This window comes from Saimiri boliviensis, chromosome 8 (genome assembly GCF_048565385.1).
Source record: "Saimiri boliviensis isolate mSaiBol1 chromosome 8, mSaiBol1.pri, whole genome shotgun sequence".
Taxonomy (NCBI): Eukaryota; Metazoa; Chordata; class Mammalia; order Primates; family Cebidae; genus Saimiri; species Saimiri boliviensis.
In genome coordinates, this window is record NC_133456.1 from 124,399,690 (window position 1) to 124,543,868 (window position 144,179).

Below are 144,179 nucleotides of genomic sequence, written 5' to 3' on the forward strand. Positions count from 1 at the left end.
ACAGCCTAAGCTACTTTTTCTATACATATATATTTATTTATAAACATATTCATACATGTACATACTTTATCACTTGTCTTACATGTATGGAATTATACACATGTGTGAGTGTTACTTTTGTCACTCAATAATACTGCCTGGAAATCTGTCAGCACTGACTAATTTCACCCATTCTGCCCTTGATAAGCAAACAAAAACAAACAAAACAAAACAAAACAAAACACTTGTTCCACAATGCCGAAGAACAATCTACAGAACAATTGGGGAAAATATAACTAAAGGGCTCCTTCATGTAATTTTTCCAAAATAAAGGAAATCTGTCCCAAAGGATAATTGGTGCCACTATTGCTTGGGCAGAAAAGGTCTAGCAACTTTTAAATAAAACTCTTTCATATTCAGAACAAAACAAAACAGAACAAAAATAAAAATAGAACCCTACTTTCACCGGCACCTTGTAGCAGCCTGATGTGTTAACTGGTTTTGGAAAAGAACTCAAGTGATAGTCTTGATATAGAATGTTGGGAGTGCTGGGATCCACCCAAAATTTTTTCAATGCTCTTAAGTGGGCAGTGCCTGCTATCTGATGCCAAAAACTCACCAGAAGAAAAATGATGCCCCGCCATTAGTAGACCCAAATCAAAGGATGAAAATTACAAGTCATAAATGTTGGGTTGTGCATGTAGGTCAGTGGTCAAGTTCACACATATTACCAGCATGGAAAGGGGCGAACTGATGGTAGAAGTTGATGGGAAGTATGGCAAGGCAGTTTTAGTAAATTTCAAGTTTAACTTGAGCAAATAGTGTTAAGCAATTATTAAATAAGTAGTGCAATTTTGTACTCTATTAATAGAAGTGTACTGCTCAGATCCCGGTGAGTAGTGGATGCTTTGTATTTTCGTGGTCAGCCCTTATTTGGATTTCAGAGGTAGGTGCTGCATTTTGAGAGGTATGCTGAAAAACCTCCTCCAGGGAGGATAATTATAGGGGATTGGGTTGTAATTTTACTTGTAAGGTTCTAGTTTTTTTTTTTTTTTTATATATATATAAAAGAGAAAAGAAGTCTGAGTAAATTTTTAAAAATGCTAACATTTATTCATTGTAAGGGTACAATGAGTAGGTACATGAGAGTTAAAATAATTTGTACTTTATAATGGTAGCTGGAAATACTCTCCCAATTTAATCACCACTGTCAATTTCTCACTAATCTTGTTATGAACCTCTTGTTCTGGGCATGTTTATTACCTCTTTTAGTGACTAGGTTCTTTTTGGCTATGTTGCATATGCCGTTCTCTATATTATGAATCCGTTAATATTTATTTTTGCTTTTTATTTTATTTATTTATATTTTATTTTATTTTGAGACAGAGTCTCATTCTGTCACTCAGGCTGGAGTGCAGTGGCACAATCTCGGTTCACTGCAACCTTCACTTCCTGGGTTCAAGAGATTCTCTGGCCTTAGCCTCCCTAGTGGCTGGGATTACAGGTACCTGCCACCACACCTGGCTAATTTTTTGTATTTTTAGTAGAGACAGGGTTTCACCATGTTGGCCAGGCTGGTCTCAAAGTCCTGACCTCAAGTGACCCACTTGCCTCGGCCTCCCAAAGTGCTGGGATTACAGGCATGAGCCACCATGCTTGGCCTATTTTTGTTTTTTAAAATGTAAAAAATCCAGTGAGTATGGACTGATCATTTTCCAAATCCAAGATGCATTAGCTGGGGTAAAGGGTAAGTCATGGGAAAAGATCCAATGATAATGCAGCCTAAAGAGCAAAGAAGTTTATTTCCCTTCCACATAATAGTCCAAGGTGTCTAGTTCAGGTGAGTGGGACAGCTTTGTTCTGGGCAGTCACAGAGTGACCCAGGCTCCTCCAGTGTGTGGCTCCACCATCTCAATGGCTTTGCTGTTGTCTGCATGGAGGCTGAATCACAGTCCTGTCTTGGTTCTAGGCAGCCGGAAAGAGAAAAAAGCGCAAGGAGAAAACACAACCACTTCTAAGACAGAAATTCAGAAGTGTTCATCACCACTTATGCTCACATCCCATTGGGAAGAACTTAGTCACCAGCAAGTAGAAGTCTAGCAGAAAGGGAGGTTTGAAAATGTAGTCTAACCACATGCCCAGGAAGAAGAGGAGAATACATTTTTAGTGAACCACTGCCAGTCTAGTCTCCACCTTACTACATGATACGTTACGTGCATGAAAAATTTCCCTGCTCTTCTTCCTCTATCCAGGACACTCATTCTCTTTAAAATATACTTCATATCTTCTAGGATACATTTTCTAAATAGAAAGACAATCCTCCTCTGCCTTTTAAAATTATAATATAAATTCCACTTTATTAACAGCTTTAAATCAGTCAAATGATATTGATAAATACTGTGTGCTAGTTATTACATGGAGAGCAAGAATTAGGTGATAAGGAAAATAGATACAGTTCCTGCCCCTGATAGAACTCAGAGAGCAGTAGGGGAAACAGATATTATATGTCTACTTAAGTTATTAAATGTACAGTGAATAGTTTTAAATGTAATCTAAATTAAATGTATAAGTTAATTAAAAGTAGAAGCAGAAGTCATGAGAAGTGCTATGAAAGCATAGAACACAGTACTTTGAAAAAATATAAAGAAGGTTCTGTTTTAGGCTGGATGTTTGAGGAAGGCATAGTGAACGTGAATCAACTTATGTTTAAAATTTAGAATTACATCTCACTTGAATCTCTTTTTCTCAACTGAGTCCGAAAGAGTGCAATCAGAATGAGAAGAGTTCTAGAGAGGTGCCATGGGAGGACTTCTCGAAAGATCCCTAGTCTTGAGAAGAGGTGTAAGTACTGGTGGAGTGGAAGATGGGATCAGGGAGGCGGGGTAGCACACATTATAGCAGTTTCCAGATACTGAGCGGCTGTCATACAGAAGAGAGACTGTGTTTGCTTTACTCCCAAGGATAAAACTAGGAACAATCAGAGGGAGCTGAAGAGATGGAGATTTTGTATCAATTAAAAAAACACACCAAACAATAACCTTCCATCAAACAGAGTATCTAAAAGACTATCTCATTAGATAGTGAGTATCTGTCACCAGAGATGGAATGACACTCTGTCAGGCACAATGGGGAAGAAATTCCCAAATAGGATTGGAAGTTTACTAACATAATTGCTTAAATCCTTTACAAGGTTTTTGGGATTTTCCTTCTTTCATGCACAGTATGTCAATTAGTAAGGTAAAAATATTGTAATTTTAGATGTGCAGTCAGAAAACATTGAAAATAAAAATCTTGAAAAATTATCATTAATATATTTAAAAATTGATCTCTTTTGCTAACAATTTGGAAATAACTGTCCAATAGTTTGGAGATACTAAGCGACTGGGGAATGGTCTGTAAGAAGCACATTTAGTCTTTTTTAGGTACTAGATCCTAATCTACTCTGTGCTTTGAAACTGAGACCTGGACAGAATGTGAAGTATGTACAATGTGTTCTCAGGCTGACATTTTTGTTAATGGTGTTTATCTTTATGGTTCCTTTTAGCAACATGGATGATAAATGTGATTGGCAGAAATGTATAATCACAGCCAGAGGATACTATTAAATAAAAAAAACATACAGATGCTTCTCATCTTAAGAGGTTATGCCCTAGTAAACCCATTGTGAGTTGAAAATATCTAAGTCAAAATTGCATTGAATATACTAACCAACCCATCAAACATCACAGCTTAGCCTAGCCAAGCAGAAACATGCTCAGAACATTTAGATTAACTTCTAGTTGGGAAAAATCATTTAACACAAAGCTTATTTTATAATAAAACATTGAATACCTCATATAATTAACTAATACTATACTGAAAGTAAAAAACAAAATGGTTATATGGGTACCATCATAAAGTTGAAAAACCATGTTGAACCATTGTAAGTCAGGTACTGTCTGTATACGTAGATAGATATGTGAAAACAGTTAATGAGGCAAAATCTGTTTGTAGTGGCAGTGGGTGGGTGCTTCTATGTAAAGTATATTTTCATAGGCAGTTTTTGCTAAGTATAATAAATTACTTTTCAGAACATAGGTACTCTACTCTCTTCCCTCCACTGACTTTCCCACCTTACTGATGTTAGGCTTGGTCAAAAGTCTTCCATTAGTCGATGGAATATAGTGGAAGTGACAGCATGCCTGATCAAAGTCGAGGTTTAAGGGATTTTACGGTTCTGTTTTCCTGTTTGTGCTCCTACCACCTGCCATTCCCAAGGCCATCATTGAACATTTAGCCTGAGTTCTAGAATGGGAAGCACACTTGAACCCAACCTTCAGCCTAGAGCCACACTCAGCCAACTTAGCCAAATGCATTGGAACCAGAGGTTGGAAGTGAAAAATAAATATTTATTATTGTAAGCCCACTGAGATGTGGCATTCTTCCACCAAAACATGACTAATAAAACATTTCCCAAAATTTAGTAGTTATCTTTCCTATATTTGTTCAAAAAGAGAACTCGCTCAAGTTGTTAATTCATCCTTAAATCATTTTCACTTATGACCTATAAAATATTAGTCTCTCTGCTGAACACCTTCTGTTTGCCCCTCCGATGCACTCTCCATTCTTTTCCACCTTGTTCTGTGCCTTAGGAGGCTTAAAGTAGGATTGTCAATGGGGAGCACTGTGAGGAACTCAGAAGAGAGGAGAGTCTGGCTGGATATTTTACTTTTGGGCTCTTTCCCTGTTGGGTCACTGCAAGCTGGATGCATCCTGGGGCCAAAGGACTCAGTGTCAGTCAGGCAGCCCTCTCTTTTAGTAACAGCTCACTCCCTCTGTTCACTCACATCTTGTGGTAAATAAGCCCTGAGGTCACTAGCTCCAAGGCACTATCATTTCTTTATGGTTTCTTTATACCCTACTCACACCTTAATAAATAGCCCCTTTTAAACTTTTTTTCAGTTATTCAATTTGAGCATGTCATCTGTATCCTATTGTGACCTTGACTGATACACATTCCCTGGTTTAAATTATACAAAAAGTATTTTTAAGTGGCGGAGTTTCAATTTAATCTGGTATTCTGACCAAAGCACTTGATATAAAAAGAAAACTTACGCATGTATGAAAAATGTACATAGTTCCCAAACTTATTTCCCCTCCCCCCAGTGGCTCATTTTGTAGGCTCATATTTAGGTTTGTGAGATCTTTTTCAGAACACTGTTTTCTTTTTTTTAGAGACAGGGTCTTGCTCTGTTACACAGTTTGGCATGCAGTGGTATGATCATGGTTCACTGCAGCCTGGAACTCCTGGGCTCAAGTGATCCTCTTGCCTCAGTCTCCCAAGTAGCTGGGACTATAGGTGTGGGGCACCCTGCCTGGCTACTTTTTATTAATTGTTTTTTTTTTGCAGAGACAGGGCCTCTATGTTGCCCAGGCCAGTCTTGAACTCCTGGCCACAAGCAACGCTGCCCCATCGGCCTCTCAAAGTATTGGGATTACAGATGTTGGCCACTGCACCAGGTCAGGACACTGTTTTCTGTTAGGAACCTTGATATTACTTCCAGCTCCAAAATCTTATGCTAATTAAGTTAAGAAACTCTCGAAATTTTTTCCCAAAAATTTTGTCCATAAATACTAGATTTGCTTTGTTTTTAATTTTCTTGTCAGGATTCAGTATAGTTAGAAAGAAAAGTGAAAATAAGGTAGAAAGGGTAAGAATATTTTTCCTTAATTTGCCAAACTTTCATTATAATAAACCTCTTATTTTCCAATATTAGACAATCAATTATTGCTCTCTGCTGCTTATCAACTGTGAACACTTAGGCAACATATTTGTCCTTTTTAGTACCTAAAATTTTTCATTTTCCCAAAATCAGGATTAGCATATCTACTTTCAGGTTTATTATGATAATTTAATAGGATAATCTACGTAAAAGGACCTCACACAGTGATGAGGCTGTGTTGGAACTAAATGCCTACTTACTTTATTTTTTCTTACTTTATTATGTACTTAAAAATATTCTATTTAACATTTTTTATATTTTTATTTTTCAGGTTTATTCAATGCTTCTGCAAATGTTTTTCAGAAAGTGGTTACTGGTGAACTTAACTTTTTCATTACCTTAAACATTTTTAAAAATCATGGTAAAATATGAAAACACAAAATTTACTATCTTAACTATATGTGTACAGTTCAATATTAGTATACTTACAGTGTTGTGCAATTCCTAGAACTTTCTCATCTTGCAAAACTGAAGCTCTATACCCATTAAATAAGTCCTCATTCCTCCCTACCCCCAGCCTCTGACAACGACCATTTTACTTTCTGTTTCTATGAAATTGATTACTCTAAATCTTTATATAAGCAGAAGCATATAGTGTTGGTCTTTTTGTGAGTGGCTTATTTCACTTAGCGTAATGTCCTCAAGATTCATCCATGTTGCGGCATGTGTCAGAATTGCCTTTGGTGAACTTAGTTTTAGAAATAAACTTTCTATGATGTGCTTGCTAAAATTTCCAGATTTCCTTTAATAATATATTTCTCCACATATTGATAGATAATCATGCCCCCAATACCATATACTATTATTGTGAAACTGTAAAAAGTGAGTGTCTAGAAGCAGCCTCTAGTCATTAATACTCTGCTTGTTATGAATATCCCACTTTGTTTTGTGTATGTACATGGGGGAATATTTATTACTCTGAATCAGCCAGTGTTCTTCTCCATAGGCTATTCTCCGTTAACACTCTTGTTCAGAATTGTAGTAAGAAGTTTAATGAACAGAAAGGAATGCTGTAAAAAGCATATTTCAAACATTGTTTAGGCTATTGATTCTGAGAATTCATGAGCAACTTTAATTTAAAATGCTCATTTTTCTCACTCAATGCCTCCTGTTACTAGATTCCTTTCTGGGCTCCACTTCAAGCCTTGCTTTCTGTATTCTTTCTCTCTGTTTGGAACGTAGAGCCTCCCAGAGTTCCTGGAACTCTTCCGAATGTAGTGATTTGGGTCTCCTCCAAGACCTTCACTGAATTCAGATGCACTGCTAACTTTCCCAGAGCTGGCCCCGTGAAATCAAGCAGAAGGCAGTCTTGGTGGTTAGTAGAAAATACTCTTTTAGATTCAACATAGTATAACTACTTTTCACTCTTTCGTGGCTGTTGAACCTACTTCTTTTCTCCCTTTGCTTCATGGGGAAATGACCTTGCATTTAGGGTGGAGCATGGAGCGAGGTGAGTTGGAGAGGATTCTAGGAAGAGGGAAGATAACAAGGTGGGAGGAGTGTGATCCAGCTGCGGAGAAATCCCTAAATGTTGTCCAATGGGGTCAGCATTTCTTGTAGAAATATACTCAGTGTCTATTACCACAGTTTCCTTGAATCATGTTCAACAGTTAAAAAAAAATTGATTTATTTAAAAAATTAAATTATTACTATCTTAGTCTGTTTTGTGCTGCTATAACCACAGAACAGGTTATTTATAATGAACAGAAATTTATGTGATCACAATTCTGATAGCTGGGAAGTTCAAGTGCATGGCACCAGCATCCTGTGAGGGCCTTCATGCTGCCTTATCCCATAGCGATAGGAGGAAGGGGAGGAGAGTACAAGGAAGGAGCAAGAGAGGGGTAAATCCAGTCTCATGATAATGAAACCACTCCTGCGATAATGACATTAATGTATTCATGAGGGCAGATCCCTCATTATGTAAACACTCTGAAAGGCCCCATTAAATTTTCAACACATGAACACTGGGGGCCATATTTAAATCATAGCAATGACTTTTAAGGCTGGCTCTCTACTATTATTTCAACTTTTTATTTTCTTTTAATTCATTTGCCTTTTAGGCTTGCCACAAGATATATTTTCCTCATCTGGAATAATTTCCCCAAGTTCTCCTTGTACTATCACATAGCCTTCACGTTCTTTAACAGTCAGCTATTAATGAATGATTAGATGCAGATGAAAAGTCAGCTGTAACTCACTTAACTTCAGGGGTCTTTCCCTGATTAAAAGGCTCTACTACTGTACAAAGTGATTTCCTATTTACAATGCAAGGAGGTGAGTTTTAATTCATACAAGAGATAGATTCACGAAATACTGAGTAATTATGAATATTTATGTAGAAGTCTTTGCATGGGCCTATGATTTCATTTCTCTTAAGTATATACCTAGAAGTAAAATGGCTGGATTACATGATATGCATGTATAACTTTTTAGGAAACTGCCCCAAGCCGATTATATCATTTTACTTCTCCACTGGAGGGATATTAATGTTTGTTATTCTGCATCTACATCAACACTTGGTATAGTTGCTCTTTTTAGTTTTTGATATCACAAGCATAGTGGTATCTCATTGTGATTTTAATTTGCATTTTCTCAATGACTGATGACATTGAGCAAGTGCTCCACTTGCCATCAGCATATCTTCTTTGCTAAGGTGTATGTTAAAATCTTTTGCTCATTTTTTATGGATTGCCTATTTTTTATTATTAAATTTTGAGAGTTTTTATATATTCTGTAAGCAGATTTCTTATTAGACATGTGATTTGCACATATTTTCTCTGAGTCTAAATTCTGATGATGTCCAACTTGTCTTTTTTTATTTTATGAATTATGGCAATGCTGTGATGTCTATGAAATTCTTTGCCTAACCCAGGGTTACAGATAGAATTTTTCCCATGTTTGGCCTAGAAATTTATAGTTCTTGTTCCTACATTTAGTTCTTTGATCTACTTAGAGTTATTTTTATATGATAGAGGTATAAATCAAAGCTCATTTTCTTGCCTATGAATATTTAATTTTTATAGCACAGTTTGTTTAAAACACTGCCCTTTCTCCACTGAGTTGCTTTTGCAACTTTGTTGAAAATCAATTGATCCTTTATATATGGGTTTACTTTTAGACTATTCTGTTCTCTTGATCTATTTGCCTATTTTAAAAATCAATACCACACTGTCATAATTACTATAGCTTTATAGTAAGTCTTGAAGTCAGGTATTGAAAGTTCTCTCTCTTTCAAATTGGTCTCCTACTTCAAAATTTTTGCTGGCTATTCCAAGTTTTTGTATTTTCATATAATTTTGGCATTGGCTTGTTGATTTTTACAAAAGATCCCACTGGAATTTTTGATTGACATTACATTGAACTAATAAGTAAATTTTCAGATGACCTATTAGTCAATTTTAGCCTAAGATTTTAGTTATGGAGATCTTACTTATGGAGATCTTAGCCATATTTAACATCTCATCTATGAGCATAGTATATCTCTCCATTTATTTAGATCATCTTTAGTTTGTCTCAGCAATGGTTTGTAGTTTTTAATATACAGATCTTGCATATGTCTTGTCAGATTTATCACCAAATATTTCATATCTGTGATGTTATTGTAAATGGTATTTTAAAAATTAAGTGCAGATTTTTCATCAATGTCTTTTAATAGGTTAAGAAAGTCCCATTCTACTCCTAGCTTTCCGAGAGTTTTTTTAAGAATTGGAAATGGATGATGGATTTTGTCAAATTCCTTTTGTACATTAATTGATATTGTGATACGGCTTTTCTTTTCTCTCTTTAAAAAAATATGGTAAACCACATTTATTTATTTATTTATTTTCCTTTTTTTTACAAATATGGAACACTTCACCAAATGTTAAATCAACTTTGCATTCCTGGGATAAACCCCACTCGTGCTGTATTGTTGAATTTTATTTGCTAAATTTTTGTTTAGTTTTTTTTGCACATATATTCATGACAGATATTTTTCTGTGAATTTCTTTTTCTTTCTTTCTTTCTTTTTTTTAATATGGAGTTTTCCTCTTGTTGCCCAAGCTGGAGTGCAATGGCGTGATCTCAGCTCACTGCAACCTCCGCCTTCCGAGTTCAAGCAATTCTGCTGCCTCAGCCTCCTGAGTAGCTGAGATTACAGGCATGTGCCACTATGCCTGGCTACTTTTGTATTTTTAGTAGAGATGGGGTTTTCCCATGTTGATCAGGCTGGTCTCAAACTCTTGGCCTCAGGTGATCTGCCCACCTCAGCCTCCCAAAGTGCTGGAATTACATGTGTGAGCCAATATGCCTGGCTGAATTTCTTTTATTATAATGTCTTTATCTGGTTTTAGTAAAAGAGCAATGCTGGCTGAAAAAAATGAGTTAGGATATATTTTCTCCAAAATTGTCTAGGTGAGTTTTGTTTTTTTTTCCTTGAGGAATTTATTTTTCAGAGTTCTGGAGCCTGAAACGTTCAAGATTAAGGCAAATTTAGTGTCTGGTGAGGGCCTGCTTTGGCTTCTAGTTGTTTCCTTAGGGGTGAAGCAGCTCTCACTCTCTGGGTCCTCTTTTAAAGGTCACTAATTCCACTCATTGGGGCACTGTCCTCACGATCTAATCATCTCTTAAAGGTCCTGCCTCCTAATAGCTTCACATTGGTGATCAGGTTTCAGCATATCAGTTATTGGGGGGATAAAAACATCCTGGCCATAACATTATCTAATCTGTCTGTTTCTGCTTTTTTTTTTTTTTTTTTTTTTTAGAGGAGTTTCGCTCTCGTTACCCAGGCTGGAGTGCAATGGCGCGATCTCGGCTCACCGCAACCTCCGCCTCCTGGGCTCAGGCAATTCTCCTGCCTCAGCCTCCTGAGTAGCTGGGATTACAGGCACGCGCCACCATGCCCAGCTAATTTTTTGTATTTTTAGTAGAGACGGGGTTTCGCCATGTTGACCAGGATGGTCTCGATCTCTTGACCTCGTGATCCGCCCGCCTCGGCCTCCCAAAGTGCTGGGATTACAGGCGTGAGCCACCGCTATTTCTGTTTTTTAACAGATGTGTTTAGACAATTTATATTTAGTGCGATTATCCACCATCTTGTTATTTTTTGTTTGTTTGTTTGCTCTTCTATTCCTCTTTTTGTACTATCTTTTATTTATTTATTTACTTATTTGCGATGAGGCCGTGCTCTGTCACCCAGGCTTGAGTGCAGTGGCATGATCTCAGTTCACTGCAGCCTCCACCTATAGGGTTTGAATGATTCTCCTGCCTCAGCCTGCTGAGTGGCTGGAATTAAAGGCACTGGGCACTATGCCAGGCTAATTTTGTATTTTTAGTAGAGATGAGGTTTTGCCACATTGACCAGGCTGGTCTCAAACTCCTAACCTAGGTGATTCACCTGCCTTGGCCTCCCAAAGTGCTGGGATTACAGGCGTGAGCCACCATGCCTGGCCAAGACTGAGTTTTTTAATGACCCATTTTATATTCCCTGTTGACTTATTTGCTATAACTCTGCTGTAATATTTTAGTCATTGCTTTAGCATTTATAGAGTATCTATTTAACTTAACACAGTCTACTCTCCCATTACATAATACCACTGCATGAATAGTAAAAATCCTTAAAACAGTATCAGTCCATTACTCCCCTCTTGGTCTTTGTGTTATTGTCATGCATTTTACTCTACATATGTTTCAAGCCCCCCATACATTATTATTTGTGCTTTAAACAGTTGATTATGTTTGAAATGATTTATAGAGTATAAAAATGTCTTCAAAAGTTCCTATGTAGTTACCATTCCGGTGCTCTTCATTCCTTTGTGTAGACTTAGATTTCCAGCTGGTATTATTTTCCTTTTGCTTTAGGGATTTCTTTTAACATTTGTTGCAGAGCTGGTGTGATGAGGTAAATTCTTTCAGTTCTCAGAACAAAATAGTTGTTTCTTTTTGAAAAGTAATTTCACTGAGAAGATGTTGTACCTTCTTACTGAGTGAAAATCCTAGGTTGACAGTTTTTCTTTTCAGTACTTTAAAGACGTTGGTTTTCTGTTTCCTGGCTGGCCTTGTTTTTGACAAAAAGTCTTCCATTATTCTTATTTTTGTTACTGTCAGTAATATATTATTTCTGGTTGCTTTCAGAGTTTTCTCTTTTTGTCCTGGTAGTAGCCAATTCAGTTATGACCTATATTGGTATAGTTTTCCTTCTATTTCTTGTGCTTCTTGCATCTTTGGATTTGATAGTTTTTACCAAATGTGGACGGTTTTTTGGCCATTATTTCTTCAGATTCTTCCTCTTCTCTCAAACTGTATTGGGGATGCCAATACCATAAATGTTAGGCCTTTTGAAATTGTTCCACAGTTCAGTGATGCTCTGCTAGTTTTTTTTCTCTTTTTATTTTTTTGAGATGGCATCTTGCTCTGTTGCGCAAGCTGGAGAGCAGAGGCATGATCTTACTTCACTGCAGTCTCCCCTTTCCACATGCAAGCAATTTTCCTGCCTCAGCCTCCCAAGTAACTGGGATTACAGGTATGTGCCACAATGCCTGGCTTAGTTTTGGTATTTTTAGTACAGATGGTTTTACCACGTTGGCCAGGCTGGTCTTGAACTCCTGACTTCAAGTGACCCACCTGCCTCAGCCTCCTAAAGTGCTGGGATTACAGGCGTGAGCTACTGTACCCAGCCTTTTTTTTTTTCTATTTTATGTTGGATGGTTTTTATTGCTAAGTCTTCAAGTTCACTAATCTGTTATCTTACAAAGTGTAATCTATCATAAATGTATCAGTGTGTTTTTCATCACATATTATAGATTTTATCTTTAAAATTTTAATGTAGCTCTTCTTATGTCTTCCATGTCTTTATGTAACAAATTCAGCCTTTTCTCTAGCTTCTTGGACATATGGGAAACAGCTATGATAACTATTTAATGTCTATATACTAATTCTATCATCTATATTTGCTCTGAGTTAACTTCAATTGATTTATTTCCTCATATTTTTCATTTTCTTTGCCTGTCTGGGTAATTTTTGATTGGAGTCCACACAATTGTGAATTTTTTCATGTTGGGTGTTGGATATTTTATATTCCTATAAATATATATTTTATGAGACGGAATTTTGCTCTTGTTGGGATCACAGACGTGTGCCACAACACCTGGCTAATTTTCTATTTTTAGTAGAGACGGGGTTTCACCATGTTGCCTAGGCTAGTCTGGAACTCCCAGCTTCAGGTGATCTGCCCACGTTGGCCTCCCAAAGTGCTGGGATTACAGGCATGAACCACCGCACCCAGCCTCCTATAAATATTCCACTCTGGCAAAATTCCTAATCCTGTGTGAGCTATGGGATTGTTTGCTGAAATCATTTTGTATGGTTCTGTATTTGACCTCAAGTCATTTCCTGACACCCATATATACTTACGCTACATATTCAGTTGGTTGCTCAAGGGAGACTTTCTGTAGGTCTCTAGTATTATTTCCTCCAAAGCAGTCTCATCTCTGGTACTCTGCCTGGCAAATTCTAGCCACTTTGGCATTCTTGGATACCTAGTTCATCTTCTTATCTCTGGGAGACTAATGGGGTCCCCCTCCTTGCCTGTCCTCCTCCTTGCATGCAATCTGAAAACATTCTCCAGGAAGTATGCTAGGCAATTCATAGGGCTTATCTTATTTATTTCCTGTCTCTGGGATCATTGTCTTTTGTTGTCTGATGTTCAATGCCTTGAGAACTGGTGTTTGATTTGTTTTCTCTAGTATCTTAACTTTTTTCAGAAAAGATGATAAATCTGGTCCTGTTATACCATCTTGGTCATAATCAGAAGTCTCCAAAAGTCTAAAAGATTTATCATCGAGACTGTTTTTTTAAATCTTATTTTTATTTTTAGTTTTTTTAGAGTCAGTTCATCACTTTTACCCAGGCTGGAGGACAATAGCAGAATAATAGCTTACTGCAGCCCCCAATTCCTTGGCTCAAGGAATCCTCCAATCTCAGCCTTCTGAGTAGCTGGGACTACAGGTGTACACCACCACATCCAGCTAATTTTTTTATTATTTTTGTAAAGATAGGGCCTTGCTATGTTGTCCAGGCTGGTCTTGAACTCCTGGCCTCAAGTGATCCTTCTGCCTCAGCTTTCCAAAGTGCCGGGATTACGGGCATGAGCAACTGCACCTGGCCCTTTGAGACTATTTTACAGATCTATCACTCATTAACAAATCTTCATTTTTTGGGTAATTCTTGTAGTCAGTTATATTATTAATTGATTAATTAATTCATTCAATATTTATGTATTCCTACCATGTTCCAGACATGGAGCCAAGAACTGGGAATTCAAGCATGATCCCTGACCTTGAGGTACTCACATACTATAAGAAGATATAGACACATTAATAAATAATCACAATGCAGTATGTTTAGTAGCAGAACATATAAATGTACAAAGCAAAATAACAGATCACAATGTGGGGAGGTAATCAGTTTTACTTGATGAGAGGAGAAAGGAGGAGATGACACATGTTGGGTTTTAAACCATTTGTATTTAGGACCATAGAAATGGAAGTTGGCCAGACAGACTGGCATGTATATGAAAGAGCTATGAAACAACATGGTTTAAGACCTGCATATGTTTAGAATGGTTAAAATATAAGCTTTGAGGCAGAGACCTTAGAAGTTAAGGGCAAATTTATTTACAGATAGATACTGAAGGTCTCTTTTTGCCATGCAACACTTTTAAGTTTGACCACCTTGGCAACAGAGAGACGATGATTGCTTAAATCAGGGAAAGTAATGTGATCTGATTTGCATTTCAGAAAAACCACCCTGGAGGAAATATGTAGGATGAATGGAGAGAGAGAGTGTATGTGTGTATGTGTGTACTGGGGAGGCAAAATGCAGACTAGTAAAACAAATTTGATGGCTTTTTAACGTAAAGGATGTCATATATAGTGCTAGTCTGAACTAAACCAATCACAGTTGGTTTGAAGAAAAAGAATGAAATACAGTATGAAAAGGAGTTGGTAGAGATTAGAGGTAGAAGCTGAGGAAATGGAAGGATTCAAGTATACTTCCTGGGGTTTGACCTGATTGACTAGACAGATTAAGCAGAAAGAAGAGCAGATGAGAACTGCTAAATTAGAGGTGGGGGAACCTAGATGAAGATCCCCATGAAGCAATTGTCCATTTGGTCTGTAATGTGTGATACATGGCTAAGATAGCGAAAAAATTTGAAGAGTATATATATCTGATGCGTGTATTAGATACATATTTATTTTTTGGAGAGGCAGTCTCTATGTTGCCCAGGCTGTTCTCAAACTCCTGGCCTCAAGTTAGCCTCCCAACCTCAGTCTCCCAAAGCACTAGGATTATAGGTCCCCATACCCAACTAAATTTGAGACTATGAGAGTTTAGTTAAAGCTGTGGGAAATACAAAAATGAGATAATACCAAGGAGAAAAATTGAGTGAGAAGAGGGTAGAAGAGAGAATGCTATAAACTTCATTAGTATTTAAAGTGTGGGATGAGGAAATGGGGGCAAATAAAGGAGGAGTAGAATAAATATGAGAAAAAATATCTTAGAGGGAGGGAGAGAAGAAAACATGTCTTAGCAAGGAAGAAGAGGGCTTTAGAGGGAAAGAGTGATCAATAGAAAGTTTAAGTATGGTTAGGAATAAAAATCATTCATTGGATTTTGTGAGTTGGACGTAATTGGCTACCATGGTAAGAGTTTGAGTGGTGTTATAGAGGTAGAGATTAGATTATAGTGAGTTTAAAGAAAGTGGAATGTGAGGAAGTAAAGATGGTAAATGCAGATTACTCCTCGAATTTTTTTTTTTTCTGAGACGGAGTTTCACTCTTGTTACCCAGGCTGGAGTGCAATGGTGTGATCTTGGCTCACGGCAACCTCTACCTCCTGGGTTCAGGCAATTCTCCTGCCTCAGCCTCCTGAGTAGCTGGGATTACAGGCACGCGCCACCATGCCCAGCTAATGTTTTGTATTCTTAGTAGAGACGGGGTTTCGCCATGTTGACCAGGATGGTCTCAATCTCTTGACCGTGTGATCCACCCGCCTCGGCCTCCCAAAGTGCTGGGATTATAGGCGTGAACCACTGCGCCTGGCCTTATTCCTTGAATTCTAAAATAAGAGACACAAACTATTAATGAATAGAAAACTGAAATTGGCAAGGAAGGAGATGTTCGGGTAAGAAATTCCTAAAGAGATAGAGTAATTTAATGGGTAAATTATGACTGTCTGGACTGTAGAGTCAGAAACAACAGTGTGGCATTATTGCTATGCTTCTGACTGATAATATAATATAACCTTAGGCAAGTTATAAAACCTCACCACAGCTCAGTTTTCTAATTGGTAAGATGGAGATAATAATATGTATTGTACAATCAGATGGATTCGGGTTAGTGGAGCCATGAAGCTCATACATTTTGGGGGCCTTTTAAAGAAAAGGAATGCAAAAGTATGAATATAAAAGTAGATACAGTGAGCTGGAAATGGCTTGTACAATTGCATGCCCTGGAGTTTAAAATCATTAGCCTCAGAGTAAATCTGTTACTTCTCATAAAATTTTATCTCAGAGAATTAAATCCTATAATGAAGCAGAACATATCCTAATGGCTTGGCATATAGAAAAGATGCAGTAAATGTTGTTGTAATTATTATTTGAACCTGTTTGTAGATAGTTGTGTAGCATCCGTTGATAGGCAAAGAATAAAGAAACAGGAGAGAGGAATCATTGATGGGGAGAGACACATGTGCAAATGGATGGTGGAACAAGGAGACAGGGTAAGAGCATATGTCTTCAGAGAGTAGAAAGGCTTATATTAGTTTGAAGAAAAGGAGGTTATGGGTATGTGCAAATAAAGTTTTTAGGTGTATGGGAGCCCTGAGTTCAAGAAATTCATGATTAATTGCTCTGGTTTAATCTGTAGGTTACAGCAGGGGTCCCTAACCCCCAGACCACAACCGGTACTTTACAGACCTGTACTCCTTTATTTGTTCCCATTTCCTCATCCCACACTTTAAATATTAATGAAGTTTATAGCATTCTTTCTTCTACGCTTTTCTCATTCAGTTTATTTCCTTGGGGTTATCTCATTTTTTTTGTATTTCTCACAGCTTTAACTAAACTCTCATAGTCTCAAATTTAGCTAGGCATGGGGGCCTATAATCTTAGTGCTCTGAGAGACAGGTTGGGAGGCTAGCTAGCCTCAGGCTGGTCTGTGGCCTGTCAGGAACTGGGCTGTTCAGTAGGAGGTGAGTGGTGAGTGAGTGAAGCTTCATCTGTACTTACAGCTGCTCCGCGAGGCTTGCATTACCTACTGCCTGAGCTCCGCCTCCTGTCAGATCAGTGGTAGCATTAGATTTTCACAGAAGCGTGAACCCTACTGTGAACTGTGCATGTTAGGGATCTAGGTTTTCCTGCTCCTTATGAGAATCTAATGCCTGATGATCTGTCATTGTCTCTCATTACCCCCAGAAGGGACTGGCTAGTTGCAGGAAAACAAGTTCAGGGTTCCCACTGATTCTACATAATGGTGAGTTGTGTAACTATTTCATTTTATATTACAATGCAATAATAGAAGTAAAGTACACAATAAATGTAAGGTGCTTGAATCATCCCAAAACTCCACCCGACCCTGGGACCATGGAGAAATTGTCTTCCACGAAACTGGTCCCTGGTGCCAAAAAGGTTGGTGACTGCTGGGTTAGAGGCAAAATAATCTGTTCAGTGTACTGAAACCTGGGTTGACACATTGTTTTAAAGAGCAACCTGCATTAGTTTCTTATTGCTGCTATAACAAATCACTACAAGTTTAGTGGCATAAAAACAACAGGAATTTACTATCTTATCATTCAGGAGGACAGAAGTTTGAAATGGCTGTGCAGGGCTGCTCGTCTTCTGGAAGCTCTCTCTAGACTCTGTCCCTGTCCCTTTTCAGCTGCCAGAGGCTGCCTGCCTTCATGGCCGTATCACTCTGACATCTCTTTCCATGATCACATTGCCTTCTCTAACTCTGACCCTCCAGCTTCTCTCTTATAAAGACCCATGTGATTATACTGGGCCCACTTGGATAATTCAGGACAATCTCCCTATCTCACAGTACATAGACAATAACGAAGTCCTGCATAAGGCTTCTCAAAGAAGGAAATCATTCCAGATAGCTCTAGAAAATAGTTAAATTTAAAACGATTAACAGAGAGAATCACCTCTATGATTTAAATAAATTAATACGTAGCAAGGTGGGTACAGATACTGGTGGGTGCATAGAAGGTTGGAATTTATTCTTGATTCTTTCCTCCCCCTCTCATTACACATTCACCTAGTCACGAAATCCCACTGAATTCTACCTGCTAAATATCTTTCAAGTCTTTCCCTTCTTTTTGCCCCTATTGCCTGCATTACTGGAATTGCATTCTGGTAGATTTTTCTGCCTCCATTTTTGTACCATTGGAGTTCTTTCTCTGAAATCATCCAACACAATCTTTCAAAAATCTGAGCCTGTTACTGTTAAGGATTGCAGTTGACCTTAGGATAAGTCCTTCCTTTCTTACCAGGACCCTTCCCAAAGAAGACCCAAGCTCCCTCTCCAAACTATTCTGTTGCCATGCAGCCCCTCATACATCATACTCCAACCATACTGATTTTGAACACGATATTCCTTCTGCCTGGGATATTCTCATTTTGGTTCTTTTCCGTTCCTTCCCCAGCACCTGCTCCCCTGTTTCCTTAGTGGCCACCTCTAAGGCAACATTTTGGTTGTAACCTAACCATCTTTTCCGGGAGGCCAAATCCCTTTTCTTAGGTTAGGATTTCTTGTTATTTGACTACACTTTAGATTAGATTGCATTAGATTTTCTTGCTGCTTCCTCTTTCTTGCACCCCATCTTTTCTGAGTTTTAATATTCATCATATTTTATTTAGTCACTTACTTAATTTTCTCTATTTCCAAATAGACTATAAATTTGAAGAGGGTAGTTGGCTATGTTTTCTCTGACCACTATGTCTAAGCGCCTAATAAAATGCCTATTGCTTAGTGACTCTAAATCAATATTTGTTGGATAAACTGTAAAAATGGACATTTTGTAAAATTATAAGAAAGGTTGGCAACATTATCTACTGTTTAACGATTCATAGGGTCATGTATTTTTGTAAATTTTATTTAGTGTATGTAATGGTATTTTTAAGGATTTTTTTCTCTGTATTTTTGTCATATAGGTAATATAGAAATGAATTATTTTTATAATATATTCAAATATATGGAAATACATAGGGTCATACCCAAAGTTTATTTTTACCTCCCACATTATAAATACACACATATGTTAATGTGTATAATTTGAGTCCTTTCTATCTGCATTAATATATATGAAATGGAGATTTTAAAAACAAGTAAAATAATACTTTATGCATTAAGTATGAAACTTACAATGAGTATGTCTTAGTGATTTTCACATAGTGATACACAAAGTTCTATCTTAATCTTAATAGTTGCATATCATTACCTAGTACTTTTGCTATGACAGAATTTATTAAACTAGTCTCTGTATTTACAAACATTGGGATTATTAAAAAATTTTCACTATTACAAACAATGTTATAATGAACATCTTTCTTCAAATATCTTTGTGCCCATATTTTGAAATTTCTATAGGTTAAATTGATACAAAATTGTCACATAAAAGAATATGTAAAATTTTGACTTTAAAAGATACTATTGCCTGGGTGCTGTGGCTCACACCTGTAACCCCAGCACTTTAGGAGGCTGAGGCGGGCGGATAATTTGAGGTCAGGAGTTTGACCCTGGCATGGCCAACATGGTGAAAAGCAAAACTCCGTCCCTACTAAAAGCACAAAAATTAGCTGGACGGGGTGGCATGCGACTGTAATTCCAGCTACTAAGGAGGCTGAGGCATGAGAATTGCTTGAACTCAGATGGCATAGGTTGTAGTGAGTCAAGATCGAGCCACTGCACTCCAGCCTGGTCTACAGAGTGAGATTCTGTCTCAAAAAAAAAAAAAAAAAAAAAAAAAAAAAAGATACTCTTAAATTGCTTTCCAAAAGGGCTTTGCTAATTGGTTCTCTCATGAAGTATGCATAAGTCTTCCTTTCCCCAAATCCTTGCTAATACTGGATATTATCAATAATTTAAATTTTTGCTAGTGGTTCCTTAAGAGGTTGTTGCAAAATAAATAAAATAAAAATTTGTCAGTTTGTTAGGTATAAAGTGATATATGACTCTTATTTTAGTTTGCATTTTTACAATTTTTAGAGAACTTGAACATCTTATGTTTATTCCCTATTTGAATTTCTTCTGTGAATTGTTGATTGCTCATTTTTTTTTTTTACTGACTTGTCTTTTTAGAAGCTCTTTATATATTCTTTGCCAGTTACATATGTTGCAAATATGTCTTCTACTTGTCTTTTAATGTTTTAAAGGATACCATGCAACAAATGGAATTTTAAAAATGTCATGTAATTGGATCATTTCACCTTTTTCTTGATGGTTTTTGAGCTCATAATATTTTTTAGAAGGCATCTTTCTCCCAAGTAATGTTATAAAATATTATATTAATTTTTCTTCTAATACTTTATAGTTAATTAGCATTTTATGTTTTAATCCATTTAGAACTTTTTATGTGCTATGTGGTAGAAATACAATTTAATTTATTCCCCAAATGATAGTTGCACATTCCCTAGCCATTTATTGAATTGTATATTCTTTCATCAGTGATTCCAAATGCTATATTTTAATAACTAAAAAGTCTTATATATACATGGGTCTGTTTTGGGCTTTGTATTCCATTTTCTGATATATTTGTTAATGCCTTTTCCAGATTTCATGCTTTTTAAAAACAGTTTTTACTTTTCATTGATAAAATAAAAATTGTATATACTTATGAGCTGCAATGTGATGTTTTGATACTATATACACTGTGAATAATCAAATAAGGCTACTTAACATATCCATCACCTCAAATATTTATCATTTCTTTGTGGTGAAAATATTTAAAATCCTCTCTATTATCTACCTTGAAGTATACACAAATTATTGTCTTTAATCACCATGCTGTACAATGGAACCCCAGAACTAATTTCTCCTCTCTAACTGAGGCTTATATTCCTGTTGCCTAACGTCTTCCCTTTTCCCACTCACCTTCTCTCCTAGCCTCTGGTAATCACCATTCTACCATCTACTTCTATGAGTTTGATTTATTTAGAGTCCACATTTAGATGAGATCATATAGTATTTCTTTCTCTGTGCCTCACTTATCTCATTTAACATATGTTCTCAGGTTTATCTACCTTTTTGAAAATGACAGAATTTCCTGTTTTTTTTTTCTTTTTTTTTTTAAAGCTGAATAGCATCCTGCTGTATATAGGTTTTATATAATTACATTAAAAATCCATGTATTTATTGATGATCACTTAAGTTGTTTCCATGTCTTGGCTATTGTGAATAATGCTGCAATGAACATGGGAGTGTAGATATCTCTTTGACATGCAAATTTCAATTCCTTTGGGTAAATATCCAGAAGTGAGAGTGATGGATATATGGTAATTATATTTTTAGCTTTTTGAAGAACCTCCTTACTGTTTTAGAAAATAACTATACAAATTTAAAGGTGTTAATTTATCAAGAGAATATCACCATCTTAAAAAATATATGTTCTCACCAATAGTGTACAAAAGTTCCCTTCTCTACATCATTGTCAATACTTGTTATGTTTTAACATTTGATAATGGCTAATCTAGCAGGTGTGAGGTGATATCTCATTTGATTTCAATTTGTATTTTTCTGATTATTAGAAATGTTGAACATTTTTCGTATATCTGTTCGCCATTTGTATGTCTTCTTTTGAGAAATGCCTATTTAAGTCCTTTGCCCATTTTTAAATAGGATTTTTTTTGTTTATTGAGTAGTTTGAGTCCCTTATATATATTGGGTATTAGCCCCTTAACAATGTGCAATTTTCAAATGTTCTCTCCTGATCTGTGGGCTGTTTCTTCACTCTATTGCTTCCTTTGCTGTGAAATTTTCATTTAGATGCAATCCCATTTGTTTATTTTTTGCTTGTATTGCCTGTACTTTTGGGGTCATACTCAAGAAATCACTGCCTAGACCAATGTCATAAAGCGGTCTCCCTAGCAGTTTTATAGTTTCAGGTCTCACATTTAGGTCTTTTATCTATTTTGAGTTGGTTACTGTGTAAGGGGTAAGATAAGTGTCCATCTTTATTCTTCTTCTGTATGTGCCAATTTAGGTTTCACCATTTATTAAAGAAACTGTCCTCTCGCCATTGTGTGTACTTGGTATCTTTGTCAAAAATAGATTGACCATAGATGTGTGTGTTTATTTCTGGGCTCAATCCTACACCATTGATCAATGTTTCTGTTTTTATCCCAGTATCATACTGTTTTGTTACTAGAACTTTGTAATATATTTTGAAATTTGGTAGTGTGATGCCTTCAACTTTGATCTTTTTGATCTAGATTGTTTTGGCCATTTAGGATCTTTTGTGCTTACAAATGTTAGGATTAACTTTTTCATTTCTGTGAAGAGTGATGTTAGAATTTTGATAGGAATTGCATTGACTCTGTAGATTGGTTTGGGTAATATGACTTTTATCAATGGTAATTCTTCCAATCCATGAACACAGGATACATTTACATTTATTTGTGTCATCTTCTGTTTTATTCATCAACATTTTATAATTTTCAGTATACATATCATTCACTTCCCTGTTTCAATTTACTCCTGTTATCTTATTTTCTAATGCTATTGTAAAATGAGATTGTTTTCTTAATTTCTTTTTTGGATAGCTCATTGTTAATGTATAGAAGTACTACTCATTTTTGTAAGTTGATTTTGTATCTTGAAGCTTTACTGAATTTGTTTATGCTAACAGCTTTTTGGTGGAATGTTTAAATTTTTTTGCGTCTAAGATCAAATCATCAGCAAACAGATAATTTCACTTTTTCCTTTCCTATTTGGATATCTTTTCTTTCTTTCTCTTGCCTAACTTCTCTGGCTAGGACTTTCAGTACTATGCTGAACATAAGGATGAGAGCAGGCATCCTTACTTTGTTCCTGCTCTTAGAGAAAAGGCTTTCAATTTTTCACTGTTGAGTGTGTTAGCTATGGAATTGTCATATATGGACTTTATTATGTTGAGAAACATTCTATATGAAATTGATTAAGAGTTTTATTATGAAAAGACGTTGAATTTTTTCAAGTATTTTTTTTTGAGACAGGGTCTCACTCTGTTGCCCAGGTTGAAGTACAATGGCACAATCTCTGCTCACTGCAACCTCCACCTCCAGGGCTCAATTGATCCTCTTGTCTCAGCCTCCTGAGTAGCTGGGACTACCGGCATGCGTCACCACACCTGGATAATTTTTATATTTTTTTTTGTAGAGATGGAGTTTCACCGTGTTGCCCAGGCTGGTCTTGAAGTCTTGGGTTCAAGCAATCCTCTTGCCTCAGCCTCCCAAAGTGCTGCAATTACAGGTGTGAGCCACTGTCCCTGGCTTGATCACGTAGTTTTTGCCCTTTATTCTGCTAATATAGTGAATCACATTGATTGATTTGTGTTTGTTCAACCAATCTTGCATCCCAGGGATCAATCACACTGAGTTATTATGAATGATACTGTTAATGTTCTGCTGAATATGGTTTGCTGTTATTTTGTTGAGGATTTTTTATCTATGTTCATCAGTGATATTGGCCTGTAGTTTTCTTTTCTTGTATATATCCATGTAACTAACTACCATCCCTACTAAGATATGGATATATCTCAGAGATATCATAGGTTTAGTTCCAGACCACTGCAATGAAGTGAATATTACAATAATTTTTTGGGTTTCCCATTGCATATAAAAGTTATGTTTAAACTATATTTTAGTCTATTGTCTGCAATCACATTATGTCTAAAAAACCATTGTACATATCTTAACAGAAAATACTTTGGCCAGGTGCAGTGGCTCATGCCTGTAATCCCAGAACTTTGGGAGGCTGAGGTGGGGAGATTACTTGAGGTCAGGAGTTCAAGACCAGCCTGGCCAACATGGTGAAACCCAGTCTCTACTAAAAATACAAAAATTAGCTGGGTATGGTGGTACACATGTGTAATCCCAGATACTCAGGAGGCTGACACTGGAGAATCGCTTGAACTCAGGAGGCAGAGGTTGCAGTAAGCAGAGATTGCCCCACACTGCACTTCAGCCTGAGTGACAGAGCAAGACACCATCTCAAAAAAAAAAAAAAAAAAAAAAAAAAAAAAAAAAGAAAGAAAGAAAGAAAGAAAATATTTATTGCTACAAATGCAAATGATCATTTGGACCTTCAGTGAGTTGTAATCTTTTTGCCCATAGAGGTTCTTTCCTCAATATTAATGGCAACTAACTGATCAGGGTGGTGGTTGCTGAAAGTCACGGTGGCTGTGGAAATGTCTTACCGTAAGACCATAACAATGAAGTTTGCCACATCAACTGACTCTTCCTTTTATGAAATATTTTTCTGCAGCATATGATGCTGTTTGATAGTGTTTTACTCACTATAACTTCTTCCGAATTTGGAGTCAATCCTCTCAAACTCTGCTGCTTGCTGTTTTATCAGCTAAATTTATGTGATATTCTAAATCCTTGCTTTTGATTTTAACAGTGTTTACAGGATCTTCACCAGGAGTATATTTCATCTTAAGAAACCACTTTCTTTGCTTATCCAGAAGAAGTAACTCCTCATTTGTTCAAATTTGATCATTGCAACAATTGATTTTCATCTATAAGCTCTGCTTCTAATTCTGGTTCTTTTGCTATTTCTACCACATCTACAGTTACTCCTCCACTGAAGTTTTGAACCCCTGCAAGTCATCTATGAGGGTTGGAATCAACATATTCCAAACACCTGTTAATGTTGGTATTTTGGCTTCTCCTATGAATCACAAATATTCTTAGTGGCATCTAGGATGATGAATCCTTTCCAGAAAGTTTTCAAGATAGTTCTCCCTGATCCATGAGAAGAATCGCCATCTATGGCAGCAATAGTCATACAAAATGTGTTTCTTAAATAATAGGACTTGAAAGTCAAAATTACTCTTTGATCCATGGGCTGCAGAATAAATGTTGTATTAGTGGGCATAAAAGTATTATTCTTCTTGTATATCTCACTAGAGCTCTTGGGTGACCAGGTACCTTGTCGATAGCAGTAATATTTTGAAAGAAATATTTCTTTTCTGAGCAGTAGTTCTCAACAGTAGGCTTAAAATATTCAACAAAGAATATTATAAACAGATATGCTGTCATCTAGGCTTTGTTGATCTATTTAGTCAGAATACATTTAGAATAATTCTTTTTTTTTTTTTTTTTTTTTTTTTTTGAGACAGAGTTTTACTCTTGTTGCCCAGGTTGGAGTGCAATGACATGATCTTGGCTCACTGCAACTTCCGCCTCCTGGGTTCAAGTGATTTTCCTGCCTCAGCCTCCTGAGTAGCTAGGATTACAGGCATGTGCCACCATGCCCGGCTAATTTTTTATATTTTTAGTAGAGATGGGGTTTCTCCATGTTAGTCAGGCTGGTCTTAAACTCCCAACCTCAGGTAATCTACCTGCATTCGCCTCTCTGAAAGTGCTGGGATTACAGATGTGAGCCACCGCACCCAGCAGAATAATTCTTAAGTGTTCTAAAATTTTCAGAATGGTAGATGAGCATTGGCTTCAATTTAAAGTACCAGCTGCATGAGCCCCTAACAGAAGAGTCAGTTTATGTTTTGAGTCTTTGAAGCCAGGCACTGACTTCTACTCTGTAGCTATGAAAGTCCCAGATGGCATTTTCTTTCAATAGAAGACTGTTTAGTTTATATTGGAAGGCTATTGTTGGCTGGGCATGGTTGCTCACATCTGCATTCGTCGACACTTTGGGTGGCTAAGGCTGGAGGATTGCTTGAGCCCAGGAGTTTGAGATCAGCTTGGGTAACACAGTGAGACCCTGCCCCTATTAAAAAATATTAGCCAGTCATGGTGGCATGTACCTGTAGTCCTAACTACTCCTAAGGGTGAGGCAGTGGGATCACATGAGTTTGGGAGTTCAAGGCTGCATTGTAATATGATCATGCCACTGTACTCCAACCTGAGTGACAGTGTAAGACCCTGTCTCAAAAAAAAAAAAAAAAAAAAAAAAAAAAAAAAAAAAAAAAGCACAAAGAAAAGAAAAGCCACTGTTTTTTTTTTTTTTTTGAGACGGAGTTTCGCTCTTGTTACCCAGGCTGGAGTCCAATGGCGCGATCTCGGCTCACCGCAACCTCCGCCTCCTGGGTTCAGGCAATTCTCCTGTCTCAGCCTCCTGAGTAGCTGGGATTACAGGCACGCGCCACCATGCCCAGCTAATTTTTTTGTATTTTTAGTAGAGACGGGGTTTCACCATGTTGACCAGGATGGTCTCGATCTCTTGACCTCGTGATCCACCCGCCTCAGCCTCCCAAAGTGCTGGGATTACAGGCTTGAGCCACCGCGCCCGGCTAAAGCCACTGTTTAATGTAATTGCCTTCATCAGTTTTTACCTAGATCTTACCTAGATCTGCCAGATAATTTGCTGTAGCTTCTATATCAATACTTCCTTCACCTTGAATTTTTGTGTTATAGTGATGGCTTCTTTCCTTAAACCTCATGAACGAACCTCTGCTATCTTCCAACTTTTCTTCTGCAGCTTCCTCACCGCTCTCAATCTTCATAGAATTGAAGAGAGTTAGGGCCCTCTGGATTAGGCTTTTGCTTAAGGGAATGTTGTGGCTGGTTTGATCTTCTACCCAGACTTTCTCCATACCGGCAATAAAGCTGTTTTGTTTTCTTATTGATTATGTGTTCACTAGAGTAGCACTTAATTTCCTTCAATAATTTTTCCTTTGCTTTAACAACTTGGCCACTTGCTTCAAGAGGCACTGCTTTCAGCCTGTCTCAGCTTTAAATGTGCCTTCCTCACTCAGCTTTTCTAGCTTTTGATTTAAAGTGAGAGGCACATGACTTTTTCTTCCATTTGCACAATTACAGACCATTGTGGAGTTATTAACTGGTCTAATTTCAATATTGTTGTGTCTTAGAGAATAGGGAGACCTGAGGGAAAGGGGAGAAATGGAGTAATGACCAGTTGGTGAAGCAGTCAGAACACAGAACATTGATCAATTAACTTCAACTGTCTTACATGGGTGTGGTTTGCAGTGCCCCAAAACAATTACAATAGTAACATCAAAGATCAGTGATCACAGATCACCATAATGGATGTAACAACAATGAACAAGTCTGAAATACTGTAAAAGTTACCAAAATGTGACACAGAGACATAAAGCATGCACCTTCTGTGGGAAAAAAATGCTGCTGATTAACTTGCCCAGTGCAAGCTTGCCACAAACCCTCCATTTGTAAAAAAGTGCAGTATCTTTAAGGTGCAGTAAAGCAAAGTGCAATAAATGAGCTATGCCTGTGTAGAACAAACACCCTAGAAAATGGCCTGGCAGCTTTTTACAAAAAGTCAAATATACACCTACCATATGCCTCAGCAAATGAGTCCAAAGCATTCACCCACTGAAAAATTTTAAGCAGAGTATGACTATGTGGAGATTTTTTTGTATTTTTAAATAAAAAATTAACATGCAGTAAAATTGACTTTTTGCTGTACAGTTATATGAATTTTAACACATGCATGAAATATAGCTAACATAAATCTGGATACAGAACAGTTCCATAACCCCCAAACTTCCTCATTCTATCCTTTTATAGTCACACCCTCCCCTACCTCTAATCCCTGGAAAATACTGATTAGTTCTTCATTACCACAATTTTGTCTTTTTGAGAATGTCATGTCAATGGAATCACATAGTATGTAACCTTTTGAGACTGGGTCCTTTCATTCAGTATAATATCTTTGAGTTTCATCCAAATTGTTCTGTGTATCAAAAGTTTGTTCCTTTTTATTTTTGGACAGTATTCCATTGTAACAATATGCCACAGTTTACTTATTCATCTGTTGATGCACATTTTAAAAAATTTGAAAGCAATCCAGTTTATCAATATTTGAATGGTTAGTAATTTGTGTCTTGTCAAAAAAAAATTGCCTATGTCGAGGTCATTAATATATTCACCTATGTTTTCTTTAAGCTTTTTGCTTTGATAGGCTTATGGGTTTTGTTTTTAAGGCTAGGTCTGTGTTGATTTGGGTCTTCCAGGATGCATATGCCAGATGGAATTATAAGTGAAGGAGATTTGTAATTGTGAAAGTTAAAGGAAAGAGCAGGAGTGGCAGATAAAACTTTCGGACTGTGATGCTGGTCTGCTACCTGTGAAAAGAGTGGGGAAAAGAAAGAGATTATATAGAAAGAGAATCAGACTGTGGAGTGGCTCTGGGAATGTATTAGAAAGCCCAATGATCTCAAGAATAGATATTGTCCACAGAGGAGTCTCACACTAGCCAAAAACAGCAAATCTTTGCATCAATGCATGCTCAGACATCAGCTGGAGGATGCCTGGGAGGCAAGTGGTCTCAGCTCCAAAGCTATTAAAAAGAGAAATGACATCCATAGCTGGTAGCTTTCAATGGTCTATACTCTTTGTTGCAGATTCCTTCTTGAAGGGAGTTTTGTTTGTTTGTTTTTTTGAGACAGATTCTCACTCTGTCACCCAGGCTGGAGTGCAGTGGCGTGATATCAACTCACTGCATCCTCTGCCTCCCAGGTTCAAGTGACTCTCCTGCCTCAGTCTCCTGAGTAGCTGGGATTACAGGCATGCGCCACCGCACCCAGGTAATTTTTGTATTTTTAGTAGAGGCAGGGTTTCACCACATTGGTCAGGCTGGTCTGGACTCCTGATCTCGTGATCCGTCCACCTTGGCCTCCCAAAGTTCTGGGGATTACAGGCATGAGCCACTGCGCCTGGCTGTGCCCGGCCTCTTGAAGGGAGTGGTAAGTGGCATCTTTTCATGTCTTCTACAGTCCTCTCTTTGCTCTACATGTATTTGTCCTTACATATTTGGGGTGCACCTCCTCTGTAGCTCTTGTTGCCTTCAGGCCAGGTTTGCTGTGCTTGCTCATTCGTAGTCACAACTGGGCAAGGAACTACCAAGAGGAACTCAAGTCAATCATCTGATTTTCACACATATTCCTCCCCACCACCATTGTCTAACATTACCTCTACCTCATCGTGCTTGTCACTGTATCCTAGACTACCAAGACTGTGACTCCTTTTTCAGCCTTATGGTTCCTGGAAACAAGTCCAGAGTATCCATGTGGCAGCTGTAGCTTGTAGTTCAGTAGGAAGCTTGTTATGCCTCTTTCGGGGACCAAAATGTCTAAGGTTTTGAAGTCCAGGATTGCAGGAAGAGACGTACGAAGCACCTTAGTGGTTACTGGAAGTGATGCTAGCTGGAATATTTCCTGCCTTCATCCTTTGTCTCCAGATCCGTGTATTTCACTGGCTGTTCAAGAATGGAAGGGACTCAACATAATAAACCTGCCATCAAGCAGCTATGTGGCCTTTTGAAGGAATAGTGTCATACAAGAATACTAGTTTCTGCTGCTGCCATGGTGGACACTGAGAGGCAACAGTAGCTAGATTGGCCTTGGTAAGAGGGAGTCCATTCTTTAGGTCTCATGTGTAGCATCTATCTCTGCTACTGCAACCACTTCTTTCACATAGCTCTGTGGTCTAGGGTGGCTGAAGATAAAGATTGGCTAACATTAGCTGGCTGAATTATTTTGTCCATCAAGTTGTTCTGTGCTTCCTCTGCGGTGGATGCCATCTCATGGGAAATTACATATGATGTGAAAAATTTCATATGTCTAGCCACAGGTGCCACATGCCTCTACCTATGATCTCCTTGTCTCTGACCTTTCAGTCCATTTCCTTCCAAATCCTTGATTAGCAGGACAAGCCACTTGCCACCAACCAAGAGTCCATAGGTAGTCCATATATGAGTGTCATTTTGAGCTACTTCACACAAAGCGGGTGAGTTGAGACACTGCTCACAGCTTCTCAGGAAAAGTTTTCTTCAACAGTTGTTCAAGACTGTCCCTCGTTGTGGTTATAATGCAGCCACCATCCATTTTTGTCTTGTATTGTTACACCTAGACAACCTATCTGGAAGCTAACCTCTTAATTTTCCCTTTTCTTCAACTGGTAGTACAGGACTCCCATAAAGTCAGACGTGAGCTGAGGTGAGGGGCCCTGGTACAGCTGTGGTGAGTGACATGGAGGTACAGACTACCTCCTCATGTAATCCCAGATGTACTTTTTATATCTTATGATAAAGTGATGCTTCGTTTACTCACATTTATTACTTGATAGACCTGATAGAACCCAATTAATAATGGGCACTTTTTGACAAATACATTCTAGAGGGTGGAAAATAAACTCTTCCAAGATTCTGAGACTCACCACTTCAGTAAATATTTCAAAGAGCTGATGATCAAAGGCATGCAGAGACATCGTCCTTAAAACATGTCTTTTTTGGTTATTGTTGCATCTCCTCCTGCTAGTGTTTCTCAACCTTTTTGTTATTAATGCCCTGGCAAAAAAAACTTTTTAGACATTTTACCCATAATTACCGCTTCATCATGGAATATTGATAGCACAGATGTACTATATATTTGTTCATGTAGTGTGGCCTTTGGAAGACTAGAAGACCACATAAATCATTATATACCATTTTTTGCCCCCTTGGGGTGGTATTACTCCTAATAAGAATCCATGTCCTACTACAGAGAAGGAAGTGCAATGTCATGGGTCTCTTTGGGTTGTGGAAGCAATACATTCCATATCTCCAAATGTTAATCCAGCAGATAAAACATGACATGGAATGCTGCCACGTTTGAATGGGGCTTAGGACAGAAAATGTAGCAGGTCCAGGTTGTGATATAAGTAAGCTGTACTGCTGCTTTGAGCAAAACAAGCTGCCATTCTCTATGACTTTATGTCAATGAAGGATAAAGATGCAGCGTGGAGATTATGGCAAACCCAACTAGGAAAATAAACAATTTAAGGAGGTGCTCACTCTCAGGTTGTGCTAGTACAGGCTCAACACCTGACAGTGAGTGCTTAGATTTTTCACGGAAGATGCTTGCTTGCCCAAAGTCCTGTCCTTGTCCCTGTGGGTCAAACTTTCTGGACCACTCCTGACCTTGTTGGTTGTTAAGGTAATGCAAGTTACTACTATATTTTGTTCTAGAACCTTTGTAGATTTAGGTTTTACATTTATGTTTATGTGTCAATATATTTATGGAGGTGTTGGAAGATAACTCACCATAAAGCTTATGTTTTTGCATATCTTCTGAGCAATTGTATTTGTAGCTTTTTTCTAAACTATCTTTTCAAGAATGCCCGTATAGCAAACAACTTTGGAAAATAGAGTCTTTCCGTCTGGCGAAGAAGGCAGGTTTGTTGGCTATTCATAATAAAGACAATGTTTTCCACTGGAAAAAGGTTGAAAAGGTTTTCTAGCAATGGTTTTTAGAAAATACTGGGGTTTCCTAAATAGGGTTCCTCTTGGGTAATGCAACTCACTGAGTGTGCTCTGAGGGAATCAGGGCTTGAAGAACCAGCACAAATGTTACTCTGACTCCTGCTATTGCTCTGATTAATAAATTGTTCTTTATCTCTGGCCCAGGAATCTCATATCTCCTGTCAGTGTCTATGAATTTGTGGCATGCTAACTTGTTTTCTAGCAAGGTAAAATTACAGACTCTTAATGATTCTTACCAGTTTTGGTAACAAACATGGAATCCTGACAAGACATGGCTTTCTGTAATAAGAAAGACAAAAGCCTTCCCACAGTTATGAGGAAAGTCTGTAGGATTTAGTAGCAACCATATTATTCAAACTGTCTAGTCAATCAAGCAATAAGTGATCCTCCCCTCTTTTATTCTGCTTCCAAGGAGGAACTAGGGAGATGGCTGCAGGCTGAGTACTGGAAAGTAGGTTCATGGAGGTGGGGGCAGAAGGGTGAATCCAATGGTCAGTGTCACTCCCATTCCATTGTAACAAGGAGCACTAAGATCCATCCTGGGTTAGAGGACGGTTCTGATGCTTTTCAGACAATAGTTACAGAGATGTGCATCTATGCTACATGCAAAAGGAGAGAGAAATTATAGAGGTCTTAAGAACTTTGGCTTGTTAGTTTGGGAGATGAAAGAGAGACAAACACGATGTTTCTTAAAGAGGAATGGCAACAGCAATGGCAGCCTCTTAAAGTTCAACTCCTCCTGAATTCTGTCAGGCCAGTATCAGATCTTTGGAAGGTGACAGTATGAGTTTTCTTGAAGTAGGCTCTGGTTGCTGCAAGGGTATCTGGCCTCTCAGTAAGAGATTCCTGAGACAGAGAACCTGCCATGGGAAACCAGAGATGAAGCAATATCTAGTATTCAGGCTCTTACTATCCTGCTTTGGGTTGATACTCTCCACCTAGTCCCCTGACACTGACCCATAAAAGCCAGAAGTGAGGGACATAATGAGTCTTTATACATTTTATAAAAATTCCCTTGTCACTCTTGCTCGACTGACTCTTTGAGGTGAAAAGTTTAGGTGAGATTAGAAGCATGATTGGAAAGACGTTATCGTTACTAGAATGGAACACATTAATTTTGTGACAGTGTTAGAGACAGAGAGAGACCAAGACCTAAGAACTTGGAAAGGCACTGGGGATAAAGGCACATTAGTATTAATATTCTTTTGTTTTTTTAGAACTGATCCTGGAGCTTTCCCTCACAAAGGAAAATGGCCTGGTGCAGCTTTTGCAAACTGTTTCAAGTCCTTGTATTTAACGGATTCCTGGGTCTGTTATCCTCTGCCTGATGACTTTGATCACAATTTGATTACTATTATCTTATTTCTTCTGAGAATTCTATCAGAAATAGCAGTGAATGGCCTCAGCTTCTTCACTTCTCATGCAAAACTTGGATGTATTGCCTGTAGACAGTCCCATAGCTGTCACTTAGATCTATTTTGTGGCAGTAGATGAATGCCACCCAGCTGTTGTTATAGCCAAACAGGACAGATTGGACTGACTTCCATCATGTGATACCTCCAAAAACAAGGACTCTCAGTTATTCAAACTGAACTAGGAATCCTAAGGTATATCAGTGATTGGGGGGCCATATTGGAGGCATGGTCAACCTGTGTCTCATGAGTAATATGAGTGCTATTTGGGTGGAGGCAGGTGGCCAGGGGGTGCCCAGCAATTGCAAACAAGACTTTATTTCCAGGGCACTCAACACTCCCTATCTTCCTGCAATGTATACCTCCAATTTTGTTTTTCTTTTAAAAAGTCATTCTGGCTGTTGCAGATCCTTCCTATTTCCAAATGAATTTTAGCATCTGTTTGCAAATTTCTTCATAAAAGCCTGCTGGTATTTTCAATGGAATTGCACTGGATGTATAGATAAATTTGGGGAGAACTGATATCCTAACATTATTAAATATTCTCATTAATGAACACAGTGTACCTCCGTTTTTTAGGTCTTTTTATTTTTTATCGCTAATTTTTTATAGTTATCAGTGTAGAGCTTTTGCATATTTTTTGTCAGTATATCAATAAGTATTTCATATCTTTGATGCCATTGTGATATTTATTTTACTTTCTCATTGCTTATTGATAGCAGGCAGAAACAGATCTGATTTTCATGTATCGATCTTGCAACCATGCTAAATTAAATTCACTTACTAGTTCATTTTCAAAAATTTTATCAGAGTGTTTACATCGACCATTTGCCCTTAATAAAAAATCTTGTTTCTTTCTTAATAAAAAATCTTATGTTCCTTGCCTTTTTCCATTGGTTAGGACTTCCAGTGCAGTGTTGAAAAGATGTTATGAGAGCAGGCAGCCTTGCCTTGTTCTTCATTGTAGAGGGAAAGCAGTTGATCTTTCACCCTTAAGTTTCACCATGATGTTAGCTATGGGTTTTTCACTGATGTGCTTTAACAGGCTAAGGAAGTTTCCTTCTATTTTAAGTTTGCAGAGTTAAAAATCTGGAATGGATGTTGGAATTCATCACACACAATTGAGATGACTGTGAGGGTGTGTTTCTCTGTGTGTGTGTGTGTGTGTGTGTGTGTGTGTGAGAGAGAGAGAGAGAGAGAGAGAGAGAGAAAGTATGATAAATTATTAATTTTCATATGTTAATGCAACTTTGCATTTCTGGGATAAATCTACTTGTTCCTGATGTATTATCCTTCTACACATTGTTTGGTTCAATTTGCTAAAATTTTTAACAGTTATTGCATATCTGTTCATGGGAGGTATCGACTGATAGTTTTTTCTTATAGTGTCTTTGATATTTGTACCAGAATAATGTTACCTCATAGAGTGAGTTAGGAAGTGTTCCTGGATCTTCTGTCAATTCCCTGGATGCAGTTGTATAAAATTGGAGTTCTTTCTTTAATGTTTTATATTACTCACTAATGATGCCATCTGGGCCTGGAGTTTTCTTGGGAAAATATTTTTATCTACAAACTTAATTTCTTTAATAGATATAGTACTATTCAGGAGATCAATTTTTTTTCTTGAAGGATCTTTGGTGGTTTATTTCTTTCAAGAGATTTATTCATTTTGTCCAATCTAATCTGATTATAATGTGTCTTGTTTCCTTCTTGTTCCTTGTGCTTGGGGTTTATTGAGCGTCTTCGCTCTGTGGATTGTACTTTCCATCAAATTTTAAAAAATATTGAAAACTCCACATATATGTACAGCTGGCCCTCTCTATCCATGGGTTCCACATTCATGAATTCAACCAATTGTGGATCAAAAGCATTTGAAAGAAAATGGATGGCTGTGTCTATACTGAACCTGTAGAGACATTTCCCCCCTAGTCATATATTGTCTAAATACAGTACAACAACTATTTACATAGACGTTATATTGTATTAGGCATTATAAGTGATCTAGAAATGATTTAGTCTGATTTAAAGATGATATGAGGATATGCATAGGTTATATGCAAATACTAACTCATTTTATGTAAGGGACTTCAGCATTCATGGATTTTGGTCCAGGAACTAATTCCCCATGAATACCAAGGGACGACTATATGTTATGTCAAACTCAAAGTTGTTCCATGGCTAACAAAAATCCTGATAATATTTTTCCAAAATTTTTTCTCCTTTATTCTGAATGGTTTCTCTCACTATGACATCAGGTTCATGACTCTTTTCCTTTGTAATTGATAATTTATTAACCACTTCTCATTCAGTGTGTTTTTCATCTCCTTGTAATTTTCTTTTCTGAAAAGTTGATTTGGTTATTTCATATCTCCTATGTCTCTACTTAACATGTTCAATCTTTCCTCTAGATTTTTGAACACGTTTAATGCAGTCATCATTACTTTTATTGTCCTTGTCTATTAATGCTATCATTTGTCATGTTTAGGACAATTTTGACTGATTTTTATCCCATTATTTTCAGTTTATGTGTACATCTTATAATTTTCATTTGGATACTAGACATTGTAACTGTTTACCTTTGTATGCCTATAAATATTCTTGAGCTGTGTTTTGGGTCTCAGTTAAGTTACTGGAAACAGTCCTTTCAGATCTTACTTTTGAGCCTTGTTTGACAGGTTCAGAGGAGTGTTCAGTGTAAGACTGTTTTTGAATCCTTCCTGTGGCAAAACCTTTTTGAGCACTTTACACACAGCCCCTTGAATTATAAAACTTTTGACTCTAGCTGGTGGTCACATGAGATATTCTGAACTCTTTGTGGGCACTGAGTATTGTATCCTATCACGCTTTCAGGTGGTTCTTTTCCCCAGCCATAGATAGTTTTCATACATGTATACAATGAATATTACCCAGCTGAAGACTAAAGGAGTCCCTTAAAGGTTTATGAAAGTCTCTCTGTTCTTTAATTTCTTCTCTAGGATTCTCTCCTTTGAACTCTGGCTTCCTTGGTCTTACTGGACACCTTCCCTCAACTCAAAGAGACTGCTAGAATCTGCTTGGGTTTTCCCTTCTTTGTATCATGACTTGGAACCACCTGTCTTCAGGCGGTAAGCTTAGGAAATCATAGGAATCATCTTGTCTGTTTCCTGTTATGCAGGGGTCATTGTCATTCAGTATCTGATAACCAAGGTATCAAAATTCATTGTTTCATATATTTTGTCTAATTCTTTACTTGTTACGGACAGGAGGATAAACCCAGTTGCTGCTACCCCACCTTGGCTGGAAGCAGAACCCTTCATATTATCCCTTGAAGGATAATATGTATGGTATGTGTCCATGGCACAAAGTCCATGATTTACTTCAAATGAACTTTCAGGTAATTGTGGATAATTAATTTTTTTCTCTCAATGATATCAGCTTTTGTTTTCATTGTTGGGAAGATTTTTCTTTCCCCATTGAAGTGCATTGGTACTATTTCAAATCAATTGACTTTATATATGTGGATATATTTCTTAAGCTTCTTGATTACTATAACTTTATAACTCTTGAAAACCTGTAGTATATGTCATTTAAATATTTGCTCATTTTTTAAAGATTGTTCTGGCTCTAGACCTTTTCATTTCCATATAAACTGCAAAATCATTTTGCCAATTTCTAGAAAACAAATTTGCTTGGATTTTGATCATAAATGCATTTAATCCATAAATATTGATAGACATAGATTTAAAAAGTTGACATTTTAGCAATATCAAGTCTTCTAATCAAGTAACATGGTATATAATCTCCATTTGTGTGGATCTTCTTTAATTTCTCTCAGTAATGTTATATAGTTTTTATTGTAGATGTCTAGAAATTGTATGTTGTCTGGAAATACAGCTTTGTTTCTTTCACTGAAATCATTATGCCTTTATTTATTTTTCTTACCTTACTGCACTTGCTAAGACCTTCAGTACGGTACTGAATAGACACACTGAGAACAAATATCCTTGCCTCCTTCTGATCTTAAGGAAAAATCAGTTTTCACTCTTAAAAATAATGTTAGCTGGAGATATTTCACAGACATCCTTCATCAGATGAAAAAATTCCTTTCTATTCATAAGTATTGCTTATGTTTTCAAAGAATCGATTCATGTCACAGACCTGAACCACTGCAAAATTTGACATTACATGCTTATTCACTTTTTAGACTTCTTTGTTTTACATTTTGCACTGATAACTTTTCTGTGGTTCTTAGCTGTGCTATTAAGGCCACAGATAATGATGTTGAACTTTTGGCTAGACTCATGCTGAGAGTTTTGCTAAAGTATGCCAACTTGACCATTAAGATTTTACGAACAAAATTAGAAATGACTAGCTATAATCAATTTTCAGGGTTCTAGAAAATAGAAATTGAAATTGGCTTTGTCAAATCTAAGGTCTCCTTTAAATTAATCTCTCCTGACCTTTTAGTTCTATCTTTCCTATCCCTTTCATTTACAATGGTTTTGGGAGATTTTGAATTTAGTAATTCAATTCCCGAGTAGCTGTGATTATAGGCACCCACCATTATGCCTAATTTTTGCATTTTAAGTAGAGACAGGGTTTCACCATGTTGGCCAGCCTGGTCTCCAACTCCTGACCTCAAGTGATCTGCCCACCTCGGCCTCCCAAAGTGCTGCGATTACAGGTGTGAGCCACCGTGCCCGGCCTGCCTTCATCAATTTTTGAACACACCCAGAAAGAGCAGAAGACAGAACATTTCTGGCACTCCAGAAAATTTGTTTTCCCTTTCCAGGCAACCCCAGTGGTAACTCCCAGTGGTGTGCTGGAACTATCCTACGCCAGCTCTTGGGAGCTGATAAACTTTCAGGAATCTCTGTGAAGCATTCAGATTTTACCAGAAAAATGGAAATGATTAGATATAATCAATTTTCAGAGTTTTAGAAGATAGTTGAAATCTACTACGTCAAATCTACGGTCTCCTTTAAACTAAATCTCCTGATTTTTAGTTCCATCTTTCCTATCCCTTTTATTTACACACAGCCATTATTAACATTTCACTTTGGTCAACTTGAAGACAAAATTAATTTCTTGAGGTCAAATTAAAAAAACTCTAGCTTGAAAACTGCATATAAAAGCAGTGGGTGGAAGCTGACGGCAAGAAATCACTTGAGTGTCATAACTCTGCTTCGAATTAATTCCTACTCCATTTGATTTTGTTCTAAAAAATCATGAAGCGGATATATACTTCCGTGCGAGCTTAGAACCGGGTAAGGACTCCACGACACACTGAAGAGAGCTCGAGGAGACAGCAGACGAGGGACCGGGGCTCTGATGTTGCAGGCGAGGCCCAGGTTCTCAAAGGTCTTCTTTCCTTTCTCCTCCGCGGGCCTCTAGGCCAGACGCCTGAATGAATCTGCGCTCCCGGGGCGTCCTGGAATTACACCCAGGACAGAATAAGACAGGAAGAGGCCGAGACGCCCGGGGACCTGACGCGCCCTCCCGCGGCCCGCACGGCCGCCAAGCCGCCCCTCCGCTTCCGGTCTCGGCTCGCAGCTCGCGCCCGCGGCGTCGGTGACGTCGGCGACGTCAGGGCGTCGCAGCGTCGGGCGTCGGGCCCGTGGCGTCAACGGCCCCAACCGGCGGCCTGCGGTCTTTGCTGCCGCCCGGGGGCGCAGAGGCCGGGCGATTTCCCTCGGCACAAATGTCGGTGTGGAAGAGGGCGGGGTTGGCGTCTGCGCAGGGTGCGGGCGTCCGTCTCGAAGGCGGTCTGGCGGGCTCGGGATTTCCATCGTCCTCAGGCAGATAGTTTTTCACCTTCGAGCCGGCCTTGCCGAGGCTAGAGCGCCCCGTCGCCCGGCTTCCCACAGCCTCGGCAGGTACGCGCGGCGGGGAGCCCGACGGGCGGCCGCGCGGCGGGACCCGGGGCTTTCCGGAGAGGCCCGGCTGCCTCCGCGGGGGCTGCGCCGCCTTCCCTGCAGGGTCTAGGATCGAGGTGACGTCATCCTTTCCCAGCGCCTCCCTCCCGACCCCTACCGCTCTTCTGGATTTTGTCGTTAACGTTTTTTTTTTTTTTTTTTTAATTGCATTTTAGGTTTTTGGGGTCCATGTGAAGAACATGCAAGATAGTTGCATAGGTGCACACGTGGCAGTGTGGTGTGCTGCCTTCCTCCCCGTCACCTGTATCTGGCATTTCTCCCCATGCTAACTCTCCCCACCTCCCCACCTTCCCACCCCCACACCGTCCCTCCCCTATTTCCCCCAAGGAGACCCCAGTGTGTAGTGCTCCCCTCCCTGTGTCCACGTGTTCTCATTGTTCAACACCCGCCTATGAGTGAGAACATGCTGTGTTTGATTTTCTGCTCTTGTGTCGGTTTGCTGAGAATGATGGTTTCCAGGTTCATCCATGTCCCTACAAAGGACACGAACTCATCATTTTTGATGGCTGCGTAATATTCCACGGTGTATATGTACCACATTTTCCCTGTCCAGTCTATCGTCAATGGGCATTTGGGTTGGTTCCAGGTCTTTGCTATTGTAAACAGTGGCTGCAATAAACATTCGTGTGCACGTGTCCTTATAGTAGAACGATTTATACTCCTTTGGATATCTACCCAGTAATGGGATTGCTGGGTCAAATGGATTTTCTATTTCTAGGTCCTTGAGGTAGCGCCACACTGTCTTCCACAATGGTTGAACTAACTTACACTCCCACCAACAGTGTGAAAGTGTTCCTATTTCTCCACATCCTCTCCAGCATCTGTTGTCTCCAGATTTTTTTAATGATCGCCATTCTAACTGGCATGAGATGGTATCGTTAAAGGTTTTAAAATGAATGTAAATTAATACTTGAAGGATGAAACCAGAAAACATTTGTGGTGGCGGAAAGGGACAGATACATTTGGGCGAAGTAGTGCAGATATCCACTTCCTAGCAGTGTTAGGAGGGGTAAACGAATTAAATATGTAAAGTCCTTAAATATTTGCTTGCCTGACACAAGTATTCAGTGCGTATGACTCTATTTTTGTATTTATGTGAACTTCATAGGAGCATTTGTTAAGTTTTTTTTTTTTTCCCCACCAAGTGAGTGTAGCATCCTTTTCTTTCTTTCTTTCTTTTTTTTTTTTTTTGAGACGGAGTTTCGCTCTTGTTGCCCAGGCTAGAGTGCCGTAGCCTGATACTGGCTCACCACAACCCCCGCCTCCTGGGTTCAAGCGATTCTTCTACCTCAGTCTCCAGAGTAGCTGGGATTACAGGCATGCGCCACCATGCCAGGCTAATTTTGTATTTTTAGTAGAGACGGGGTTTCTCCATGTTGGTCAGGCTGGTCTGGAACTCCCGACTTTAGGTTATCTGTCCGCTTTGGCCTCCCAAAGTGATGAGATTACAGGCGTGAGCCACTATGCCCAGCTGCCTTCTTTTCTTACTGGTTTCCTGAAGTAGCCCCACATCTCTACCTTCCTGCCTGTTACCATAAACAAACTTTTCCTGTAGTCATCTGAATGGAGTTGCTCTGTTTGTATTAAAAACCCTTGCTGCTGGTTTACTCAAGGATATTATCCTGGTGATTTCTTACTGGTCATCATTTTGCTTTTCCCTAGATTATGGCCATCAGTATTGCATATTAGTTTCCTAGGGCTGTCTCACTGCAGACTTGGTGTCTTGAAACGGAAATTTCTTCTCTGGCAGTTCTGGAGGCTAGAAGCTCAAACTCAAGGTGTTGGCAGGGTTGGCTCCCAGTGGAGGCTTCTAAGGAAATGATCTGTGCTTCTCTCCTAGCTTGTGGTGGTTGTTAGCAGTCATTGATGTCCTTTGGTTTGCAGACTCATCAATCCAATCTCTGCTTCTGTCTTCACTTGATATTCTCTCCTAGGTGTGTCTTTGGTTTTTCTTCATAGTCATTGAGCAACTGCACACTTTAATCCATTACGAACTCAACTTGATTACATCTGAAAAGACCCTACTTCCAAATAAAGTCACATTCACAGGTTCTAGCTAGGACTTGACCTTAGATTTTTTTGGGGGGAGGACACAATGCAATCCATAACAGCATATATACTTGTTATTATTTTTATCAAACTTCCCTCTTGACTCTGTTTCCTTCTTCTAGTAATACTTTATTTCTTTACTACCTTTAGTAGCAAAATTTCTCTACATTGCTTAGATTCAATTCACTGTTCCTACTTCCTCTCTTTTAGACATCAGTTAGGTATTTACCTTGATCACTCTATTGAAATTGTTGCCGTTCTTCAGGTTACAAATGACCTACTTCCATGTTGCCAAATCCAGTCTTAGCTCCTAGTCTTCATTTTACTTGACTCAGCATTTGACATAGTTCATCACTCAGTCCTCGGTGATATTTTCTCCTCTTTGCTTTCTAGCTATATATACCCTTTTGGTTTTACCTATTGGCTCATTGGCCACTCTTCTTAAGTCCTGTTTGCTGGCCCTGATGGATTTGTTGGGATTTTTGATGTTTGCTCAGACCTGATGGTTTTGATGGAGTTTCTTTGGCAATGTAATTTATTCACAATTCTTTTGAGGGTTTTCAATTTTGTAAATATAATAGTAGCTTCTGTATCGTTTTGCTTATAACATTCATTTTTACTTAAAGCCTCATGTCACAATTGGTATGAGAAAAAAGTAAAAGGGGGCAGGGCACGGTGGCTCAGGCCTGTAATCCCAACACTTTGGGAGGCCAAGGTGGGTAGATCACTTGAGTTCAAGACTAGCCTGGCCAACATGGTGAAACCCTGTCTTTACTAAAAAATTCAAAAATTAGCCACGTGTGGTGGAGGGTGCTTGTAATCCCAGCTACTTCAGTAGGCTGAGGCAGGAGAATCACTTGAACCTGGGAGCCGGAGGTTGCAGTGAGCCAAAGTCGTGCCATTGTAGTCTAGCCTGGGTGACAAGAGCAAAACTCTGTCTCAAAAAAAAAAAAAAAAAAAAAAAAAAAAAAGAAAAGAAAAAGAAAAGAAAAATGTAAACGAGAGTATTTTGCACGGGCTTTGGTTCAAGTTCTATAATGTATATATTTACTATTATCAGTAGTTTTCAGAAGAGCATTGCATTCTTCCTTCAAATAGATTTTTAGTGACATTGGTATCAAATTATTTTTGCTAACTCATATTTGACTGTGATTTAAAAATTATGTTTGGCAGCTATGTGTTCAATTAACTGTAGTGTTTCATTGAAACAAAAAAGTAGTTGTAAAATTATTGGATAAAATTAAACATTTTCGGTCCTAGACATTTTGTTGTATTGTTCACAACCTAGTTTAAAGACTGTAACAGCAAGTTGTGTAAAGTGTCTTACAATTTTTATTTTTGAGAATTTTCTGTTAGTGCTTGTCAGACATATTGAAGGGCATGTATCTCTTGCCCCATATATATCATATATTTTTAATTTTAATTTTTTATAAGTAGTCTCTTAAACATGTGTATGATCCTTTTCCAGCTGTGTGTCATCTACTTGTTAAAATCCTAATAAATGTTTGCATATTGAAATACCTGCATTTTGGAAATCTGTAATTACATCAACAGTTGTTATCTGCTGTGTCCAAAATAATTGAGAAATTATTAGGTTTTAAAACTTTATTCAAAGTGATTTTATTTATAACATCTGTAAGTTGTATTATTTGTTTTAATATTTTATCCTCTAAAATAGTATGTTAATATTATTTGGCATTGATGTTTGTGTTTCGCATAAATGTGCTAACAGGATACTGTCAACTTTTGCCATGGTTTCTGGCAAATAAAAAAAAAATTATAGTATTGGGCTCTTAGTATTTATTGGATGATCTTCTGGACACTAGGTACTGCTTCTCTAAAAATTGAATCATGTTTATTGTTATTAAAAAGTATATAGGCCTTTATTTTCTCATTTTCAGTAGAATTACTAATTATATTTTTTCAAATATGATACTAGCTTTTAATACTTGTCACTATTGATGTGCATTTTATTTTATTACTGTTCAGGAATATGTTCTAAATGCTGCTGATCTTTTTTTTATTTTTTATTCTTCAGCTGGATTATTCTTCAACTGTTTTTATTCATTGCATTAGTTTTTATTATTCAGCAGTATTATTTTGTGATTGCTTGTGTTATTTTATCTATTTTTCATTTTGTAATATTTTCACTTGAGTCTTAAAAATACCTCATACCCATTTTATATGGCTAACATTCTTTTGCTGTGTGTTTATGTATTTTTAGTTTCTCTTTTCTAATGATTCTGCAACTAAAACATGTTTTTATTATTTTTATATTTATTTATTTATTTGAGACAGAGTCTTACTCTATCGCCCAGTCTGGAGTGCAGTGATGCAATCTTGGCTCGCTGCAACCTCTGCCTCCTAAGTTTAAGTGATTCTCCTGCCTCAGCCTCCAGAGTAGCTGGGACTACAGGTACCTACTACCATCCCTGGCTAATTTTTTGTACAAGGTTTCACCATGTTGGCCAGGTGGTCTCGAACTCCTGACCACAGATAATCTGCCTGCCTTGGCCTCCCAAAGTGCTGGGATTACAGGCATAAGCCACCGCACCCAGCCTATTATTTTGATTTTTTAATGGTTGTGTTTTTCATTTGTCAAGTTGTTTTGACCTGTGAGCCCATATATTGTTGGGGGTGTCACCTACTTCCTCTGGTAATCTATTATTAGGAAATGATCAGAAGCCAGTTCCCAGCCTGTGTGCCTCCTGGAAGTTTAGGGAAAGTATGTGGGTGTATTTCCTGTGTCTAAAGTAAGTGCTAGATATTTCCTGTGGTTTAAATGCTTGTGTCATCCCCAAATTCGTATGTTGAAATTGGGCACCAGTTCAACATATGATACAATTAGGAGATGGAGCCTCTGGGAAGTGATTTGTTTATGAATGCAGCACCTTCATGGATGAGACTAGTGCCTTTATAAAAGAGGTCTGAAAAAGCTCCCTTGCTCCTTCTACCATGTGAGGACACAGAGAGGAGGCACCATTTATTTGGTGTCTGGGCTTTCATCAGAAACCATCTCTGCTAATGCCATGTCATGTCGTTAGACTTTCCAGTCTCCAGAACTGTGAGAAACAAATGTTTCTTGTTTATAAGCCATGCAATTTATAGTGTTTTGTTATAGCAGCCTCAACAGACTAAGATGCTAGTGCTGCTGTAACAAAGTACCGCAAACTGGGTGGCTTAGAACAACAGAAATTTATTTTTTCATGTTTCTGGAGGCCAGAAGACTGAAATCAAGGTTTCAGCAAATCCATGTTCCCCCCAAGGGTTCTAGGGAAGAATCTTTCACTGGTTTTTACAAGCTTCTGGTAGATGCTAGCAATCCTTGACATTCCTTAGCTTGCAGCTGCATCACTTTAATTTCTGCCTGTCGCTATGTGGTCTTCTTATAAGTGACACCAGTCCTTGGATTTAGGGCCCACCTTAATTCATTATGACCACATCTTTATCATATCTACAAAGACTCTATTTTCAAATAAGGTCACATTTGAGAGTGCTAGGGGCTTAGGACTTGAACATATCTTTTTCAGGGACACAGTTCAACATATAACAACGGGATTAGCCTAAGTGTAGAGAGTTTCAGATAATAGAGAACCAATGTTACATTACTCTGACTTGATTTTGCCACTGTACTTGACAATTCCCACGGTTAGGCATATACGTTTAAGCTCTTTGGGAGGTGGCATTGTCCTCAGTCTTAGTCAGCTTTGAGGGAGAGAAAAATAGAGGAATAAAAGCCCAAGACCTATCTAGTTTGTACTTTTTTTTTTTTTATCTTAACATAGCTTTGATGCTGTCTTGATATTACCCTAATGATACCTTGGGCCAAAGCTACTGCTCCTGTGGGAAGAAAGATGTATATTAAGGCCATATATTAGCTCAAATATGGGGGAAAGGAGGGAAGAAAATACAGTTTTTTTTCCTGAATATATTCTTTCATTGTTGCGTCTGGCTTCTTCACTCCCTATATTCCCATCCTAAAAGCCCCCAAAATAAATCAGACTTTGTTTAGGAGTTTCATACAGTTAAAAAAAACTTTTTTTGTTGTTTCTTTTTATTGTTAGGGATATTTTCTATTTTTAATTTCTTCAGAGTTGATTTTGGGATTCACCATAGCAATTGATAATCCTTTTATCATTTTAAATCTGAATTTTTTTCATCTACAATCCTCCTTTACTTACAGGAAATGATATAAATCCTGTAGGTAAAAAAACCCAACATTTTCCATATGGAGAGCAAATGTTATAGAAAAGCAGCAAGATTTGTAGCCCATTTGACCTATGCTGTAATTCTGAAAAATTTAACACTTATTAGCTGTGTGACTCTTGGTTAGTCACTTAACTTGTCTGAATTCAGTTTACTCCCATGTAAAATGGAATGATGATGTACATAAAGGGCATACCTTAGATTTAAAATGTTGGGACTTTTACTATTATTATTATACTTAGGTTTAAATAACTTTTTGATATAAATTAGATGCTGTGATAACTGCATTCTATTTCTGTCTGTTTCGTTTAAGTAACTGTGACTCAAAAGAGCCCGAAGTGTAATTATAGCTTCCAGAAGTTGCTTAATGTACTCTGAACTAATTGCTAAAGTATCAGAAAAAAAGAAATATAGTATGTAAATTTAATTAGGGGCTGGTGTTTTCTCTAAATCTCTTAATGTTTTTTTCCACAGGGAGGAATAATTTTTTTTTTCATCTATAATTTGGAAGCCAAGTCAGTAACAAAATGAAACCAGTACAGCATCTGTTGACCACCAGTAACAAATCAGCAAATGTTCCAGAATTACCTTTTAAAAAAGGACTACATAATTTACCGTTGTCACCTAAACTAAGGGAAAAACATAATGCAAAATTAATTCATGATAGAATTGAACCAATGGTCCTAAGATCTCCACCAACAGGAGAATCCATTGTACGGTATGCTTTGCCCATTCCATCAAGTAAGACAAAGGACTTACTACCAGAAGAAGCAATGATCAGAAAAGTTATCAAACACCTGAAGATGGTAAGAGGTTTGTTGGTCTCTGTGTTGCAGGGTCCCCATGATCACCCCAGCCTTGGTGATATGCTAGGAGGACTCAAATGACTCCACATAGAGTCGTACTGATGGCTAAGGTTTGTTACAGTAGGCACATGAGGTGAAATGGGGAGAAAACCGCATCTAGGTTTGCAAAAGTCTATTCCTTTAGAGTCACCCAGGACATGCTTAATTTCTTTGGCAATGAATTGTAACAACACACATGAAATGTCTGCCAGGGAAAATCATCTGCTAGGGAAATAATTAGAAACCTCAGTGCCCTGGGTCTTATTGGGGGTTGTTTACCTATTTATTCTGTGCCTAGCATGTACAAAAATTTCAGACTCTCACAAGGAAAAGAGGTTCAGTATAAACCACACTATACAAACATCTTAGGGGGAGTGAGCTGCTTCTATCAGTGAATGGGGAGAACTCTCCTGAAATCCAAGTTCTCAGATGCCAGGTTAAGGGCAATCTGGCAAGCAGACCTTTCTAAGTCCTACATTTCTACTATGTTAAACTCTGCATTTCAGAAACTTTATTTATTTATTTATTTATTTATTTTTGAGACAAAGGCTTGCCCTGTCACCCAGGCTGGAGTGCCGTGGTGTGATCTCGGCTCACTGCAACTTCCTCCTGAGTTCAAGCAATTCTCCTGTCTCAGCCTTCCGAGTAGCTAGGACTACAGGTGTGTGCCACCACCCAGCTAATTTTTGTATTTTTTTTTTGTATTTTCAAAATTTTATTAGGTATTACTACATAAAGTGAATAAACAACTCAAGTTAGAGTGCAAAATGAAAGCACCTTGTTGTCTTAAAGGTGCAAAAGCAAAATACCACAAACATTTTCAATAGAAAACTGATTTATAGATCCATTTACAGAAGATCAAAAACATTAGTGTTTAATACCAACTTTAACTATAAATAACTAAGAAGGAAAAAACTGTCCTCCATCCTTCTATTTCTTTTTCAACATCTATGTCTTTTGCTCCTTGCCTTTTGGAGAAAATATTGCGTTGTAAGGCTGACGTCTTTTTGGACGAGGACAAGGATCAAAATCTTCCTTAATATAACCTCTTTCCATACAAGTCTGAGTAGAAGGAAAACCAACTTCCCAAAAATTCTCTGGTGTGTTGGGTGGAATGTAGCGGAATCGGTGTCTTGAGCAGGAAGCCAACTTCTTTTCTCTTTCTTCTGCTGACATATCTGCATAATAAATGTCGCATTCCTTACATGTGTGCCCAAGCAGTTTTCTTCTCTCCTCTTTTTTCCGAACCACCTCAATATGAGGAAAATTTTGCAAGCTAGTCTCTCTTTTATCATCTTTAAAATATGGCTCCACAAATGCTTTCTGCTTGACTTTGTCCTGTTTATCACCATGAGTTGAACTTTTTTCTCCCTTCTGCTCTTGCTTCTTCATTTTTAAAAGAACGGTTTCACTAACCAACGTACAGTCCGTATCCACTGTCTCTCCTCCTAATTTTGACTGACTGTCATCCTTTGTATCTATTACAGTAACATCCATTTTATACTGAGAAAGGTCTGCTCCCGGATCTATACTCCACTGGATATTTTCAAAGGATACGTCTTGGTTGTTTTGTAGAGATTTTATTTTACCAATTCTACATGGATTTAACTGAAGAACTGATGCAAGTTCACATCCTCCATGGACTGACCTGGTCTTAATTTTTATTGGCTCATGAGAACCAGCACCCTTCATGTCATCTAAAACATTCTCTGTCTCCAAACTTTCATGTGGACGTAGAGGAATTTTGAAGACAGTATTTTCTTCTTTTATCTGTAATGTTGGTTTATTGTCTGGAGAGAATTTACTCAAGGGCTGAAGGATGATGCATTCCTGTAAACAGGGCTCATCTGGGGAATCTCTGGGCAATGTGCAGTTGCCACCTGAGGCCTTACGGCTTGAGGAAAAACCCTTTGGAATAGGCTTCAAAGCCTCATAAAGAGTCACTTGCCTAAATCTGGTTTTAGAGTTCTCACTTCCTTGGCTTTTCTCTTGATGCTGAATAGCTGAAAATCGATCAGACAGATCCAGAGGTTTGTCCATCACAGTCTCCATTCACGGAAAACTGATTATCCATTGGAAAAGGGAAAGCATTTTCTTTATCAAAAGAAGCTTGGGGGCAGTTTACTTCACGTTCACTTTCTTCCTCACTTTTCTTCCTTTTGGATGTTCGGCCTCCCAGTGATTTCAGGGGCTCCAAATGTTTATCAGTGTTAGACTCTTTAAAGTGATCAGTCCTATCCTGTTCACCTGTGGATTCACTTACATTTTTATTTATAAGTATCCGTTTATTAGAAGATGACTGGCTAATGATCTTGTTTACTTCAGACCCAAGACTATGATGGGTGAAAAGGGCACTATCTTCAGATTTTGATCTGTTTTTTTCTAATCTAGAAATGCAAGTGTTGCTAAAAGGAAGTGTTTTCACATGATTTTTTCCCCCAGTTTCTAAAAGAGAAGGGGACAAACTTGTATTCAAATCTAAACTACTTTTCATACTAGAGATAGCTCCAAATACAGGAGATGATACTCGAGTAGGCAATTCTTCTTGAGGAGGAGTCTTTGAAGTAGAATCTGAAAATCTTAAACGATCTTCAGTATTTCTTGTAGACTCCTCAAAAGGCTGTTTCTTGTGATCTCCTTCCAGACAGTGGTAGAGCTCATCACCAAGGGGACTCATGGGACCTTGAGTTTCAGATTCTTCCTGAACACGAAGTCCAAGTGTTTCAGCAACAACTGTAGCTAAATTAAAAGATGACTTATCAGGGGTATAGCTGCTTGTTCCATGTGTTTTGGCCATTGAAGATTGACTTTGATCATAAGTGTCAGCTACTAGAATTTCATTTTCATTAGGATTATGTTGTGGATGAGCTGAAGACTTGGAAACTTTTCTCAATTTATTTGCACACACAGAGTGCTCCAATTTAGTATGTGTTTGTTCTATGTATCGGACATGGGGGTTCTCCTTTCTTCGCAGCCGGTTAACGCCAGAAAATGAGAAGGCTGTTATCGGTGAGTCTGGAATAATGTCTTCCTCACATTCAAGCTCAGCTGCTTGATGCTGTTGATCATTTTCAGTTTTCTGCTGCAGTTGTTCAGAAAGCTTTTTATTTTCTTCCTGTAGGGTATTCCTTTCATTCATAAGTTCTGTAATAAGTTTAAGATTCTGCTGCCGGATATTTTCAAACTCTTGCTGTTTTTTCCGCATATGTTCTTCAGTTACTGCACAGCGATCACATAATCCTGCTCTTAACCGATCTTCTAAAACTTTAATCGTTTCATGGAGGACTTTCTGCTGCTCCCTTAGCTGCTGATTTTTGGTGAAGAATTCTTCTAGTCTTTGTGCATCTAAAACTCGCTCCTTTTTTAGCTTGGTTACTTTTACTTGTAATCCTTGTACTTCTCTCTCATGACACTCTTTCGGTTTTGTCCAAAGGTCCTTAAAGTCACTAGATATATCTGCAGAGTTAGGGCGTCCACAGCTGCTTCCCGAGATGTTCATCTTGCTTAATATGCTCCACACTGCTACTTGCTTAATATTTTATGATATTTTCTGTTACATTATAGAGGTATCAAGTTGTCTTTGGACAGGTCAAATACCGCCTCCAAGATTGCCTCCCGATTGGCGGAAGCTCCCGAAGGGAAGCGGGCACCTTCGGAGGCTGTGAAGGGACGGCTGCTCGCTTTTCTCTTTCGCCTTTTTCCCTCATCAGAGTGCCAAGTCCTCGGTGGGAAAGCCAACCCCTCCGGGCAGCCCGCGCTTTAAGGCCGGGGGCTGCCGGCCGGGCGAGAAGGCGGCCGGACCCGCCAATTTTTGTATTTTTAGTAGAGATGGGGTTTCACCATATTGGTCAGGCTGGTCTCAAACTCTTGACCTCAGGTGATCCACCTGCTTTGGCCTCCCAAAGTGCTGGATTTACAGGTATGAGCCACCGTGCCCAGCTGAAACTTTAATTCTTGATGTGGGGAAAAATTTCCCTTTAAGTTTCTTTTTGGACAGTGATCCAGAATTGAATTGTAAATGTACCAAATATCAAGTGAGAACAATGAGGAAGAACACAAATATAAAAATACTATGTCAAACTTGTACAGTCCAACTTTGTTGAAAGTTTGAGGCCAGAGAATTTTCTTTAAAAATTCATTGCTTTCTGATCTCCATCTTTTGATTTCCTCCAACTCTCTTCAGAGGAGAAAGTCAAGGGAGACTTTGAGGAAAACTATGTAATGTGTCAACCACTCATGGATAGGCCTCTGTTTTACGCTACCTATCAACACAGAAATGGTGCAGTCATAGAACATCTCTCTATTGCTAGGGAGTAGGGTTAAGGAATTTTGCTTTTTCCTCATGATGACATGAAATAGGGCATGGGATGGAAAATTTAAGGTTATAGCACTGGAAGAAATAAGTATTACTGTTAAAGACGTCCTGGAACAGTTGATTAAATATTATTTACATTTAATATAATTAATTTTGAACTATTAAAGTATCTAATGTGCTTTGATTTTTTTTTTAACAGGTTGTTTCCACTTTGGAAGAAACCTATGGACATTGTGATGAGAATGGAGAAGAACCATTTGTAAAGCATGAACATGAAGAATTATCTTTATCTGTAAGTATATGCAACCTTAAGATAGAGATATTAAAACTGAAAATGGTCGATTTTCTTTTAAAAATATAAATTTTAAATGTTTTCTTTTAGAGTCCTTATATGTTCTCAGAATGATTTTCCCATTTATGGAAAGGATCCTCTTAGAAAATTACTCAACCCAATCAAATCCCTCTTCACCTGAATTTTGCCAAGAAGGTTACAGAAAAGGAGTTCTACATACTCATTAGGAATGACCAAAATTTTAAAGATAGACAATATCAAGTTTTGGTAAAGATATGGAGCCACAGGAAGTCTCATACAGAGCTGGTGAAAACACAAATGGTACTGCTATATTGAGAAACAGTTTGACAGCTGCTCATAAAGTTTAACATATACTTAAAAGACAACCTATTCCATTTTAAGTGATTATCCAAGATTAATGGACACATATATCCTCACAAAGACTTGTATATAAATGTTTATAGAAGTTTTGTTCATAAGCCAGAATAGCTACTGAATCCAGCAGCCCAAATATTTATTAACCGGTGAATGGATAAGCAAATTGTGGTATAGCATACAATGAAATACTCTTCACAATAAAGGGAGTAAACTACTGACACATAGAACAACGTGGATGAATCTCAAAAACATTAGGATGTGGGGAAGCTAAATAAATAAGGCTACATACTGTATAATTCTATTTATATGAAATTCTGGGAAAGGGAAAACTGTAGTAAAGGACAGGTAGTCTTGAGCTAAGACAGGAGGAGAGAATTGACTGCAAAAGAATTTAGTGAAGCTTTTTGGAATAATGGAAATGTATATTTTTATTGTGGTGATGATTACCCAACTATTAAAAGGATTGTGTAACCACAATCCTTATACTGCATGATCTTGTGGTTCTTATGTTTTGTGGCCCTGCCAGGATTGAATAAATATGTGAACCAAAACTAAAAGCTAAAATTGAAATCCAATAAAGATGACAACAATAGAAACTGGGGATGACTAGAGGTAGGAGGGAGGCTGGGTAAGGGTTAAAAAACTAGCTATTGGGTACCATGCTGCATACTTGGATGACAGGATCATTGGTACCCCAAACCTAGTATTATGCAATATATCCAGGTAACAAACCTGCACATGCACCAGCTAAATCAAAACAAAAGTTGAAAGAAAAAAAAAAACCAAAAAATAAAATAAAATGAAATGGAAGTTCATATTCTTCCTGTAGTCCTTACCATAACTTTTTCATAATTTGTATTTCAGTTATCCTAATCTCTGGCCACCACCTCCTGTCTTTCCCATTCAGTCTGTCCAATATTCTGACTCTTAAAAATCCTTTGATTTCACAGGGAACCATAATCCATTGGTCCTGCTACCTTTTTAGTATCCCAAGTCTTCCTGTGCCCTTACTTACCTAGCTTAAATAGCATGGTCCACTATTACTATCAGTCCCTTTCATATGTACTTAACTGTCTTGCCCAGTTCTATTTTATTGATCTTATTTGGTTAAATTATAAACCTGGTCAAATAATCTTATCTTCTCTATATTTCTCTGTCTTGTCTATATTTCTGGCACCTAAATGTGGGTGGAAGAAGATCCCCAAGTGGGCTAATGGTTTCTCTTTATATTTGTATTAGTAATACTACTCTTTTTATTTTTCTACTCTGCTGGATGGATTATTTTAGTTTTTTCCTCATCTCCTGTAAGATAATAGATCTTTACTGTGACAAAAAAAAGTATGTGAGCCTCTCAGTATATTTATTTATTTATTTATTTGTTTAATTATTATTATTTTTTGAGACAGAATCTCACTCTGTCACCTAGGCTGGAGTGCAGTGGTGCAATCTTGGCTCACTGCAACTGCTACTTCCTGGATTCAAGCTACTTTTGTGCCTCAGCCACCTGAGTAACTGGGATTACCAGCGTGTGCCACCATGCCCAGGTTTTTTTTTTTTGTTTTTTTTTTTTTTGGTATTTTTAGTAGAGATGGGGCTTTGCCATGTTGGCCAGGCTGGTCTTGATCTCCTGACCTCAAGTGATCCACCTGCCTCAGCCTCCCAAAATGCTGGGATTGCAGGTGTAAGCCACTGAGCCCAGCTTAGTATCTTTAAATGTAATCCTCAGGGAACATATTCTTCATGGAGAACCATTCTATGAAAATCCTAACTGTATATAAGCCTGTAATATTTGTTTATCATAAGTCAGTTCTCTGATTTATAAATCACTGCTTTACTAGAAGGGATTTGATCATTATGACATTTAAGTTGTAACTATTTTTTTGGTCAAAGTTTTGTATTGCCCATTAGTGAGAGCAAAAGATGGCAGTTCATGGCAAGTATACAGTCAGATGTCATAGCTAGTAGTCTTTTTCTAATGTCAAGAGATTATTTTTGTGGTAGTGATTATCTTTTATTGGGCCACCCCAAAATTTCAGGACCATAAGGCTGGGATGCTGGATTTTCTAGAACTGTGTAGAGAGGAAAGAGAGGAGAGACATAGCTGTGTATATGTCATTGATGGACCACTTCTCAGTGGGTATTTTCTTCTATGTTTTCTCTCTGGGAGAATTTGCTAGTATGGCATTTGAAGCATGGCTTCTTGCCTTGTGTGTTTGAAGGGACATAAGTTACACAAAATTAAAATATTTTCAAAAAGCATACTAGAAAAAGACATGCATATGAATTCTGAAGTAAAAGTAACTTTATATTTTATTATTCTTTTCAAAAGGCTGGGGATGATATGAATTCATTCTTGATGTGTTGTTCACAATTTGCAGCTCAGCTAGAAGAAACACTTAAGGAAGAACAAAATGTATGTATTTTATATATACTGCAAAGCATAAAATGTCAAACTTGTACTGGTTGTTGAAAATTGAATCTGCTATCCAGTTAGCTAACATTAACCTAGATTCAGTGTCTTAAAGAGTTATAAATGGCATTGGAAAGCATTATTTATTTACTTTGTATTCTTTTTGTAATCATCATCAAGGGTTTTTACTATGCCCAAATGCAAAGATTATGCCACTGAACCACCACAAATAAGACATGAAATTTTAATTAATTATTCAATCGTTGTGTGAATTTTAATGAATCTGCCGTATTTCCTCACTAAGAGCTTGTAAGTAGTTACAAGATAGTTAACAAATATTAAGGTTGTGGCAATCAGCATCAGAGAGAGAATGATTGGCCATTACAGAGAATGACTACACAATCATGGTTTGATATCATAACCCTTATCAATTAGCTGTGAGTGAAAGGTAAGAATACAGTGGAATTATTGAAATTGTCTTTTTTTCATGTAATAGAATACACTTAATTTCTTTCTTTTTTTGGCAATGTGTATTTAAATTGACATGTAATTATACATATTTATGGGGTACATAGTGATATTTTGATACATACAATGTCTAGTGGTCAAATTGGAGTAATTAGCATATTCATCACCTCAAACACTTAACATTTCTTTGTGATGGGAACACTCAAAATCCTCTCTTCTAGCTATTTGAATATATATAGTAAACTCTTGTTAGCTGTGGTTACCCTATAATACTGTAGAACACTATAACTTATTTCTCCTATCTAGCTGTAATATTTTATCCTTTAACCAACCTCTCCCTATCTTCCCTCACCCTTATCCTTTCCAACCTCTAGTAATCATGATTCTACTCTCTGCTTCTATGAAATGAGCTTGTTTTAGCTTTTGCATATGGGTGAGAACATGAAATATTTATCTTTCTGTTCCTGACTTACTTCTCTTAATATAATATCCTATAGGCCCATCCATGTTACTGTGAATGATAGGATTTAATTCTTTTTCGGATTAAGAGTGGAATCTGGCTGGGCGTGGTGGCTCACACCTGTAATCCCAGCACTTTGGGAGGCTGAGACCAGTGGATCACAAGGTCAGGAGTTCAAGACCAGCCTGGTCGACATGGTGAAAACCCACCTCTACTAAACATACTAAAAAAATTAGCTGGCCATGGTGGCATGTGCCTGTAATCCCAGCTAATTGAGAGGCTGAGGCAGGAGAATTGCTTGAACCTGGGAGGTGGAGGATGCAGTGAGCTGAGGTCACACCATTGCACTCCAACCTGGATAACAGGGTGAGACTCCATCTCAAAAAAAAAAAAAGAAAAGAGTTGAATCTTGTTTGGAACTAAAAGTGGCTGAATGGTAGTCCATTCTTCCTATGTGCCCCATTTTCTTTATGCATTTGTCTATTAGTAGACATTTAGATTGTTCTATATCTTGGCTATTGCAGTTTAGTACTGCAATAAACATGGAAGTACAGTTGTCTCTTCAGTATATTGATTTCCATTTCTGTGGATATACACCCAGTAGTGAAATTGCTGGATTATATGGTAGTTTTATTTGTAGTTTTTTTGAGGAAACTTTTTGCTGTTTTTCATTATGGTTTTACTAGTTTACATTTCCACCATAAGTATATATCAGTTCCCTTTTCTCTGCATCGTTGTTGGGATTTATTATTTTTTGTCTTTTTGATAATAGCCATTTTAACTGAGGTGAGATGATATCTCATTGTAGTTTTGATTTACATTTCCCTGATGACTAGTGATGATGAGGATTTTTTTTTTCATATACTTCTTGGCCATTTGTATATCTTTCTTTTGAGAAATATTCAAGCCATTTCCCTATTTTAAAATCGGATTTTTTTTTTGCCATTGAGTTGTTTGAGTTCCTTGTATATTTTGAATATTAATCACTTGTTAGATGACTTTTTAAAAAAATATCTTTTCCCATTCTGCAGATTGTCTTTTCACTCTGTTGATTGTTTCCTTTGCTGTGCAGAAGCTTTTTAGTTTGATATAATACCACTTGTCTGTTTTTGCTTGTGTTGCTTATGCTTTTGAGGTCTTAACCATAAAATATTTTCTCAGACCAATGTCCTGAAGCATTTCCTCTATGTTTCCTTCCAGTAGTTTCATAGTTTTGGGTTTTATATTTATGTGTTTAAGCCATTTTTGAGATGATTTTGCATATGGTAAGACATTGGGGTCTTTTCTGCCAATGGATATGAAGTTTTCCGAGCACCATTTATTGAATAGACTGTCCTTTTCCCAGAGTTCTTGGTGCTTTTGTTGAAAATTTGTTGGCTATAAGTAAGTGGATTTATTTTTGGGTTCTCCATTGAGTTCCATTGATCTGTGTGTCTGTTTTTGTGCCGGTACCATGCTGTTGTGGCTACTATAGCTCTGGGGGGACAGAGAGAGAGAGAGAGAGAGAGAGAGAGAGAGAGAGAGAGAGAGAGATAGAACGTGCACGCAGCGCTTTTTTTTAAGAGACAAGGTCTCACTTTGTTGCCCAGGCTGGAGTGCAGTGGTGCAATCATAACTTACTGCAGCCTTAAACTCTTGGGCTTGAGAGATCCTTTTGCCTCAGCTTCCCAAGCTGCTGGGATTACAGGGATGAGCCAACATGCCTGGCTAACTTTGTGGTATATTTTGAAGTCAGATAGTGTGATGCTTCCAGCTTTCTTCTTTTGCTCAGGATGGCTTTGTCTACTCAGGGTTTTTTGTGGTTCCACACGAATTTTTGGGATTTGTTTTCTGTAAAGAATGTCATGGTATTAATAATTAATATTATTAAAATGACCATACTACTCAAAGCTATATGCTGATTCAGTGAAATTCCTGTGAAAATGATACTGGGCTTAAGCCCAGTATCAACATTAATTCTTCTAATACATGAACATAGGATGTCTTTTATTTTTTGTGTGTCTTCTTTAATTTCTTTCATCCGTATTTTATAGTTTTCATTGTAGAGACCTTTCGCCTACTTACCTTCTTGGTTAAATTTATTTCTAGGTATCTTGTATATTATTTTGTATCTATTGTAAATGAAATTGCTCTCGATTTCTTTTTTCAGCTAGTTTTTTATTGGTATATAAAAATGCTACTGATTTTTATATGTTAATTTTGTATTTTGCAGCTTTTCTGAATTTATTCATTAGTTCTAAGAAGTTTTTCAGTTGGATTCTTCTATGTATATACTTTTCCTATGTATATGATTATGTTGTCTGCAAACAGGGACACTTTTCAGGCCTTCCACTTAGTTGCTTTTCTGGGAGAGTTCTGGGTTAGGTGAAGCAGTGGCAAAAGTGGGAACCTCTAGAGAGCTCAAAACAGTACACAATTTTTTGGGACTATGTCTGCTATGCTCTCTCCAGAACCACTCAAAATGAGGGTTGCTGGTTTTAAGACTGCTACTGTGCTGGAGGAGGGGCTGAGGCAAGACCGAGTTAAAGTATCACGCAGTTCTCCTGTGGTGTTCAAGCCACATTTTCTTGATGTGCCGTTACTTGGTTGCTTTAAATCTTTAACCATTTTCAGAGTTCTAACAAAATTGGAGTGTAGGCCCTTGGACTTCCCTACTACACATTTTTTTGCTGTTATTACTCTTCAAATACCTTAATAGTTTTTTTCCTCGGTGCAAATTTACAACTCACTTTGAATTATATGTATATATTTCAGTAGACCAAGAATAACCAAGTGAGTCCTGAAGAAAATATTAAATGACCTACCCTAATAGATATCAAGATTCATTATGCAGCTATATCAATTATCATTATTTGCTTTTGGTGCAAGCCTGGATGAACTGATAAAATTGAACAAAGTCTCAGATGTAGACCTTTTTATATATGGAAAATTTTGTTGATGACAGATGTAGACCTTATTATATATGGAAAATTTTGTTGATGACAGAGTCAGCAGTATAATAAATGGCTTTGGGACAACTGGTTATTTATAAGGAAAAAAACTGATTTGATATATGATCAAATATGATACTGATACTGATACCAGTATATGACCTGGAGCAAGAAGCAATCACAAAACAAATATAAATCATAAAAGGCAATATTGATAAATTCACCTTTATTAAATTTATAACCTCTATTATATAAAGAATTCATAAAGAGAGGGGCTTTTATAAAGATAAATTTCAAATAGGGGAAAAATTTGGATCATGTATACCTATATGTGTATTAAATCACATAAAGGATTATCTAGAGTATATAGATAATGTCTACTAATCAATAAGTAAAAGATTAAACAAATTATTATAAAATAAAAAGGCTTTTTACAGTGGATCAGTTTTTATTTTTCACTCATTTTTTATCAACAATGATTTAGATTTAGCAGTATCAGTAAGTCATGCTGTGGGTTTCCTCAGTACTTGATAAAGGCACTGTTTTCCTAGTTTATGTGGTTTAAATTATTGTAGGACTGTGGCTACAGTGAGTGGTTGAATTGATAAGTGCTACCGTTTCCCATTAGGTTACAATGCAGAAAGGGAAGTTTTAAGAACCTTGGGATCTCTCTAGACAATGGAAAGAATGAGTTTATTCCTAGGTATAATATGCCTTATTGGACATTATTTTCTAAACACTTATGTAGCTGAAACTATTTTTCTTTTGACACAGACGTTAATTTGCTTTGATATATTTTCTGAAGGGTCTCAGCCCTTTTTGCTTAGATTTATGCTTTCTTATTATTTAGCTTAGTGATTCTCAGACTTTGTCATGCAAAGCAATCACCTGCAGGTCTAGTTAAAACAAAATTGTTAGTCCCACATCTAGAATTTCTGATTTAGCAGACTAGGGTAGGCCTGAGAATTTTTAATACTAATGAATATGTTTGTAGGTGGTGCTGATGCTGTTGTTATGGTACCTTACTTTTTGAACCACAGATCTAGAGTTAGTGTTGTGGAAGATAAATTTTAGACTAGTTTAATTTTTGTTCAATTTTATGTTACTCCCTGAATGCATATAGTAACATTTTACTTTAATAATGTAATTGAAAACTTTTACTCAATTAGATAGGGTGGGTTTTTGTTAATCATTTTAACATTAGTTATTAAGTGGTAAATATTGATATTTTGAACCGTGTATGGATGCTCCTCAACTTATGAGGGAGTTACATACTGATAAACCCATCATAAGTTGAATTTATTATATGGTGAAAATGCATTTAATACACTTGACCTACCAAATATCATAACTTAGCCTACCTTACCTTAAATGTTGAGAACACTGGACATTAGCCTGCAGTTGGGCAAAGTCATCTAACACAAAGCCTATTTTATAAGGAAGTGTTGAATATCTCATAAAATTTATTGAATACTGTACTAAAATTGAAAAACAGAATTATTATATGTGTATATGAAGTTCAGTTTCTGTTGGTTTTTTATTCTGTTGGTTTATTTATTCAGTTTCTCTTATAATCTCATAAACAAGTACTTTGCATTTTCCATTAAAAATGTTAAATAGTGTAATAATATTTTATATCTTGATTTTATAGCCTATTTAGCAGGAACAGAGTTGCACTGAGAAGATAGTGTTGGGAAAGTGATGCTTTTTGTTATTGTACTTGATGACATATGAAAAGAAACATAATGCTCTTCTGAGAGGAATTTAAATTTTATTCCTTACCTGTATTAAGAAAATATATGAACTAAATTTGGGAATTGTTTGTAGTGGGGGGGTCTCCTAATATAGATGTATTAGGGCCAGGTATGATGGCTTGTTCCTGTATTCCCAGTGCTTTGGGAGGCTGAGAGGAAAGGATCGCTTGTGGCCAGGAGTTTGAGACCAGCCTGGGCAACATGGCCAAACTCTGTCTCTATTAAATACAAAATTAAAAATTAGCCGGGCATGGTGGTATGCCCCTGTAGTCCTAGCTACTCAGGAGTCTGAGGCAAGAGGATCACTTGAGCTCAGGAGTTCAACATTACAGTGAGCTACGAGTGTGCCACTGCACTCAATCAAGCCTGGTGACAGTGAGATTCTGTCTCTCTTTCCCTCTTTCTTCCTTTTTATATATAAAAAGAATTATTTTAAAAGTCTAGAACAAAGTTATCTATTCAAGGTGAACTAAAAGCACTGTCTGTAAATAAAAAATTATAATGTTCAACTACAGACTTAGAAAGTTATATTTTAATAGTACATTTCTGTGATTGAAAATTGCAAAAGACTGAACTAAATATTGTATCATACATTGTGAAGAATTCTGTTTTTAAATATGTTAATTGAAACTTTATTTTTCAGATTTTGGAATCTCTTTTTAAGGTACGTTTAATATATTACAGCTTAAATCTACTAAAACTGAACACAGAAATACATGCCAATGAGTTTCTAAATTTTAAGGGAGTAGAAGAAATTTCATGTTTGCTTCTCTATATATTTTAAGAATTTTATGTTCATTTGTACAGTGAATTAGCCTCATTCTGAATCCCAAGTGATATTTGGGTCAGGGCTGATATTTGATAGATGAAGATTAACGGACACAGACACAGACACACATTTATATACATATTTATTTCATTGTTGCAATTTAAATTGTCATTAACTCTTTCCTTTTTGTCCCTCGTTTGTTTTCTTAAAGTGGTTTCAGTTGCAGGTCAATCAGATGGAAGAAGTAAGTCTAATGTTTTAAAATTGTTAATTAAATTAATATTTTAAACTCGTTTGAAAACCAATTTAGATTATATATATGTATAAGTCATTTTTTAATAACTATTGCTTATAAAGTAATCTTTTCATTTGTGTAGACAAGGAATAAGAGGATGGGATAAAATATTTCTCAGTGACTTACACTCTGTGTCCCTGCATATATCTGGTATACTCCAAGTTTGACTGACACATTCATTTTCCTAAAATTAAATAATGGAAACTAAGTTATTATTTTTTCCAATTTACATAAAAGAGTGATGAGAGAATCTTTCACTTAATTTCTACCATATTTAACAAATCATTCTAAATGATTTATGTGTAGACTTAAAATAATGTATCAATTTTCTATACATGAAATATGTTATTTTAATGATGTTCTTTTATACTTTTGATTTTCAAGTACTTTACCGTTAGTTTGAGAACTACTGGTCTCTTTCCTTAGGGGTTATTAATTCTACTTTGAAAAATACTTTATATATGCTATTAGTATAATAGAATTATTTCCAGGGTAGCTTTACTGATTTACAGAGTTATTTTAGTTCTCATTTGGTCACACTTATGCTTCAGTCCAATTAAACACTCTTGAAGCCCAGGTTCTTCAAAGAAAAGAGACCAGTTTATTTGGGGTATAAAATGAAAGGATAAATATAGATAGAACCTTAAATGCATGAACTGTAACTATATCCTAGCATCTTCTCATTATTTTATCTCTGATCCAGAATAGAAGACTTTCATGGTCTATATGCTCTTTGCTTTAGGATACCTTTGACTGACATTGGAAAAGTGTTAGTCATTCTTTGATTATGGCGTAGTGGTCATTATCCTTCCAGAGAAGTAGGGTTAGAGTGAAGTCTACTATTCCTCTACCCTCTTTTAAAATGTATTATTATCTGCAACTTCGGAAATTCATCTAGTCATCTTCTTTTCATCCATCAACCTCTTTTTATAGTTTTATTTATGTATTTTTATTATTTTACTTTTTGAGATGGAGTTTTGCTCTTTTTGCCCAGACTGGAATGTGATGGCATAATCTCAGCTCACTGCAATCTCCATCTCCCAGGTTCAAGCGATTTCCTGCCTCAGCCTCCTGAGTAGCTGGGACCACAGGCACATGCTACCATGCCTGGTTAATTTCTTTTTGTATTTTTAGTAGAGATGGGGTTTCACTATGTTGGCCAGGCTGGTCTTGAACTCCTGACTTCGTGATATGCCCACGTCAGCCTCCCAGAGTGCTGGGACTACAATTCATCTTGTCATCTTTTCATCCATCAACCTCTTTTTATTGTTTTATTAATGGGTTTACTTTTATTCTTCTTTTTATACTCATTCCTGTCAATGTACATGACCTACCCCAACCCTGGCCTCTCAGTTTCTTGACTTCCTCATCTGCAAAGATCTCTTGGCCTCCATTTCTAGTCATACTCTGGACCTTGTCATTAACCAAATTCCTTTATTTTAAAAATCACTAATTTAGGCAACTTATTCTTGAACTTTAAATTTCTGTTTTTCCAATTATTACTTTAAATACTGCTCTGGCCACTCTGTCTTCATCAAGACCTCCAGTTCATTTATTCCTTTACCATCTTGCAGTCTTTTTAATTAATCTTTCTCTTAAGCTTAGAGACTGCAATTTATCACAAGTGAATTTCTTAACTTCCTAATCTTCCTTCCTTCTTTCTCTTTTCATTGCACTTCTCTAACAAAACCTAACCCTGGGCCTATATCTTAGCTGTGAAACACTGCTGTAGAAAATGACATAATAGTTCAGACATAAGTACTCCAAATACTGCCTGGCAAATTTATTACACTTCTGAAATGAATTTGAACCCTTCCCTGCTACCATCTCAAACCTACTTCGTCTGTCCCATTTCATCTTCACTCTCAACAAATACTTGGAATGCTATAAATACAAGCCATTGGTTGGAACTCCTGGACTCAAGCAATCCCCTTGACTCTGCCTCCCAAAGTGCTGTGATGATAAGCATGAGCCACTATGCCCCGCCATGCCTTCTCAAAAACTTTGATTAATCAGCTATTCTCTCTTGTATTATTCAATTTCTCTCATTCAGTTGTATCCTTCCTTTCAGTTTTTAAATATGCTCTTCTATCTCTCATTTGATCCACATTCCTCTCTAGTGGATCTAGTGGCCTATTTCCATGCCATTCATTAGTGTGTTTTTAAAAAATATATTTTGTATGCAAATTTACTCAGATTAGGGAAACAGTCATTAGATGATTATCAGGGTGTAAAGGCAAAACAGATTTTTAAGTGAGTGGAAAAAAAAAAAGAGTAGACAGTCTTTGAACAATGAAACTAGTTGGCTCTTTTTTTTTTTTAAGTATTCTATGAATAAACTGGCACCTAGTGAAGAGATTAATCCGGGCACACTTTCCTTAAGAGACAACTAAGGGTATTAAGTAAAACAATTAGAGTTGTTCATGAATTTCCTGTAAAAACCCTTGAGAGTTTAGCTATGGAGCATGTGTCACACTTTCAGAGCCACATTTTTTTGGTATATAAATTTATTATACACTATGTTCTTACTTCTCAAGCATTTCTCAACCTATCCAGACTGAATTCTGTCTCCCTAACAAGTAAAGAATTCTCTCCATATGGTTCCCAGTAAGTTGTATATTGTTAAATTCAACAGACTTTTTTCTTTTTCTTTTTCTTTTTTTTTTTTTGCTTCAGCTATAGTTAATATTATTGATCATGCCCTTATTTTTGAAACATTATTCCTTTGGCTTCTGTGAATTACATTTTCCTGGCTATCATTTAACCTCTTTGTCTGTCTCCTCCTTAACCCCTCCTTAACCCAAGCAGTAAATGTTGGAGTACCTCAAAGTTTTATCCTATGTCTTTTTTCTTTTTCCTCCAAACTTTCTCCCTAGGCAGTCTCGTCCAGTTTTCCCATTCAAGTATTACCTTTCTGCTTGTAATTCAGAAACATATACCTCTTGCTCAGAATGTTTCCCTGAACTCCAGGCTTTGTATATAATTACTTACTAATCTATTCCACCTCAGATGCAATGGGTCAGGAATACAATTTTTTTTATCATTATTAAAATACTGAGTTTTATTTCACATGTATATTTTTGTCTCCCCACCATTTCCATGTCTGACCACCACTAGTATGTCCTATCATAACATTCCATACATACTTAAAACCAAGCCAAGGGTGGAGTTCCATCTCTAAAAACTACAGGCATTTTGGACAACACATTCTTGGCAATGGTATCTGGACAACGTTTGTCAAACACGGTAGGGAAAATGCTCACTCTGCATTATAAAAAGGACAGCCAGATATCAACTGTTACAGAAATGAAATAGAAGGAAAATTTTTAACAAATTGTTTAAACTATTTTCTTTCAGAGACTTCCTCCACTGCCAGAGATCTTGAATAGCCTCCTGGTCAGTCATCTGGAAGCAATTCTTCACATAATTGATGAACTTGGCTTCCACTTTGGGAAGAGAACCACCTTTTTCTATACTTGCTTGCATTTTTGCTTTAATGTCTTCTACAGAACTAGGTCCTTTTGGTGTTTTAGGAGTTTCTCCTGTTTTTTGAAGGATTCTTTTCCTTTTGATCTTGTTGTTGATGACGGTTTTGAGTCTTTTCCATTCTGATTTGACTTTTGTGCATTTTTGGCTGGAATATCGCATATAGATTTCTTCACTGGCACTTTTTCTTCAGTTTCCTCATCATCTTCATCATCATCATCTTCATCAGCAGCAAGTTTTACTTTTTCTCTGTGGAATCTTGCTACTACTTCCAGGGGCAGACCACTTTCCAGACATACTTAAGAGTTTCACATTCTCCTCCTCCTCATCTTTTGACTCTGCATCTTCCTCCACAGCTACTAAGTGCTGTCCACTGATATGCACTGGCCCTGAACCACACTTCAATCGTGAGACCACTGGTGGTGTTATTTCAAAGCCCCCGAGGGAAACCGTTGCCTGTACAGACATTTTCAAAGTTGCCAGTGTTACTTTAATTGAACTGCCTTCGTAATTCATTGCCTGTGCTTCAACAATGTGAAACTCATCCTTTGCACCAGCTCCTAAACTGACTGTTCTTAAAGATAACTGGTGCTCATTTTCATCATTATCCACCTTAAAGTGATAATCTTTGTCGGCCTTTAGTTCACAACCAAAAAGATAGTTCTGGGGCCTCAGGGGGCTCCTGTCCATGTCCATCGAATCTTCCATTGGGTGGCGACACGCACTTAGGTGGAAGAGAAGGTGGGCGGAGATAAACCACTACTGCTCAAAAGAACGGCTGCCCAGGATGGACTCACACCAGCAGGAATACAAATTTTTTACTCCTAAACTCATGTAGCTTCTAGTGTTCCCTATCTTAGTGAATGAGTGCTATTTATCAAATTAGGTAAACATGAAACGTGGAAACCATTCCTGACAACTCATTTCCATCTATTCCTGATATTTAATTCATCCACAAATCCTCTGGATTTTACTTTCTAAGCAACTGTCAGATGTGTCCACTTTTCTCTGTGACTACACCTTATTGTTGACTACACCATAATGGTTATTATCATATCCATTATGCCTGAAATCCCAACCAATGCATTCATAACCACCAGGAGGAATCCTCACTACAGAACTATACTTTTGATCTGGAATTTCAAGTTTTTCAATGTTTTACCCATAGTTATACTTCTCTCAAATATTTTGTTAATTTGGTATTCCAGATACATTTTCTAAAGGTTTGTATTATCTACTGTCTTTGAAGGAGGGTTCCTCTGTTTTTGTAAACTTTTAAGTTCAGGGATACATGTGCAGGTTTGTGATTTAGGTAAACTCATGGTACAGGTATTTTTGTATAGATTCTTTCATCACCCACGTATTAAGCCCAGTACCCAATAGTCACCTTTTCTCCTAATCTCCTTCCTCCCAACCTCCACCGTCAAGTAGATCCCAGTGTCTATCATTTCCTTCTTTGTGTTCATGAGTTCTTATCATTTAGCTCCCACTTATAAGTGACAGCATGTGGTATTTGATTTTATATTCCTGTGCTAACTTGATAAGGATAATGGCCTCCAGCTCCATCCATGTTCCTGCAAAAGACATAATCTCATTCTTTTATATGGCTGCATAGTATTCTATTGTATATATGTGCCACAGTTTCTTTATCCAGTCAACCACTGATGGGCATTTAAGTTGATTCTATGTCTTTGCTATTCTGAATAGTGTGGCAGTGGAAATACACATGCATGTGTCTTTGTGATAGGATGATTTATTTTCCCTTGGGTATATACCCAGTAATGGGATTGCTGGGTCAAATGGTAGTTTTGTTTTTAGGTATTTGAGGAACGACCACACTGTTTTCTACAACAGTTGAACTAATTTATACTCCCACCAACAGTGTATGCATTTTTTTTTTTCTCCACAACCTTGCCAGCACCTGTTATCTTTTTACTTTTTAACAATAGCCATTCTGACTGGTGTGAGATGCTATCTCATTGTGGTTTGATTTACATTTCTGTAATGATCAGTGATGTTGAAGTTTTTTTCATATGATTGTTGGCCACATGTATGTCGTCTTTTGAAAAAGTGTCTCTTCATGTCCTTTGTCCACTTTTTAATGGTGTCATTTGTTTGTGTCTTGTAAAATTGCTTGTTTCTTATAGATGTTGGATATTAGGACTTTGTCAGATGAATAGTTTGCAAATGTTTTCTCCCAGTCTCTAGGTTGCCTATTTATTCTGTTGATAGTTTCTTTTGCTGCACGGAAGCTCTTAGGTTTAATTAGATCCTATTTGTTAATTTTTGCTTTTGTTGCAATTGCTTTTGGCATCTTCATGGAGTCTTTGTCCATTCCTGTGTCCAGAATGGTATTGCCTAGGTTGTCTTCCAGAATTTTTATAGTTTTGGGTTTTACATTTAAGGCTTTTGTTCATCTTGAGTTAATTTTTATATGTGGTTGTAAGGAGTGAGTCCAGTTTAAATCTTCTGCATTTGGTTAACTGGTTATCCTAGCCTCATTTATTGAACAGGGAGTCCTTTCTTCATTGCTTTCTTTTGTCAGATTTGTTGAAGATCAGATAGTTGTATGTATGCAGCCTTATTTCTGGCTTCTCTATTCTGTTCCATTCCTCTATGTGTGTTTTTGTGCCAGTACCATGCTGTTTTGGTTACTATAACCCTGTAGTATAGTTTGAAGTCAGGTAGTGTGATGCCCAGATTTGTTCTTTTTGTTTTGGATTGCTTTGGCTCTTTGGGCTCTTTTTTAGTTCCATATGAATTCTAAAATGTATGTATATTTTTTCTAATTCTGTGAAGAATGTCATTGGTAGTGTGATAGAAGTATCATTGAATCTGTAAATTGCTTTGGGCAGTATGGCCATTTTAACCTTATTGCTTCTTTCTATCCATGCACATGGAATTTTTTTTATTTGTTTGTGTCATTTCTGATTTCTTTGAGCAGTGTTTTGTAGTTCACTTTGTAGAGATAGTTTACCTCCCTGGTTAGCTGTATTTCTAAGTATTATTTTTGTGGCAGTTGTGAACAGGATTGCTTTCCTGATTTGGTTCTTGGCTTGACTGTTGTTGAGGTATAGGAATGCTAGTGATTTTCCTACATTAACTTTGTATCTTGAGACTTTTCTGATGCTGTTTATCAGCTGAGGGAGATTTTGAACCAAGACTTTGGGGTTTTCTAGATATAGGATCATGTTGTCTATAAATGGAGATAGTTTGCCTACCACTCTTCCTATTTGGATGCCCTTTATTTCTTTCTCTTGTCTGATTTCTCTGACCAGGTTCCAATATTATGTTGAATAGGAGTGGTGGGAAAGGGTACCTCAAGAAATGTGTCTTAAAGTGTAGTTGATAGAATATGTTTAATTGTCACCCAAGATACCTGTTATAAGTGCACATTATTGCATTAGATTTCTTTTTCGAGTCTGTGAGTTAGTAATCTACTGTTTCAACAGGTAAGGAACAAGGGATTCTTATGCACACTAACATTTGAGATTCTTGTAATAATCTTTTTACTGCTGACAGAATTTATTGTCAGTACATACTGTTGAAGTTAATGCCAGTGATCATGTTGCATTTCATGTTGTATTAACAGAGATACATGTGGAAATCATTAGAGTATATGGTGAGCTGCACCAGAGAAATGTAGGCTGAGCCTGCAACCTGTACTCTTCAGAGTTGTCCTGTTGGAATCTGTGCCCCATAGGTCTTTCTGATGAAATTGTTTAGCTGATAACCCGCTGTCTATTCCATACTCTTTTAGTTCTGTGCCTTCATCTTTTTTCCTAGAAAAGTCTTCTGTTAAAATTTAATCTCTATTAGGAATGTAACATATCAAGAGTCTAATCAAGAGACAAAAACCACACAGTAATTTGGTTAGGGAATGTTTAATATAAAGAATTATTATAACAGAGGAATATCTACTAAAGGATATTGATAGATATTCTACTAAAGGAGTAAAGATAATTCTAATGAATACAGGAGTAGAAGATTATAGGGAACAGCTTTAACTCCTAGGATAGACTCAGAATGTGAATATCCCCAATCCTTCTCTCCCAGCAACCCAGGGCTAAGATGCAGAACTCCTGAAGAGGGAGCAGTTTTCATCACTACATAGCAGAGAAATTTGCTGGGCTGCGAAGCTGGTGGAACTTGAACTCTAATAGGAAGCTGTCCATGAGGGTGGTACACTTAGGAATCTGCCCTCTCTGATGCTAGGAAAAGCCACCTTCCAGAGAGATGCTGTACTTCCTTCTGGGAAGCTGTTCACAAGGGTGATATGTTGGAAAACTTCTCTAAGGGAGGCTCTGTACTGGTGGATTTTGTTAGGAAGTTCTGGGAGAAGCTGCCCATAGGAATCTGCGATGCCAGGGACCTTACCAGGAAGTCATCCATAAGGATGATGTTGTTGAAATTTTCTGCGGTTGAGTACTATAAAATACACACTGCATGAGGAATAAGCAGAAAGAGACACAGAACTAGGAAGAAAAGCCTCCTGTTGTTCCATTGCCTCTCCAGGAAAGGTTAACATCAGGCCACTTGTCAAGGAAGAAATATTCTGCTATCACAGACAAGACAATAAAGAATAGATTTTTGAGATGAGACTCAGTAAAACTGATGACATCATTTTTGACTCAATTTATGATTTGTGGCTCCTTATTTGGGATCTTTCATTTGTCTATAGAGTTTTCATATATCTCCTGCTTCCCTCCTACCAATTCTGTGTTCCTTTTCATATCTTCTCTACACTCAAGCTCATACTTGTAGTTCATTGCCCAGCATTTACTTCTTGTTATTATATCCTAATCTCATTCCAGTCATTACAAAAATGAAGCCTCTGTTCTTAATCCCCAATGCTAGAATTTATCTTTGCTAAGTCCTAGACTTCATTCCCCCGCCCCCCCCCCAACTTTTTCTCCTATCGTAAGGATTGGAGGTGACTACATTGGCAGATCTCTGAATTTAGGGGAAGCAATTATTTTAGCATTACTCTTGTAAATATTCTCTGCCATTTTTCTCTCTAAACTTTTTAGATATAGGATCATGACCCCAGTTGCTATTCCACTTGTTTATGTCTCCACATACTGGCTGTTTGTAGATTTCTTTTGCTGTGGTTTTTGGACAGTGATTCTCGCTGAATTTCTTTAAATAAACTTACTACCTAGAATAGTAATTATAGTCATCTTATTCTGTGAATTTTACTGTTTTCTTCCCACTGCCTGTTATTTTTTAGCTTGGTCTATTCTGAAGGTCTCGAGGACACCCAAATAAGTCTCAGTCTTCTTCACACAGACTGAAGGAATGCTAGCTCCATAGACCTTTATATGCTAACTTCTGGGAGTTAGTATAGACAATATTAACCTTTGAGAGAAAATTACTGTCTTTAGATAATTTACCACGGTAAGGGTAATTCTTAGAAAGAATTTATGGGAAACAATTTAGAATTACTCTTGTAAATATTGTGAGTTGCATGTATTGTTATTGGACTTTCTTAAAATTCCTAAATATTAAAACAATAAACAGATGATTCAGTTTCAGGTTTTACATGTAAAAGCCATCACTGAGCTTTTACATTCATAGATAATTGCTCATATAAATATATTTGTAAAATCTTATATCATTACTTGGCTATAGCTATAGAGTAATATAAAAATTACTTTGATTTGATAAAGGAAATAATGAAATTTATTTGAAGTATTGTAGCAAAATGAGTATTTACTAAGTAACTGGTTAATTTTATCATTTTAGATAAGTAAAGATCAAACTCTTTTACAAGCAGAGCCTCCAGACCCTGACAAAACAATCACTTTAAGTCTTGCACAAGTAGTAAGGCTTGCACAAAGATTTGAAGAACTGAAGAATCGCCTTAAACAGAGGTCTAAAAACTCCTTGAAAGTCATGTTGTCTAAAACCATGTAAGTGAAATGTAAGAACTAATTGAATTAAAAACAATAAGAACGGGTATATAATTAGCACTGAATGTAAGATAATGAGTCATATATGATGGCTACACACAAAGCTTCTTAGTCAAATCAGGTCTAGTCAGCTTGTTTCTATTTGCAATTTTTAATAATCTGAGATAAACGATACAGGAGACATTATCTGCATGTGGCTATGCAAATTCAATGTAGAAAATCAGTTTTTTAGTCACACTAGCCATATTTAAAGTGCTTTGTACCCACATTTGGCTGTTATTAGAAAGTTATATTGGACATTGCTAGCTTTGAAATATCTGGCTTATAAACTCTTCTTTCAGATTGATTAGGTAACTCCTAGTAATAAGTAGAAAACTGAGATCTAATGAAATATTTCATTGTTCATGAACACTTTCATTCAAATTATATTAACAGCTCATCCAAGTAAAATTTTTACGTTTATAAGCAACCATGTTTTTGCATTAAACATACACAAAATTCTTTTTTAGTGTTGAAATAGAAAACGTGTACCCATATTTGGGAGGGGTCACTAGTTATGCAGTTACTTTAGTGATATATTACTAAATAACTTAAAATAATGAAGAGAGTGGTACCTGAGTTGGCTCCTGGGGGTTATATATCTAGATCCTTGGTTCAGAGGTTAAGGTTTAGACCACATTAATACTTGACATTAAAGTGTCTGCTGTGTACTAGGGATTTTTGTAGTAACTTTACATGTATAATCTTCTTTGATTGCCATAACTACTTCATGAGAAAGGTACTACTATATCCCAATTTTAATAAGAATAAACTGAAGCCCATAGAGGTTAAGTAATGTACCTGGCTGAGATCATATAATTAGTAAGTGGATGAAGCAGGTTTTGGGTCTGCTAGTCTCACTCCAGAACTTATGTCCTTCATCATTATATGATTGATAATAATACATTGACAAAAAGCAATTTATGTTTCTAACAGTTTTTGCAACTTTTCTTGTTAATGCTGTTGGTATACCTATATTCATGAACTACATAGAAGTCTTAATTACATAGTTTAGTTTGACTTTTATACTTTTAAACTTATAACTTATTAATTTACCTTAATGTCTATAAAGATTAATGTTTAATTTTTACTTTACAAACTTCATATGTCTAGACTGTACATTTTAGTTCTTTAGTATAATTTGAACTCTTACTCTTTGATATATTAAAAATGTTTTATTTATTGAACTTTAATAGGAATAAAGAAAATCTACCAGAAGCAATGAAAAGTTGTGAAGATGTAGCACAGAAAATGGAAGGTGATAATATTTGATACATGTTTGTCCTTAAACATTTTATTTAAAAAATTGTTATTATTTTTTATTTTTTAAAGAGAGGGTCTCACTGTCACCCATGCTGGGGCGTAGTGGCATGATTATCACCCACTGCAACCTCAAACTCTTATTTAATAGTTTGATAATTTAATAAAAGTTCTTATTATGTTCCAGATTCTGGGAACATACAAAATGAATACAATGTGTATTCTCTGTACAGACAACTTAGTTAAAATTTACAGCTTAATAAGGATACAAATACATTATCTAGCATGTCAGTACAGTGTCATGCATAATAAAGATATGTAGAATTTGCACTGGGTCCACAGAAAAGAGCAATCTGTTCAACCTAAGGGAGTTTGAAAGCCTTTATGCAACTTTAAAGGGTGAATAGGATTTAGTCAAGTAAATAAGGGAAATATTTGGTATTTTAAGAAGACAATAGCATGAACAAACAACATGCATATAGAATTACAACTGGATTGGTATCAGAGTAAGAAGCGGGATAAGGGATAAGGTAAAAGAGGGCCTAATCATAGCGGGAATGGATGCTCTGCTAAGGAGCTTAGACTTTTTTCAAATATAATAAAGAATAATTGAAGATTTTTTTGTAGATTTTAATTTTAGAGAGTTTTTTTTTTTTTTTTCCTGGCCAAAGTATAGAAGCTAAATTTGAGGACTAGGAGTAAGAAAGGGAGTTGTTATATCTTAGATGGGTGATAATCACCTATATTTGAGGACTAGTGAAGAGAAAAAGGGAGTCAGCTTTGAGAAATATTTACTTGATAGAATTGGCAAAAGTTGGTGATTGGATATGGAAGGAAGGAAGACTAGATAATGATAGTACCATCAATGAATATAAGAGACCTCAAGAGGAAAAACAAATTTTGATGAGAAAGTGATGTTTATAATCAGCTGTTACACATGTTCTTTTAAATATTATCATTTGTTGACTGATTGGAAAGATCTATAGTGTTGGCAGCTATTATTTTTTCATAGTTTTCTTTCTTTTGATGAGTTACTAAAATTAAAACTCAATTAGTGCATGTGATTACTGTTTGAAATTTATAGTGGCAAATACACTTTTAATTATTTCAGAATTCATAAAAGCCCACTCAACTGATGAATTTAAAGATGTTTCTGCAATGGAGCCACGTAAGTTTCCACTCATGAAAGCATTATCATGGTAATAACCTCTGTTATATTAATTTCTATAAAGTAATAATTATTAGGTTAAAAATACATATTCCCTGCCTTGGAGCTGGGAGCCATACAGTTCATTTGGTTGTCAGGCAAGTATTGAAATTCCTAGTTAAGGATACATGTTACTGAAATTAGATTTTTTTTTTTTAAATTATGCTTTAAGTTCTGGGGTACATGTGCAGACCGTGCAGGATTGTTACATAGGTATACACAAGCCATGGCAGTTTGCTGCATTCATCCCCCATCACCTACATTAGGTATTTTTCCTAATGTTATCTGTACCCAATCCTCCAACCCCCTGCTATCCTTCCTCTAATCCCTCCAACTCCAAATGCCCTGTTGTGTGATGTTCCCCTCCCTGTGTCCATGTGTTCTCATTGTTCAACACCTGGCCTATGAGTGAGAACATGTCGTGTTTGATTTTCTGTTCTTGTGTCAGTTTGCTGAAAATGATGGTTTCCAGATTCATCCATGTCCCTACAAAGGACATGAACTCATCAGTTTTTATGGCTGCATAGTATTCCATGGTGTATATGTGCTACATTTTCTTGTCTAGTCTATTGTCGATGGACATTTGGGTTGGTTCCAGGTCTTTGCTATCATAAACAGCACCACAATGAACATATGTGTGCATGTCTCTTTATGATAGAATGATTTATAATCCTTTGGTTATATACCCAGTAATGGGATTGCTGGGCCAAATGGAATTTCTATTTCTGGGTCCTTGAGGAAGCACCACACTGTCTTCCACAGTGATTGAACTAGTTTACAGTCCCACCAACAGTGTAAAAGTGTTCATATTTCTCCACATCCTCTCAGCTTCTCTTGTCTCCCCATTTTTTAATGATTGCTTTTCTAACTGGCGTGAAGTAGTATCTCAATGTGGTTTTGACTTGCATTTCTATAATAATCAGTGATGATGAGCATTTTTTCATATGTTTGTTGGCTTCATGTATTTCTTCTTTTGAAAAGTGTCTGTTCATCTCCTTCAACCACTTTCGAATGGTTTGTTTGTTTTTTTTCCTGTACATTTGTTTTAGTTCTTTGTAGATTCTGGACATTAGCCCTTTGTCAGATGGGTAGATTGCAAAAATTTTTTCCCATTCTGTTGGTTGCCAGTTCACTCTAATGATTGTTTCTTTGGCTGTACAGAAGCTCTGGATGTTAATTAGATCCCATTTATCTATTTTGGCTTTTGTTGCCAATGCTTTTGGTGTTTTAGTCATGAAGTCCATGCCTATGCCTATGTCCTGAATGGTTTTCCCTAGGTTTTATTCTAGGGTTTTTATGGTGTGAGGTCATATGTTTAAGTCTTTAATCCATCTGGAGTTAATTTTAGTGTAAGGTGTCAGGAAGAGGGGTCCAGTTTCTGCTTTCTGTACACTGCTAGCCAGTTTCCAACACCATTTATTAAACAGGGAATCCTTTTCCCATTGCTTGTTTTTGTCAGGTTTGTCAAAGATCAGATGATTGTAGTTGTGTGGCATTGCCTCTAAGGCCTCTGTTCTGTTCCGTTGGTCTATATCTCTTGTTTTGGTACCAGAACAATGCTGTTTTGATTACTGTAGCCTTGTAGTATAGTTTGAAATCAGGTAGCGTGATGCCTCTGGCTTTGTTCTTTTTGTTAGAATTGTCTTGGCTATGCAGGCTCTCTTTTGGTTCCATATAAATTTTAAGGTGGGTTTTTCCAGTCCTGTGAAGAAGGTCATTGGTAGTTTGATGGGGATTGCATTTAATCTATAAATTACTTTGGGCAGTATGGCCATTTTCACGATACTGATTCTTCCTAACCACGAGCATGGAAGGTTTCTCCATCTGTTTGTGTCCTCTCTTATTTCCTTGAGTAGTGGTTTGTAGTTCTCCTTGAGGTCTTTTACATCCTTTGTTAGTTTTATTCCTAGGTATTTTATTCTCTTTGTAACAATTGTGAATGGGAGTTCACTCATGATTTGGCTCTCTGTTAGTCTGTTATTGGTATACAGAAATGATTGTGATTTCTGCACATTGATTTTGTATCCTGAGACTTTGCTGAAGTTCTTTATCAGTTTAAGGAGATTTGGGGCTGAGATGATAGGGTCTTCTAAATATGCCATCTGCAAATAGAGACAATTTGACTTCCTTCTTTCCCAATTGAATACCTTTTTTTTTTTTCTTACCTACTTGCTCTGGCTAGAACTTCCAATACTATATTGAATAGGAGTGGTGAGAGAGGGCATCCTTGTCTAGTGCCAGATTTCAAAGGGAATGCTTCCAGTTTTTTCCCATTCAGTATGATATTGGCTGTAGGTTTGTCGTAAATAGCTATTATTTTGAGATGTGTTCCATCAATACTTAGTTTATTGAGAGTTTTTAGCATAAAGGGCTGTTGAATTTTGTCGATGACCTTCTCTGCATCTGTTGAGATAATCATGGATTTTGTCTTTGGTTCTGTTTATGTGGTGGATTATGTTTATAGACTTGCATATGTTGAACCGGCCTTGCATCCCCAGGATGAAGCCTACTTGATTGTGATGGATAAACTTTTTGATGTGCTGTTGCAATTGTTTTGCCAGTATTTTATTGAAGATTTTTGCATAGATATTCATCATGGATATTGGCCTGAAGTTTTCTTTTTTTGTTGAGTCTCTGCCAGGTTTTGGTATCAGGATGATGTTGGTCTCATAAAATGATTTGGGAAGGAGTCCCTCTTTTGGATTGTTTGGAATAGTTTCAGAAGGAATGGTACCAGCTCCTCCTTGTATGCCTGGTTGAATTTAGGTGTGAATTCATCTGGACCTGGGCTTTTTTGGTTGGTAGGCTCTTAATTGCTGCCTCAACTTCAGCCCTTGTTATTGGTCTGTTCAACTTTTCAGCTTCTTCCTGGTTTAGGCTTGGGAGGGTGCAAGTGTCCAGGACTTTATCCATTTCTTCCAGGTTTACTGGTTTATGTGCATAGAGTTGTTTGTAGTAATCTCTGATGGTAGTTTGTATTTCTGTGGAATTGGTGGTGATATCCCCTTTTTTGTTTTTTCTTCCATCTATTTGATTCTTCTCTCTTTTCTTTTTTATTAATCTGGCTAGCGGTCTATTTTGTTGATCTTTTAAAAAGCCAGCTCCTGCATTTATTGATTTTTTTTGAAGGATTTTTTTGTGTCTCTATCTCCTTCAGTTCTGCTCTGATCTTAGTTATTTCTTGTCTTCTGTTAGCTTTTGAGTTTTTTTGATCTTGCTCCTCTAGCTTTTTGAATTTTGGTGATAGGGTGTTGATTTTAGATCTTTCCTTGCTTCTCTGGTGGGCACTTATTGCTACAAATTTCCCTTTAGACACTGCTTTAAATGTGTCCCAGAAGTTCTGGTACGTTGTGTCTTTGTTCTCGTTGCTTTCAAAGAACATCTTTATTTCTGCCTTCATATCATTGTTTATCCAGTCAATGTTCAGGAGCAGTTTGTTCAATTTCCATGAAGTTGTGCAGTTCTGAGTTAGTTTCTCAAGTCTGAGTTCTAATTTGATTGCCCTGTGGTCTGTTATGATTTCCATTATTTTGCATTTGCTGAGGAGTGATTTATTGCCAATTATGTGGTCAATTTTAGAGTAGGTGTGATGTGATGCTGAGAAGAATGTATATCCTGTGGATTTCGGGTGGAGAGTTCTGTAAATGTCTATTAGGTTTGCTTGTTCCAGGTCCTGAGTTCAAGTCCTGGATATCCTTGTTAATTTTCTGTCTGGTTGATCTGTCTAATATTGACAATGGGATGTTAAAGTCTCCCACTATTATTGTGTGAACAAATGCAGAGCAACAGTGTTTCCAGGATTGGGCTGTGGCTTAGCTTACCGTGGCAGTGGCTCAGATACCTGAAACATAGGACTCATAGAGGAATGGCAGAGCTAGGGTTCATTGCACAGGCTGATGCAGAGTGAGCATGGCTCTAGGGCCTGGGGAGTGGCTAGCCCCTAGTGAAGATGGCTCTGGTGTCTGAGGCATGGGTGTGCATGATGCAGCCTTCTAGCCAATGCTGGAGCCTGGGTACATATGGAAAGATTGTGACTCTGTGGTCTGGGTCACACTTGGATCTGGGGCATGGTGGCCTTAGTCCTGGCTTGGCACAATAGTGGCTTCTTCTTGATGGTGGATAGAGCAACATTTCTCTTATCTGGGGGTTTCATGGTGGCAGTGGTTATTGGTTACCTCAGTGGTGAGAGCTGTCAGTGTTCTCTGTAGAGCAGACTGCTGAGAACCATGGTGGTACCTGTTGCACGGCTGATAGTGATAGTTACTGCACTCTTCCTCATTCTTTGCTGTCTCCGGATATCTCTGGTATGCTGATCTCCTCAACAATCTTATCTGTGTGGTCATTCTACTTTTTTTTTTTTTGCCTTACTATCTTGCTGCAGCTTCTTTGAGACTTTGAGCCCTAACAGAGCTGTTTTTCATCCATGGATAGCTGTCTAGTGGTTGTTTTTTTGTGGGAAAATGAAGACTGATATCTCCTACTTTCTCATCTTGCTAATGTCATTTTGTGTTCTTCCTTTTTTCCCCCCAGGAATGTTTTGTAGTGTCTTTTCTTCTTTCTGGGGGCTGAATTTTCAAATTGCAGCTGGAATAATGGTTGGTGTTCCTTGTAGTTCTTTACCATATTTAGGACGGAATTTAAAATTATATCATGCTACAATCAGATTACTCTTAAATTACTGTTTTATTATTAACTGTGACTTTTTATGTAAGCATTTTAAATTACTCTCCCCTACCTACAAAAAGTTATAAATTTAATTCTTATGAAACTGGCTTCTCCCAGTATCCTATTTGAATCTTTGAGGAATATCGACTCTCTCAAAGTAAAGCTTCTGTTTGACTTGGTTTCTTGGTTATACTTGATATATTTGGTACCCTAGTTATATTTTACTCATTTCTACTTTTCTTGCCTTTGCTTAAGGTGTTTACTTTTTCTTTTTTCTTTTTAATGAAGCTCTATCCATTCTTTAAGGCTTAGCTTCTTTATATCTTTCTACTTTCTCTTCTCAGCTCCTAAATATTTATTATTCTGTGCCACTCTTGACATGTGAAATAGAAAAAATACAGTGAATGTTTAGAAACTGTTGTATGCTACTATGTTTTTTTTTTTCATTTTTTTTATTGCATTTTAGGTTTTGGGGTACATGTGAAGAACATGCAAGATTGTTGCATAGGTACACACATGGCAGTGTGCTTTGCTGCCTTCCGTCCCCTCACCTGTATCTGTCATTTCTCCCCATGCTATCTCTTCCCACCTCCCCACCCCCCGGCCCCTCCCTCATTTCCCTCCAACGGACCCCAGTGTGTAGCGCTCCCCTCCCTGTGTCCATGTGTTCTCATTGTTCAACACCTGCCTATGAGCGAGAATATACGGTGTTTGATTTTCTGCTCTTGTGTCAGTTTGCTGAGAATGATGGTTTCCAGGTTCATCCATGTCCTTACAAAGGACGTGAACTCATCGTTTTTGATGGCTGCATAATATTCCATGGTGTATATGTACCACATTTTCCCTATCCAGTCTATCATCGTTGGGCATTTGGGTTGGTTCCAGGTCTTTGCTATTGTAAACAGTGCTGCAATGAACATTCGTGTGCACGTGTCCTTGTAGTAGAATGATTTATAATCCTTTGGATATATACCCAGTAATGGGATTGCTGGGTCAGATGGGATTTCTATTTTTAGGTCCTTGAGGAATCGCCACACTGTCTTCCACAATGGTTGAATTAATTTACATTCCCACCAACAGTGTAAAAGTGTTCCTATTTCTCCACATCCTCTCCAGCATCTGTTGTTTCCCGATTTTTTAATGATCGCCATTCTAACTGGTGTGAGATGGTATCTCAATGTGGTTTTGATTTGCATTTCTCTGATGACCAGTGATGATGAGCATTTTTTCATATGTTTGTTGGCCTCCTGTATGTCTTCTTTTGTAAAGTATCTGTTCATATCCTTCGCCCATTTTTGAATGGGCTTGTTTGTTTTTTTTCTTGTAGATCTGCTTTAGTTCTTTGTAAATTCTGGATATCAGCCCCTTGTCAGATGGGTAGACTGCAAAAATTTTTTCCCATTCTTTTGGTTGCTGATTCACTCTACTGACTGTTTCTTTTGCCGTGCAGAAGCTGTGGATTTTGATTAGGTCCCATTTGTCTATTTTGGCTTTTGTTGCCATTGCTTTTGGCGTTTTGGTCATGAAGTCCTTGCCTACACCTATGTCCTGAATGGTTTTCCCTAGATTTTCTTCTAAGGTTTTTATGGTATTAGGTCTGATGTTTAAGTCTTTAATCCATCTGGAGTTAATTTTGGTGTAAGGTGTCAGGAAGGGGTCCTGTTTCTGCTTTCTGCACATGGCTAGCCAGTTTTCACAACACCATTTATTAAACAGGGAGTCCTTTCCCCATTGCTTGTTTTTGTCAGGTTTGTCGAAGATCAGATGGTTGTGGGTATGTTGTATTTCCTCTGAGGCCTCTGTTCTGTTCCATTGGTCTATATCTCTGTTTTGGTACCAGTACCATGCTGTTTTGATTACTGTAGCCTTGTAGTATAGTTTGAAGTCCGGTAGTGTGATGCCTCCTGCTTTGTTCTTTTTGCTTAGAATTGCCTTGGCTATGCGGGCTCTCTTTTGGTTCCATATGAAGTTTAAGGTGTTTTTTTCCAGTTCTGTGAAGAAGGTCATTGGTAGCTTGATGGGAATAGCGTTGAATCTGTAAATTACTTTGGGCAGTATAGCCATTTTCACGATGTTGATTCTTCCTAACCATGAACATGGAATGTTTCTCCATCTGTTTGTATCCTCTCTTATTTCGTTGAGCAATGGCTTGTAGTTCTCCTTGAAGAGGTCCTTTACGTTCCTTGTTAGTTGTATTTCTAGGTACTTTATTCTCTTTGTAGCAATTGTGAATGGCAGTTCGTTCTTGATTTGGCTCTCTTGAAGTCTATTACTGGTGTATAGGAATGCTTGTGATTTTTGCACGTTGATTTTGTATCCTGAGACTTTGCTGAAGTTGTTTATCAGTTTCAGGAGATTTCATCCCGGGGATGCAAGGCTGGTTCAACATACGCAAGTCCATAAACATAATTCACCACATAAACAGAACCAAAGACAAAAACCACATGATTACCTCGATTGATGCAGAGAAGGCTTTTGACAAAATTCAACAACGCTTTATGCTAAAAACCCTCAATAAACTAGGTATTGACGGAACGTATCTCAAAACAATAAAAGCTATTTATGACAAACCAACAGCCAATATCATACTGAATGGGCAAAAACTGGAAGCATTCACTTTGAAATCTGGCACTAGACAAGGATGCCCTCTCTCACCACTCCTATTCAATATAGTACTGGAAGTTCTAGCCAGAGCAATCAGGCAAGAAAAAGAAATAAAGGGTATCCAAATTGGAAAGGAGGAAATCAAATTGTCTCTATTTGCAGATGACATGATTGTATATCTGGAAGACCCCATCATCTCAGCCCAAAATCTCCTGAAACTGCTACTATGTTTTAAAACATTTTCTTTATTTTATATCTTGTTTTTCTGACAGAAAACTTAATGCAGGGACTGTCTTCTATCATATGCTTTTTATGTCATAAGATTGAGAAGTCTTGTGGTATTATCCTAATAGTTCATTGATTATTGTGGATCCTTATTATGTTGGTTCTCTTTTAAGCAGCATCTTAGGTTCTCTTTTGGATTCTTTGATGCAGTTGTAAAACTTAGTAGGTTAGTTAGATCCTTCCCATAAACCTTATTGACTTAGCAACAGCAACTAAAGCACTTCTCTCTTAGCATCCTAGAGTTCCTCTGATATGCTGTATTATTAGAAGGTCACATATATTGGACATTAATTCAGTTTTATCTTTTACTATATATACATAGTATTGATCAAGTTATGTAACCTCTCTGAGCCTGAATTTTTATATTTGAAAATCATGACAGTATCTTATTTTTTAGATTATTTTAAGAATAAGAGAATGCAATATACCATGGTGATTTGCACATAATAGGTATTTAATAAAATGGTAGCTATTCTCCTCATAAGCATTCTGTTAATACTCATGTAGCCCTGCTCTCCCCTCTCTATGTTTGTTTAGCTTTCATATCTATAGCCATTATATTTAGCATAGAGCTATAATTCCAGCCATTTATAAAACCTTTAACATTTTTGATTTTTTAAATAATAGAAACTCATCATTCAATAACTACTCGATTTAATGACATGTTGAAAGTATTTGAAAACCAGGCGAATATGTTGGAGAGGTAAGCTGTTTTTTTGTATTTTATTATTTTTCTATTTAAAATAATTAACAGATAAAATTGTATTTTTCCATATATAACATGTTTGTGAAAGTTAGTGCATATTTATTGCAGAAATATTGAAGCATAAAATAACAACACTGTCAACAAATTTAGAATTTCTTGTATCAATTTTTGTGATTTTATATATGCAGAATTTTTACATTGAAAATTATAAACATAGAGAATGTAAAATGAAATGTAAAATATATGCTACAAAAAACAGTATGTTGGTTCCTAAAAAATTAAAAACAGAATTACCATATGATCCAGCAATTCCACTTCTGGGCATATATACCCCCACATTGAAAGCAGAGTGTTGAAGGGATATTTGACACCCATTCTTTGTAGCATTATTCACAATGGCCGAAATATGGAAGCCACCCTCTTGTGCAACAGTGAATAAATTGATAAACAAAATGTGGTATATACATACAATGAAATTATTATTGAGTCTTAACAAGAAAGGAAATTCTGATACATGCTACAACATGAATGAACCCTGAGGACATTCTGCTAAGTGTAATAAGCCAGTCACAAAAAGACATATGCAGTTACTCCTCCTGCATGAGGTGTCTAGAGTAGTGTTAAATTCATAGACATAGAAGATAGAATGATGGTTGCTGGGGGTTTAGGAGGGGGAAATGGGGAGTTATTGTTTGATGCACACAAACCTTCCATTTTACATGATGAGAAGAGTTCTGGAGGTTGGTTGTAAAATAATGTAAAGGTACCTAACACTGCTGAACTATACACTTAAAATGGTTAAGATGGTAAATTTTATATTGTATTTTTCCATAGTTAAAAAATTAAGTTACAATGTTACAAAATGTAGTTTGTGAATATTTTTTTCACCTGTAAACTCTTATAATTGCTTTTTAAAATAAATGTTTTATTTTTCATTTAGAAAATTTATGTTATAAAACGTGATGTTTTGATATATGCGTACATTGTGGAATGGCTAAATCAAGCTGTGTAACAGACCCAATATCCTCACATACATATCTTTCTTTTTTCTGGTGAGAACACTTAAACATTACTCTCTTAGAAATTTTCCCCGTCTAGCTGAAATTTTATACCCTTTGACCAACACCTCCCCATTTTCACTAACCACAGCCTCTGGTAACCAGCATTCTGTTTTCTATTTCCATGAGTTTGACTTTTTGAGGTTCTACATATAAGTGAGGTCATACAGTAATTGTCTTTCTGTACCTGAATTCTTGGCATAATGCCCTTCAGGTTTATCCGTGTTGTTGCAGATGACAGTATTTCCTTCTTTTTTAAGGCTGAATAATATTTTACATATATAAATGTATATGTATATATATGTGTATGTGTATATATATGTGTGTGTGTTTACATATATATATATATCTTCCACATGTTCTTTATCTATTTTTATATTTATTTCCTTTAGATGTATACTCAGAAGTGGAATTACTTGGTCATATGGTAGTTCTATTTTTATTTTTTTGAAGAATCTCCATATTGTTTTCCATAAAGCTGTACTATTTACATTCTCACTAATAGTGTATAAGAGTTCCCTTTTCTCCACATTATTGCCAGTACATATACATATGTGTGTATATATATATATAAAATAGCCACTTGTTTTTTGATAACAGATGTGAGGTAATATTACATGGTGGCTTAAACTTGCTTTTCCTTGATGATTAGTGATGTTGAACATTTTTTTCATATACCTGTTGACCATGTATATGTCTTTTTGAGAAATATCAAGTCATTTGCCCATTTTAAATGGGGTTATTTATTTTCTTGCAATTGTGTTGAGTTTCTTTTATATCTTGGATATTAAACTCTTATCAGCTGTATGGTTTGCAGATATTTTCTCCCATTCCATAGGTTGTATCTTCATTCCACTGATTGTTTCCTTCACTGTGCAGAAACTATTTAGCTTGATGCAGTCCCATTTGTCCATTTTTGCTTTTGTTACCTGTGCTTTTGGGGTCATATCCAAAAAATATTTTCCAAGACCAATATCAAGAAGTTTTCTCCTATGTTTTTGTTAAGTAATTTTACAGTTTCAGGTCTTACATTTAAGTTTCTAATCCATTTTGGGTCTATTTTTACATATGGCGTGAGATAAGGACCCAATTTCTTTCTTCTGCGGTCTCTCCAAAATCATTTATTGAAGAGACATTCTTTTCCTAATTGTGTGTTTTTGTACATTTGTTAAAGATCAGTTGGCCATATATGAGAATTTATTTCTGGGATTTCTATTCTGTTTTGACACAAGGGTCATGCAGTTTTGATTACTGTAGCTTTGTGTAGTAGATTTTGTGATAAAGTGATGCCTCCACCTTTGTTCCTAAGCTCACGATTGCTTTGACTACTCAGGGCCTTTTGTGGTCCAATATAAATTTTAGAATCTATTTTTATTTCTGGGAAAAATGTCATTGGAATTTTCGTAGGGATTACATTAAACCTGTAGGTTATTTTGGGTAGCATGAACATTTTAACAGTATTGTTTGAATTCAATTCTTTCCATTTCTTAGTGTGTTCTTCAACTTATTTCATCAACATCTTACAGTTTTCAGTGTAACAGATCTCTCCCTTCTTTGGCTAAGTGTATTCCCAAGTATTTTATTTCTTTTCATGCTATTATGAATGGAATTGTTTTCTTGATTTCTTTTCTAGATAATTTGTTGATAGTTCATAGAAACACAACTGATTTTTGTATATTGGTTTTTATATCCTGCAACTATACTGAATTCATTTGTTCTGCAAGTTTTGGGGGGGCATCCTTAGAGCTTTCTGTATATGAGAGTACATCATCTGGAAACAAATATGATTTTACTTCTTTTTCTGCTTTGATACTTTTATTTTTTTCTGGACTAATTGCCCTGGTTTGGATTTCTAGTACTATGTTGAATAGAAGTGGGGAGAGTGGGTATCCTTGTTTTTGATCTTAGAGGAAAAACTTTAAGCTTTTCACCATTTAGTATAACAATGTTAGGTATGGGGTGATGATATATGGGTTTTATTATATTAAGGTTTTATTATATTATATTTATTATATTATATTCCTTCTATACCTATTTATTGATGGGTTTTATTATGAAAGGATGTTGAATTTTGTCAAATGCTTTTTCTGCATCTTATGAGATGATCATATGGTTTTGTCTTTCATTCTGCTACTATGATGCATGACATTTTTTGGTTTGCTGCATCATCCTTGCACTCCAGGGATAAATTTTACTTGATTATGTGAATGATCCTTTAAATGTACTGTGAAATTTGTTTTGCTCATATTGGGTTGAAGATTTTTACACCTATATTTATCAGGGATATTGGCCTGTAATTTTCTTTGATGTTCATATCTGACTTTGTTATCAGGGTGATTGATGTTGACTTGTAAAATAGTTTGAAAGTATTTCTTCCTCTTCAAGATACTGGAAGAGTTTGAGGATTGTATTAGTTCTTTAAATATTTGATGGAAGTCAACCATGAAGCCATGAGGTCTTAGGCTTTTCTTTGATAGATTTTTTTTTTTTTTATTACTGATTGGCTCTCCTTGGTCATTATTGGTCTCTTCAGATTTTCTGTTTCTTCAGTCTTGGCAGGTTGTATGTTTCTAGGAATTTACTCATTTTCTGCTAGGTTGTCCAGTTTGCTGGAATGTAATTTTGTGTGGTAGTTTCTTATTATCTTTTTATTTCTATGGTATCAGTTATAATGTCTCATTTTTCTTTTCTGAGGTTATTTGGGCCTTCTCTCTCTTTCTTCTTAGTTCAGCTTAACATATGCTGATTTTTGTCTTTTCAGAAAACTCTTAGTTTTGTTAACCTTTTCTATTGTATTTCTAGTCTCTATATGATTTATTTCTGCTCTTTTCTTTGTAATTTTCTGCCTTCTATTAAAGTATTGGCTTACTTTGTTATTTTTCTGGTTCTTTGATATATCACATTATGTTATTTATTTGCAATCATTCTTTTTTTTTTTAATAGTAGACATCTATTTCTATAAACTTCCCACTTAGAACTGCTTTTGCTGGTGGAATGAATACTCTAGTATGAATGCTAGTGCAATAGAAATTTCCCACTTTCAAGGACAATTTAGCACAGTTTAGCCATAACAAAGGTGTATGCCTTATTATATAGCAAATCTCTCTTTATCTGCCTTAGAGAAAGAAGTACAATATGCTCAAGAAAGCATATAAAAATATATATTTTTTGTTTAGAATATTTTTTATTGATACCTAATAGATGTACATATTTTTTTTGGAGCACATGTGATAAATTGATACATCCATATAATATAAAGATCAAATCAGGGTAAGTGCGATATTTATGCCCTTGAATATTTCCTTATGCCTGGAACATTCAAATTATTCTTTTATTTTGAAATGTACAATAGCTTACTGTTTTTTTAATGTGTATATATATATATATATATACATATATATATATATATATATATATATATATATAGTATCAGTGTGATAGTAGCAGAACTAGAAAGAACCTGTTTTTGTCAGTGGGAGTATGGCTCAATAATCTATGGTAAATGAATGATAAGGGAATACTATGAATAACTATATGACAACAAATTAGATAACTTAGATGATATATATTTCTAGAAAGACTGAAACTAAACTGAATCAAGAAGAACAAGAACATATGACTGGACTTAATAAGTAGTGAAAAGATTTGATTAGTATTTAACATATTTCCCATTAAGAAATCTTAGGTCAGATGACTTCACTTTTTAATTCTATCAAAGATTTAAAGAAGAGTTAATACTAGCTCTTTACAAACTCTTCAAAAAAATACAAGATTTCACACTTCTCAATTTATTCTATGAGATTAGTGTTACTCTGATACCAAAACTAGTCAATCACAAGAAAATAAGTCTACAGATAAATATGAGTTATGAATGTGAATACAAAAATCCTCACCAAAACACTAGCAAATTGAATCCAACAACATATGAAAAAGCTTATATTTATGAACATGTGGGATTTATCTTAGAAATGCAAGGTTGATTTAAAATGCAGGTATCAATTTACATAATGTATAATATTGATTGAATATAAGAAAAAAATCACGTCAGCTCACTAGATTCAGTAAATGCACTTGACAAATTCAATAAATGCATCTTTTCATGATAAAAAAAATTCCATCAACCAGGAACAGAAAGAAACTTCCTAAACCTGATGAAGGCCATTTACAAAACCCATAGTCAACGTCATACTCAGTGGTAAAGAATGTATAATTTCTCCCTATGCTCAGAAACAAGACAAGGCATTCACTTCTATTCATCATTATAGTGGAGGTTCTTGCAAGGGCAGTTACAGAAGAAAAGGAAAAAAAAGTGTCTGCATTGGTGAGGAAGAAGTAAAACTACCTCTATTTGCAAATGACATAATTTTAGATATAAAAACATCCTGAGTTCTTCTAAAATCTATTGGAAGTAATGAATGAATTCATCAAGGCTGCAATATACAAGATCAAAAAACAAAAACAAATGAATTTCTATACACTAGCTGTTATGGTTTGAATTGTGTCTGCTCAAAAGATATGTTGAAGTTCTCACCCCGTGCTACCTCAGGGTGACCTTATTTGGAAACAGGGTTATTGCCGATATCATTAGTTGAGATGAGGTCATACTGGGGTAGGATGGGCCTATAATCCAGTGTGACTAATGCCCTTAAAGGAATTGGAGAAGACAGATAAACATGGAAGAAAGACTGCTTATATAAAGATGGAGGCAGAGATTGAATTTATTCTGCCTCAATCCAAAGAATGCCAGGGACTACCAGTGATTAGAATAGGCATGGTAGATTCCTTTCCTGGGTGTTTCAGAGGGAGCATGCTGTGCCAACGGTTTAATTTTGTATTTCAAGTCTCCAGGCTGTGAGAAAATAAATTCTTATTGTCTTACATCACCCATATTTTGGTACTTTATTATTACAGCTCTAGGAAATGAACACACTAGCAATGAACATTTCAAAAGTAAAATAAAGAAAACAATTCCATTTATAATAGCATCAAAGAGATTGTGACTGAATTTAAAAAAAGAAATGCAAGAATTGGGCACTGAAACTACAAAACATCGTTGAAAGAACATGAAGAACATCTAAATAAATGGATAGATATCTCATATTCATAGACAGTTAAACTTAATAGTTTTTATTTTTATTTATTTATTTATTTATTTATTTATTTATTTATTTTTTGAGACAGAGTTTCGCTCTTGTTACCCAGGCTGGAGTGCAATGGTGTGATCTTGGCTCACCACAACCTCCGCCTCCTGCGTTCAGGCAATTCTCCTGCCTCAGCCTCCTGAGTAGCTGGGATTACAGGCACGCGCCACCATGCCCAGCTGATTTTTTGTGTTTTTAGTAGAGACGGGGTTTCACCATGTTGACCAAGATGGTCTCAATCTCTTGACCTCATGATCCACCCGCCTCGGCCTCCCAAAGTGCTGGGATTACAGGCATGAGCCACCGCGCCCGGCCCAATATTTTTTATTTTTTAGAACTATTAGGGTCTCACTCTGTTACCCAGGCTGAAGTGCAGTGATGTGATCATAGCTCACTTTAGCCGCTAACTCCTAGGCCCAAGGCATCTTCCTACCTCAGCCTTCTAAGCAGCTAGGACTACAGGCAGGCACCACCATGCCTGGCAATTAAAACAATTTTTTTTTTTTTTACAGGGACAGGGTCTTGCTATGTTGCCTAGGCTGGTCTTGAACTCCTGCCTTCAAGTGTTCTCCTGCCTTGGCCTCCCAGAGTTCTGCAATTACAGGTGTGAGCCACCACACCTGGCTTTAATAATTTTAAGGTAGCAGTACTTCCCAAATTGTCCTACAGATTTGCTGTAATTACTACCAGAATTTTAGCTGTCATTTTGTAAGAACTGACAAGCTGATTCTAAAACTCATGTGGAAGTGCAAGGAAGCTAGAACAGCCAAAGCAATCCTAAGAACAAAGTTAGAAGACTTAACACTTAACTGATTTTAAAACTTAATAGAAAGCTACAGTAACCAAGGCAATGTATTACTGGCATAAGGTTAGACATAGAGAGCAGTGGAATAGAATTGAAAGTCCACAAATAAACCCTTACATTTATGAACAATTGATTTTTAAGGTAAGATGATTCATTGGGGGAAAGAAGAGTCTTTTTAATAAATGGTACTTGGGCAAGTGGGTTATCCACATGCAAAAGAATAAAGCTGGATTGTTTATTTTTGCCATGCACTAAAGTCGAAATTGTCTAACAAGTAAATTTAAGAGCTAAAACTATAGGCATTTTAGAAGAAACATAGGAGTAAATTTTTGTTACATTGGGTTAGGCAGTGGTTTCTTAGATATGACATCGGAAGTACAATCAACAGAAGAAAAAAGTAGATAAACTTTATTAAAATTAAAAACTTTTGTGCTGCAAGTGAGGCTATAAAAACATGAAAAAACCACTCATGGAATGTGAAAAATATTTACAAATTATATATCTGCTAAGGTACTTCACAGAATATATAAAGAACTCTTATATCTCAATAATAAAAAGGTAAATAATTCAGTTAAAAATAGGCAAATGATCTGTATAGATATTTTCCCAAGGAAGATATAGAAATGCTGAATAAGCACATGAAAAGATACTAACATTGTTAGTTACTAGTTTTTCTTGGTTTTTTGTTTTTTGAGACAGAGTCTTGCTCTGTTATCCAGGCTAGGGTGTAGTGATGTGATCTCATCTCACTGCAACCTCCGCCTCCCGAGTTCAAGTAACTCTTGTGCCTCAGCCTCCCAAGTAATGGACCACAGGCACCTGCCACCACGCCTGACTAATTTTTGTATTTTTAGTAGAGATTGGGTTTCACCATGTTGGCCATACTGGTCTCAAACTCCTGACCTCAGGTGATCCTCCCGCCTCAGTCTCCCAAAGTGCTGGGCTTACAGGCATGAGCCACTAGGCCTGGCCATCACTAGTTTTAATTACAAATCAAAACTACAATGATATACCACTTTGCACCCACTAGGATGGCTTTAATCAAACAGACAAGGCAAGGATTTGTTGGCAAGTATGCAGAGAAATGGGGAACCTCATATATTACTCATGAGAATTTAAATTGTGTATCTGATTTGGAAAACAGTTTGTCAGTTCCTCAAAAAATTAGAGACTCTGCATATGATTCAGAAATTCTGTTCCTAGGTTTATACATGAGATAAATGAAAACACATGTTCATACCAAAACTTGTAATAAATGTTCATAATAGTATTATTCACAATGGCAGAAAAGTGGAAACAAACAATGTCCATAAAGTGATGGATAAAATGTGGCATGTCCATATAACGGAATGTTATTTGGCAGTGAAAAGGAACAAAGTAGTAACGTGTGCTACAATAGGGAAGAACCTTGAAAATATATTGCTAAGTGTAAGAAGCCAGTCTCAAAAGACCACATACTGTATGCTTCTGTTTATGTCAAATATCCAGAATAGGCAAATCTAGAAAAAGTAGATTACTGGCTGGGCATTTGCAAAGAGAAATTGGGAGTGACTACTAATGGGTCTGGGGTTCCTTTGTAGGGTAAATAAAATGTAAAATTAGATAGTGTTGACAGTTGCTTACGTTGGTGAATATACTAAAAGACATTGAATTGTATACTTTAAAATGTGCATTGTGTGATATATTAATTATACCTTAATAAAGCTGTTATAATTCTGATATATTAAATGAACAACTCTTCATTGTGTGATATATTAATTATACCTTAATAAAGCTGTTATAAATTCTGATTTATTAAATGAATAACTCTGTCAAAAATAATCTATGGTTTATCCATACTATGGAACAATGTTAGCAAACTGTGGCCCAAATAACCATAGATTATTTTGCAAAAAATAATCTATGGTTTATCCATACCATGGAACAATATCACCAAACTGTGTCAGCAACTTATGGAACAATGTTAAACCTAACCTCAATTTATTTTTATAAATAAAGTTTAATTGGAATACAGCTACACTCATTGAGTAATAGTGGTAGAGACCATGAGCCTTGCAGAATCTAAAGTATCTACTGTCTTGTTCTTTACAAAAAATGTTTGCCAACTCCTGCTATGGAATAATAATTAGCACTTAAAAGGACTGAGAATGATGTATGTTTACGGATATGAAGAAATCTCAGACATGATTGATGTTAAGTGAAAAAATAAGTTGAGAACAATATATACAATGATGTCATTTATGTGAAAAAGAAAACTGAAATCTAACGCACTAATAAAAATTACAGAATGGAAAAGGTACATGCCGTATTGTGTAAATGTGTAGAACAAGTCCTTGAAAGGTAACAGTGATCCAATAATATTTCTAAGGAAAGCATTAAATTTTTGGAGTGGTAATCAGTGTGTCCTTTAAACTTCATTTGTATTAAAATATTTACAAAGAAAATGTGTAACCATATTACATATATTAAAATATAAATGTACAATTATGAACATAAATTTTTTGGTTTATTTTTCAGAGCTGTAAATGATCAAGTTTTGTTAGATGCTGTAAGTATAGTTCTCTCAATCTGAAATTATGCTTTGTCCTTGAGTTCTTAACAGACTCTTGAAATTGTCAGGATACATAATCCTATATAAAGATCCAATGCTTATGTAGTTTATTTAAGAGATTTCTATGCATATGTAAACTGGAAAGCCTTGTCTATTTTGCTCATTTTACTCTCATTATCACTCAGAAATACTTCACTTCTGAAATACTGCACTATAATATCCTACAATCATCTGAATAGTTCCAGTCCTTGATACTTATAGATCTTTATATATTTCAGTTTCAATTGTTTCACTGTACAGACTAATACCAATGTTTTGTTATTGTCATGAGTTAATGAAGACTTTCTTACCTTAATAATTAAGTATCTAATCTTTCTATATTGAGAGTTTTACTCTTCATTATTACTAAAATTATTTGTTTTTAGGAATACAAACAGATGCAACGTGATTTTCAGTTGTTATTAGAAGAGAAGTTGGTGCTGGAAAATGAACTACAAAAGTTGAAGGACACAGAGGTTGGTAAAATTTTCGTGTTTAAAAATGGCATACACCTAACAAGGCTTATTATTTTAGGATAGAAATCAAAGAGATATTTAAATATGTTTTTAAAAATATGTTTTTAATATTAATAATTTGTAGCAGCTATACTGTAAAAAATAAAATTATGTCATATTCTAAATTATCATTTTAGATGTCAAAACCAAAAGGATTCCATGAAAAACAGAATTTAAACATCTGAAAATACATTTCTATGCCAAACATTTGACTTTATTAAACTAGCATAAAGTAGTTTTCAAATATATTGTAAATGCATTCATGGTATTCTCTATAATTATGTGATGTGTGTATCCCAGTTCATTATACCAAGGAGAGTCAACAAAAATAGAAATGCCAAGGAAAAAGGAAAATTTGTTTCCTTTTGTATTTTATCATTCTTCTTGCCGTTGTTAGACAGCTTACAAATTCAAACTGTAGAGAATAAAGTCAAATACATTGGAAGTGAATTTTTATTAACCACTTAAAAACTTAAGATATATTGTTGAGGAAAAATACTGAATTCAATAATGTTGGTTTCTTACTAAAGGAGGAAGCAGAAATCATATAGGAGATTTTCTGTTTGATCAGTCAGAGAAGTAGTAATCTTACACAGGTGTCAAATACAAGATCAGGGTTGTCATAGATGTTCAGTTTAGGAATAGTTCCCTTTAGATATCATGCCAAGTAGGAGTAAAACATTGCTATAAAAAATCCTAAAAATAGTAAATGGTCATGTTGAAGAACTGAGTAGTCTGAACAAGTGTGAGAATTTTGCAGCATTCTAATGACACATTGTTAGAGCCACATTGAAAAAACTCTGGAGCTTCTTAGATGACTTGAGGATGTTGCAGCAGTTTCTGGTGTTGCTTCTTTAAATATTCTGTCTCTAATTCGGCTCTAGAGAGCAATGGTTTTGCATGAACTTCAATATATGATCTAGAATACAACAAGATTTTCTTAGATAGAAACTTTGGTGCTCATTTGGTAGGTTATACTCTTATCCATTATTTAAAACATTTAAATTTTTGTTTTAATTTTTGTGGGTACATAGTAGGTATATATATTTATGGGAAACATGAGATATTTTGGTACAGGCATACAATGCAAAATAATCACATCATGGAAAATTGGGTATCCATCGCGTTAAGCACTTATCCTTTGTGTTGCAAATAATCCAGTTATACTCTTTTAGTTATTTTTTTAATTGTACTTTAGGTTCTGGGGTACATGTACAGATCATGCGGGATCGTTGCATAGGTACACACATGGCAAGGTGATTTGCTGCCTTCATCCCCTCATCACCTATATCTGGTATTTCTCTGCTCATTATCCCTCCCCACCCCGCACTGTCCCTCCCCCAGCCCACTGCAATTGACTGCAGTGTGTGATGCTCCCTTCCCTGTGTCCACGTGTTCTAATTGTTCAACACCTGCCTATGAGTGATAAAATGTGGTGTTTGGCTTTCTGTTCTAGTGTCAGTTTGCTGAGAATGATGGTTTCCAGATTTATCCACGTCCCTATAAAGGACATAAACTCATTGTTTTTTTATGGCTGCATAGTATTCCATGGTGTATATGAGGCACATTTTCAGTTATTCTTAAATGAACAAATAAATCACTATTGACTATCGTCCCCCCTGTTATGCTATTAAATACTAGTTCTTATTCATTCTTTTAAGCTGTAATATATTTTTTTGTACCCATTAACCATCCCCACCTCCTGCTTACCCTTCCAGCCTTTGGTAACCATCCTTTTATTCTCTATCTCCATGAGTTCAATTGTTTTGATTTTTAACCCCCACCAATAAGCGAAAATATGCAAGTTTGTTTTTCTATGCCTGGCCTATTTTGTTGAACATAATGACTTCCAGGTCCATCCACGTTGTTGCAAATGACATAATCTCATTTTTTACAACTGATAATCGATTGTGTATAAGTATCACATTTGCTTTTTCCAGTCATATGTTGATGGACACAGAGGTTGCTTCCATATCTTGGCTACTGAAAACAGACCTGCAACAAACATGGGCGTGCAGACATCTCAGATATGCTGATTTTCTTTTTTTGGAGGGGGTTATATATATATATATATATATATATATATATATATATATATATACATATCAATAGGATTGCTGGATTGTATGGTAGCTCTATTTTGAGTCTTATGAGCAACCCAAACTGATATATGCTTGGTAAATCTTCCTCCATCCCTTTGTTTTGAGCCTATGTGTATCCTTGCATGTGAGATGGGTTTCCTGGATACAGCATACCGATGGGTTTTGGCTTTTTATCCAATTCACCAGTATGTGTCTTTTGATAGGGGAATTTAGCCCATTTACATTTAAGGTTAATATTGTTATGTGTGAATTTGATCCTGTCATTTTGATGCTAGCTGGCTGTTTTGCCTGTTAGTTGATGAAGTTTCTTCATTGTGTCAATGCTCTTTACCATTTGGTATGTTTTTGGAGTGGCTGGTACTGGTTGTTCCTTTCTATGTTTAGTGCTCTTTCAGGAGCTCTTGTAAAGCAGGCCTGGTGGTGATGAAATCTCTGAGTAATTGTTTGTTGGTAAAGGATTTTATTTCTCCTTCACTTATAAAGCTTAGTTTGGCTGGATATGAAATTCTGGGTTGAAAGTTCTTTTCTTTAAGGATGTTGAATATTGGCCACCTCTCTCTTCTGGCTTGTAGAGTTTCTGCTGAGAGATCTGCTGTGAGTCTGATGGGCTTCCCTTTGTGGGTAACCCAACCCTTATCTCTCGTTTCCCTTAGCATTTTCTCCTTCATTTCAAGGCCTGGTGAATCTGACGATTATGTGCCTTGGGGTTACTCTTCTTGAGGAATATCTTTATGGTGTTCTCTGTGTTTCCTGGACTTGAATATTGGCCTGCCTTGCTAGGTTGGGGAAGTTTTCCTGGATAATATCCTGAAGTGTATTTTCCAGCTTGGATTCATTCTCTCTGTCACATTCAGGTATACCTATCAAATGTATATTAGGTCTTTTCACATAATCCCATATTTCTTGGAGGCTTTGTTCATTTCTTTTTACTCTTTTTTCTCTAATCTTGCCATCTTATTTTATTTCATTGAGTTGAACTTCGACCTCTGATATCCTTTCTTCTGCTTGGTCAATTCAGCTATTGAAACTTGTGTTTGCTTTGTGAGGTTCTTGTGTTCCATTTTTCAGCTCCGTCAATTCACTTATATTCCTCTCTAAGCTGTTTATTCTCGTTAGCATTTTGTCAAACCTTTTTTCAAGGTTCTTAGTTTCTTTGCATTGGGTTAGAACATGTTCTTTTAGCTCACAGAAGTTTCTTATTACCCACCTTCTGAAGCCTGCTGCTGTCGATGCATCACACTCATTCTCCATCCAGCCTTGTTCCCTTGCTGGTGACGAGTGGTGATCCCTTGTAGGAGGAGAGGCGTTCTGGTTTTGGGTGTTTTCATCCTTTTTGCACTTGTTTTTTCCCATCTCTGTGGATTTATTTACCTGTGGTCTTTGTAGTTGGTGACTTTCAGATTGGGTCTCTGAGTGGATATCCAGTTTGTTGATGATGAAGTTATTTCTTTCTGTTTCTTAGTTTTCCTTCTAACAGTCAGGCCCCTCTGCTGTAGGACTGCTGGAGGTCCACTCCAGGCCCTGCTTGCCTGAGGATCACCTGCAGTGGCTGTAGAACAGTACGGGTTGCTGCCAGTTTCTTCTTCTGCTCTTTGTCCCAGAAGGATACCTGCCAGATGTCAGTCTGAGCTCTCCTTTATGAGGTGACTCTTTGGATATACAGGGGATCAGGGAGCTGCTTGAGAGACAGTCTGTCCTTTATAGGAGCTGAAGTGTTGAGTTGTGAGCTCCGTTGTTCCATTCAGAGCTGCTGGGCAGGTACATTTAAGTCTGCTGCAGCAGAACTCATAAACGCTTTTTCTTTTTTCCCTGGTGCTCTGTCCTGGGAAGGTAGGGCTTTATTTATAAGTTTCTGTCATGCTGCTGCCTTTTTTCAGGGCTGCCCTGCCCAGTGAGGAGGCAGCCTAGTCACAGTCTGCCTGAAGAGGCTTTGCTGAGCTGCTGTGGGCTCCGCCCAGCTGCCATGTGAACTTCTCTGCAGTCCTCTTTGTCTCCCTTTTAATGGAGTCATTTTTTCCTTGTAAATTTGTTTAAGTTCATTATAAATTCTGGATATAACACCTTTGTCAGATGCATGGTTTGCAAATATTTTCTCCTAATCTTTAGGTCACCTGTTTACTCTGTTGATAGTTTCTTTTGCTATACAGAAGCCCCTTAGTTTAGATCTCATTTGTTAATTTTTGTTTTTGTTGAAATGCCTTTCGACATCTTTATCATGAAATCTTTGCAAAGTCCTGTGTCCAGAATGGTATTTCCTAGGTTATCTTTCAGAGTGTTTATAGTTTTGGGTTTTCATTTAAGTCTTTAATCCATTTTGAGTTGATTTTTGATTGTGGTATAAGGTAGGGGTACAGTTTCTATCTTCTACGTATTGCTGGCCAGTTATTCCAGCCTGATTTATTGAATGGGGAGTCCTTCCTTCATTGCTTATTTTTGTCAGGTTTGTTGAAGATCAGATGGTTGTAGGTGTTTAGCCTTTTTTCTGGGTTCTCTGTTCTGTTCCATTGGCCTAGGTGTCTGTTTTTGCACCAGTACCATGCTGTTTTGGTTACTGCAGCCCTGTAGTATAGTTTGAAGTTGGGCGGTGTGATGCCTCTAGCTTTATTCTTTTTGCTTAGGATTGCCTTGGCTATTCCAGCTTTTTTGGTTCCTTATGAATTTCAGAATAGCTTTTTCTATTTATGTGAAGAATGACATTGGTAGTTTGATAGGAACAGCATTGAATCTGTAAATTGCCTTGGGCAGTATGACCATTTTAACAATATTGATTCTCCCTATCCATGAGCATTGAATGTTTTCTCATTTGTGTCATCTGATCTCTTTGAGCAGTGTTTTAAAATTCTCATTGTGGAGATTTTTCACCTCCTAGTTAGCTATGTTCTTAGGTATTTATTCTTTTTGTGGCAATTGAGAATGGAATTGCATTCCTGATTTGGCCTTTGGCTTGGATGTTGTTGTATAGGAGTGCTACTAATTTTGTATATTCATTTTGTACCCTAAGATTTTGCTGAAGTCGTTCATCAGCTGAAGGAGATTTTGGGCCAAGACTATAGAGTTTTTTAGATACAGAATCATACCATCAAACAGGGGTAGTTTCACTTTCTCTCTTCTGATCTGGATACTTTTATTGCTTTCCCTTGCCTGATTGCTCTTGCCAGGACTTCCAATATTGTGTTGGATAGAAATGGTGAGGGAGGGCATCATTGTCTTATGTTGGTTTTCAAGGGAAATGCTTTCAGCTTTACCCATTCAATATGATGTTGGTTGTGGTTTTGTCATAGATCGCTTGTATTATTTTGATGCTTGTTCCTTCAATGCCTAGTTTATTCAAGGTTTTTAACATGTAGAGATGTTGAATTTTATTGAAAGTCTTTTCTGCCTCTATTGAGATAATAATACGGTTTTTGTTGTTAGTTTTGTTTCTTTGGTGAATCACATTTGTTGATTTGCATATGCTGAATCAACTTTATATCCCAGAGATAAAGCCTATTGATCATGGTGGATTAGGTTTTTGATGTGCTGCTGGATGTGGTTTGCTAGTATTTTGTTAAGGAGATTTTTGCATCTATGTTCATGAAGATATTGGCCTGAAGTTTTCTTTATTTGTTGTGTCTCTGCCAAGTTTTGGTATAAGGATGATGCTGGCCTCATGGAATGAGTTGGGGAGGAGTCCCTACTCCTCAGTATTAAAAGATCATCTTAGTAGGAATGACACCAGTGCTTCTTTATATATCTGGTAGAATTTGGCTGTGAGTCTGGTCCTGGACTTTTTTGGTTGGTAGGCTTTTTGTTACTAATTCAATTTTGGAAATCATTATGGATCTGCTCCGGGATTCACTTTCTTTCTGGATCGTTTTTGGGTGATTGTATGTGTCCAGGAATTTGTCCATTTCTAGTTTAATGTATTCATTTCTAGTATAGATTTTCTAGTTTGTATGCATAGAGGCAATCATAGTAGTTTCTGATGGTTATTTGTATTTCTGTAGGGTCAGTGGTAATATCTGATTTGTCATCTCTAATTGTGTTTATCAGGATCTTCTCTCTGTTTTTATTTGTCCAGCTAGTAGTCTATCTTATAAATTTTTTTATAAAGCCAATTCCTGGATTCATTTATCTTGTGTTTTTTTTTTTTTTTTTTTTTTTTTTTTTTTTTTTGTATCTCAGTTTCTTCAGTTCGGTTCTAATTTGGTTACTTCTTGCTTTTTGCTTGCTTTCAGGTTGGTTTATTCTTCTGTCCTTCTTCTAGTTGTGACATTAGGTTGTTAATTTTAGATCTTTCTAACTTTTTTATGTTGGACATTTAGTGTTATAAATTTCCCTCTTAACACTGCCTAAGTTGTGTCCCAGAGATTCTGGTATATTGTATCTTTATTCTCATTAGTTTCAAATAACTTCCTAATTTCCACCTTGATTTCATTGTCTACCCAAATGTCATTCAGGAGCAGATTGTTTAATTTCCATGTGATTTTCTTAGTCTTGATTTCTATTTTTATTTTTCTGTAGTCTAAGAGTGTGATTGGTATGATTTTGTTTTTTAATTTGCTAAGGATTATTTTATGGCCAATTAGATTTTTCAGAGTATGTGATGAGAAGAATGTATGTTGTGTTGTTTTTGGGTGGAGACTTGTATAGTGTCTATTTGCCCATTGGCCTAGTGTTGAGTTTAGGTGCTGAGTATCCCTGTTTATTTTCTGCCTCAGTGGTCTGTCTAATACTGTCAGTGGGGACTTCCATCTAATACAAGTCTCCCACTGTTATTGTGTTTGGGTCTAAGTCTCTTTGTAGGTCTGTAAGAACTTGCTTTATGAATCTAGGTGTTCCTATGTTGAGTGTATATATGTTTAGAATAGTTAAGTCTTCTTGCTGAATTGCACCCTTTACCAATATGTACTGCCCATCTTTACATTTTAAAAATATTTATTCGCTTAAAGTCCATTTTGCCTGAAATTAAGTTTGCAACTTTTGCTTTTTCCTGTTTTCCTTTTGCATGGTTGATTTTTCTTTATCTTTTTATTTTGAGCCTATGGATTTCATTGCCTATGAGATGGGTTTCTTGAAGATAGCTTTCCATTGGCTCTTGCTTCTTTTTCCAGCTTGCCACTCTGTACCTTTTAATTGGGGCATTTAGTGCATTTACATTTTGTGTTAATATTGGTATGTATGGGTTTGATCCTGCTATAATGTTGTTAGCATTTGATTGTCTGAAAAGGATCTTATTTCTCTTCCGCTTACGATGCTTAGTTTGACTGGATGTAAAATTCTTGGCTGCAAATTTTTTTCTTTAGAAAGGCTGAATATAGGACCTAGTCTCTTCTGGCTTGCAGGGTTTCTGCTGAAAGGTCTACTTTTATTTAGCCTGATGGGTGGGGTTCTTTTTGTAGGTGACCTGCACATTCTCTCTAGTTGCCTTGCTATCATTTTTTCTTTCATGTTGACCTTTGAAAATCTGATAATTATGTGTCTTGGGAATTATCTTCTTGTGTAATACCTTTCAGTGGTTCTGTGTATTTCCTGGATTTGAAAGTCCTGTCTAGCGAGGTTGGGTAAGTTTTCATTGATGATCTAGTAAAATATGTTTTCTAGGTTGTCTGCTTTTCCCTCATATCTTACAGTAATGCTAATAAGTCAAAGATTTGACCTCTACAGAACCCCAAATTGCTCAGAGTTTTAAAAATTCTTTTTTCTTAATTTTGGCTGATTGATTTATTGTAGAAAGCTAGGGGGGTTAATAGAGTTACCTACCCTGCCTTTTGGTTTTTTCCAGGGCAGCAGGAGGCAAATTCAGGCAGAAGTAAGATCACTGAGCTAGACTCTCTAGCAGGCATGGCTTGCCTGGCTACCAGCAGTGGGGGAGGATGGGGATGCCTACTCTATAGACTAGATGGTTCCTGGGACAACAGGAAGGTGTATCCTCTAGCTGAGTGTGCATAGTAGCATGGCCACTGGGCTGGAAGCTCTAGGAGGTATTGCCCATCTGGGTATCAATGGCAGGGATGGGAGAGGTCACCTGCTCAGTCCTCTGGGTGTTTCTTGGGAAAACAGGAGGCTACACCCTCCAGCTGAGTTCACACAAAAGCAGGACTGATGGGCTGGAAACTCTAGCAAGCCTTGCCCAGCTGGATACCAGTGGTGGGGGTGGGTGGTGTGGCCAGCCAAGTTTGGTTGGCCTTAAACCCCATCTGGCAAGAAGGCATGGATAAATCTTACAGCTCTGAGGCACTGCAATTGTGGTCTTTACTGGAGCAATGGTACTGGTGCAGGTCTGGCCTTGGGCCCAAGGCTTGTAGAAGTCCCCGTGGACTCAAGAGTTGCACTCACAAAATGTCCCAGTGGCTCCTACCTCAGTCTAGAAATGTGATTCTCCCATTCACCTTCCTCAGTCTAGAAATGGGATTCTCTCATTCCAAGTCTTACACAGTCCCCCATGGAAAGCTGAATCCTTCTAGGGGACCTCACTTACTCACTCTTTCTCATGTTGGAAAGGTTCTAGCTCTGCACTGAGCCGAGACATGCTGGTGCCCCACCTCACCCTCTCTGTTCTCTATGTTACCCTGCTGCCTTGATGGATTGTAATGTGGTTTCTCAGATAATTGGCTTGCAGGGTCAATATTCACTAGCCCCCTTAGTTTTCTCTCTGTGAGAGTGGCACATATGAGATACTTCTAGTCTGCCATCTTGTCCAAATGTCCTAACATTTTTAATAATCTAATTGTTATTTTTTTCCCCTACTTTCTTGTATAAAATGAAAGAATCCTTTCTTGAACAGCTGTTCAAGAATACTTTAAAATGTGATTAGTTCTGCTATAATATTTGTTTTGAAATGCAAATTTGTTTCAGCATAATTGAACAATTTTATCATAGTTTGAATTTCACGTGTGTAACCAGGTTCATCTGCAAAAACGATGAGTAAAAGCAGAAAGCAACTTTCTCCATCTACCTTGGCTCACCTGTGTGTAGTGTGCCACACCAGCCCACATCTGGTGGTATGACTTTTTATTTAGTTTCAGATAATTTTCTGCCACAGTGCAATAACTCACAAGTTGCAACCTCTATTCTATGCTCACGTTCACAAACAAGTTTCAGGTCTTTTTCAAGATAAAGGTCTATATTTCTCATGGTATTTATGTATTCTTAATCATTTAACTGTATACTATAGTACTGTTTTTCTTAGGTTTTTATTTTTAAAAATATATCACTGACAAGGTTTTTGCAAGATGTGTACCTACCCCGTCTTCACCATACACCCTACAGGTTTTATTGCATATTTTTGCATAGCGAGGTGATTTTCAGGAAGGCATATGCCACACTATAACATAACTGATTGTAATTGTCGGAAAAATTTAACTATTTTAATATGTATTAGCCTATATACAACTTACACTAAGTAAAGCACTATTACAAACAGACCAAATGTGTCATTTTGTTTTGCTTCTATGTAAATAATTTTTCTTGAAACTTTGTATAGTGACTCTCAGAGTAAAATGTACATTAATAATGTATATTATTGTGTATTTCCCTATAACTCATCGTGTTTTAACTCTTTATTTCTGGCTTGTATGAAATTATACAGAAAACCAAGCCTACAAATGATAGAATAAGGAAAGCTGTAAAAACACAGAAGAAAAAAGTCAAAGGAAAATCTGAGGATTCAGAAGAGTAAGACATAAAGATACATGTTAATCTTTTTTTGTTGTTAATTTATGTTTTCCTTTTATAAAAACAATTTAAAGTCAAATAAACATAACTTACAGATAGACATTTAAAAACATAAAATCGGCAAATACATGTTTTTATAAGCATACCAGTATTTGATTATGGGATAAAGTTGAAAAGGGAAGAACAAAGAACCAAAAATGGATAGGAAGAAGAGATTGAACCACAATAAATTCAGAAATAGGTGAACAGAATTAAATCTTTAAGTTTAAGAAAAAAGCATTTACATTGTTTCTTTGATGGTCTAGCTTATGCTTTGTAATTTGTTAACTCCGCAGTCTTGGCTGTTCTTTTCTACTGTACTTATTAATTGTATTATTCTTATAAGAAGTTATTTATTTCTTATGTATGCATATTATTATGAAGTAGAATTATTAAGTAAATATTTTCTTTAGTATTATAAAATAATTTTAAAAAGAAACTATGAAGTCAAATATTATGAAATTTCACAAATCCTGAAAAGAAATTCATGGGACAAATGGCCTTTAATTTAATTTTAACCTGACCTTTAACTTACAAGAGAAAAAGTGATCCAAGAGAAAAAATGGCCAATATGCTTTGAAAATCTCAGTCTTTTCACATTTTAATAATATCAGTAAGAAGTTAGCTTGAAAAATGTTTTTCAGTTATTTGTAATTTAGCCTGTATGAATTTTATGTCTCTTAGAAATATGAATTTTTAAAAAATAACTTCATCATTTTAAAATGGTTTAAAACATTCTCAAGAAAGCAAAGCAGTGATGCATTTAAAAATATCATGATGCATTTTAGAACATTTTATGTTACAGGAAGATGTTTCCAGAAAAAGAGTTTAAAATAGAAGATTTGCATCAAGTACAGGTAACTCACCCACTCTCTCTATGCATCAATATTTGGTTAATATTTGCTCTGATAGTCATTATGTAGAGACAACATTATTATGTATTTAAATATAGGTATATATGTCTCTCTCTCTCTCTCTCTCTCTCTCTCTCTCTCTCTCTCCCCTCCCCCCCCGTGTGTGTGTGTGTGTGTGTGTGTGTGTGTGTGTGTGTGTACTAAAATTCTTCCTGAGATAATGTCTTTCTTATTGATGGACTTTTCTCATCAAGGTTCAGAAAACGAAATGGCAAATAAAAATCCAGGTATATTTATGCCAATATTATGAAAATTACCATGGTTTACACAACTACAGGGAATACCGTGGAGGAAAGAGTATCATATTGGGAATCAGAGCAGCCACTTACTGGTTATATGACTTTGGATAATTCCCTTTAACCTATTTGAATTTCAAATTTTTCATATCCCAAATGTGTAAAGCAATAGCTACTCCATTTGTCTTAAAAAGTTATAAACGTTATGCAACTAAAGATTTCTTCAGAAATTGTAAACTCTATACCTAACTCTGATTTATGTGATCCAATCAAAGGAATACAAGTAACCTGTTATTACATTTTGGCTTTTGAGTATTTTTTTCATTTGCTACAAGTTAATTTCTTAACGATCTAGCATTTTAGTGAATGGCTAGAGTTAAGTGTACAACTATGTGCAAGTGTACAAGTATGTATATACCTGAATCAGTCAAGAATTAGACAACATAAATTTTGTAAAAAATGAGAGTACCACATAAAATAGTGAATATAAAATGTACTACTTTATGGTATTAGTTTTTTATTGCTGCATAGCAAGTTATCACAAATTTAGCAGCTTAAACAATTTATATTATCTCACAATTTCAGTGAGTTAGGCGTCTGAGCATGGCTTAGCTGTCTCCCATGCTGTAATCAACTTATGGTTGCCAGGCGGTAGTCAAAGTGTTGGCGGGGCTCTATTTCATTATGTATCTCGAGAATCCTCTTCCAACCTCAAGTGGATATGATAAACTTCAGTTCCTTGCAGTTGTAGGGCTGAGGCACTTAGCTTCTAGGGACAGTCTGCAGTTTCCTGCCACATGGTCTTTTCCATAGATTGTTCATATCATAACAACTTGCTGCCTCCGCCGCCGCCTCCTTCTCCTCCTCCCCCTCCTCCCCCTCCCCCTCCTCCTCCTCCCCGTCCCCCTCCTCCTCCTCCCCCTCCCCCTTCTCCCCGTCCCCCTCCTCCTCCTCCCCCTCCCCCTCCTCCCCCTCCCCCCCTCCCCCTCCTCCTCCCCCTCCCCCCCCCCTCCTCCTCCCCCTCCTCCCCCTCCCCCTCCTCCCCCTCCTCCTCCCCCTCCTCCCTCTCCTCCTCCTCCTCTTCCTCCTCCTCACCCTTCCTCTTCCTCCTCCTCACCCTTCCTCTTCCTCCCTCTTCTTCCCTCTTCCTCCCTCTTCCTCTTCCTCTTCCTCCCTCTTCCTCTTCCTCCCTCTTCCTCTTCCTCTTCTACAGGGTTTCACTCTGTCACCCAGGTTGGAGTGCAATGGCATGACCCTGCAGCCTGAACTCCTGTAGCCTGAACTCCTGGGCTCAAACCATCCTCCTGCCTCACCCTCCCACATATGTAGGACTACAGGCATGCACTATTACACCCTGCTGGTTTTTACGTTTTTTTTTTGTTTTTTTGTGTTTTTTTTGGTAGCACCAAGGTCTTGTTAAGTTGCCCAGGCTGGGTTTCTGGCCTCAAATGGTCCTCCTGCCTCAGCCTCTAAAAGTTTTGAGATTATAGCCATAAGCCACCATGCCTGGCTAGCTCACTTCTTTTAGGCAAGTGAAGAGTCTCTCTTGTCTGCTAAGACAGAGTTCTACTATAATGTAACTTGATCATGGAAATGATATTCTCTCACTCTTGCTATATAATGAACTGAATAAAGGGAGTGGCATCCCATCACTTTGTCATATTCTGTTGGCCAGAAGCAGGTCACAGGTTTCACTCACACTCAGAGGGACTGGATTATTATATACAGCATAACCCCACTGATGAAGGTAATGGGATTATTTTAGGTTTCTGGGATTTCTTTTAGGCAAGTGAAGAGTCTCTCTTGTCTGCTAAGACGGAGTTCTACTATAATGTAACTTGATCATGGGATCAAGTTGATGAGATATTTTGATACAGGCATACAATGTGTAATCATCACATCAGAGTAAATGGGGTATCCATTTCCTCAAGCATTTTTAATTTTTGTTTTTTTTTGTGTGTGTGTGCACACAAGTTTTTATTGCATAGGGAAATGTTTATATATATGTGTGTGGAGATTATATATATATATATATATATATATATATATATATATATATTGCACTTTAGGTTTTGGGTGCATGTGCAGAACTTGCAGGATTGTTGCAGAGGTACATATATGGCAGTGTGGTTTGCTGCCGCCATCCCTCGTCACCTATATCTGGCATTTCTCCCCATGTTATCCCTCCCCAACTTCCCTACCCCCGGCTGTCCCTCCCCTATTCACCCCCAACAGACCTCAGTGTGTAATGCTCCCCTCCCTGTGTCCATGTGTTCAAGTTGATCAACACGTGCCTATGAGTGAGAACATGTGGTGTTTGATTTTCTGTTCTTGTGTCAGTTTGCTGAGAATGATGATTTTCATATTCATCCATGTCTCTACAAAGGACACAAACTCATTGTTTTTTATGGCTGCATATTATTCCATGGTGTATATGTGCCACATTTTCCTTGTCCAGTCTATCATCGATGGGCATTTGGGTTGCTTCCAGGTCTTTGCTGTTGTAAACAGTGCCACAATGAACACGTGTGCATGTGTCTTTATAATAGAACGATTTATAATCCTTTGGATATATACCCAGCAATGGGATTGCTGGGTCAAATGAAATTTCTATTTCTAGGTCCTTGAGGAATCGCCACACTGTCTTCCACAATGGTTGAACTTGTTTACACTCCCACCAACAGTGTAAAAGTGTTCCTATTTCTCCACATCCTCTTCAGCATGTGTTGTCTCCAGATTTTTTAATGATCACCATTCTCACTGGCATGAGATGGTATTTCAGTGTGGTTTTGATTTGCATTTCTGTAATCACCAGTGATGATGAGCATTTTTTTATATGTGTGTTGGCCTCATATATGTCTTCTTTTGTAAAGTGTCTGTTCATATCCTTTGCCCACTTTTGAATGGGTTTGCTTGTTTTTTTCTTGTAAATCTGTTTTAGTTCTTTATAGATTCTGGATATTAGCCCTTTGTCAGATGGGTAGATTGCAAAATTTTTTTCCCATTCTGTTGGTTGCCAGTTCACTCTAATGATTGTTTCTTTGACTGTACAGAAGCTCTGGAGTTTAATTAGATCCCATTTGTCTATTTTGGCTGTTTTTGCCATTACTTTTGGTGTTTTAGTCATGAAGTCCTTGCCTACACCTATGTCCTGAATGGTATGCCTAGGTTTTCTCCTAGGGTTTTTATGGTGTTAGGTCTTATGTTTAAGTCTTTAATCCATCTGGAGTTAATGTTAGTGTAAGGTGTCAGGAAGGGGTCCAGTTTCTGCTTTCTCCACATGGCTAGCCAGTTTTCCTAACACCATTTATTAAACAGGGAATCCTTTCCCCATTGCTTGTTTTTGTCAGGTTTGTCAAAGATCAGATGGTTGTAGATATGTGGCGTTGCCTCTGAGGCCTCTGTTCTATTCCATTGGTCTATATCTCTGTTTTGGTAACAGTACCATGCTGTTTTGATTACTGTAGCCTTGTAGTATAGTTTGAAGTCAGGTAGCGTGGTGCCTCCAGCGTTGTTCTTTTTGCTTAGAATTGTCTTAACTATGTGGACTTTCTTTTGGTTCCATGTGAAGTTAAGGTGGTTCTTTCCAGTTCTGTGAAGAGGGTCATAGGTAGCTTGATGGGGATAGCATTGAATCTATAAATTACTTTGGGCAGTGTGGCCATTTTCACCATACTGATTCTTCCTAACCCTGAATATGGAATGTTTTTCCATCTGTTGATGTCTTCTTTTACTTCCTTGAGCAGTGGTTTATAGTTCTCCTTGAAGAGGTCCTTTTTACATCCTTTGTTAGTTGGATTCCTAGGAATTTTATTCTCTTTGTGGCAATTGTGAATGGGAGTTCCCTCTTGATTTGCCTCTTAGTCTGTTATTGGTGTATGGGAATGCTTGTGATTTCTGCACATTGATTTTTGTATCCTGAGACCTTGCTGAACTTACTTATCAATTTAAGGAGATTTTTGGGCTGAATGATGGGGTCTTCTAAATATACAATCATGTCATCTGCAAATAGAGACAATTTAACTTCTTCCTTTCCTAATTGAATACACTTTATTTCTTCTTCTTGCCTGATTGCTCTGGCTATAACCTCCAAAACTATACTGAATAGGAGTGGTGAGAGAGGGCATCCTTGTCTTATGCCAGATTTCAAAGGGAATGCTTCCAGTTTTTGCCCATTCAGTATGATATTGGCTGTGGGTTTATTATAGATAGCTTTTATTATTTTGAGATATGTTCCATTGATACCTAGTTTATTGAGAGTTTTTAGCATAAAGGGCTGTTGAATTTTGTTGATGGCTATCTCTGCATCTATTGAGATAATCATGTGGTTTTTATTTTTGGTTCTGTTTATGTGGTGGATTATGTTTATAGATTTGCAAATGTTGAACCTGCCTTGCATCCCTGGGATGAAGCCTACTTTATCATGGTGGATAAACTTTTTGATATGCTGTTGCAATTGTTTTGCCCATATTTTATTGAAGATTGTTGCATCTATGTTCATCATAAATATTGGCCTGAAGTTATCTTTTTTTGTTGAGTCTCTGCTGGGTTTTGGTATCAGGATGATGTTGGTCTCATAAAATGATTTGGGAAGGATTCCCTCTTTTTGGATTGTTTGAAATAATTTCAGAAGGAATGGTACCAGCTCCTCTTTGTATGTATGGTAGAATTCAGCTGTGAACCCATCTGGACCTGGACTTTTCTTACTGGTAGACTGTTAATTGCTGTCTCAATTCAGCCCTTATTATTGGTCTATTCAGAGTGTCAGCTTCTTCCTGGTTTAGGCTTGGGAGAGTGCAAATGTCTAGGAATTTATCCATTTCTACCAAGTTTACTGGTTTATGTGCATAGTTGTATGTAGTAATCTCTGATGGTAGTTTGTATTTCTGTGGAATCAGTGGTGATACCGTCTTTGTCATTTTTTCTTGCATCTATTTGATTCTTCTCTCTTTTCTTTTTTATTAATCTGGTGAGTGGTGTATTTTGTTAGCTTTTCTAAAAACTAGCCCCCGGATTTATTGATTTTTTGAAGGGTTTTTTGTGTCTCTATCTCCTTCAGTTCTGCTCTGATCTTAGTTATTTCTTGTCTTCTGCTAGCTTTTGAGTTTTTTTGATCTTGCTCCTATAGGTCTTTCCATTTTGATGATAGGGTGTCAATTTTAGATCTTTCTTTGCTTCTCATGTGGGCATTTATTGCTGTAAATTTTCCTCTAGACACTGCTTTAAATATGTTCCAGAGATTCTGGTACATTCTGTCTTCATTCTCAGTTTCAAAAAGCATCTTTATTTCTGCCTTCATTTCATTGTTTATCCAGTCAACATTCAAGAGCCAGTTGTTCAGTTTCCATGCAGTCGTGCGGTTCTGAGTTAGTTTCTTAATCCTGAGTTCTAATTTGATTGCACTGTGGTCTGAGAGAGTGTTATGATTTCTGTTCTTTTGCATTTGCTGAGGAGTGATTTACTTCCAATTATGTGGTCAGTTTTAGGGTAGGTTCGACATGGCTGAGAAGAATGTATATTCTGTGAATTTGGGGTGGAGATTTCTGTAGATGTCTGTTAGATTTGTTTGGTCCAGATTTGAGTTCAAGTCCTGGATATCCTTGTTATTTTTCTGTCTCAGTGATCTGTCTAATATTGACAGTGGAGTATTAAAGTCTCCCACTTTTATTGTGTGGGAGTCTAAGTCTCTTTGTAGGTTGTTAAGAACTTGCTGTATTTTTCTGGGTGCTCCTCTATTTGGTGTGTATATATTTAGGATCGTTAGCTCTTCTTGTTGCATTGATCCTTTTACTGTTATATAATGCCCTTCTTTGTCTCTTTTGATCTTTGTTGGTTTAAAGTCTATTTTATCAGGAGCTACTATTGCAACTCCTGCTTTTGTTTTCTCTCTCTCCATTTTTGGGTAAATCTTCTATTCTTTTTGTGCTGGTTTCTTCCCATCTTTGTGGATTTATCTACCTGTAGTCTTTGTAGTTGGTGACTTTCGGATGGAGTCTCTGAGTGGATGTCCTTTTTGTTGATGTTGAGATTATTTCTTTCTGTTTTTTACTTTTTCTTCTAACCATCAGGGCTCACTGCTGTAGGACTGCTGGAGGTCCACTCCAGACCCTGCTTGCTTGGGGATCACCTGCAGTGGCTGCGGAACAGTAAGGGTTTCTGCCAGTTTCCTCTTCTGTTATCTTCATCCCAGAAGGATACCCGCCAGATGTTAGCCTGAGCTTTCCTTTATGAGGTGTCTCTTTGGATATACAGGGGTCAGGGAGCAGATTGAGGAGATAGTCTATCCCTTATCGGAGCTCAAGTACTGTGCTGAAAGTTCTGTTGTTCCATTCAGAGCTGCTGGGCAGGTATGTTTAAGTCTGCTGCAGTGGAATTCATAACTGCCTTTTTCCCCAGGTGCTCTGTCCTGGGAAGGTGGAGCTTTATTTATAACTTCTCTCATGCTGCTGCCTTCTTTCATAGATGCCCTGCTCAACAAGGAGGTAGCCTAGTCACAGTCTGCCAGCAGAGATGTTGCTGAGCTGCCATGGGCTCTGCCTAGCTGCTGTGTGAACTTCCTTGTGGTTTTGTTTACAGAGGTATAGTTAGAACTGCCTCAGTTATGGAGGTCTGCCTCGGTAATGGCAGACTGCCTCGGTAATGGCGGATTGTGTCAGTAATAGCAGGGTGCCTCAGTAATGGTGGACTACTTTGGTAATGGTGGACTGCCTCAGTAATGGTGGACTGCCTCGGTAGTGGTGGACTCCCTTGGTAATGCAGACGCCATCCCCCACAGAGCTGGACTGCCCTGTGTCCAGCGGTGCTTGCTGTGAAACTCTCAATCCAGAGTGTTTCAGATTGCTGATCTTTGTCATGGTGGGACCCACTGAGCTAGATCACCTGGCTCCCTGTTCAGCCCCCTTTTTTTCCAGTTGAATGGGCAGCTCTGTCTCCCAGGTGTTCTAGGTGCCAGTTGAAACGGCCGCCCAGATTTGTGTGAGTTTTTGTGCATAGACCCACTGCGCAGGCTGAAACAGCCTTGCTGGAAACTCATTGCACTTTTCTGCCCAGGAATCTCCTGGTCTATTGGCAGTAAAAACTCATTTGGAAATGTGGTGGTTACTCACCCTCTGCATTGTTCTCGCTGGGAACTGCATCCAGAGCTGTCTGTGTTTGGCCATCTTGGATCCACCTCCTCTTTTGTTTCTTAAAATAGCTTTGTTTCAGAAAAGGGGCATTTATTCTGTACTTTAAAGATAGTTTTCCATTTTTGCTTGGCTTTTATTTTATTTCTGATGAGAAGCAATTATTAAAGTCGTCATTTCCTTTTGTGTAATATGTCATTTTTCTTTGGCTGCTTTTATTTTTTTTCCCCCTCATTTGTTTTTCAGCAGTTTGACTTTGTTTTGTGTGGGCTTGATTTTCTTTGTAAATATCAACTTTGGCAGAACTGAACATGCTGAATATGTAAATTTCACCGAATTTGGAACATTTTAAATGTATTATTATTTAAAAATATTTTGTCTACAACTTCCTCTTTCTCTTTTCCTTATGGGATACAATTACATATTAGATATTTAGTTATATCCCACAGTTTTCTCAGTATCTGTTAGTTAACTTTGTTGTTTGTATTTAGATTATTTTGTATTGATATATTTTCAAGTGGTTTGACTTTTTTCCACTGCCATCAGATCCAGTCGGTTCCTATGCTCAAACATTAAATTTTGAATTCAGATATTATGATTTTCAGTTTCAGAATTTTCATTTGACTATTTTTTTTAAGAGACATGGTCTTATTTTATCACTCAGGCTGGAGTGATAAATGATAATGATCCTGTCACTGCAGGATCATTGCTCACTGCAGCCTTGAGCTTCTGGGCTCAAAAAGTCCTCCTGCCCCAGCCTCCCAAGGAGCTAGGATTATAGGTGTGTACCACCATTCATGACTAATTCAAAATTTGTTTTATAGACAGAGGGTCTCACTGTGTTGCCCAGGCTGATTTTGAACTCCTGGTTTCAAGCAATCCTCCCACTTTGGCCTCCTGAAATGCTGGGATTATAGATGTGGGGATGTATTTTTTATAGTTTATATTTCTCTGCTAAGATTTGTATCATTTTATTTATTATGAGCATATTTTCTTTTACACTGGACATTTTTATTGTACCTGTTTTAAACATCTTATATGTGAATTTTAAAATCTGGATTTTCTTGATTGGGATCACTGTTTGTTCATTGTCTTTTATCTTAAGAATAAGTTTCAAATGTCTAGTATTTTTAAATTATATCCTGGGTATTATAAATATCATTCTTGAAACCCTAGATTATGTTATATTCCTCTGATGATTGGTATTATTTTTTTCTTTAATATATAATTAACACTATTGGATTCAAAATGTAAATTCTATATTTAGGTAGCAGCTCAAATTGCATTTTATTTTTTTTTTAGCTTTTGCTAGACTTCTTAGTCTTCTCTATACAGATGTGGTTCAGGGGTCAGGTGGATATTTTGGTAGAGTTTATATAAAAAATTTGGGGCTCCCTCTTATATTCTTTTCTTTGTATAATTTCCCTCTAACCTTTCCAGTGGCTTGGGTTTTCCTGAACTCTGTTCTCGAGTGGTTTTTAAGTCAGGTATTAGGCACCTTAAATGGCTCAAATAGGGATTGCCCTGAAACTAAAAGCCTTAAAGATGAGAATCTTACCTAGAATTCTTCCTTTCCTCCAAGTATCACCTTCCCTCAAGAATCTACCTACACTTGGCTGGTTGTGGTGGCTTATGCCTATAATACCCATTTTTTGGGAGGCTGAGGCAGGAAGATGGCTTGAGCCTAGGAGTTTGAGACTGCAGTGAGCTAGGAACCCACTGCTGCACTCTAGCCTGGGTAACAGAACAAGACCTTGCTCTAAAAAATAAATAAATAAATAAATAAATAAAAATAAGTTTTAAAAAATCTGCCTACTCTTTGTTCTCCTGTTGTTGATACTTGTATTTAGTCCAGAGTTTATGGTTGTTAGGTGTGGTGGCATTTGTTCAGTGGGAACTTAGTCATATCAGAAGCAAAACTGGGAACTCTAAATACAGTCCTCAAAGTGTCTTTAATTTGGTGGAGAATTCCTGAGACTTCATGTGTAATAGAATTTACTCATTCTCACAAAGACAGAACAATATTTATTTTGTGTTAAGAGTAGAGATTCTTTTTTTAGTAAAATTTGAGATGTTTCTTTTTATATATTTCAGGCCTAGAGGAAAGGATAAATAAACATTTAATTTACTGCAATTGTAATTTGCCAGATTCATGCTCAGTTTGCCTGTGAAAAATCAGTAGGAAGCTTTAGCTTCAGGTATTATCCATCATTACACCTGAGAGGTGTGCAGTTCAATGCGTATGCTTGAATCTTATCTGGGCTATCTATGGGTTTTAGAAAAGTAATAATGGTAAACTAAATTTATTAAAAATACCAATGTAAATACCTTTTTCCCCCCTTATTACTTCCTAGAAAGTAGCACATGCTCTGGAAATTGAGAACAAAGTCCTTCAGGAGCAATTAAAACAGGCTTTACAGGTAAAGGATGTCATGTTTCTTTAACATTGTTAACAAGTAAAGAAAATATCCACAAAGAACTTTTCAAATGAATACTTTTACTATTTGGCAAGGTTTAAACTATATTCATTTATGAATTAGGGATATATTCATAAAATTTAGTATTTATTCTTACCAAAAATAGTTAGATAGAAAAGTAAATTTTCTTAAGCAAATAAAGACAATCTATTCATCTGCCATGGTTGCAGTATAAAAAACAGAAAAAGAAAAAGAAAAAGAAAAAAATGACAATGTATTTAAGCTGATAGGCAATATACTTAAAGATAAATTACTGCTGGCATTCCAATTAAACTCAGTTGAACCAAGATGTTGGCTCTTACTGCTCTTAATTCTAGTTGAATAATACAACAAGGAATGAAAAAAAGCTGTAAACATTTCATAAATGGACAAAAGTGTAATCATTTGTTTATTATAAAATTATTTTTCTGAAAAATTCAAGATGTTAGTTAATAGTGATAGAGTTCAAAAAGGTGGGTGAGGGCAAAATATAATAGGTTTTAGAATAGAATAGAAAAAATAAATCAATAGATTTCCTTTTTATTAGAATAATTTAGAAATGATTGTTCAAATATATCATTTTATAAAATGTAATATATATTTATTCATAATATTAGTCTAGAGTGATACAAGAATAGTATATTTAATAAGAAATACACAGTTTAATATTAAGGAAAATAAAATACTTTACCAAGAGACACAGATCAACAGTGAAGAAATAGAAATTTATAATTTTAGTTTTGAGCATTTAGTGTTATCAATGTTTTAATTTTCTATTTCTCAAACAGTTATACAAACTTAAAGCAATTTATTTTTAGATATAAATGAAATTGTTCTTGAGTTTAATAAAATTACTATAAGGCTGGGTGCAGGGGCCTTATATAACGTTATAATATATAACCAATCCCAGCACTTTGAGAGGCTGAGGCGAGTGGATTTCTTGAGCCCAGGAGTTTGAGACCAGCCTGGGCAACAGAGTGAGACCTTGTCCCTGCAAAAAATTTGAAAAAATTACCCAGATATGGTGGGATGTGCCTATAGTCCTAGCTGCTCTGGAGGCTGAGGCAGGAGGATCACTTGAGCCCAGGAGGTTTGAGACTGCAGTGAGCAGTGATTAGGCCACTGCACTCAAGGCTGGGCAACAGAAAGAGATCTTGTCTCAAAAAAATATATTATAAAATATAATGAGATAAGAAACTGATGATTATACCAAAGAAAAACAAGAAGATTTTCTTGTCAAAAAAAATCGATAAATCATGTAAAACTTCAATAGCCAAAACACTGTGGTTCTGATTCTGGTACTGAATGGAAAGTCCAGAAACAGATTCGAATCAATATAATAATTTAGTATCTTATAAACTATTTATTAAAAATTTTTGAAGAAGGATAAAATAGTCACACAAAGTGAATTAGTGGAAAAACGTACTTTTTTTTCAGATGATATATCAAAATAAATTGGAGATTGATTTAAGATGAAATAGTAATAAATGTTAGAAGAAACACTGGTAACAGTTAGATGGTCTTGATTAGAGAAAGACTTTTAAGCTTTATACCCCCAAAGGAATATGTTAATGTATTTGGCTATATATAAATTTAAAACTTTTTTATGTTAAAAAAAATCAGAAATCAAGATAAATGCAAAGTGTGTGCAAAATGTTTTATGTAAAGATATGTTGCCCCTTTATGTTTATCTGCTTATGAAGATATTGTATATGAAGATATTTGTGGCTCAAACTTGAGGCATACAGGGCCAGAGATGCCACAGACCTGCCACCCAAAGCAGCTCAGAACTGATGAACTCTTCAAATTTGCAGTAAAAATGGCCTCCAATAAAACTGCATTGCAAAAAATGAGAAACAGAATGGAAAGGAGGAAAAAGTTGAAGAGGCACAACCTGAAGAATTTGTGTTGGAAAAAGTACTAGATCAACATGCAGTGAATGGGAAAGTGGAATATTTCCTAAGTAGAAGGGATTTATAGATGCTGACAGTACTTGGGAACCTGAAGAAAATTTATATTGTACAGAGATAACTGAAGCATTTCTTAATTCTCAGAATGCTGTTAAAGAAAAAGATGATATATAAAGAAAATCTTTATCTGACAATGAATCTGATGACAGGAAATCAAAGAAGAAAAGAGATGCTGCTGACAAACCAAGATTTACCAGAGGTCTTGATTCTGAAAGAATAATTGTCACAGACAGCAGTGGAGAATTGATGTTTCTCATGAAATGGAAATACCGAGATGAGGCAGACTTTATACTGGCAGAAGAGGCAAATGTGAAGTGTCCTCCACTTATAACTGCTTTTTATGAACAGAGACTAACTTGGCATTCTTGACCAGGAGATGAAGCTCAATAATTGTCTGCATTGTTTTATATACATATATGTATACATGTAATTGTTTCCATTGTTTTATATAAAATCTGGATCTTGGTTTTTGCTTTACTAGTATGAAGAAATAACAAGATTGATACTTTTGTTTTCAAAGTAGTGTGGGGAGGTTTTTTTTTTTGGAGTTTTGTTTTTGCATCAATAGCACTGGTTACTTTGAACAAATAAAAACTTTCCATAGTTGCTTCCTTAATCAGAAAAGAACATTTGATACCATGGTATATTATTTCCTCTGCGTTAGAGAACAGTTCTTCTAAAGGTTCAGGGAAATTCCCATAGTCATTACTCGATCAGAACTTGTGTTCTTATATGCCTAAGGACGATTCTGCGTTTTTTGTTTTTTTCTGTGTATTTGTGTGTATACTTAAAAAGCATATGTAAATAGTTTTCCTTTTTAAAAAAAATTGCCAAAACAAAAATTACAAGTAAGCCCATATTTCTGAGATGGCATCAGTCTGAGCAACCCAAAATATAAATCAAGTCAAACTGAAAAATTTCCTGAAGCGGTACATTTAAAGTGAAATGGTTCTAATTAATTCTAATTAAGTTTAATTGGATAATTTAAAAGCATGCGTATCTATATATACTATGGTTTGTTTGCAAAATTCCTAAAAGGAAAACTTTCACTGTCAACAACCTCCCCATTCGGATGAGAAAACTAGACAAATCCTAATTTGTTTTAACTGGTTAACCAAGACTTAGTTAGTTGGACATTCCTCTAGCTAATCCATTCCTTAACAAAAAATTGAAGTCTCTGTTGCTACATGGATTAAAAGGTCATGATTTGCTGAATACCTAAGACTTGGTGTATGGAAACCTAATCAGATGGGTTAGAGATGTTGGCGGTTTAGGACCTGCTGCCATAAAAGAGTGAATAAACTTTTGTCATCTAAACTACTGACTTGCATGTTTTTTCTTTACCCTGACTCATTTCTTACATGTAGGCCCAGTCTTTTCAGTATTTGCTTTACTCGTTCAGCAGAAGCCAGGAAAAACAACTTTGTAGTAATCAGAATGCTACCTAACTGTATTTTGTTTACTTTATTGTAAATGCTGGTGAATGGTGGTCAATATTAATAGTTTTATATTCCTTTATGCAATAAAGAAATTTTATAAACCTACAAGAAATGTGGATAGCCATCCCCCAAAATAGACAAAGGATGTGCACAGGCAAGTTTCAGAAATACATATTACCAATAAATGCATGCAAACATATTTGAACTCACTAGTATCAAATAAATGCAATTTAAAATACAGTAGTACAGATTTTTTATTTTGCCTATCATCTTGGTAAAAATGTAAGGGGTAAAAACTACAGAAATATGTAGTATTTGTGTTTGTATGCTGAAATGGGCAACCTTTCACATACTTCTATTCTCAAAAAAATATGAATTGATATATTCATAGATGTTTTGATAACAGATGTATGAAAGATATTTGCTATGTCTTTTCTGGGAGACAAAAAAGACATAGCAAACTTGAAAAGATGTGTCCTTTTCATTCAATAAAAGCTTTTAAAAGTTTATTCTAAAGAAGAAAAATGTATACAGAGCTTTTGCACAAGTATGTGCAATGTCATATGTTTTAATAGCAAAAATTTTGAAATGATCTAATTGTCCATTGATAAGGAACTTGCTAAGCCAATTATGGTATATTATTAAATGTATTTCTGTTACCTATTCTGATTGAAATGTACATTTATTGTTATAGAAACATATCTATGATATTATTTAATAAAAAGAGCATATTATGTGAGTATGTGTAATATGACCCAATCTAGATAAACATTTAAAGAATTTGGTTGGGCATGGTAGTTCATGCCTGTAGTCCAAGCACTTTGGGGGGCTGAGGATTGTGAATTACTTTGAGCCCAAGAGTTTGCAATCAGCCTGGGCAATATGGCAGAACCCTGTCTCTACTAAAAATTAAAAAACGGACTGTATGTGGTGGTATGGGCTTGTAGTCTCAGCTACTTGGGAGGCTGAAGTGGAGGGGTGACTTGAACCCAGGAAACAGAGGTTGCAAAAAGCCCATGTATATCTATATCTATATCTATCTATATGTATATAGATGTATCTTATATATGTGACATATATGATATAATATATGCACTAACTATATTCAGAAAAATTTAGAAAGGATATACCTCAAAATATTAATAGTGATTTTTCTTTAAGAGGTGAGATTGTTAATTTTCTTTTTGTTTATATATTCTGTTATATAAGCTACTGGGACAAGTACTAACGTGTGTGATGGATTATATTGTTTACTGAGAATGATAGCAAGTAGACCAAGCCAGCCCCTAAGCAGAAAACTGTTCAGGGCGTTTTAAAATAGTGAACAGTATATGCATATCATACACTAGTTAAACCAATTCTTTAAACACAGGATTTATGATCCTGCCCCCACTGCTCCCTCATGGAGAATGCTTTCTAGTTTGTTTCTGATCAGTGGTAAGCAAGCACCAGCTGCCCTAGTTCTTTGTTCTAGGAGAAAACACAGAACACCTGATTTTTAATAACACTCACGTGTTCAGAGAGAATAAACTCGTGGGTCAGCGTCTGCTGGAGGCTTTCAGCTCAGAAGGCTGCTAGCTCCCGATCCCACTTTGCACTGTATCTTTGTGTTTGTTTCTTAATTCCTCTGGTACCTCTGGATTGGGGTCTCCACGACCGGGCTGCTCTCAGCAATATGTAAGTTAATTGTGTAACTAAAATTATAAAAAGTGACATTTTTAAGGAGGCATTTATTCCAGAATAAATTGCTCTCTACATTTTATTTCATTCTTTGATATTACAGGTGTTATCTTTGTTATAGTCTATCAGTTTTTATAGTGTATACCTTATATGAATTTTTATTTTGCTTGTATGATAATTAGAGCCTTAAAAAATAACAGCCAGGAGAAACTCCTGGGCATAAAAATAGCCCTCAAAGGTGGAAGAGGCTTCTTCACAACTTTGGATTTTAACTGTGAATTGTTAAAGTATCAATTATATCAATAGCGTAACTTTGCTCCTTTTAACTCAGTAAAAATGAGTTGAGAAATCATGTACGCATAAATATATGTAGATTCCTGAATGTCATTGTATTGGCAGGAAAATGTCAGAAAGTGCTTGATAAACTGGTACTTTTTTAAAACAGGAAGCTGAAAAAGCTAAGCATCAACTTAACTATTTCCTAAGTCAAGATAAGAAGTTACGTATAAGTGAGGGGAAAATCGAGACAACAATGGAAGTGGGTAATAGTCAACCAAAAGTTAAAGGTGAAGATTCAAAAAATATACCACTGAAGAAAGAAACAAGAAAATCACTGGTTTCAGATTCAGGTGGACAAAGGACGAATGATAAAATCCAAGAATATCCACAGGTAAGGAAATAACCAAAAGGAGACAGTAATATATGTTGTAAGAAATTTATCTTTCATATTATTATTTATTTGTATGTTATTTAAAAATCATTCCTTTTCTTTGGGTTTGTTTTTATTTTTGCCCTTTACCTTCTGGATATGTCAACTCATTATTGTTTTTAATACCAAACTGTGACTTAAATATACACATATCTTTGAGTGACCACGTAGGCATCTGAGATTTGAATCCTTTATTTTTACCTTCTCTTTTTGTGTATAATTTTTATTGTGAACTACCTTAACTTCTTCCTGGAAAGATAAATAATAAAGACAGTTTCTCTGAAGGCAATCAAAATTATTAAAGTTCTTAGGTCATGTATATAAATGGAGTAGGATACACTGAGTTGAATAAAAAATATTTGAAGAAATTTAGGATTGTCAGCTGCTTTAAGACAAAGAACAAAAGAAGCAGTACAACTTAAAATCTACTAGTCATTTTATATCTGCTATTATTATCAAATGTGCTAGTCATTTTATATCTGTGATTGTTATAAAATATGCTAGTCATTTTTATATTTATTTATATGGGCTGGTTATTTACACAAGACCATAAGATAGCTATGAGCGCCTCCATTTTGAGGATGAAACCAAAGCTTTAAAAAACGTAGACATGCAGCATTACAGTGAGTAATATTGAGTTAGATTGCAAATTCGGGTCTTTCTAGATCCAAAATCACATCTAAAGTTAACTTCTTTGCTTGTCTATATGGCTGGATTTGAAGCTTGCTTTGTTAATAGCTTTATTGTTTTACATTTCCCGTATTTATCCCCTAAATCCAAAGTAAAGGTTTTCATATATGACAGAAAAAGTCACATTAAATAATAAAATGAACCTGAACAGAAGGAACAACTTCATTACCTAAAAACATCACGTTGCTTTCAGGTGATTGTAATTTTTAGTGAGTTTATATATAGATCAGTACACACCTGTCTTACATATCTAGCTTAACACTCATTATACATTTACTATATGCTAGGTTCTTTGCATAGAAGATGTGTATAATGTTCTGGTAATAGTGAAACAGGAGTTATCATTATTGGAGATTTTTATTTAATAGAAGTTTATACTCACTGTCCATGTTCTTATAGTAATTTAACTGTAATGTTCTTAACCACAGTATGAAAACAATTTTTGCCAAGGTTACAACAAATCCACTTGATGCTATTGTGAAGAATACTTTATAGTTTTCTTTTTCTTTCTTTCTTTTTGAGATGGAGTTTCACTCTTGTTGCCCAGGCTGGGGTGCAATGCATGATCTCAGCTCACTGCAACCTCTACCTCCCTGATTCAAGTGATTCTCCTGCCTCAGCCCCCTGGGTAGCTGAGATTACAGGTGCCCACCACCATGCCTGGCTAATTTTTTGTATTTTTAGTCCCTGATTCAAGTGATTCTCCTGCCTCAGCCCCCTGGGTAGCTGAGATTACAGGTGCCCACCACCATGCCTGGCTAATTTTTTGTATTTTTAGTACAGTGTTTCACCATGTTGGCCAGGCTGGTCTCAAACTGACCTCAGGTGATCCACCCACCTCAGCCTCTCAAAGTGCTGGGATTACAAGGCATGAGCCATCATGCTCAGCCAGATGATTTATAGTTTTATCTTATTTGTCCTCTTAGCAGCATTTAACCATGTTTAACCATTAATTTTTTTAAATATAGTTTATAGTTTGAGAAACAGCATAGTTATTTGGTTTTCCTTCTATATTTCTGGGACACCTCTTTGGTTTCCTCTTGCTCTGCTCATTCTTTAAATGTTGGTTGGTATTTCTCTGGGAAAAAAAAAAGTTGTTTATTCCATATACTCTTTCTGAGTGTGCTTATATACCTTCATGGCTTCTAGTGCCATATAAATATCTTATCTCTCACTCAAATAGCACCTCATTTCCGGACCTATTATTCACTAACATACTGAATTTTTCTGTTTAAATGGGCTTCAAACATCTAGAATTCACCATGTCCTCAAATGAATCAATTGCTTTCTTCTCAAACCTGCTTTATCTCCCAATATTCAGTCTCCTGGCATCCTCATCCATCTAATTGCTGAAACTAGAAAATCCAACATCACTGTTACTTCTTCTCCTTTGTCTTGCTCCTATTATTATCCATCAAATTCTGTCCAATTTTCTCAATATTACTGACAGTTCTGGTAGTCAGGCTCCCACCAGGACTCGAATTGGTCTTTCTTTCCAGGCAAATCTCCATGTTGGTAGCTAGTCATCTTTCAAAAATTGATAGTTGTTACCTTCTTGTCTAAAATATTTAATGCTTTCTATTTCCCTCACTTTAAGAACAAAGCCCTAATTATGGCTTAAGGCTTTGTCAGATCTGGTCTTTTTTTTGAGACCCCAGCCTCATCTTTAACCCCTCAAGCTATTGCACATGCTTTCATATGTACATGTGTATTGTATATTTTATGCTTTAGCTACACGGAACCTCCTTTAAGTTCATAGAACATATGGTATTTTCTGTAACCTGAAATATTTTGCCTATTTTGTTCTCTGCTTGAAACAGTTTCTCCCTTCTCCGTTTCCTAAAATTTATCTGGTTAAAAGATAAATGAGGAACAAAAAGTACTGTTTCAGTTATTTTTTGCAGCATAACAAATTACGCTAAAATTTAGCGGTGTAGAAAGCAAACATGTATTATCTCAGAATATTTGTAGGTCAGGAAACCTAGTGTTGCTTAGCTGTGTCCTCTGGCTCAGGGTCCCTCTCACAAGGATGTAGCCAAGGCATTAGCCTTGGCCGAGTGTATCTTAAGGTCCAACTGGAGAAGGATGTACTCCCAAGCTCATATACTCACGTGACTGTTGTTAGGCCTCGGGTCCTTGCTGCTGACTTGAGACATTAGTACATTGTTATAGACCCTCTCCATGATGCAGTTTACAACATGGAAACAGGGGCTGAGTAAGATATAGGGAGACATAGATGGAGGGAAAGAGACAGAGAGATAATCTAATCTCAGAAGTGACATCCCATCACTTTTGTCATATCCTACTAATTAAAAGGAGAAGTAGTCACTAGTGCCAGCCCACACACAAGGGAAGGGTATACCACTGGCATGAATACCATGAACAGGGATCACAGGTAGTCATTTTAGAGGCTGTCTACTATGAGTATTAATAGGTATGAGATTGTGAACATTTCTGGATCGAATACTAAATCAAGCTGTTTGGTCTTCAATTTTCAGAAAAGAAAATTTCTGGGTAAAGGAATAACATGCAAGAAACTGTTTTTAAAGAAAATAATTGTACATCAGTGGGGTAGATGTGTCATTCCCTTTTATTGATCCAATAATAAAGTTTTAATGTATATTGTAACTATAAATATATTTCATTTTTCTGCTGATAGAGCTCTCCTGGGTATCATAATGCCCTTGGTCGGCTGTGGAGCTGTGATATTGTTAGTATCAAGAGCAGGCTTTCTCACCTGAGGTAGGAAGGTCTCAGTGCTCTTGGGTCTAGGCTTCACAGTGAAGCCACCTTATCATCCTGAGCTTTAGGGAATAGACACCAAAAGTTTACAAGTAAAGGAAAAATATTTGGAACTTCTACAACTAGACACTATATTACACAAAAGGGCTGTCATATATACATCCTAATGACAAGTTAGAAAAGTAGTTCCTTTTTGTTTCTGCAACTGTTTTTGAGGTTGTTTATTAAAATGATAATCTTTTTCAATTCAGAAGGAGGGGCAAGAACTATTATTTCTGTTGGGAACTATACATAATTATTTATAAACTGTTAATTAATGGAGGATGATAATACTTTATAAGAATACCATGGCTGGGCATGGTGGCTCATACCTCTAATCCCAGCACTCTGGCCCAAGGTGGGAAGATCACTCGAGATCAAGAGTTGGAGACCAGCCTGGCCAACATGGTGAATCCCTGTCTCTACTAAAAATAAAAAAATTAAAAACCTGGCATGGTGGTGCTTGCCTGTAATCCCAGCTGCTTAGGAGGCTGAGGCAGGAGAATCACTTGAACCTGGGAGGTGGAGGTTGCAGTGAGCCTAGATAGTAGCACTGCACTCCAGCCTGGACAACAAAGTGAGACTCTGTCTCAAAAAAAAAAAAAAAAAAAATACTGTGAGGGTAAAATAAGATAATGCTTGTAAATTGCTTTTGTGTATCACGAAGCCCTATGTAACTGTTATTTTGTTTCCTTATTTAGCTCAGTAGGAGTTGTCTACATAGGCTGAAAATTCTTGGTGATTTATTAGTTAGTATATAGGATAACTATTGTGACTATTGTGACATAGAGACACAAAATGTATGATGGCTCAAACACAATAGAAGCTTATTTCCTGTTGATAGTGTTAATAGTCCAGGGATGTTCAAGGCCAGTGTTCATGGTAGGGAGTTCTGCTCCACAGAGTTGTTCAGGTATCCTGACATACGGAAGTTTTACTCTCTTACATGTGGCTTCCTAAGCCACACTGGTTGTAGTTATCTAGCTCTCAGAAAAGAATATGGAGGACAAATGTAAGTAATTTTCATTGACCAGGCCGGAGGAGACACACATCATTTTTTCTCACATTCTATTTGCTACATTTAACTACAGAGGGAATTTAAAAATGTAGACTAAAAATGTGTCTCAGAAGATAAAATTAGTTTGTTGACCATTTAGAAGTCTTTGCCACAGAGGAATAAGGATAAAGCCAGTTAATCTCTGCATAAAAGAAGCTGAATTAGATGAAAATCAGATCTGGAATCAAACCTAGAATCGACATTTATACTATAGAAAAATTTGTATTACATTCACAACAGGTAATCACACTTTGAAGGCCACTTGCATAACTTTTTTTTTTTTTTTTTTTTTTTTGACAGAGTCTTACTCTGTCACCCAGGCTGGAGTGCAATGGCATGATCTTGGCTCACTGCAATATCCGCCTCTCTGGTTCAAACAATTCTCCTGCCTCAGCCTCCTGAGTAGCTGGGATTATAGGCACCCGCCACCACACCCAGCTAATTTTTGTATTTTTAGTAGAGATGGGATTTCACCATGTTGGCCAGACCAGTCTTGAACTCCTGACCTCACATTATCTGCCTGCCTCAGCCTCCCAAAGTGCTGGGATTACAGGCGTGAGCCACCTTGCGTGGCTGGCCTAACGTTTTTGGTTACGTACTTCTGTAAACATATTTGAGCTTGCGTTCTCAATGTACCTATTTTAAAATAAATAAATTACAAAGAGTACCACCACTGTTCATTATGTATAATATTAGCAATTTAAACCCTTGAACAAGAATATTTAAAAGGAATAGATAATTATGTCATAGATAAATTTAAAATAAATTTTGGGCTACTCTGTCTGTGGAGCAGCCCTGCTCTGTCTGTTGAGCAGCTATTTTCTTGTACTCTGTTGCTCTAACAAACACGCTTTTCTTTCACTCAAAAAATTTTGTTTACTGAAAGTATAAAACACTCTTTGCTTTTAATTTAAAAATATTAGTATAATTTTAGGGCCTGCTCTTCTATAGTGTCTCTTCCAATGCTAAAATACGATAATTTCTTTGCTTTTTTGATACCTTAATTTTACAAAATTATCATATTAAACTACCTTAAATGATATTTTTCTAAATGGCTGAATGTAAACATTTTATATGTATACTTGATATGTACTTGATGTATTTAAATATAGTATTATCTTTATCACAGATCTCTACCCAAAGTGGAAGACCAATTGAAAAAAGGTAAAACACTTTAAAAATTTTGTTCTCTCATTTTTTAATCTTTATCAGTTCGCATACCTAAGTAATGAAAAGTACCATTCTAAATTTAATATCACAAAATTCCTTGATTTTTATGTTTCCTATGATATTGCACTCTTATCTTTGAAACTAATTTTAAGTAGAAAATGTTTGAAACTTTGCAGTCAAAAATCAAAATTAAATGAAAAATTTAAATTAAGGACCAAGTCTATGTACAAAACACTTTTTTTCTATCAACGTTAATTAAAATTTCCAAATAGTGAGGAACTAACCCTTATTTTCAACTTAGTTATCAAGATACATGAGCTAGATACATAAACAATTTATTTAAAAATCCTTTTTGCCTTTCATTTTAACTCAGTCACTACACACACACATACATATGTACATGCATGTGCATAAATGAGTTGATTGATTCAATTAAATCTTATAGTTTTCACTTGTGAGTCTCTTTGATTAGCATATTATGATTGATTCACAGCGTTTTTTTGATTCACATTACCATGCAGTAAAGAGGAATTACCTAGAAATATGCATTTATGTACTTCATCACCATTTTAAATATATCTGGATTATAGACCCAGGTGAATTAGCAAGAATTAGGTAATAAGTATAATGATTAATGGCCAGAAGTTTTGAAAATGTTCATTTTAAATGTTTGTTGTGAATGTTTATATTTAAAAGTATCTATTTTAAATACTAACTAAACATATACTAAAAACTATATGTTTTAAATACAATATGTAAGAGAAAATTAGACATTGGTCCACTTGTTGATTTGCAAACTTATTATGGTTGGTTTCTTATTACTGATATCTTTATATTTTAAATATGTATAGTCAGCATTATAAACATTTGGAAAGGCATAAGAAAAAGTATTAATTATCTTCAGCAGTAATGGGAACTTAGCCATCTTACGTATCGTGTAGAAATGGGAAGGAATAAAGCATGGTGCTCTTATATTCATACTCAGATTATGGTAGAGCATGGAATACTCCTATAGTTTTCCATGTAATCATGGTGAAGGATAGCTTTGGAAAATCCTGGAGAGCCAGTAGTTTATCACCCTGAAGAACACGAGGTGGTAACTTTTGATGTACTTTGTTTTAAAATTGAACATTTAGTTGCTGCTGATAAATGTGATAGGCTCTTTGTACGTTGATAAGTTTCAGAAAATAGAAACATTCATTTAAAAAAAGCATTTTAAATAGTTTCTAGTCTGTATGAAGACATGATAAGGCAGTCTCAGTTACTTTCCATGGGCGTTTGGAAAAATCTTAAAGAAGGGGTTATGTTAATGTTACCTAGTCCAGTCCTCATTCAACTTTTCTGATAAGTCACATTTTAGAATTTAAATTGGAAGTGACAGAATGGAAGAAGGGTTCAATGGAGAACAACAGAATGAGGATGATAGAGAATATAGGACATCAAGATTAAGAAAAAATTATAGAATGAATATATCAAATTATTTATCTGAAATGCCCTTTTTTCCCTAGAAATGTTAATTGATGTAATAACTTCAGGAGGAAGATTATTTTAATTCATTTCAATTCAGGTTAGCTCTAATAAGGAAACACTAACTGAGCATCCATGCTGTGCAAGGCACTGTGATGGATATTATGGGATATAAAGGGTTTTAAATATATGGTCATTGCCCTCAGTGCATTAACAGTCTAGTAGGGCTGACTAGACATGTACAAAAATAAGTGGAGTATAATGCAGACATTGCATTCTACAAAACATTACCAAGAAGCTGCATCAAACAGAGGAAAAGTTATTTCTGACTGGATTAAGAATTACGTACCATTTAATTTAAGAAAGATGGTTGGGTTGGATTTTAACAGGGAGATGTGAAGAAAGGGTGTGCCAAGTGGACAGAACTTTGCTTTCAGGCAAAGATGAGGATGTTTGGAATCTATACAGTGTGCTCAGGAAAAGGCCAAAAATTCATTTTTTTTTTTGGATTTTAGACTTAGGACAGTAATGGGAAATATGAGATGAAATAGGTTGTTTCAACTTGATAGGTTTTATAGAATTGCCCTTAATAGCTTTAGGTTAATTATTATATATAATATAATATATTATATATATTACATATATGATAATGTATCATATATTATATATTATATTATATTGCTAAACATAATAAAAATTCAAACTATTAAGCACATGCCACGTATTATTCATCAACCTTCATTTTGGGTTACTTCTTAGATCCTAATAGAGTTTCTGAAATACTTTGGAAAAGTCTCCCAAACCTTCAGAGAGTGGATGGGAGCGAAGTAAGGAGACCCCACCTGAGCAGATCCATGGTATTGCTTATAATAAAGTACAGTTTTGCTCTTTACGACATTTAGCAGTTTATTTTGGCTTAGGGAATGAGTTAGTGATAAACAGTTAATTAAACAATAATAATGTATTGTTTCACATCATGTGCATTGTTAGCTTAAATGTTTTGCGGCACTGAAATTCACACCTTTTAGAAATGTAAGTATCAACTAATTCATGGTGTTTTATTTTTAAGAGTTACACAGTCAACCTACTTCTTTCTAAATACTTTCTTTTTTCTCCCCATTACTACTTGAGTTTGCTATAAAGCACAAAAACATACAAGGGAAGTGTATTGGTATGTGTCCATTTTTTTCTCCATAGATGATTAGCTGTTAAATTCACTCATTTATTCACCAACTCATTCAACAGATACTTTTGTCACCTTCATATGCCCAGTACTATTTTGGGTATTGTGTTTTCCTGAAAAATAAGACAGACACGACGCCTTCTCTTGTGGTACTTACATTCTAACAGGAGAGACAAAAAATAACAAGTAAAAATAAATGAACAAGATAATTTTAGAGACTAATAAATGAAAATGAAACTACACATCAGTCACAGGGAAATATAATTTAGATTGGATGATCAAGGAAGGTATTAACAGTGAAGAAAAGGCATTATCTAATTGTGAAATAAAAGCTGTTAAAATAGTTTTTCTTTTCAATTTTTACCAAAAGAAACCTCTACAAATGAAAATTTATGTTACTACTAAAAGGTCTAGACTAGAGGAGCTTTTAATATCCTGTTAACTGTTACACAAGGGGCATATTACTAGTGACCCAAATAGTAGGCAAAAGGTAGATTTTATAGAGGAAACCTTACAATCTAGGAAGCAATAGAGGGTACAATATCCCCTAAGCTGTCATTTTTCCATAGAGAAATGGACTTAGATTGAAAAAAGCTGGACTCACCATAGAAAAGGTTCCTGAGAGGAACCCCCTTCTCACATATCACTTTATAAAATTATAGAAGAATTAGGAGGGCATAGAGAGCACCTAATCAACCATGTAACACAGAGCTTCCTGGTTGGGGCAATGGCCTTATGGGAAAAAGAAGGAAAGAGGTACTCTGTATACTAATGTAGCTGGTATCAGCCAGTCAAATAGTCCTGGTGAGCCAGCTCTGTGAAACCACAGAAAGAGGGAAGAAAGAAAATCACCAGGACCACTCATAAATAAGGATTTGTCTCTCTGCTGTCCACCCTTTGGTCTTGGAGACTCATTATTATAGGTCTTTCTGTTAGCTCTGTCTGACACCCGGTTCTGAACACACCAATTTCCTTAGTATTGTCTGAGAGAAGAATATTAATAAGGTCACCAGCTGGGTTGGATGAGGATGTAGAACCAAAATCTTCCTAAGTTAACATTATGAACTCTTTTTTTTTTTTTTTTTTGAATGTGTGTTCCATATTTGCCATTGGAAAGAGAAAGTCATTTATCACTTCCCTTGAACATCCACCTCCAACCATTTCTCAGGGTCAGATATGTTCACATCTGACAAACAGACCTGTTTTTCTCTGTGGAGATGAATCAGGTTGTCTTTTTTCTGGAGTGATAGTTCTGTGTGGACTCCAAAGTTACCATTTTGCCATCATAGGTCACCTGTGGGGTTAGAAGAGGGTATCTGCAGCACCCTCTGATGCTTTTAAATGAGCAATGTGTTTTTCCACCTATCCGCTGAGATCAAAGCAAAGGGGAAAAAGGAGTATACTATTCCTCTTGAAATGATATCTTTCTCTACTCCCTAACTTCTAGGTACGTTGGAGTTTAACCATGAAAGAGGGGCCCTTGCTTGGTATGGTATCCTGTAGCTTATAAACAATTAGGGAAAAGTGGACTGACAAGCCCTATGGAGGTCGTTTTCAAAGAGGCTGCCTTAAATGGCAAGTAGAGTAAGCTTGATGGACAACAGTGGCTTCTCTATTTTTTTTTTTTTTTTTTGAGATAGGGTCTCACTTTGACCCCTAGGCTGGAGTGCAGTGGCACGATCATGGCTTACTGCATCTTGAACCTCCCTTGCTGAAGCCATCCTCCCATCCTAGCCTTCTGATTGGCGGGGGCCCTAGGCATGTGCCAGCATGGCCAGCGAATTGTTTTATTTGTATAGAGATACAGCCTCCCTATCATGCCCAGGCTGGTCTTGAACTCCTAGACTCAGGGGCTTTTCACACCTCAGCTTCCTAAAGATTTCTGTCTTTTTAATAAACTCCTTATTAGGCATTGTGTTCCTTCATGGTGGGATGGATTTGAACAGGGACCCAAAACTAAACTATAGATGATAGTTACACATTCTTAATTGGCTTTTTCATGTCAAATGTTTTCCTTTAGATTTCATTCCTTCTCATGGACACATACACACAGAATATAAGAACTGAGTTTGTGATTAAGTTGTAAATATTTCCTTGGGCAAAGGTTATCTGAGAATAGCATGTGTAGAGTTCTGTCCTAGGGGATTCAATAGCCTGACTGAGTAACTAGGCTCATTAACAATGGCTCATTAGTCTTTCCAATAGTGCAGTTCAGTCAGTCTGAGGAGATTGTGCTCTATGGCCATGACGAATGCCTGAAGTTTACTCAGTTCTGAAGAATGTCCAATACTATATGATCTCAGCAACTTACCATCATTATGGTGAAGGACTGTAGCACTCCATAAGATTTCATGACCTTTGACAGAGGCTTTTCCATTAGGGAATCATACTTTCTTGTCAAGTGGCAAATCTTTTAGGCAAGTGCCTTACTGAGTCAATGGTTTGTTTAAAACAGCAAAGGGATCTTCTGTGTGCTTGTGAGTGTAAGGCCATATTTTATGAATTTGTCTAAGGTCAAATTGATTGGATATGCTATATTCCCCTTTTAATAGAATTTTCCTGGGCATGTACCACTTTATCAGATTTTGGATTAGAGAAGACTCATATGGGATAGGAATGTTGGGTTGAAGAGTACGAAAAATCTGCCCCATTAGGACTTAGTAATAGGCTAGCAACCACTGACATGCCACTCAGCAGAAGGAAATCACTTAGTCCAAAGATGTAGGAGATGACAAATAATTTATTGAAGTGTTGTTGCCAAAAGCTTCAGTCAGAAAATGGTTTCTTACAGGTATGTGTGATCCCATGAGTTTGAAACACATGACAAAATCTAAAGTTAGAACTTGTTTTAATGATGCCTAGACCTCTTCCAAGGCTTCTTAATATATGGGCTTCTATTTAAAATTAGTTGCATTGATACAGTGCTTTGAAGAATGACCAGGTATAGAATGTGATGTCACCACTACCTAACAAGGAAAATCCTTTGTTGTTGGGACTGGAGGCCCAGTAAATTTTCCTTTAAGCCAGCAGTTTCCAGCCTTTTTGGCACCCGGGACGTTTTGTGGAAGACAAATTCTCCACAGATTAGGGTGGAGGGGGTGGTTTCAGGATGATTCAGATACATTACATTTATTGCACACTTTATTACTATTATTACATTATAATATATAATGAAATCATTATACAACTTACCTTAATGAGAGTCAGTGGGACCACTGAGCTTGTTTTCCTGCAACTAGATGGCCCTAATCTAGGGGTGATGGGAGACAGTGACAGATCATCAGACATTAGATTATCATATGCAGCATGCAGCCTAGATCCCTTGCATGCACAATTCACAATAGGATTTGTGCTCCTATGAGAATCTAATGCGTCTGCTGATCTGACAGGAGGCTGAGCTCAGGTAGTAATGCAAGTGATGAGGGAGTGGCTATAAATACAGAGGAAGCTTTGCTTGCTCACTCACCACTTGTCTCCTGCTGTGTGACTCAGTTCCTAACAGGCCCTGAACTGGTACCAGTTTGTGGTCCAGGAGTTGGGGATGCCTGCTTTAAGTGTTACTGAATGTATCTTTTTGTTACTGTCCAGATGATGACTGCCTTCTCCAAATTCATCTGAATGCTAGGGCCCTGGATCATTTAAAGTTATCTTTAATCAGGTATGCCTAGACAACATCTAATGTTTCTTTGGTGTTGATCACAGTCGTCAGTGTGATAAAGTATCTGGAGATTGCTAGCAGTGTACATTTTACCATGTTTTGTCCCACACTGAAAATGTATAACAAGAATTAAAACATTCTCAAGAAAGATTACTAAAGGTATATTTACTAATCTTGGCATACCTTGCCAAGACTTCAGCTACATACATGTATCAGTAGTGGCAGCAATTTATTCTATAGCTTGTGTAATGACAGAGACTGGAGTAAGTAGAGCTTTTTATTTCCCTGTTTAAGCTTCAGTAGTCCACTTCAGAGTATCCAGTGTTTTTTTTTTTTTTTTCTTAACTAAACAGACTAGCACTGCAGAGTCCCTGTATGCATTACATTTTATTTGAAGAATAATTTATTATTACTCTTCCTGTATGCAATATTATGGAATGATCTTGCCAGTTCAGTTTTTCACCATGTGCCTGGCCAGCCATTATGGAGGTTACCAATAGATAATTAACCAACTAATATGGCAGTGTACCTGTTTTCAGTTTAATAGTTCAGAATGTCCTTTTAAATTATGTAATCTGAGAAAGAAACAGCAAACAGTATTAATATAAAGTACAAAAATAGTAGCCTTGTGTGTTAGGGTTCCCCAAGACTACTCTCCTCACTAGGAGAGCTCACAGCACTCATCATATAGTCATTATGATGACCATGATTTATTACATAAAAAGGATACAAAGTAGAATGAGCAAAAGGAAAATGTGCATGGGAAAAATCCAAAAGAAACATCCTACTCAGTCTGAGATTATGGTGTCCCATAATTCCATGGCTACCTGATCTCTATAGCCATTCTTACTGAGAACAAGTAATTTGTTATCTCTTGAGTTTTGCTGACTGTATATGATATGGACACTGAGTTATTGACCATTTCAACTTAGTAGTTTGTCTGGTATAAGGCTTCCAGTGGAATTATTTTCCACTTCAGTGGTATCCCAAACTTTATGTTTTCAAAAGCTACATATAACATACACAAGTCATGTACCACTAGCTACACACTTATTAGGAGAATAGCAAGCAGAGCACATTGCAATATTACAGGTATCAATGAAAGACTTGAAAGTCTCTGCTAAACTACCAAGTAGGGAAGGGAGATATGAACTGAGGCCATTCATTCATTCATAACATTGTCATTCTCATTAACTGATAACTTTTTTTTTCTAGTAAAATAATAGTTTTTCTTTGTCCCATATAATATCCCTATGATTTAAGTTCCATTTCTGATTATTTCAGTAATAACGTTGCTGGCTATAGGTAGGTAGGCAACATCGTCAATATAAGAATTATTTATTCATTTACAAACTATTTCTAAGTAGTCCATCAACCAATTTTCTTTAAGTTAATAATTTCAAGTATTTTAACCTTTTATTTTTTCTAGGCTCTTAGTTATCTTGGACTTTTCCTGAACCTTAAAAAATTTTTGACTTTCTTTTCAGTTGAGGAGCCTAGAACTAGCCACTGTGAATATTTTGATCAATGTTAATTGTAATTTTTGAAACTATCAAAATATTGATAACTTTTGACTTTTATGGTACCTATATTGAAAATTTTCTATAAAATTCATTTTGAGAATCATATTAGTTTGTACTGTATTGCACACTTTGGGTCTTAGATATTTTTGTTTTGTGTATAGGAATGCATTCTACATCTTGTATTATTGCAGATAAGTATTAATAATATTTTCTTAGTGTTTTATTAATTTGTCTCTTATTTGCATTGATAATTAAAAATTCAGTGTAACATCAATACTTGTGAGAGAGTTTTTTTTTTTTTTTTTTCTAAGAGGAGAGGGTATGGGTTGGGGATTGTGTTGACATTTTCGAAAATGGTTGGTGTTAAGGAAAGTTCCTGAAAAAGAAGCTATTGGAAAGGAAAAAAAAAGGGCAGTTTGGGCAGTTATCATCCAATGACATTTCCCGTTTTGCCTGAATTAAGAATTATAAAGTATTCATGATTACATGCATGACAGACAGTGCCTTTACACATCTATTTGCTTAGTAAGAAAAGGATGCAGTGCTCAGATCATCGGAGTTAACAAATGCTTTTGCAAGCAGCAGGAGATACACTCTTTATTACCACTTCAGTGATGTTGAAGACTGACGTAGAATGCTGTCAACATGCTTATATAAAAGCTGCTAAAATACATGCTCGTAATTAGACTATTATATGGTAGTATTTAGACATGGAATGATTATTAGAAACAGAGTCTTAATCTAAAGCAGACAGTGAATGACACAAAGTTAGTGAGATTTATAAATTATATTTTGGTTGTTTTGGGCAATTTACCAAAGAATTGGGAGGGTGCAATCACTTGCTTTATTATTATTTTCTGTGTGGCTATAGGCTGCCTTCTATAGTCATCATTGCTGTTCTCTTCCTCCTCCTTCAACTCCTCCTCTTCTCCTCATCCTCTTTCTCTTCCTCCCTCGTTCTCCCTCTCCTTCTCCTTCCCTGTCAATCAGTAAGACTCTGAAAGTATTTCCACTTCTCTTTGACTGACACAAGCTTGAATACAGCATTGCTTGCACAACCTTCTCATATTTTTTATTCCCGACCCCCTCAGCAGAAGTATCATGTTTGTTATGCAGTGGTTCCTTATGATTGCAGGAGACAATAGAAGTGGGGAATGCCTGAATGTGGGAATATGGTTATAAACGAACTGTATATTAGCATTTAAGGCATTATTCTTGTATGGCCATATATTTTCTCTATTGTTATAAGAATAATTGCCTGTGTAGAATCAAGTGATTAATGATGTCCCCTAATAACGATTTCAGAATCTCCAAAAATATTTTGCTTTCTATTTTTAGATATATGGTAATATTAGTGTCAGGAGTGGTGGTTTGTGAATAACTGTGACAAATAGTCTCCAGATGAGTGTTAGACTTTGTTTCAGAACTAATCATCTTAAATTCAAATACCTAATAAAACTAATAAATCAGGTTTGAGGATGAGATGCCATGCTTAATTTAGGAAAGAAAGCCACCTATTTTATTGACTTTTAATACTGCAATCTGCTTTATAATGCCACTACAAAAGTCTGTTTTGTAGTGGAAAATAAATTCTATGTCTTTTTGAATTACTAGCACTTTATATATATTTTTTTTTCAGAGCTATCCTCTCTACTCCACTCCCTTTTTTTATAACCTAAACTTTGGAGTTCTAAATTTATTCTAAACTAACAAATGTAGGATAGGTGGTGGCAGTAGGTACATTGAAAATTTTGCTTCTGTGAGACCAAAATTCAAATTATTTTAAACACTTTGCAACAAACCTTAGGCAAATTATGTCAACTGGAGCAATAGCTGTTCAAAACAAAACACATCAAATTCAGTTGCGTTTCATAGGAGTAGGAAAGCTTTGTTAAATTTTTATTGTTTGATCACTTAAATTATTATCTAAACTAGAATTTTTGAAAAACAAACAAAAACTGGAATTGTGCTTGCAAACCGTGACATCTGGTTTCCCTGGTTCTGGAACCTGGAAAGCTGATCCTTTGGCAATTGGTGGAGAATAAATACCCCTTACCTTAAAGAAAACTAACTCAAAGCTTGGGAAATTGACTCTGGTAAAAGGTGGTGATCTTTTAATGTCAATGCTTCTGTAGAGAGATTATAATTTTCATTCTGAAATGAAATTGTAGAAAAATAATGGAATAAATGTGACTAACAGGTAAATCTCCAAACCATCCTATATTCTACTTTGGCTGAGTAAATTTTTGTTCTGTGGCTTATCACCTTGAATAACGATTATATTGGATTATCTTACATGATTTCCTTAGTAGTATATATCACGTTAAATCTTAGAATGTATGTTACTATTGTCAGCCTGCTATCTAGCATCAATTTCATATTGGAATTACCGTAATGAGTAATGATAATTATTTAATATCTTTATATATTATTAAAATGATTCTTCAGTTGCAAAGAAAATGGTCTTCACATAATCTAATACCAGATGTTTTATAATTCTAAAGCTCAGAGAAGAAACGATCTAGCCCTGCTATTTCAGATCTTTCACAGATCCTTAAGTCTCAAGATGAATCAACTTTTTTAGAGAGTTCAAATGAAGTTTCAGTTGCTGAAGACCTAGCCTATAAATTTCCATCAGAGAGCTATGATAAATCACTTGCAACAATATCGTCCAGCAAAGAAATTCAGGATTTGCTGTCTGTTGGAACATTGGCTCAAAAAAATGAAACAGTGATACCACCATTCATTTTACCTCCTGTTCTTACAGAAAATAAAAAGGTATGACACACATAAATACTTGAAAGCTATTTATTTCATATTGCTCCTTCAGTATCCCAAATAAATTCTAACCCATTTAAATGGGTTAATAAATATTTTCTTATTTCGAGAGAACTAAAAGTTTACCTTTTAACACAACCTGCTTTATATTTAGAATGCTGAAAGTAATATTTGGGAAATGTAATAGTATTGTCAACTTATAAAAATTGCTTGATATTGATCAAGAAGTTGTAGGTTACATTATAATTTTAATGGTAAATTAAAATATATTCTGATAAGGAAAATTTTCATATTTTTGCTTCATCTACAAAAAAATTTATACAGTAAGATGATTGTAAAAGCATACTCATTTTCAAATAATTTTATATACCTTTAAACAAGACCTAGAAAATCTTTAGAACTGTTTTGGTTTAAAAGCATTTAATTAGGAAATTCATAGGGCAAAAATGCTGGGAAAAAGAGAAAAGATAAAAGGCTGTACATATGTGATATGTATCCAAAATATATTTTGGTCATACATGTTATTAAGGTATTCCTATCATAATAATCTTGTAAGCCATTTGAGTTCTTCTAAAGATTAAAACAGACTAAAATATAAATCTAAACAAGAAGCAATAATTATTAACATTATTTGGTTAGAACTATTTGCGAGGGAAAATCACATATTGCTTGAGCACCCTCCTTGCTATTCAGTGTTCCCAGTTGCCTCTCAGGCCCATTAATTGTTTTGACTTTTTAATTTGATGCATTCAGGAAATAATGAAAAATAAAATGTTTCTGCAGTGACATTGTAGATGAGAGCAAAAAGCTAACTCTTTTTCTCACAGCAGGTTATTAAACACCAGTTTTGATATATATATATATAAAATTTCTAATTACATATTACAACTTTTGTTATTAAGGCAGATGTTTCAGAAGAACAATTACAACAGAAGACTGAAGAACAAACTTACCAAGCAGCAGAAATATCTCAAGGTAAAAGATTCTGTTTTGGGAGATGAAAATGTGAATGATTATGTGTTACCATGATATAATTATAAATAAATGAGGGGAGAACATTATTAAATATACAAACAACTTGTTAAACAGTCACTGGATAGCATACAAATAAAATGAAAACTATATAAAAATTAAGTTGGTGGGCCAGGTGCTGTGGCTCATGCCTGTAATCCCAGCACTTTGAGAGGTCAAGGTGTGTGGATTGTGAAGTCAGGAGTTCGAGACCAGCCTGACCAACATGGTGAAACTCCATCTTTACTAAAAATACAAAAATTATCCGGGCGTAGTGGCATGCACCAGTAATCCCAGCTACACAGGAGGCTGAGGCAGGAGAATTGCTTGAACCCATGAGGTGATGGTTGCAGTTAGCCGAGATCGCGCCACTGCACTCCAGCCTGGGCAACAGAGCAAGTCTTCATCTCAAAAAAAATAAAATTAAGGTGGTGAGTTATCATTGTATTACTCAGAGAGTCTATTTTAACTAAGATCTGTGTAAAGGGGAGGTGATAGCTTTATTTCAAGCAAATAATAGTATGTGGCATTATGAATTTTTAAAAATTTTTTATTTTTTGAGAAACAGGAGAAGAAGAGAGAAAGAAACAGCTAACTCTTACACTGAGTGAGAGAATCTAGAAAGATGGAATCCAGGAGAGGAAAGCAGCTTCCACACTGAGTGGAAGGGAACAGAGAGAGATGGAGTTTAGGAGGGAAGACAGGCTTCCACGAGAGAGTGTGGAAGGTGACTCCAGAGGGGAAATCCAGGAGAGAGAAACATGGCTTCCACGAGAGAGTGTTCGTGGAAGCTGACCCAAACATGGAGTCCCTATGGATTCTTAATATGACACCCAAAATTAATCTGAGCATAGCAGGAAAAAAAAGATGATTTCTTTATATGTAATATTTTTGCTAGGTTATTTAAGTGTTTGATATACGGTTAAAAGCAAAGATAAATTTGTTCTTTCCAACATATATAATGTTAGTCTCCAATCCATATTTTATTGCATTGACCTAAACTTTTAAAACAAAATTAAATGGCTGTCGTATAGGATGCACTTTTCTATTGTGCTTTGAAGTGGGAATGCCTCTAACTGTTTCATCTGTGATGAGCCATTATCCAAGCTAAATATTTCTTACTATCTAAGGACATTTTCTTTTATCCCAGCAGTTAAGTTGAACTGAATTAACTTAAAAATGTCAAAATATAAAGTATACATAACATAACATTTATCATTTTAACCATCTTTATACAATTCAGTGGCATTAATTACATTCATAATGTTGTGCAACCATCACTAACATCTATTTTCACAACTTTTCATCACCCCAAAAGGAAAATCATTAAACAATAACTCTCATTCCCTGAATTTTCTTGCATTTTGGGTTGCTGTAACAGAATACCACGGACTGGCTAATATAAAGAAAAATGTTTGTTTTATACTTCCGAAGGCTGGGGAGTCCAAGGTCAAGGGACCTGGCTCTGGCTGCAGCCTTCTTGCTGCCTCATCCCACGACAGAAGGCAGAGGCTGAGAGAGCATGAGAGAGCAACGGAAAGGAAGGGGTATGAACTCAGGAATCTACTTTGTGATAATTAACCCCCTCCTAAAATAGTGGCATTAATCTGTTCATGAGGATGACACCCTCATGACCTAATTATGTCTTAAAGAGCCTAACTCCCAACGTTGTTGCACTAGAGATTAAGTTTCTCATACATGAACGAAAGCACATACTGATTTGTATTCTGTAATTGCTGAATTTATATTTTAACTCTAATATTTTTGTGTGGAACCTTTGAAATGTTTTATATATATGAATCATCTGTGAATAAAGACAGTTTTCCTTCTTCTATAATTTGTATGCCCTTTGTTTCTTTTTATTTTCTAATTTCTCTGGCTGGATCTTTTAGTACAGTGTTGAATAACAGTGGTGAAAGCAGACTTCCTCATTTTTTTCCTTATCTTAAGAGGAAAATTGGATTTTGCTATGGTTGAAATGTATACCCTAAAAGTTAATGTGCTGGAAACTTGGTCTCCATTGTAGCAGTGTTAAGAGGTGGGAACTTTGCTATGTGAGTGGATCGTGAAAGTATTGCCACATGAATAAATCAATCCATTTATAGATTAATGGGTTATCAAGAGAATGGGTCTTGTATAAAAGCCAGTTTGTCTGTCTCTTGTGAGCCTCTTTTGCCATGTGATACCCAGAATGGCCTCAGCACTCTTCAGAGAGTCCCCACCAGCAAGGAGACACTCCTCTGATGTGGCCCTTCAACTTTGAAATCCCAGCCTTCTGAACTGTAAGAAATAAATTTCTTTTCTTTGCAAATTACCCAGTCCTAGGTATTCAGTTATAGTAATAGAAAATGGACGAAGGCAGGTATGTTAGATGTGGGTTTTTATAAATATACTTTATCATTTTGTAGAAGTTTTCTTCTGTTCATAGTTTTGTGAGAGTGTTTTTTAAACCACGAAATGGCATCAGATTTTGTCACATGCATTGTTTTGCAACAATTGGGGTGATCACGTGTTTTTTGTCCATTGTTCTATTAATGTGGTGTATTATACTGATTGATTTTCTTAGTTTGAACCACACTTCTATTCCTGTGAATAGAAGTTGTGTATGATTCTTTTAATATGTGAGAAGTTTTGCTTTTGTAGTCATAAAAATATTGCGCTATATGTTTGTAAAAATAATGTATTTTTCTAGGTTCTTGTATCAGGGTAACATTGGTCTTATTTTGGAAGTTTTCCCTCTTCTTTTATGTTTTGGAAGAATGTGAGGAGGATTGGTGTTAATTCTTCTTTAAATATTTGATAGAATTCATCAGTGGGGCCATCTGGTCCTAGACATTCCTTTGCTGGAAGTTTTATGACTACTGGTTCAATGTTCTTACGAGTTACAGGTCTGTTTAGATTTTCTTTCTAGAATTTTTAGTTTAATTTTTTTCTAGATACATATTTGGTGTATATATTTATGGGGAATGTCAGATATTTTGATACTGGCATACAATGCGTAATAATCACAGTAGGATGAATCGGGTGTCCATCAACTCAAGCATTTATCCTTTGTGTACAAACAATACAATTCCACTTTCTTAGTTATTTTAAAATGTACAATTAAATTGTTATTGACTCTAGTCACCCTGTAGTGCTTTCAAATACTAGATCTTATTCATTTTTTCTGTTTTTGTGTACTCATCCTAATTTCCTCCACAAGTGCCCACTGTGCTTACCAGCCTCTGGTCAATCATCCTTCCACTCTCAATCTCCATGAATTCGATTGTTTTAATTTTTAGCCCCCACAAAGAAGTGAAAACATGCAATGTTTGTCTCTCTGTGCCTGACTTATTTCACATAACATAATGTCTTCCAGTTCCATCTATGTTGTTGCACATAAACAGGATCTCATTCTTTCTCTGGCTGAATAGTACTCCATTGCGTATATGTACCACGTTTTCTTTATTCATTGATCTGATGCTGGACACTTGGGCTACCTCCAAATCTGGGCCATTTCATTATTTTGAATATTCTGACTTGTTTTGTGGCCTAACATATGGTCTATGTTTGAGAAGAATCCATGTGGTGAGAAGAAAAATTTATATTCTGGTGCCACTGGAAGAAGTGTTCTGTAAATATCTATTTGGTTTATAGTGTAGATTAAGTATGAGACTTCTTTGTTGATTTTCTGTCTGGATGATCTGTCTAATGCTGAAAGTAAGGTGTTGCAGTCTCCAGCTGTTAGTGTATTTGGGTCTATGTCTTTCTTTAACTCTAATAATATTTGCTTTACATACCTTTGTGCTCCAGTTTTGAGTGCATGTATAATTGTTATATTCTCTTGCTGAATTTACCCCTTTATCATTATATAATGCCCTTCTTTGTCTCTTCTTATAGTATTTATCTTGAAATGTATTTTGTTTGATGTAAGTATAGCTACTCCTGCTGAATTTTTATTTTTTATTACTATGTCTTGGAAAGTTGTTGCAGTTCTATTTATTTGTAATTGGTTCATTATTTAGTCTTTCTATTCAAGAGTATTTTATACATCACAACTACATTGTTATACTACTCTGTTTTTTTTTTTTAATCTGCTACTACTTATGAGTTTTATAGCATCAAATGATTTCTTATTGTTCATTAATGTCTTTTTCTCTCAGATTGAAGAACTCTCTTTAGCATTTCTTATAAGATAGGTCTGTTGTTGACAAAATACCTCAGCTTTTGTTTGTCTGGTTTTTGTTTGGTTTCCATTTGCATGGAATATGCTTTTTTTAATCCCTGTGTTTTTAGTCTATGTGCATCCTTATAGGTGAAGTGTGTTTCTTGCAGACAACCAATCATTGAACCTTGATTTTTTTTCATCTATTTGGCTACTCTGAATCTTTTGATTGGACAGTTTATTCAGTTTACATTCAGTGTTGTTATTGATTCTAAGGACTTAACTCTTGCCCTTTTGTTATTGCCTTTCTGGTTGTTTTGTGGTCTTCCTTTCCTCCCTTTTTGTCTTCATTTTAGTGAAGGTGATTTTCTCTGGTGGCATGTAGTAATTACTTGCCTTTTATTTTTTGTGTATTCGTAGTATATTTTTAGATTTGTGGTTACCATGAGGCTTGCAAATCATATAACCTATTTTAAACTGATGATAACAGTACTGATTGCACAAAGAAACTAACAACAATAACAGAAAAATTAAAGAGCCAAAAGGAAGCTTTTTAGCTTTTTTATTTTTCTCTTTATGACTTATTATTACTATGTCTTGGAAAGTTGTTGTAGTTCTATTTATTTTTAATTGGTTTATTAGTTAGTCTTTCTACTTAAGAGTATTTTACACATCACAATTACATTGTTATGCTACTCTGTGCTTTTCTATCTGCTACTACCTGTGAGTTTTATACTGTCAAATGATTTCTTATTGTTCGTTAATGTCCTTTTCTCTCAGATTGAAGAACTCTATGTAGCATTTCTTATAAGATAGGTCTGGTGTTGACAAAATACCTCAGCTTTTGTTTATCTGGGAAGGTCTTTATTTTTCCTTTATGCTTAAAGCATACTTTGTCAGATATAATATTCTAGGGTAAAAGTCTTTTTCCTTCAGCTCTTTAAATATTTCATATTACTCTCTCCAGTCCTGTAAGATTTCCACTGAAAAGTCTGCTGCCAGATGTATGGCGGCTCCATTGTATGTTATTTGCTTTTCTTTTTTCTTTTGCTGCTTTTAGGATTCTTTCTTTATCCTTGACCTTTGGGAGTTTTGATTATTAAATTCCTTGAGGTATTCTTCTTTGGGTTATATCTGCTTCTATAACATTCTTGTTCTTAAATCTTAATGTCTTTCTCTAGGTTTGGGAAGTTCTCTGTTATTATCTCTTCAAATAAACTTTTTACCCCTATCTCTCTCTACCTCCTCTTTGAGGCCAATACTCTTAAATTTGCCATTTTGATGCCAATAATCCTTAAATTGCCCTTTTTTGGCCTTGTAGATAATAACTCTTACACTTTCCCTCATTTATAGATTTTGTAGGCATGCTTCATTGTTTTTTATTCTTTTTTTCTCCTCTGACTGTGTATTTTCAAATATCCCATCTTGAAACTCGCTAATTGTTAGCCTGATCAGTTCTGCTATTAAGGACTCTGAAGGATTATTCAGCATGTTAATTGCATTTTTTATTCTAGAATTTCTACTTGACTCTTTTTAGTTATTTCAATTTGTTTGTTAAATTGATGTGATAAGATTCTGAGTTCTTTCTCTGTGTTATCTTGAATTTCTCTGAATTTCCTCAAGAGAACTATTTTGAATGCTTTGTCTGAAAAGTCACATATTTTTGTCTCCCTGGGATTGGCCCCTGTTGCCTTATATAGTTCATTTGGTAAGGTAGTGTTTTTCTTGGATAGTGTTGATGCTTGTGGATGGATGTTCATCAGTGTCTGGCCACTGAAGAATTAGATATTTATTATACTTTTCATCATCTGGGCTTGCTTGTACCCATTCTTGTAGCAAAGGCTTTAAAAATATTCGAAAGGACTTGAGTGCTGTGATTCAAGTTTTTGGTCACTGTGACTGTATCTGCATTACTAAACTGCAAGTTCAGTAATGCTCTGATTCTTGTAGACTTGTAGAGGTACCTTGTTGTTGGTCTTGGGTAAGACCCAGAACAAGTCTCTTTATTTCCAGGCAGACTCTTGTTCTCTTCCCATACTCTCTCCGGAGCAACTGGAGTATCTTTGTCTGTGGTGAGCTGCTTGGAGCTTGGGGAGAAGTGACATAAACACCTCTGTGGCCACCACCCCTGGGACTGTACTGGGTTGGACCTGAAGCCGGTACAGCACTAGATCTTGCCCCAGGCTTACTGTAACCACTATCTGGCTACAGCCTATGTTTACCGAAGGCCCTAGGGCTCTGCAATCCATAGGCCATGAATCCAGCTAGTCTTAAGTTCTTCCCTTCAGGGCAACGATTTCTTTTGAGCCCTGGATGGCTCCAGAGATGCTGTCTCAGAGCCAGGGCCTGGAGTCAGAAACCATAGAAATCTACCTGGTTCTTTATTCTACGGTGATGGTGCCGGCACTGCAGCTGCAGGGCAGTCCTTCCCTTTCCTTCCCTTTCCTTCCCTTTCCCTTTCCTTTCCTTTCTTTTCTTTTTCCTCCCTCCCTCCTTCTCTCCCCCTTTTCCTTCCTTCCTTCCTTCTTCTTCCTTTTCTTCCTTTTTTTTTTTTTTTTTTTTTTTTTTTTTTTTTTTTTGCAGGCAAAGTAGTCTCTCCAATACCACCACAGCCCATGGGGAACACTGCCAGGGTGTTGCCTATGTTTATTTAAGGACCAGGGGCTCTTCAGAGAGCTTTCAGTGAATGCTGCCAGGCCTGGGATTCACCCTTCAGGGCAGCGGACGCCCGTCTGTCCCTTTGCTCTTGGATGTTCAGAAATGCCATCCAAGAGCAAAGGCCTGGAATTGGAGACCTCGAGAAAGCGCTTGATGCTCTTCCTCGACGGTGACCAAGATGGCACCTAAGCTGTTTTGGTTCTTGTGAAGGTCCTTTATTTGTGCAGATAGTTGTTAAATTTGGTGTTCATGTGGAGAGGACTATTGGTGGAAGCTTCGATTCAGCCATCTTGCTCCACTTCCTCTATTGTTCAGATTTTCTGTTTCTTCATGATTCAGTCTTGGTAGGTTGGTGTTTCTATGCATTTATCCATATTACCTAGGTAATCTAATTTTTGTTTTACAGTTGTGAATTATATTTTCTTATAATACTTTTTAGTTTATAAAATCATAATGTTTTTCATTTCTGATTTTAGTTGAGTCTTCTCTCTTTTATTCAATCTAGCTAAATGTCTGTCAGTTTTGTCAGTCTTTTCAAAGAACCAATTCTTGATTTCATGAACTTTTCCTATTGTTTTTCTATTTACTTCATTAATCTCTGATCTGACCTTTATTAATTTTTCTGCTAGCTTTGGGTTTAGTTTGTCCTTCTAGTTTTTTAAGGCATAAAGTTAGGTTGTTTATTTGAGATTTTCTTTTTAATGTGTGTCTACAGCTCTAAGTTTCATTTTTTTACAGCATTCACTGCATCTTATAAGTTTTAGGTAAATTTGTATTTTTATTTTCATTTGTCTGAAGATGTTTTCTAATTTACCTTGTGATTTCTTGTGGGACCCATTGGTAGTTTAAGAGCATGTTGTTTAAATTCAACATATTTGTGAATTTATATTTTTCATCTATAATTTCTAGTTTTTAAAAATTGAGATTATAAAAGGTAATTCATATTCATTTTAATTTCTTAATATTTATTAAGACTTGTTGTGTGTCCTAACATATGGTCTTTCCTACAGAATGTTTTGTATGTACACTAGAAAAAAAATGTGTATTTTGCTGATGTTGGGTGGAGTGTTCTGTATATATCTGTTAGGTCTAGTTGGTCTACAGTTTGTTCAAGTCAAATATTTACTTACTGCTCTTCTCTCTGCTTGTTGGGTCCATTATTAAAAAGAAGAGTATATCTCCAACTATCATAGATTTATCTATTTCTCCCTTCAATTGTGTCAGTGTTTGGTTCAGATATTTTCAGACTCTATTATTATGTATATGTTTTTAATTGTTGTATCTTCTTGATTCATTGACCCTTTTATGGTATGTACTGCCCATCTTCGTTTTAACAGTTCTTGGCTTGAAGTCTATTTTGTTTGATATTAGTGTAGCCATGCCAGATTTTTTTTGTTATTATTTGCATAGGATATCTTTTTTCATCCCTTCACTTTCAATATTTGCATCTAAAATGACTCTCTTATACATAGCATATCATTGGATCATGTGTGTATGTGTGTGTTTAAATGATTTTGCCAATCTCTGTCTTTAATCCATTTATACTTAATATAATTACTGTTAAGGTAGAACTTGCTTTTGCCATTATTATATTTGTTTTCAGTATGTTTTTAGCCATTTCCCTCTCATTTCCTCCATTAGCATCTTCATTATGTTTCATTGACTTTTTCTTCCCACAATGAAGAATATTTTTATTCTCCTTTTCTTTTGCATGTTTTTAGATTTTTGTTGTTAATGTGGGATTATATTTAACATTTTAAATTTATAACAATTTGAGTTGATACTTTTAAATTTTTATTTCAATAATTTTGTTACAGTGGTTTTTGTTTACATGGATAAATTATATAATGGTGAAGTGTGAGATTTTAGTGCACCTGTCACCTGAATAGCATATACTGTTTCCAATATGCAGGTTTTTAAAATATCTTGCCCACTCCCACCCTTCTTTTTGTACATAGTGAGAGATAGGGAGAGTTTCATTCTTCTACATGTGGCTATTCAGTTTTCCCAGAACAATTTATTGCATAGGGTGTCCTTTACCCAAGTTATATTTTTGTATGGTTTGTTGAAGATCAGTTTGTTTTAGGTATTTGGCTTTATTACTAAGCTCTCTATTCTGTTCCATTTGTCTTTCTATCTACATTTATACCAGTACCATGCTGTTTTGGTTATTATAACTTTATATCCTCTTTTTTTGGTTCCATATTAATTTTAGATTATTTTTTCTGATTCTGTGAAAAATGATGTTGGTATTTTGATAGGAATTTCATTGATTCTGTAGATTAGGCAATATGGTCATTTTATAATATTGATTCTTTCAATCCATGAGCATAGGATGTATTTCCATTGTTTGTGTGATATGTGACTTCTTTTAGCAGTATTTTATAGTTCTTCTTGTAGAGCTCTTTCACTTCCTTGGTAGTACACATTTCTAGTTTTTTTTTTGTTTGTTTGTGTCTTGTTTTTTTGTTTTTCTGCTATCATAAAAAAGATTGAGTTATTGATTGTGTCTCAGCTTGGTCATTGTTGGTGTATGGCAGTGCTACTGATTTGTATACATTGATTTTGTAACCTGAGACTTTACTGAATTCATTTATCAAATATAGGAGTCTTTTTGGAGGAGTCTTTAGGCTTTTCTAGGTGCATGATTGTATAATTGGCAAACAAATAGTTTGACTTCCTCTTTTCCAATTTGGATACCTTCTATTTCTTTGTCTTGCTTGATTGCTCTTCCCTAACTTAACTTTAATAGCCTAGAGGACCTCTGCTATATATGTTCAATTCCCTTCACCCTGCATCTAAAGACAAAATTAAATCTTAATATGTTGCATACCCAATAACAGGTGCAAAGCTATTTATTATTGATTTGTCTTTTAAATAATTCAGGAGGTAAAAAGTGGAGTTACAGATAAATGATACAATAATATTGGCTTTTGTATTTGTCCACATAATTATCTTTACCAGGAAACTATTTCTTCATATGGCTTTGAGTTACTTATTCGTGTGCTTGTAGTCTGAAGGATCTGTTTTGTATTACCTGTCTTATGATAATGAACTCCCTTATGTTTTGTGGGAACATCTTAATTTTCTCTTCATTTTTAAAGAATAGCTCTTCAAGCTATAGAATTCTTGCTAGATTGCTTTTTTTTTTTCCCTTTTAGTTCCTTAAGTGTGTCATCCCACTGCCTCTGGCCTCCATAGTTTCTGATGATAAATTGGCAGTTAATCTTATTGAGGATCACTTGTATGTGATGAGTCAAGACTTTCTAGAGGGCAGTGACATTATCTCAGGTCACTGCAACCTCTGCCTCTGAGGTTCAAGTGATTCTCCTGCCTCAGCCTCCTGAGAAGCTGGGAGTAAAGGCCTATGCCACCACACCTGGCCTATTTTGTATTTTCAGTAAGTTGAGGTTTCACCATGTTGACCACACTGGTCTTGAACTCTTGACCTCAAGTGAACCACCCACCTCAGCCTCCCAAAGTGCTGGGATTACAGGCATGAGCTACCATACATGGGCCTAAGTTATATTTCTGTTAATTCAGCTTTCTTTTGGTTGCCGTAAACTTTTGATTGTTCTCCAGACCGCTGACAAAGTTGGTTCTGGTAGTTTTTGTGTGTGTTTTATTTTTTTGTGGGGAGTTTGGGAGCTTGGAGCTTTCTATTCCACCATTTTTTCTGACACCACTCTCAACTGACTTTCTGACATCTACTGAGGTGATCAAATTGCTTTCCATCTTTGC

General features: G+C 36.3%; 2 protein-coding genes and 1 pseudogene across 2 annotated transcripts; 1 reads left to right on the forward strand and 2 right to left on the reverse strand.

The window, feature by feature from the left end:
• The first annotated feature begins 6,988 nt into the window (after window positions 1–6,988).
• Window positions 6,989–114,440, forward strand: CCDC7 (coiled-coil domain containing 7). Its single transcript, XM_010349050.3, has 18 exons — window positions 6,989–7,056; window positions 35,610–35,738; window positions 35,877–36,007; window positions 45,279–45,610; window positions 50,164–50,256; window positions 52,964–53,047; window positions 59,300–59,320; window positions 59,637–59,669; window positions 68,952–69,118; window positions 70,354–70,415; window positions 71,529–71,585; window positions 79,806–79,881; window positions 89,406–89,436; window positions 89,865–89,954; window positions 99,666–99,751; window positions 100,596–100,647; window positions 110,419–110,484; window positions 112,575–114,440. Exons 4-18 carry the CDS (start codon window positions 45,332–45,334, stop codon window positions 112,602–112,604), a joined length of 1,227 nt encoding a protein of 408 aa, XP_010347352.2. The 5' UTR covers window positions 6,989–7,056; window positions 35,610–35,738; window positions 35,877–36,007; window positions 45,279–45,331; the 3' UTR covers window positions 112,605–114,440.
• On the reverse strand, window positions 46,333–49,444 carry LOC101040940 (DNA endonuclease RBBP8). The gene is given in 2 exon segments (XM_039478900.2): window positions 46,333–47,690; window positions 47,692–49,444. Coding segments are annotated over 2 exon segments (2,550 nt in total). The 5' UTR covers window positions 49,149–49,444; the 3' UTR covers window positions 46,333–46,597.
• LOC120367593 (nucleophosmin pseudogene) lies at window positions 63,064–63,940 on the reverse strand (annotated as a pseudogene).
• Window positions 114,441–144,179: the final 29,739 nt, after the last annotated feature.

What these genes read in the sequence shown, in the direction of transcription:
- CCDC7 (XM_010349050.3), top strand. Translation starts at nt 45,332, where the DNA reads ATGAAACCAGTACAGCATCTGTTGACCACCAGTAACAAATCAGCAAAT. An exon ending in CACTTAAGGAAGAACAAAAT is followed by an intron (nt 53,048 to 59,299) that starts GTATGTATTTTA and finishes TTTATTTTTCAG; the next exon opens with ATTTTGGAATCTCTTTTTAA. An exon ending in AAGATTTGCATCAAGTACAG is followed by an intron (nt 100,648 to 110,418) that starts GTAACTCACCCA and finishes ATTACTTCCTAG; the next exon opens with AAAGTAGCACATGCTCTGGA.